Source organism: Triturus cristatus, chromosome 4_2 (genome assembly GCF_964204655.1).
Source record: "Triturus cristatus chromosome 4_2, aTriCri1.1, whole genome shotgun sequence".
In the NCBI taxonomy this organism is placed as follows: Eukaryota; Metazoa; Chordata; class Amphibia; order Caudata; family Salamandridae; genus Triturus; species Triturus cristatus.
This window is the reverse complement of record NC_140586.1, coordinates 646,326,466-646,470,644: the sequence shown is the minus strand read 5'-3', so window position 1 is coordinate 646,470,644 and position 144,179 is coordinate 646,326,466.

The following is a 144,179-nucleotide window of genomic DNA, read 5'->3' as shown; positions in this document are numbered from 1 at the left end:
ATATATATATATATATTTATATATCTTAACCTCGTGACACCTCGTACTGCTTTGCGCAACAATGACGAGTGCAAATAATATTTATTTATCTTAGTCTTCTGAAAATAACAAGTTTCGGCCATTCAAGCGGCCTTGATCACATGACTGTTATGAATATAGATATATATTAGGCCTGGGCAGTGAACTCAGCTCAGTTCGCAGAGTTTGCGAAGTTTTCTGCACTCGGCACTCCGTGGAGCTTGCGGAGTGCAGAAAACTCCGCTCTGCGTAGTGCAGCAACGTTTATTTCCCGCTCGCGAATGGTAAGTTGGCATGCGTGAGCTGCCGCTCGGGTAGGATTTCGATCCGAGCGACAAGAAGATCAGCAGGAATGGCAGTTCGCACTGCACTCCGCCACACACACGCAAACACACACACACACACACATATATATATATATATATATATATATATATATCTATATATATAGTGGCACTCTAAAAAAGTCTTTTCCAGCTTTTCGGTGGAAGCCACTGTACTTAACCAGTGATTGATAATGCCTATGTATACTAGGTTGTTATTACAAGTTTTCCAGATTAATCAAGACATTTTTTGAAACTTGTGATATTGATTTATCAGCATACACAAGCATTGCCATATTTACCTATTTTACATAAGATATAAAACACACTTTATTAGAATAGCAAAAGGGGACATGCAATATTGATGTTGAATCCCCACTCCTTTATGTTTGTGGAGGATTTATGAAGCAGTTACATCTTCTTCATGAGGGAAATTTAGTAACAATGTGAGTTTTTACAGTTTTATGACACTCGTGTTAAGTAGTTGCTTCTGACTTGACCGGAACATCTAGGAAAGTTCTGAAGTTCTAAAGTCTTGTTAAAGACTTCAAACTGTTTCTTCTGACTCGAAAAGGACACCTAATCAATACTTGAGTTACTGTAGCCATGTGAAAGGCCAAACTGATTGGCTTTGCCAATTCTTGTTTTGTGTCCAACTGCCCTTTGTGAACTTCTTACGTTTCATTATGTGCTGTTCAGTTGAGACTAGTTGGAGAGAAATGGCAAGGGGAGGAGAAAAGCTTCTAATAACTACAAAGGGATTCTGCAGTGGTTTGTGATGCAGCTGATGTTTCTGAACATCAATTACTACATTATGCTGTGCGCCCTTTTAAATGGCTAAGCATCTTGTCCATAGCTGATAAGTGTATATGATAAGGGGTAATTACAGGAATCAGGGGGATGAGTGAAGCATGGGTAATTACTTTGCATTACAGAAAAGCTATGTGATGTCTGTTCTAAGGCTGTTTTGCAAGATCGGAGTATCCCATAGCATGCTGTGAAGAGCACATTACAGAACAGTAGTACATATATGTTTTTTCCACATACTGTATTTTTCACAATTTCTCGAGGCTCTTCTTTATGCATTTTCAACACCACAGACCTCGCTACAAGAGGGATATGTTGTGTGCAAATATATTGCCATTCAAAAACATATTGTAGTAAGAAACTGGACTACCACAATATCATGAAGGTAACGACACATAGATAGTTTAGATTTTTAGATTTACTTTTCTTAGCTGCACATCTGATTATCTTGAAAATATATCCCACAATATTTAATATACAGTATTCTGACAGAATACTGCATAGTGTGCCAGAATATTGAATGTACAAATGCAAAAGGTTCAACATGAGCAAGATATCGTTCCCAGACTAATGACTACCACAATGTTGTGAAGGTAAGAATACATAGGTAGTTGAATTTAATATTTTAGCTGCACATCTTTGTGCCCTGAAGATAAATATCAACAAGATGTGTATACATGAAGTTAATAATAGTAAATCTATACTTACCTATATATACTTTCGCAAAATTATTGTAATCAATATTATTGAAATACTATGTTGGGACGATTTTATTGATATACAATATTCTAGTAGAATACTGCATCAGGACCACTGTAGAGAGAACAATTAAATTGTAGGAGAAACCTCTTGACAATATAACACTATGAGATGTGGACTCTCATGGAGTCCAGATTACATGAACCAAGAAGTCACATGAAGTTTAGTGGAAACTTTAAGCTCCATTCACAAAGAAAAACTATAAGTTTGGCTAAAGATTTAGGGCTGTCCTTGGATGTACTTTTATATTTTTAGGGGGATTTTAAAACATTCCAAGAAATACTCTCTAAAAGCTACACATGTCCAGGTGTACCTATTCCCCTGTATGGCATTCTCCACAGGAGAAGCCCCCATGATAGGATTAGGCGCCTCCTGTGTAAATGCACTTTCAAAAAAAATAAAAATGTGTTACCAGGGAAAACATTTTTCCCCAGGGAGGAACATCTTCCTATCCACCTCCAGGAAGTTTGGGGGCGACGCATCTTTCTTCTCTTCCTGGCTGGGGTGTAAATGTCTGACTATTTCCAGGATAGAAAGACGCCAAAAAGTACATCTTTGTGGGCGTTTCCAACCATCAAAGGCAAATCACGCCTTGGAACACCCACTTCACGCCCCTTGAGTGGGATTTACTTTTGCAGATTTCTCTGCCTTGTGAGGGAGAAATCTGCAGTAGCAAATAGATTTATGCCCACCAGAAAAAACTTCTGCTTACCACAGATTTTACCTTAGTGACTAGAAACAGTGTCAATGAACAGAAGAAGGCAACACATCTGACTGTTGTTGTCTAAATACACTAATATTAAATCCATTGACCTTTGAGGTGGAGAAATGTAAAATGATATGCCAAGAATCACACGAGGTTAAGCCAAGTACAGGAGCTGAGATCAGGACAATATATATAAAAGTTCAAAGGTGAGTGATTCAGCCATTACCCCACATTCCCAAATCACTATCGACAAATAAAAACAAGCATTTTGCAATGCAATAGGTCTCGCATTTGAGCTATTGGCATTGTAAATGACAATGCCTTTTATTTATGTGTTTTGAAAACCTGCAAGCAGTGCGTAAACATGCACTTTGTACTTATAGAACTTGCTTACGAGAAGCAAGGCTGGCAGTAACTGCTCCTCTTTTACTGCCAGACTTGCTTCTCGTAAGCAAGGACTATAGGTACAAGTTGCGTGTTTACGCACTTCTTCCAGGTTTTCAAAGTACGTTGCAAATGCTTGTTTGGAATGTAGTCCCCTTCTCCCACCAGAACCTCATTGTGAAATTATGCAGAACTGTGAGGAATCACTTTTGGGAGCACTACTCATGGCAACCCACGCTGATGTGTGTAAATGTAAACTATACGACTTGTATTAAGGCATGCGTCATCCATTCAAAATGTTGCATAAGCAGATCAGCCATAGGTTTGCACATCCTCAGTGTGAAATGGTGCAGAATTGTGAGGCATCACTTTTGGGAACACTGTTCACGGCACCTCACTGTGATGTGTGTAAATAAAAACTATTCTACAACCTGTATCAACTTGGGCGTCATCCACTCAGAATGCCGCATAAGCATTTTCAGGAAAGTTATAAGAAAGGGGAGCACTCCTATAATAATCTGTTTTTTCTTTTTGGACTAACAATTTGAACCGTGGTGCAACAGTTGTGTAGAAGTTTGTCCCCTTCTACCAAGCAGAAACAAAGTTAGTGACAGGATGAGAACCTGTATATAACTGCGCACTATACACAAAGTGTCTAAACCGACACTATATATCCTTTAGACAAGTTGTACTTTTATTTCTCAAAGTTACAACTGACTTTTTTTGCATGTACGTGCCAATGTGTTCAATACAACAATATTACAATAAAGCTTGTCAATAAAGATTAACACATTGTAAATTCACAGTGATTGATGTCCATTATACTTTCATGAACATGCGAACAATAATATATGACATTAACAGATTTGTAACAACATGTATACAAACGCCCAATGCATTTCGGAACCAGCCGGTTCCTTCGTCAGGGGCCAATCTGAAACAGGAACGAACACGTACGAATAAATATGTAATAGAAGGCTCAATCTCATGTTTTTTTAATGCGAAAAAAAGATGTTTTATGTTACCTGTGTGATTGTTCTATGAGGTACACTCTGAGAGAAACAGAGAAACAGGCATGAAATGAGCGTTGTGCAGTGTTAGTTAAAAGGAAGTTTGGTGTGTTAAAGGGTAAGATCCCACGCTTACCTGAGGGTATGTAAACTGCTATCTGCCTGAGTGAAAAAAAGAAAATGTAGGGTTATAATAAACTGTATGTCGCCGTACAAGATATGCATGAAATATGCCGAATGTGATGCTAAAAGTGCTAAAGGCTGCTATCTCTTACCTCGATGTAGGGAGGATCATAAAGTTCTGTAGAACGGAAAACGAAAAAAGGAAGATGAGTGAGCATTAGAAGTCGTAGGTGAAAAAATGGAGGAATCGGACTATGGAGCAAAAGCGCCATGAGTACCTTACCTATAAGTAAGAAAATCGTAGGATATATAGTGTCGGTTTAGACACTTTGCGTATAGTGTGCAGTTATATACAGGTTCTCATCCTGTCACTAACTTTGCATAAGCATTTTCAGCCACAGGTCTACACATCCTCAGCGTGAGATTATGCGGAACTGTAAGGGATCACTTTTTCGAAATACCGCTTATGTCAGCCGACTGTGATGTGTGTAAATAAAAACTCCAAACCCTTATTTACCCAGGCTCAAATACTCATAAACAGCTTTAGCCACAGGTCTGCACCTCTTCAGCTAATAAAGCCGACATGAGCAGGCCATGATGCTGCAGTATTAAATTACATTTCCGCCTATGGTGAGATGATTAAGATCTCTGTCAGCAGATTACGTGACTGCAAAACCCATTGCGTCCAAGTCACACGATCAGAGATCAGCACATTGTAATTCCACATGCAGTGTAAGACACTGTCCGACTGTGCATATAAACTGGCCACCATCAGAGCTGTGCAAATGTTGTTTTCACTTGCACATTTCATACATTTAGGGGTATATTCACAAGAACGTGTGATAAACAACACCAAAAAATGTTAACGCAACTTTACACATCGCAGCCTATTGCGGGAAAATAACCCCATGTCAACGTGGAATTCACAACAAGGTGGTACCATGCGATAGTCTGCCGACACCGCAGAAAATGTTCGCGATACAACCACCTCGATGGAGACAAAAACACAAACCACAACACAAAAAAAGACGCGATGGGCCAAAGCGCGATGAGGAAATCAGTGACAGGCAGTGCCAGGCCTGTAACACACCTGGCAGGCGGGAAAAATCACCATAAAAGTAGAAAAAACACCCAAACACAAACTGACCAACACCCAAGCAACATGGAGTCAGCCGGAGCAGGCGCAGAGGATGAGCGCAACCCCACAAGCACCCCGGACGACCAGCCCGGGACCTCGGAGACAGGGAAGGACAAGAAGAAGAGGAAGATGAAGTTCAGTCTGCAGGCGAACAGGATCATAGTCACGGAGGTGATGGAACACCATCAACAACTGTTCATCACCTACAACGTGTCATTGGGTACCAAAAATGGAATATGGCGGGACATCGTTGACAAGGTGAATGCCGTCGGAGAGCACAAGAGGACAATGGACCAGGTCAAGAGGTGATGGAATGACATCAAGCGAAAGACCAAGGAGAAACTCGCAGCCAACCAGAAGGCAACAATGCAGACTGGAGGTGGGGGCCCAGCGCCACAGCTCATGCTGGATGACATGGAGGAGCTGGTGTCGACAGTCATCAGTGTGGATACTGTGGCCGGAGTCGGGAGATCGGACACTGCTCAACAGGACACAACACAACCTCAACAGGGTAAGTGACCACCAGGTACTGGGGGGACAGTTGGAGATGGCCACAATGGCACACATGGACAATCAAGCAGAGCACAGTGCACACCCTCAATGACTCTGGGTCATCGCCCAGATCTGCAGACTGTCATAATGTCCAATGCCATGCTGTCTGAATGCCAACATGTACCATGCGGCTACATACATGTGGACACATTGTAATACACCATCTCCCCTTCTGATTGCAGGGCCACCGTCAACACCTCCTGCAGAGCAGTCCCAGCCACTCTTCACTGATGACGATGAGGACTACCTCAGCATCGACGCACAAGCCCTCCTAGACATCATTGACATCATCTGCGTCTCACCTCCAGGATCAGGGCAGCCCAGCTGCATCGAGGATGCCCCACTCACCACCCAAACCACCCTGCAGGAGGCACCCACAGCCCCGGCAGTCTCCCAAGACCTCCAAGAGCAACACACGGCCTTCCAACGCTGTGTGCTGGAGGGCCAGATGTAGACGGCTGAGCAGGTGCGGGTGGGGTTCGACCTCATGGCTACCAAAATGGATGCCATCCTTGGGAGTCTAGGCCCGCTCCATGGTCTCCGAGCCCTGACTGACATCGCTGGAGTCATGACGCGGAGAGAAGAACACCTGTCCGCTCAGAGGGGCTCCAGGGATACCAGCCGTGAGCTGGCACACATGCGGAGGCTCATGAAGAACATGGAGATCGGACGGAGATCGGAGCGCAAATTAAGATGGCGGCCGCATTCTGCTATGATCGCGGCGGAATGATGGCGTTGACATGATTCACTTGCTTACCTACCTCCTACTGCAGGGTGCGTGCTAGGTGTCATTGCGGCACGAAGCAGGACCAATTACTGCCCACAGCCTTCATTATATACGTCTAGACGACCCCCGCAGTCTGACCATCTGACTGCATCCAGCACAATCTTGCGCTTTACCAAAATGCAAATGGCGGCTTATCTCGGATAAATACTTTATTCAAAACATCACACAATACCCCGCTGCTGAGAATTCCCATGCTGTATGATTGCTGCCCAAAGCGCTTCAACTGCATAGAAGCAGCCCGATCTTCAGACAGTGGTGAAAAAGATCAAAGCCAGGCTGTCGGAGAAGAGCGCTGAGACACGTACCACAGTAGCAGCTCAGCGCGTGTGTAACAGCTGATGTCCTTCTACGTGGAGGGGGCCAACAGGAATTGAGTGCTCACAGAGGAATGGATCGGAGGTGAGGGGGTTCCCCTGACTTTAAAATAAACTGTGTGGGGAGGCGATCCGGAGGAGCCTTGCCTGACCCTAAAATGGCGGCTATCTCTTTCTCATGAGGCCACATCATAGAGGTCTTCCCCTAACTACCCTGAAGAGACAGCAGCAGCTCCAGAGTGGTCCCAGGATCTGTCCTACTACCAGCTGGGATAAACACAGCAGTGGGGACATGGGGAGACAATCCTTTCATTCTCAGCCTATTTGTTTGAAATAGCAGCAACACTTCAGGCCTCAAGGGAAGTCCTTGTTAGTGTCACAAGCAATCCAAGGGGGATACTAGAGGTCCCCTGCCTGACCCTATTATGGCATCCGTCTCTCCCCATGGCAGCTACAACGCAGAAATACGCTACTCCTCTGGAGGCAAGCGGACACTGACTCCGGCCTCAAGCTGCTCCATTGCACAACAAACACCCCCCTAGAGCGAAAGTCTAAAAAGGGTACCGGCTGTTTCTAACTCCAAGGTCAGAATCCCTTGCCTGACCCCAAGATGGCAGCCGCTGTGTTCCCTACCACGTTGTGCTACTCCTCTGAGAAAAAAACAGACTTTGACCAGAACTCGAACACATCCCCCATCTGGCCTAAATGGCAGCCCCAGCTCCTTCTCTGGTTTGTTTTTTACTCCCCCCCTTTTTCCTTTACCTCCATCCTCTAGTGGGGACAGGCTCTTCCACTACTTGACTATGCTACTGTAGCCTATGCATCTATTCAAAACTGTTTTTCCTGAATGCTGAGACCTGAGCAACATGGCTGATGCCCGGTGGAGCTGCCAGACAGCTATTTAGGAGATTGGCCCTTGTTTCCCCCTCGACCGTCACCTACCCAGCCGGACATTGGGTCCAGTTCTTCCTCGTCTCCCTACTGTTGTTCCTTCCTCCCCTCCTTTCCTACAAATTCTCTCAACTTTGTTTTTTGTTTACTTTACCTTACTACGCTATTGTAACTGATGTAACTTGTAACGCAATGTTCCTCTGGTAAAGCGCTCTTATACCTCCGGGTCTAGCCAGCGCTATATAAAACCTTTTAGTTGTTCCTTGTAATGTTCCTCTAGTAAAGTGCTCTGATACCTCCGGGTCTAGCCAGCGCTATATAAAACTTTTTAGATGTTCCTTGTAATGCAACGATCCTCTGGTAAAGCGCTCTGATACCTCCGGGTCTAGCCAGCGCTATATAAACTTCTCAAATCAAATGAACTCAAAAGTGGTTTTCCTGAACTCTGAGACCTGAGCAACATGGCTGATGCCCGGTGGAGCTGCTAGACAGCTATTGAGGAGATTGGCCCTGGTTTCACCCGCGACCGTCACCTACCCAGCTGGACATTGGGCACAGTTCCTCCTCATCTCCCCGCTATGATTCCTTCCTCCCCTCCCTCCTACAAATTCTCTCAACATTGTTTTTGTGTACTGTACCTTACAATGCTCTTGTAACTGATGTTACTTTTAACGCAATGATCCTAAATGTAAAGCGCTCTGATACCCTCTTGGGTCAAGTTCACGCTATATAAAACTTTATAAATAAATAAATAGTGCGGATGGAGGCGGACAGGATGGCAGCCACTGCTGCACATCAGTGAAATGTAGCTGGGATCTACCATGCCCTGCAGATCCTCATCATGGCAATGCTGCCACAAGGCATGGCACTGATGAATGCTGCTGCCCCAACACCATCCACATCTCTCCCCCCGGTGTGCCAGTGCCCCACAGTGCGGCAGGCGTATCCACTACGGCACCTGATGTATCACTGCCACACAGTGCGGCCGACAATCCTCCTCCCGCCCCTGATGTGTCAGTGGCACACAGTGCCTCAGCCGGTACTGCAACACCCACAGGTGGAGCAGAGTACACATCCAGGGACAAGGACGTGGATGGGTTTGTGTTCAGAAGGAGGCACTACCATTCATTTCCGCCACCTGGCCTGTTCCTGCCGCACATGGCCCCATGACCGTGCACTGACCCCCGATACACTCCGATGCACTCACCTTGGACAGCGACATGGACTGCCATATCCTGACCAATGAAATGGCGACCAGACTGCGGACTGTACCCTTCCTATCACGCAGTAATTGTCATGCCCGGATGGACTCTTGCTGGCCCTCCACGTGCCCAAATTGTGTAGTGTGCATGGCATTGCCCTATACCACTTCAACTGCAAAACTGCACTGGATGTGCAATAAACATCCAGTAACGCACTGCTGTGTCATGTCTTTCATCAACCATGTATGAATGTGCGGATGAATGTAGGGACAGTGATTTCCCTTGCGTCAATGATGCTCATCCGGTGGGATGCCAGTCAGAGGGTGCTACACTGCCTATTGTGTTCTGGGTGCCGTGTACACTACAACAGGGACACACACATCTGTCACTTCCTTGTCCGGACATGGACTGAACCATGCCCAGAGCCCGCAAGTCATTGTTGCAATCCCTGCGCTGGTCTGGCCTACGGCAGGCCAGACCACACCACTTACGCTCCAAGGGGGGCCCTCATTGCTACCCGTCGCAGGCGTACTCGCCGGTGGTGTGCAGGTCACTGGTCTAGTTGTCAGCATGTCACAGTCACTCCCTGAGGGCAGGTTTGCACACACACCACACCCATCCGGCACAGGTGTTACAGGCCATGTGACTCCGCCAACATAAGGGGCCGACAACGTCACATTCCCCTCCCCGGTGGTGACTGGATGACGGACGCTCCACGGTTCTCAATCATAAAGGGCGCATGAGTTGTTGCGCACAGGGCTAGTGGCACCAGAGGCCTTGCGGACGGCACGGGCCCACCACCACGTGGTGCTGACTGGGGTTGCACAGGGTAAGTGGCACCCGAGGCCTTGCGGCCGGCACGGGCCTACCACCACGTGGCGCTGACTGGGCTTGCACAGGGTTAGTGGCACCAGAAGCTTTGTGGCCGGCACAGGCACCCCGCCACGGGACAGTGACTTTGGGTGCACTGAGGTAGGGGCACCTTAAGTGCTTAGCGGGTGTGCAGCCTGCGATGATGCCCCATCCCGGCGGTCCGCACAGGTCAGGTTTTGTGTGCCCTGCTGGACCGCAGTGTAGGCCAGAGTCAGCGGGCAGCGCGGGCCTACCGCCATGTGGCGTAGCTTCCTGGATCACAGAGTTGGTGGCACCTATTGGGCTGAGCGGGTGTGCAGCCTGCATTGATGCCATGTGCACTGGTATGTCCTCTGCCATGGAGTAATCAAGACCCCGCACCAAACGTGAGACCTGGTGGCCTGCAGAGCGGGGCTGCATGATGTGGAGAGTGCCATGTCCGCGGGTCCCGGGCTTGTGGCTTGCAGCGGCACGTGGTGGGACCTCTTTCATGCACGCCGGTGGCGGAAGGTGTGCAGTGAGGCCTGGGTGTGCATGGGCAGGCATGCTCCGATGGGCGGCGGGATGGGCTGGGGTGCATCTGCCTGGATGCGCAGGGGCGGGCAGGCACCGCTGGGCAGCGGGAGGGGCTGGGGTGCATCTGCCTGGGTGCGCAGGCGATGTTGTCTTGTGCAATTGTGTGTACTGTGCCAATCATGTATCTGGACTCTGTTTCAGATGACGGGTCTGTCTCAGATGTGTGACCTGGTGGACTGCAATACATACCAGCAAGTGGTTGGAGACACACCGGTGGCAGCAGGTGAGCAGTGTGGTCTAGTTGCGCAGGGGTGGCACTCTCTCTCTCTCTCTCTCGTCTCTTCTTCTCCCCCTCTCTTCTTCTCTCTCTCTCCCCCTCTCTTCTTCTCTCTCTCTCTCCCCCTCTCTTCTTCTCTTTCTCTCTCCCCCTATCTTCTTCTCTCTCCCCCTCTCTTCTTCTCTCTCCCCCTCTCTTCTTCTCTCTCTCTCCCCCTCTCTTCTTCTCTCTCTCTCTCCCTCTCTTTCTCTCTCTCTCCTTCACTCTCTCTCTGTCATTTGATGTGTGCAGGAAACGGCTTCTCATCATGGTTTTTGTCTTGCAGGCTAAGACCTATGGATTGTCCCGAGGGGAGCCGCCATGTGTCTTCATTTCAGTTCAGTGTTCTTTCTAATAAAGTTCATTTGTTGCTTCGGAAGTGAATGTGTGATGCTCATTTTTGTGACGACACATGCATGTCACCAGTTGTGATTTAGCGACATCATGCAGATTCTTTTGTACATGTTTAGGTGTAGCTGATGTGGCATGTCTTTGGTCAGGGGGTGCCGGGGAGGGGGGGTCCTGGGGGTGGTGGCGGCAGGTGTTGTTGCCCTTTCTGCCCTCTGGGCTGCATGTTCAGTTGCCCAGATGCATCTGTTGTTCTTCAGGTGTGGCTGTGGGCTGTGCTCCCTTTTGTGGTGCAGGCTGCCATCAGAATTTGCACCAGGTCAGTGCAGGTGCTAGTTTCCTGGTGCTAACGCGCCTTATTGCCTGTTTTGTGTTCTTATCGCCGATCTGGCTGGTCGTTGAGAATGTTGTGGTGTGGTGTTGTCGCGGCTTTTGGCATGGGAACGCCTACTCTGCATCTCATTAGCGATAGTTGCGGGGGTCATCTGTGGCGATGTTTTTGCGGCTGCTATCGCGGTTAAACTGGTGCTGTGTACAGTTAACACCAGCTTGTGATTGGGACAATAAATTTATCGCAACTTTGGCTGCGATAATGTGCCGTTAACTCGGCGATGGCTCCTTGTCAATATGCCCCTTAGTGTAGTGGGCAAAGTTTCCCAGTTTTTCTTTGATTATGCAAAGGTTTTGCTCCACTTAAAATTAGTATTTTCTTTCTAATAAAGTTCAGTTTAGGTAAAGGAAAAAAAAGTGCATCTGCATGTGAACAACAACTATTTGTATGTTTGCATCATAATTCCAGTCTGGAGCAGTTTCTGTGCAAGTTTACATCTTGCAGAATTTTTCTATGCACAGCTATTTTAACGTTCAATAAGGACTGGTGCAACAAACGCATTATATTTTGTCAGATTACATTTCCACCCTGTATTTGTAGGACCGCCCCCCTGTGGGTAATTGATGTTATTGTTACCAAGTTTATCATCTTTGTAAACATGAAGAGCGAAGTTGCGCTCGAATCTGTGAACTGTATATATGCAGCGAGCACTTGTGTTAGCCACAGAAGTAACATTATCTTTTTATTATTTCACTTGACCTGACCATCATGGTGTTTTAGGGAGCGTGCATGTGACCTAGCACCATGCAATGTGCCCTTAATATTGTGCAAGAGATGATACCCATCGCTTTGCTGTAGAGGACACACCATCACATTGCACAATGGGATATTCCCTTACTATTTTGCAAGATAACATGTCCATCACATTGTGCCATGGAATATTGCCATGTTCTTGTGCACATGCAAGGTACTATTCCAGTAACATTATGCCATCCCGGGGCTGTGCCACACAGCAGCTGCTACCCCAGAGCTCCTTCCCTGGGAAAGAGGCGTGAATGCCGCCCAAGTAGAAGAGCCTTGGAGAGGAAATGGGCAATTAAAACAACAGACTGTCTGCCGGACACACAGCGAGACTACGGCGGGCAGGGCCATTACTGCTCAGTAATGGCACTCCAGCGATGTTTGTTGTTTGCCCTCTACCCTCAATGAGGATTAATTCTGTACCTCGTTAACAAGTGCTTTTTATTAAAAGTGTAAAAAACACAAGCATTCCGAAGACCTGCCAACAGAAATAGTGCGATTAAGTGGCAAGAGAGATCGAGTACATGTACAAGGGCCAGTCACGATGGGAGGGATCAAGCACGCAAAGGAAGGACAAATTCAACAAATGCACAAATGAAATGGCAGCATTTTACAACGTCACACAAAATAACCAATAGAAAGCATGGGTGTGCCAAAAAGCAGACGAGATAACTTCACGCTTCACAGAGAAGCGCATGCGCGCTGTCTCTAGGCTCCACCTCACAACCAAAAGAGTGATAAATGCAATGCAACCTTGCAGGGAACCTTAGTTGGCAGCTTCCATTGTTTCCAGGAATCCCTCATCTGCAAGATAGTGGTATTCAGGAAATGTCTATTAGCAGACGGTAAACATATTTTCTGTACAAAATGTTGGTAGATTTTAATTATTCTTGCTTCTATGCCACTTATCGTTTGTATACCAGCTGAGATGCACACCATTGGGATAATTTTTTTCTAGTATCTTGTTAGTGCTCTAGGACATGCCCATATACAAAATTATATGACCTGTACATGCTCACTATTTCTTCAGCATGGCAACCAAAGATGCAGCTAGAATATGATATGCACAACAATTTTAGAATACATTTTTCACGTGTGGCAATCAAAATCGCTTACTAATGCCACAATACCTTAATCAGAAAAAGGGAAGGCACACAGAAAAAGAAAAGACGGAAAAGCAATTAAATGCACCAAAGGCAGCAATTTCTACATAATACACTTTTAAACAAACATGCCTGCATTTTTGTGCTGATCATTTATTCATAAATAGCAAAAGAAGGTCAACATTCTTTTTACACTATTTTTTGTTTTTCACACTGTTGGACTTGGCCCTTTTTGCAGGGTCATCCCTAAACTTTTTGCCTTTCTCCTAGCCTTTTTTCTGACTTGGTGTTGGTGGTTTTAGGACTCTGGGTACTTTAGCACTGCTGTCCAGTGTAAAGTGTGTGTGCTCTCTGTGATAAATATGGTAAGATTGGTCTACACCTGTTTGGCCTATTTAATTGACCTGTCAGTCCCTTGTAAAGTGGTATCCCATAAACCCAGGGCTGATAAATTAAATGCTACTGGTGGGCTTGCAGCGCTGATTGCACCACCCACCAAAGTAGTCTATCAAACCCATCTCAGGCCTCTGCCATTGCATGGCCTGTGTGCGCAGTGTTACTGCCGCAGTGACGTGGCACCTAAAGTGTTTGCTATGCCTATGACCCCCCTTTTACTACATGTCCTATCTTTTACCTACAGGGAAAGGGATGGGGCACTGCCCCCAACACTGGACCCAGCAAGGGACTCCCTATCTATGGGATCCTCATTATCTGCTGGCATCCCTGCCCTGTCATTTTATTCCTCTTCTTCAGACTCTTCAGGGCCACCCTCAGACCCACCACCCTCTTGGAGTGTGAGTTCTCTACTCCCTGGGACCTTGCATGGGAGGCAGACATCTGGTTGTGTGTAGGAGGGTCTGAAGAGGCATTGGGGAGTGATCCCAAAAGAAGTGGCTCAGGTATCATCCAGACCTGTGTGGGAGAAGAGGTTCAGAGTAGCCCAGCTAGGTCCCAGTGTAGTGGAGGGGTGTAGGGGCTCACGTCCTGTCTCAGTGGAGAAGGAGTGGGTGTGGGTCCTTGTGTCCCAAGGTGCCCAAAAACCAGTCTCAGGGCCTGGAGGTTTCCCTAATGGAACACCAGGTAGGGTGCCTAGGCTGTACTGGTAGACCATTTGAGGGGGAGCTCCTAGTGTCAGGAGAACCTAGAGCGTCTGTAAGTGGAGCTCCAGTAGTTCTGGTGTCTGGCGGTGCCACTCCAGTTGGGAGGGTGCAGAAGTTCAGACTGAGGGGTGAGAGGGGGATGTGGTCCCCAGTGGAAGAACCAGTGGGACAGGGACCAGCCAGAAGGGCTGAGTCTCCTAGGAGTGACCATGGTGACACCACTTCTGTCCTGGGGGATCTTCACGCACTGTCAGACGGACAGGGGTTGGGAGATCTGCGCCAGGCAGACTGTCACACGACACATGAGCCATGTGTTACCCTCAGGGGTATACTGTGTGAGTCCCCAGAAGTCCTGGTGTGTCAGTCCCTGGGTTGGGAGACCAGGTTCAGGTTTTGCCTGACCTGGAGGGAAGGACATCTGTAATCAGTGTCCTGACCGGGGGGATACTGAGTGAGTCCCCAGATTTCCTGGTGTGTCAGTCCCTGGGTTGGGAGGCCAGGTTCAGGTTTTGCCTGACCTGGAGGGAAGGATATCTGTAATACTGAGTGAGTCCCCAGAAGTCCTGGTGTGCCAGCAAGTGCTCAGCCGAAAGGGTTCATCCTCAAGGTTGGGAGACCAGGTTCGGGATCTGCCTGACCTGGAGGGAGGGACATCTGTAACCAGTGTCCTGACCGGTTTGGCTTCCAGGGGTACCGCTCAAGTTGGGAAGGTGCAGAACTCTGGAAGGGGGTGCAGAAGGAGGGAGTCCTCACCTCTGACCCCGGTGCAACCTGAGGGTTTAAACCCTAGTTTGGGAAACCAGTTGCTGGAAAGAGGTCCTGAACTGGTGGGAGAGTTGTGTTCTGAGGGTGCCTCTCAAAGGAGGAGAGTGCGGAACCCTAGAAGGAGAGGTAGGAGGAGGAGAGCCTTGCCCATGACTTTTGGTCAGCCTGAGGGTGCGGACCCTAGGCTGGAGGATCAGTGGCAGTTTAGAACTGCCCTGTTGAGGAGTAGAGTGGAGAATGGTCACTATGTGCCAGTGGTTACTGCCCCCCACTATGTGAGATGGCAAGGACCATATACATCTGGATGGCCTAGGGCCTAGTCCAGGCCGAGGACAACTAGGGAGTACCAGTGGGGTAACATAGTTGGTCATGGGAGCTTTTATAGAGGGAACCACATGGGGTCAAAGCAGCGTAGAACGGAGGGTGTCCCTGCAGTTGCGGGCCCGCATCCGTGTTCTATTGCCCAAGGTAGGGAAGCCCATCTGGGTGGTGATTGGTCTACCCTGCTTTTTGGCTGGAAGGGGGTTGTGTTGGACTTGGCCCTTTTTGCAGGGTCATCCCTAAACTTTTTGCCTTACTCCTAGCCTTTTTTCTGACATGGTGTTGGTGGTTTTAGGACTCTGGGCACTGTAGCACTGCTGTCCAGTGTAAAGTGCGTGTGCTCTCTGTGTTAAATTTGGTAAGATTGGTCTAAAACTGTTTGGCCTATTTAATTTACCTGTCAGTCCCTTGTAAAGTGGTATCTCATATACCCAGGGCTAGTAAATTAAATGCTAATGGTGGGCTTGTAGCGCTGATTGCGCCACCAACCAAAGTAGCCTTTCAAACCTATCTCAGGCCTCTGCCATTGCAGGGCCTGTGCGCGCAGTGTTACTGCCGCTGTGACGTGGCACCTAAAGTGTAAGCCATGTCCATGACCCCCCTTTTACTACATGTCAGTCACCCCTAAGGTAGGCCCTAGCTAGCCCTGTGGGCAGGGTGCATTGTAGGTAAAAGATAGGACATGTACCTTAAGTGTGTGACATGTCCTGGTAGTGACAAACAGCCATTTTGGTTTCTCACTACTGTGGGGCTGCCCTCCCATAGTAATGCATTAGAGATTCCCTGCTAAGAGTTTCAGTGGTAATTCCTGATATGGGAGGTGCAGCGTGGTCCAGTTTGGTATATTTGGAATAGTGATAATAAATGCCACGCAATGTTGTGCGCAGATTTATATAACTATTTTAGAAATGCCACTTTTAGAAGTTGGCATTTCTGTGTGCTATGTCTGCCTGCCAGATGTGAATTGCATGTCTGGCTTTTGAGTGACAGGGGCTGGTGAGGTGTGTGTGGCTCCAGGAGGGACAGGGTGAGTCAGCGCTAGGCTGAATGGGGCATCTGCATTTGGAGTGGTGGGAGGAGAAGTACCTGGCCCCTGAATAGGATGGTGCCTGCCCTAGTGAATGCTGACTCCGCCCCCCTGTGGTGTGTCTGATGACGATCCCCCACCTAACAATGGAGAAGAGGAGCCCTGTCAACAGAGTGCTCCAAATCCCCCTGAATCAGTTGCATCTGGTTCCCCTAAAGCCCTGTGCTGGTGCAGACAAAGGGAAATGTGTATACGGTGACCCCATGAAGGCGTGCTTACTGTATCTGTTTTGGGAGGCCGAAGGACTGCTGGGCAAGGAGGAACCGCCGTGGGACCCAGCTGCAGCTTCCTGGGGTCCCCTTTGTGCTGGTCTGCCTGTGCCCAGCTCTGCCCCTCTGCATTTTGGACTTAGCGCCTCGTGAGCGCTACCTCTCTTATCCCCAGGACAGGGTGGGCTTTGCAGCACTGAGCTGCACATCGCTTCATAGGGAATCCCCGGAGTAGGGATTCCCCCATGCTGCTGGTGCATTTATTCGTCCAGCGGGAGCCCAACCCACATGCTGGTACCGTTATTTGTGGATGTGGGTGCCCAGCCCACATTTGAGCTGTTTACTGGCGGGAGCCCACCCCGCATTTGTTGATGTTCTGCCGCATTTGCTGTCTCCGTCAGCAGGAGCCCACCCCGCATTTGGTAGCCAAGCGGGAGCCTACCCCGCTTTATACCTTTAATTGTAAGGCGGGTCCCCACCCGCTTATGGCAGTGACGAGCGGGTGCCCACCCCGCTTATGGTGCTAACTAGCGGGTGCTCACCCTGCATTACCGCCAAGTAAGGAGTGCTGAAAAACCGGATATCAAGCACCCACGCCTGACTGTGGGCGGGGCTTGCCGGCGAATGAGAGAGCCTCGGAGGAGCCATTTCTGCCCCCTTCAAGCCCCGTAGTGGAGGGCCGGAGGAGGCACAGCTGGTTGTGGTATGGGGGCCCTCGAGACCAAGGAAGAGAGCCCCACATGTTCCTGGTGACCAGTGAGATCAGGAGAGCCCCGCAGAGGCCAGACGCGGCACCAGTAGAGAGGCGAGCCTTCCCTGGATGTCCCGGTGAATGGGGCCTATCGGGAGGCTGTATTGGTTAGAGAGCCCAGTGACTAGGGCTCACACTGGCATTGTTTGTGCCGTTCGAGGCACATTGTCAGTGTCTGAGTGGTCCCGCAGGAGAGCGGGCCACTCCAACGGTGAGGGCTGTAACGGGGGCATTTGTTGGTGCTCCCCTAGGCACAGTTAGTGCCAGTGGCCATTTGTGCAACAGCTGTCCCGCCAGATAGTGGGCAGCTGTGACGTTTAGGCCAATTCATTTTCAGAAGTCCCAGCGTGGGGCTTGGGGCATTTCTTTTGGAGGTCAGGTGCACAGTTGTGCCATTGCCATTCCCAGCTGCCCTGTGAGAGCGCAGGCAGCTGCAACGTTTGGGGGCATTTTGTTTTCCTAATAAGACAGGGGTGGGTTGCACCCCACGCCCCAGCGCAATTGCGCACTTTCTGCTGCATTGGCAGCCAGCCCTGACATTTTGGGACAGAGGGCATTTGAGCCCCAGCGAAAGGCCAGTTGGCCAGGGGGTCAGTTCAATGCTGGTAGGGCGCAAAGCCCTAATGTGTTGCCCCTTTTCATCATGTGTTTATGCCTACAGATATTGCTATGAGGTCTATGCGTAATGTTATGCCTAATGTGATGTCTACTGAGTGATGTGATTTATGCCCACTGTTATTGCCTCAAGGTGGAACCTAAGGTGTAATGTATTTATGCTTAGGTGGTTAGTGCGTAATGTGTTTATGCTAATGGGGTTTGGGCCTAATGTGATTTGTTGTCTAATGTCATGTTATGATGGTGCCTATGGCGTAATGTATTATGCTTATGAGGTGGGCCTATTGGGTTTATGCCTAATGTGATAGAGCGGAGATCATTATTGTACCAGTAGTTACTGGTTGCGTTATTTGCTTCTTGTGATTTGTGTAATCCTGGTGGTTCTGACAGTGGTTCGATTGCTCTGTCTTGTGTATATAATCCCCGGTGAATATTGCCTAGTGCCAGTTGGCACAGTGTAAGTGTGTGATTATGTTTCTAATGTGTCTATGATAATACAAAGGCTATTTGTTATATAACCTTGTGTGGAGTTCCTTTTTGTGGTGTGCCTAGTGTGTTGCTGCTGTGTGTGTGTGTTGTGCAAATGCTTTACACATTGCCTCTGAGATAAGCCTGACTGCTCATGCAAAGCTACCAAGGGGGTGAGCAGGGAGAGCATGGGTTATCTTCAGCGTGCAACTCCCGTGCCCTGACTAGAGTCGTGGTTTCTGCCTGGCTTTGGTGCAAGCCTTAGCCAACCAGAAATCCCATTTCTAACACACACCATAAATGAAATGGAAATATGTTTAATTTAAAAAAAAACTCGGATCTTGAAAACTGTCTACGAATAACTTCGACATTTCAGCAAAAAATTATGTCAAAATTGCTTCTTCTGCACAATTTAGAAGATAATATAGCGTAGTAGCATGGCCTTTGTGTCATGACTGCAGGGCAAGGAATGGAGATGGGCCCCCTGGCTGCTGTTTGATTTATAAAATACAGAAATAATCCGTGTTCAGTGGGCTTCTCAGGCCCCTGATGCCACTGCGCATGCTGCAGCACTGACTACTTTCATTATTTTTCAAACTAATATTTAATTTGCAGGAATTCCGCTTAGACTACAGTGACAATTTTTATTTTAAATTACTTGACATTCACATATAATAGGTAGTCTACATGGCCGTTCAAATTATTGCACTGCCACCTATGTTATACAGAGTGAAAAAGGACTAATAAGGGTTTGCAAGATTGGTGTCAATGTTTTGAAACATACATGGTGGAAATGTTCTCTGAACATTAGCATCAAGTTACAAATGTACAGACCTGCATGAAGAGATTATATAATATCAAATATTCAACAGAACCAATATTTTAAGAATTTTAGAGAAAATACTAGGTTTAAAGGATATTTCCTAGGATAAAACTGTCACTATTGCCTGAAGTATAGAAAATACTTTGCCATCTATATAGTAATTGAGTGATGGACAAATTGGAAGAAAAACAGCACAGATGCCAGAGGTGCAACGTTTGAATGCTATGAAATGGTCTATTAAAGATATAGGAAAGAATTAAAAGAAAGACAAGTTACAGAACAAGTCAGGCAAACAACTGTGTTATAGATGTGGTAACACACAGCATACAGCTTTATGAGGCACCTATCTTGTAGTACAGACAAGATGCTTCAATTGCAAAAAGATTGGGAATTACTTGAGAGTGTGTAAAGCAGACAAAAAGTGAAGTCATTGTAGTGCAAACATACAGTACCTCTGAAGTAAAGGGAAGTGATGGTAGTAATGACAATGAAACAGAGGTTTAGGTAGTTTCTGAAAACAATTTTCTGCTGCAGGAAATACTGTGGATGAATTTTAGCACCCTACAAAATGTAATATCAGATTAGGATCTGTAATGGTGCAATTGATGGCAGATATGTGTTTTTCATATACTATAATTGATGAATCTGTGTGGGAAAATATGGATGGCAAGGAGCTTTTGGAACCAGATATTGAACAGTTAGGAAACTGTGTGGTCCTATTACTAATGAGGGGTAACTTTGGGCCAGCGATTGAAGATAAGTATACGAAAACAAGTGGATGAATGAGTTTCCAAAGATGCTTGCAAAGCAGTTGGGTGATTGGAAAAATTCAAACAACGGATAATTTTGAAAGATGATGGATGAGCCAAGCTACACAAATTGAATAATGTACCCTTAGCATTAAGAGATACTTTATAAAAGAGTTGGAAGAATTATGTGCCTATGGGGTCATCGAACTCATAGAGTCATCTGAATGGCTCAGTCTCATAGTATTGGCAAAAAGAAACAATAGACATATAAGAATGTGTGTCGACTTATGAGACCTTAATAAAAATATTTGGGTGGATCGACATCCCCTTCCACATATCAACGAGATGTTGATGAGTGTGAAGGGCGATAAGCATTTTTACTCATTAGATCATTCCAGTGCCTACCATCAGGTATGCCTACCCCCTGTATTGAAACATCTCACATCACTTATAATGCATGAGGGAGCTTACCGTTTTGCACGTATGCCCTTTGGACTAGCCTCTGCATTGTCTGTGTTCCAACATGCTAAGCAGACTATCGGGAGATCAAAAACATATTTCACTTTTTTAAGATGATATGTTGCTATGGGATCTGGATAAAGTGGAACATAATGAAGTATTGTGTATTGCAGATCAAGTTTATCTGTAAAGGCTATAATGAAGAGAGTGGTTACATTTGTATGGTAGAAACAGTATCAACAAGCTTTTGAAAAGATAAAGGAAAACATAGCAAAGGCTGTAGTCTAAAAATAATTTGATGTGGGTGAATAAACCATCACATTCACGGATGCCAGTCCAAATGGACTCAGTGCTGTACTTATGCAGTCAGTAGGTGAGAATGAAAGCGTGGTAGCCTTTGCTTCAAGAACTTTCAGGGGGCAGAGCACACTTACTCCTCTGTAGAAAGGAAAGCTCTGGTTTATGTCATGGGGTACAAGATTCGAATTGCGTACAGATCACTAGTCTTTGGTGGACTTGTTCTCAACAGGAGGGGCGAGAAGAGAAACATCTCACATAGCAAAATGGACATTTCGTTTCCAAGAGTACACCTTTGACATCAAACATATGCCAGGTAAAAGAAATGTAAATGCAGATTGCTTATCAAGGCTCCCTCTAGATGCACAGGAGAATGTCTATGATGATGAATGGATTCCAGTGGATATTGAAGGTTCGTGTAAGAATGCCATTTCTGATGTAGAATGCTTCAGAAGATCAGTGACTACAGTTTCCCATCAAGGAAATCCCAGAACATGTGGTGGGTGCTGGTTTGGAGAATTAAAAAAATGTGTGGAGTATGTTATCAATCATAGGTGGAGTGTTGGGGCGATTCGACAGATTGGCTGTACCTGTGAGTTTGTGTAATAGGTTGATAACATTATTGCATGAAGCTCATGGTCGTATCTCAGCATTTAAGAGTAGAACCCACATGGTAGCCAGGCATGGATAGTGAAATTGACAGGTTTGTACATGGTTGTTTGCCTTGTGCATGCAGTGACAAGTTGCATGTTGTAAGGGAGTCACCTTTAGCACCTTCAGTGTTTCCTGATAAACCGTGGGACAAGTTGGCCATAGAGATAAGTTGTCCATGTAGGTTCCCTAGGTTAGATGGTAAATTTGCTGTGATTTTGATTGATTATCATTCAAAATGGCTGGAAGTAGTCTTCTTGAAAGAGGTTATATTATCCAATTTGATACATTTTTGCGAATAAATCTTCCAAAGAAAAGGATTCCCTAGGAAACTTGTAACCAAGAATGGGTCTAAGTTTGTCTCTGATGAATTTAAGAAGGGGTATTAAACATTATGGGACAGTGTTATATCATCCAAGCGAGAATGGTTTTGTTGAACGTTTCAATAGATTCTTGGGTGAATGTGTGCATTTGACTGTACAATTTGGATTGGATTGGAAAGAAGAGGTGAAAAGAATGTCGTGTAGCTCTATAATGACTGCATTTGATAATGGGGGAAACTCCATTCAGGATCTTGAAAGGCAGAGTACCTTGTACAACTGTAACATCAGCGTCAATGGGATCAAAAAGATAGAGGTGTGAGGCACAAATAACTAAGGCTCAAAAAAGGTAAGATCAAGATGTGCAACAACATAATGGTAAGTTGGAATTGAAGTATCAGGAATTTCAAGTAGGTAATTATGTGGGAGTGAACAAAGCAACTGGACATAGAAAAGAGATGTCTAAATGGAAGTTTCTAAGGAAAGTGGTTGAAGTTAAGGGAGATTGTGTTCTTTTTGACAATGGGAGAAGGTGGAATACGAGGGCCCGTAGCAAGTGTAGGGCGGCCGCTAGTTGCACTGCCTCCCTGTCATCATAGCAACGAGGTGCTCTGCCATCCCCGCCAGCACATGCCCTAAACTCTAGGGGTCTTTCACCTCGGGATCACTCAACCCGGGGCGCCTAACTGCTTCTAGTTACCAGTTTAGAAATCACTGAACCAGATTTGCGGTAGTGCTCAATTACCCACTATCAGTCTCTTGGTCCTGATGAAGTGCCACCAGACCCGTTAGGGACTACCTGGCATGTAACATGTTGACCCTATGCACCACACTAGCCCTATAGGAACATTATATCCTGTTAGGGCTGATTACTTTTGATTACGCTAGCGCCCCCTGGGAAAAAACACATTTAGTTAGGACGGCCCTAGACCGATCTTAACTCACTCACTCACCGCACTACCTAACTCACACACCCGCACTCACCCTACGGCTTCATCCAAAAAGAGCCCCTTCGTGGGTGCCCATCGGGCATTGCAGCACCTGCCCGACAAGGAGCAAGGCCCAATGATGAAGCATGACATCCTTCAGGGTGTGTGAGGGCACTTTTTAGAAAAGACCTTTCTTCCCCTACCCTTAGGAACTGCACACTCCCTGTATTCAGAATACGAGAAGAGTCACAAAATGTGGAAGTTTGGACTGTCAGTGGTGGTTGAGAAGACAAGATTGTCCTTCAAACTGTATTCTCATGTCTTGCAATGGTAGGACTTCTTTCTTGAGTTAGAGAACAGGGGCCTCACTGAATAAGAATTCCAATACAAAGTAAACCCCAAAAAATTGCAGATTATGTATGTAGTTGAATTTTCTTGTCGTTTCCTTCAGTGATATGTATTTTTCTTTTCCATTATTTTCTTAATGTGTTGTTTTTTACAACATTAATTTTATTTTGGTATTATTGTAATTTATCTATACTTGACTCAATAGTTTCACATTGTTCAATAATGTATATGTAAATGTAAATTTTTGTGGAAAGGGGGGCTGTGCTGTAATGTGCATACATGGAATGTTGGAATGTTGACATAATCTGGCTGAGGATTATCATAGAATGCTGCAGTGCGCCAAGTAAGAAAGAGACCTCTCAGGGGTTTTGTATGCCATACGTTAACTGTAATAAAATAATCACATTATTTCCTGTGAATGTGTGGATTACTTAATAAAACCCCATGTTGGGGGGGTTAATATGAACAGATCATGGCATGGTTTGCCAGGTAGGTTTGTGAACACCCACAAAGCTATGAATTTGTGAGCATTAAATTCTTTCCTTGTGAGTCACTGAGGCATGCTTGTGTCCACTAAAGAGGAATGCTTCTCTGACTTTAGTGACAAAAGTATCCACAACATGAGGCACCAAGTGAAATTTTCAGGGAGGCCTGCTCACTGCACCTTACTCCCTGATGACTGCAGATGTTGCCTGAGAAAGGTAAAGTGATGGTGGTGGAGCTGATCTAGTGGTCATTGAGATGAATTAAAGAGCAGTTTCTCTGTCTAGTGATTTTGTTCTCCTGCATCAAACAATAAAAACTTTGAGTATTATTTAGAATTTGGAAGGCACAAGGCATTCACCAAACATTGGGGGCTGTTCCATTCGCCCTATTTTATATATTAGTTTTTGATCATTTTCATTTCTTTGTTTACATTTATTACAAAGTTTTATATTTTGTGTATAAGTTATATTCATCTTCATATTTTTTCTACTTTATATATTTTAAATGTATCTTTTTGAAAAATTGATTTACTTTTTACACTTATGCCAGTAATTTGTTCGGAAATAATCAACAATATGAAGGCCTCCAGAGCTGGTGGCCTCACTGGCCTACCATACGTGATCTTTAAGAAAGATCCTTGGAAGTGGGACCTAACATTGAGTGTGTTTTTAAATGGGTAACACACTCAGGAAGTTCCCTGGACTCCAGGAAAGGTGACATAGTGAAGACCATTGAAAAAAAGGCAAATTGATTAGCCTGTCAGATATAACTTCTAAAGTGTTTGCTGAAACTTTGTTAAAGCATCTAGCCCCTTGGGCTTTTGATTCTGGGTTGGTACTGGTTGAGCAAGGGAGTTTTAGACCAAAGTATTCTATTATGGATCACTCTTTGGAGCTGGCAGGTGGCCTTTAAAGCTGCTTCACTGACCTCCAAGTGGCCTTAGACAGAGTGGACAGAAGTATGCTCTGGCACAAACGCCATCCGTGGATGTTGCTGGGCCCCTGTTAAATGTGTTGATAGGGCTCCATTGGGATAACTGGGCCCAGGTTGATCTAGGTGGCTCAGGTACTTTGTCGAGGAAAATCCCAGTAGAGATTGGTCTGTGCCAGGGGTATATTTTAGCTCTGTTGCTATCCAGTTTGTTTATTTTGGACCTTCCTCAAATGCTAAGTGCTACTCATAGTTTTTCACCAAAGATTAGGAATACACATACCAGCTGCCTACTGTATGCAGATGATCTCACAGTGATGGATCTCACACCTATTGGGCTTCAAAGAAAAGTTAATGCTCTGAATTCTTACTTTCTCGGAAATAAATTAACTATTAGGTGCCGATTCCGATCCTGTAAAACCCGGGTACAAATGGTCGTAAGGAGCGTTTTCTCCGTCCGACTCGTACCCGGGAAAAACACCTTACAAACTCGCAAGTACGATTCGCACAGAAATACCATTTCCGTACGAGTCGTACAAAAGACCGACCGGCAAAAAAATACATACAAATCTGAATCTGGACAGCACGTACGCGACGTCCGGACGGAGTCAGGCAGCGTTTTACCAGCAAGTACGATCCGTGCCTACGTCACTCTGCACCGCAATTTTTTTACGGCAGCCAAAAACTCCTGGGAAATTGAGGACGACGTGAAGAAGGAGCACCGGTACGCGACGGACAGCGATGGACCCCAACCTACGCATCATCCCGGCCCTCATAGCCTACGACCTCGTGTTCAGAAACCAACGCAGATGCCGCAGAAGGTCAGAACAACACCCAGGGGCAAAGGGGGGTGTGGGGGCTGGGGCAGGAAACATTACCCCCACCCAATTACAAATATACATATGTCCTGCACAGAAATGACCTCCAGGCTCTGGTCACTGGGGGGGGGCGTGTCCACCAATCCCTACCTACCTCCACAACGGAAGTGGACGTCGACTTGTACCCGTCACCACTACAATGGTGGTACAGCCCGTACCCACGCCCCCAGAGCATGGGTACGGGCCGTACCACGCATACCCCTACGTCACCGCCACAATGGTGGTACGGCCCATACCCACGCTCTGGGGGGCGTGGGTACGGGCCGTAACACGCGTACCCCTACGTCACCGCCACTATGGTGGTACGGTCCGTACCCACGCCCCCCAGAGCGTGGGTACGGGCCGTACCACGCGTACCCCTACGTCACCGCCACTATGGTGGTACGGCCCATACCCATGCCCCCAGAGCATGGGTACACGCGTACCCCTACGGCACCGCCACAATGGTGGTACGGCCCGTACCCACGCCCCCAGAGCATGGGTACGGGCCGTACCACGCGTACCCCTACGTCACCGCCACAATGGTGGTACGGCCAATACCCACGTCCCCAGAGCATGGGTACAGGCCGTACCTCGCGTACCCCTACGGCACCGCCACAATTGTGGTATGGCCCGTAACCACGCCCCCAGAGCATGGGTACGGGCCGTACCACGCGTACCCCTACGTCACCGCCACAATGGTGGTACGGCCCATACCCACGCCCCCAGAGCATGGGTACGGGCCACACCACGCGTACCCCTACGGCACCGCCACAATGGTGGTACGGCTCGTACCCACGCCCCCAGAGCATGGGTACGGGCCATACCACGCGTACCCCTACGTCACCGCCACAATGGTGGTACGGCCCGTACCCACGCCCCCCAGAGCGTGGGTATGGGCCGTACCACGCGTACCCCTACAGCCCCATTACATGATGGATACAAGGCATACACACGCCACGGATGTAGGTGTACGGCTTGGTGCAGCACATCAGCTGTAAATTGGGGGTGGTGTATGCCCAGGACAGCAGTGTACCACAGCAAGGGCGCAAGTGGGTGGGTGAGTGGGTGGGTGGGTGCAGAGGAATGCCAGCAGTAGACAGGGACATGGGGGTGGGTGCAGAGGAATACCAGCAGTGGACACAGACATAGGGGTGGGTGCAGAGGAATACCAGCAGTGGACAGGGACATGTGAGGGGTGGGTGCCCATCACTCCCAGCAGTGGACAGAGACATGGGGGTGGGTGCAGAGGAATACCAGCAGTGGACACAGACATGGGGGTGGGTGCAGAGGAATACCAGCAGTGGACAGGGACATGTGAGGGGTGGGTGCCCATCACTCCCAGCAGTGGACAGAGACATGGGAGTGGGTGCAGAGGACTCCCAGCAGTGGACAGAGACATGGGGGTGGGTGCATATCAACACCAGCAGTGGACAGACACATGGGGGTGGGTGCAGAGGACTCCCAGCAGTGGACAGAGACATGGGGGTGGGTGCAGAAGACTCCCAGCAGTGGACAGAGACATGGGGGTGGGTGCAGAGGACTCCCAACAGTGGACAGAGACATGGGGGTGGGTGCATATCAACACCAGCAGTGGACAGAGACATGGGGGTGGGTGCATATCAACACTAGCAGTGGCCACCAGAGACATGTGTGTGGGTGCAGAGGACTCCCAGCAGTGGATAGAGACATGGGGGTGGGTGCATATCAACACCAGCAGTGGACAGAGACATGGGGGTGGGTGCATATCAACACTAGCAGTGGCCAGAGACATGTGTGTGGGTGCAGAGGACTCCCAGCAGTGGACAGAGACATGGGGGTGGGTGCAGAGGACTCACAGCAGTGGACAGAGACATGGGGGTAGGTGCAGAGGACTCCCAGCAGTGGACAGAGACATGGGGGTGGGTGCAGAGGAATCCCAGCAGTGGACAGAGACATGGGGGTGGGTGCAGAGGACTCCCAGCAGTGACAAAGACATGGGGGTGGGTGCATATCAACACCAGCAGTGGACAGAGACATGGGGGTGGTTGCAGAGGACTCACAGCAGTGGACAGAGACATGGGGGTGGGTGCAGAGGACTCCCAGCAGTGGACGGAGACATGGGGGTGGGTGCAGAGGAATCCCAGCAGTGGACAGAGACATGGGGGTGGGTGAAGAGGACTCCCAGCAATGGACAGAGACATGGGGGTGGGTGGATATCAACGCCAGCAGTGGACAGAGACATGGGGGTGGGTGCAGAGGACTACCAGCAATGGACAGAGACATAGGGGTGGGTGCAGAGGACTCCCAGCAGTGGACAGAGACATGGGGGTGGGTGCAGAGGACTCCCAGCAGTGGACAGACATATATGAGTGGGTGCAGAGGACTCCCAGCAGTGGACAGAGACATGGGGGGGGTGTACATCATTATCAGATGACCACAACTCCATGGGTGTATGTACGCATCCCTAACTTTGGACAATGATGATAGTGCCATAACAACACATCACTGACAGCAGTGTCCCACTCCCGGGAGGATGGATGTCTTTCCCCCACTGCATGACACACCACATGTGGGTGTGAGGACAAATAACACATGCATACCCACCCCTGGCAGATGCAGCACAATACACACACTGAGATCATGCCACAAGACTGTATAGTCATGTCACTGCCTACTAAACTAAGAGAGCCAAAGAGAACACACACTGTCACGCACATCCCAGGACTGATAGGAATGTTCAGGTGCTGGGCCAGCCACCAAGATGTTGTCTGTCATGGAAGGAATAGGGTGGAGTTCCCACAGATACAATGCCCACAATTGTGAGTCAGGTGTTCAAATGACCAGCAGAACAAGTACCATATGTGTGCTAGGCTGGGATTACACACATGCATTGTGCGGAAAAGGGACAATTTCTCCATGAAAGCATGGCAAAATACTCTATACACAAGTACAGTGAGTACCAAGGATGGCACAGACGATGCAGCCGGAGACATTGCTGAGCAGGCATGGCCAGAGTTGAAGGGATCCATCACCAACAAAGGAAATGTAGACACAACAATTGTGCAACTCTCTGCAGGGAAGATGTCAGGTGCCACAGAGGAAGGAACACTCCTTGGGACAATGTCTCCAAACACAAAGAGCATACACGACAAAGAATCCTTGCTGAGACCTTGTGATGGCACGCAGATACCAGGTTCCACCCATGAGCAGCAGACTACAACATTTCCCTGAAACATAACACATGCCCACCACCCCAACTCCTGTAGCATCAGCATCGACATCAATACCTGAAATGCAAGACTTTTCTAACGAAAATAGAAAATGCTTTATTCAGCATGAAAATAATAATGTGTAAACGATACTATTCACAAAGGCCAATGGCCAGTCCATATCATCAGTCCTTGGGGGGGGACACATGGCCATGCGCCTCCCCTAGCTTGTCTGCACATCAGAAGACTCTGTGTCGTCGACTGGGGGGGGGGGCATCATGTGGGGAAGGACCAGCCACCGCAGGGACAGGAGGGGGAAGGGTAGGTGTGGTGGGTGCAGGGACAGACGACTCCACCACAGGGGGTGGGGCAGCGCCAAAGGTAGAGGTGACCTCGGCGCTGCACACTTCTGTCAGTTCTTCAAGCGTCTCCCCTGCACCCGGAGAAACAACAGGCCCCAAGGAGGGGGGGGTCGGAGGGATGGGTTGCAGCGCTAGTCGGGGAGGTGGTGGACAGGCTGGGGGACTTAACTCCCCTACCCGTGGAGTGCCTTGACCGTTTCCGGCCAGGTGAACTAGTGGGGCTGAGGCCCAGCCCAGCAAAGTAGGCCTCCGTTTCCGAATCTGGGGCAGGGGAGCCAAGGGGAGTGACATCGGAGGGACTGGGGAGTGAGTCATGTGGACGAGGACTGTGGCTGCGTGCCTGCCTGTGTGCCCCAGACCCAGTGGGTGTGCCTGCTTCCCCCTGAGTGTGCGTGTCAGGAGGTGTGCGCTTGCCCTTACGTGGTGGTGTGCTGCTTGTGTCTGGTGGGGTGCGTGTGTGTGGATGTCTTGGTGTGCTTGAGACAGGCATGGGTGTGGGACTTGTGGATGGGGCAGGGGTAGGGGGGGAGGCAGCGCTGCAGGTGACTCACTACTGCCGTCAGTGATGAGTCCATGGACCTCAGCAACATCCGTTGGTCAGACATCGCTGATGACATGCCCTCCATGTACGACACCATCTGGGTCAGCAGTCTGGTGTGGCCATAAAGGACAGTCAGGATCGATGTCTGCCCAACTTGCAACTGCCGCTGAATGTCCACAGACTCGGCAGTGAGGGCAGCAGGGGGGACAGGGGCAGGGGGTGCGGTGCCTGGCACGAAGGAGACACGGTGTGGCCTAGCACGGACAGAAGGGACCTAAGCAAGTGGGAGGGCGGTGATGGGAATGGAGGGGATGGTTACGGATGGAGTGCTGCTGCCAGCTGTTGGTGCAGCCTCCGCCCCTCAGGGAGTTCAGCCTCGGACCCGTCAGCCTCGTAGTCAGTGTTGGTACTGGGCAGGTCCTCCGCCTCACTCCCCTCGCCCTCGGTGCCACTTGAGTCCGCCGACTCCTCAGCAGTGTTGGCACCACTGCTCGATCCCTCCTCCACGTCCATGCCGGTGTCTTCCTCGGTGTCCTCCGATGATGCTGTGGGCAAGGTGAAGAGACAGGAAAAAATCAGTCACCTGTATACATCTGACACATGAGTCCAAACAAAATAGGCAACAGTGCATATCAGGAAAGGCATCATGAGTAACATCTAGGATACACCCCACATATGTAAGCCCTGCACTCCCCAGTTGGTTGACCCACCATGCCACTTGGAAACAATGAAAATTAGGACACAACAGCAAATAACTTGAAATCACAATATCATGAGAAGCTAGTGTCTGGGATCAGTTGAGCACAGCAAGACTATGAAGGCATGCCACCTCTTGTTCACTGTGGACCAAACAGTATTGTCACACCCAAGGCCAAATACCACATGCCAATGCAGAAGGTGTCCCCACACTCAGAGACCTGTGAGTACTTTTGAAACCCCAAAGAAATACATTGTGACTTCTGGAGAATCACAACCCTTTACACAATGGACATGTCTAGAATGTGTGAATATGGCACTCTGTGAACACAACACACATGTGTCTGTATAGCAGAAGTCACACAAGGAGGTGCACACCAAACTACATGTACACAGCCATTGTCTGAGCTGCCAGACTCATTCAAATCAGCCACTGTTAGGCAGAAATGGCGTATCAGTAAGTACATATACATGGCACCACAGTGGTCTGGATGACTTGACACTCGTAAGTTGGTATCAGCAACAACCAAGGACTACCCCAAATGCTACCACACTGTGGGAACATGTATATGTATGAACTCCAAACAAGTTTTGTTCAAACTGTGCCTTACTTTAAAATGTGCCAGCATGTCCCTGGAAAGTGTAAAGGTGGTGTCTTGTGCACTTCCTTGGGAGACATCTGTCATGCAGGCACATCATTGTCCTTCACAACCAAACAACAAGGTCAAGCATATGAAACATTGAGACATGTTGACAGGTGTAGTGAGTGTCAATGGACATTTTCTCTGAGTAACAACTTGAATAATGTCATTTGTCACATGGCTATCCGTCACCTGATCACACGGTTGGCTACACATATGACCTACTGACTGTCATCTGGAGTGGCACACATGTCCACACCCAGGACAATGCATAAGCTAATGGGCCTGCAAATGTTTAGCAAAAAAGCCTAGCTGTACTGTGGGTTCCCCCTCATGGCAAGCCAGAATTTACCCACCGATGTCAGCACACAAAGTCACAACTGTGGAGCATCTGAACCACACACAGGTGGCAAAAATGTACAAGCAGGATACATGATTGTCAAAAACTGACACAGGCTACGAGGCACGAACATTAAGCACTGGCCAACATCATGGGGGCACTGCACGATGACTTTCTGTACTGCGAATCATCACACACAAGTCAGAACTGGCAATGAAACATCAGGGTTGAACATGTACGCCCCTCCCGCACACACCCACCCATACCTGAGTCAATGTGACTGATACCGATCAAGAAGTGACACCTCTTATTCAGGGTTACAATAACTGTGCTTGAAAACTAGCTTCATTAACATGACATCACCTTGTAGGGCTGCCAAAACATATTGGTCACAAACAAACATCAACAGATTGTTGTGAATAGCCACACAGGCACTGCCCAGTGTGAGTATGCACAAGCAAACTGGTGTATCCCTGTCCAGTGGACAAATGTATCACACATGTGAAAAATACTACCTAGGCCAGGGAACAATTCCACAGAGGCAGAGCCATGCTGAACCCACAGTGAATGTGCACAGTGTTGGATGACACACATGAGTAGGAGGGCAGGCTGTGTCAGGGGACTGTAGTGGGCACACTGCTCCATAGTCCTGGAATGAGCTGACTGTAACAGGAGCAACCGTCCCGGCACTATGCATATATCCCACTCATGCACATCATGTCTGAGGCCACAAGATTGGTAATGCATGCTGCAAGTCTGTTCATTTGAAACCTCACACTCCTATGTTGAGACTCAGCATCAGTGCCAATAATTATGCACCCCCAAATGACTGAACTGGACAGGGCACAGGCAGACCACCCCCACACATGATGCTGAAAGCAGTGTGCACCTTGATTAACTGGCAGCCGAGATGACCATGTGCAATAGTGATAACACACAGACCAGGTAACACATGTCAAGGAGGGGAAGGGAGGAAGAACAGCACAGGTTGACTTGGGGGAACAGGATATGCACTGCACATATATACCCTGGCAGTGTATCCAGGCGACTGAGCAGCTACAAAAGCTGGCGACACACAACAAACACACATGTACCTACCCCCTTCCTGCTGCTGTAACTCCTGTATCCGCTTATCCAGGTCAGGGAAGACCACCGCCAGGACACGCTTCATCTGGTGGGTCAGGCGCCGGCCATGCTTGCGAGGAGCCTCCTCCTTCAGCATGACCCGGGCGATCCTCCGGGTCCAGCACCGGATGTCCTGCCATCTCTTCCTCACTTGTGGCAGGCACCGACTGCGACCCTCCACCGATTGCACGGCCTTGACGGCAGAGTGATTGGTCAGACTCATTTGCATCCTACGTTTCCTCCAATCCCTTTAAACATACACCAGTGACAGCCTTAGCATCTTTCGAATTTGCAGCATCATGTCAAGTCAACAACCACTTTGCAACAATGTATGATATGGCCAACTGCTTTTTCCAGACCACATGATGTTACATTTTGAACTTGAAACTCGGTATCCATGACAACCAGCATGCATTTAGGCCCTAATACTTGTCCCTCATGTGTCCCCATTGTAATTCTTAAATCCCCACACAGGTACGGCGCGTTTCACACGTACCACTAGGGCACCATCACTACAGTGATACGGGCCGTACTCACGCGTGTACGTGCCGTACATGCGTGAGTACGTGCCGTATCACTAGGGCCTACGGTAACACAACTATAGTGATAGGCATGTACTCACGCGTGTACGGGCCGTACTCGCGTGAGTACGTGCCGTATCACTAGGGCCTACGGTAACACAACTATAGTGATAGGCACGTACTCATGCGTGTACGTGCCGTACACGCGTGAGTACGGGCCGTATCACTAAGGCCTACGGTACCCCAACTATAGTGATAGGCACGTACTCACGCGTGTACGGCCCGTACACGTGTGAGTACATGCCATACACGCATGAGTACGTGCCGTATCACTAGGGCCTACGGTAACACAACTATAGTGATAGGCACGTACTCACGCGTGTACGGGCCGTACATGCGTGAGTACGTGCCGTACACGCGTGAGTATGTGCCGTATCACTAGGGCCTACGGTAACACAACTATAGTGATAGGCACGTACTCACGCGTGAACGGGCCGTACACAAGTGAGTACGGGCCGTATCACTAGGGCCTACGGTACCCCAACTATAGTGATAGGCACGTACGTACGCATGTACGGCCCGTACATGCGTGAGTACGTGCGTACACACGTGAGTACGTGCCGTATCACTAGGGCCTACGGTAACACAACTATAGTGATAGGCATTTACTCACGCGTGTACGGGCCATACACGTGTGAGTACAGGCCGTATCACTAGGGCCTACGGTACCCCAACTATAGTGATAGGCACGTACTCACGCGTGTACGGGCCGTACATGCGTGAGTACGTGCCGTATCACTAGGGCCTACGGTAACACAACTATAGTGATAGGCACGTACTCACGCGTGTACGGGCCGTACACGCGTGAGTACGTGCCGTATCACTCGGACCTACGGTACCCCAACTATAGTGATAGGCACGTACTCACGCGTGTACGGCACGTACACGCGTGAGTACGTGCAGTATCACTAGGGCCTACGGTAACACAACTATAGTGATAGGCACGTACTCACGCATGTACAGGCCGTACACGCGTGAGTCGTGCCGTATCACTTGGACCTACAGTAACACAACTATAGTGATAGGCACGTACTCACGCGTGTACGGCACGTACTCACGCGTGAGTACGGCCCGTACACACGCCCTCAGAGCGTGTGTACTGCGTTTCACAGCTTACACTGGTGATAGGAGGCGCACACGAAAGGAATGGAGGTGTCAGACTCGCACAAAGCTGGACATCGAGTCATTGTCAGTGCAGTCCTTCATGTGCAGGGCCTAGGTGTGTCAGGCAGTGATGTGGCACATGTCTCATCATGTTGTGGCACAATAGATGTGTGATGAGCTGTTTACACATGTCATGTGTGATGGGGCACTACATGGCACACTTGCCCTTCACACTTTGCACATGTGTGCATGTAGGACACACATGTCAAGCACTGCATCACTGGTATGGCACAGTCACCAACACCCGCAACTGTCTGTCCCCTGATGCCAGGTACACAGATAATTACACCTGACATGTGACTACCAGCGTGCCACGATGTGACTATGTCATGTGTGTGTCATGTGTTCCCATGAGCTTGCCGTTGGTGTTCTGTCAACTCCATCTGCTGTTGCAGCATCCAACATGTGTCTGTGTGCATATGTGCATGACACACATATACGCACACCATGCCACATGTGGACTCACACGTTACATGTGTCATGATGGTTCAAAGATGACTTCCTGACATGAGGCAATGTCTGCGTTGTCTCAATGTCTGTGTCATCAATTTTTGACATGTACCCCTTCATGGAAATGTGTGTTATCTGTCCTTTTTCAGATGACATGTGACCTGTGCATCTAGACTCCCGCCAGCTGTCTGTATGAGATAACATCCTTCAAATGCTGATATGTGGATGTCTGTCACTCATGTAATGTGTCTGGCTGGTCACTTACACTGGCCCACAGCTATTTTAATGGCATGTCACGTCAACATTGCCATGCAACTATTGTGGCTGGCTCTTTGTAGGAGTATCACCTGGCTGGCCTACGTGTCCTGGATGTATTGCACAGACCAGACTCTGTATTAAGCAGATGTGTATTAGCTGTTGAACATGTGCTCACCTCAGTGACATTGGTGTGGTAATGTACTCACTCTTCGTTATTCCTTCCAAATCTCTGCAGGGCACCGCCTCTCCCCAGACGAATGCCAGACCTGGATGCCATGCGTGAACATGACTGCATACGCAGATACCGCTTCTCGCAAGAGTTGATAGAGAACTTGACCCGCCGGCTTGAACCACACCTCCAACCACAACACAGTTATCCTACAGCTCTGACCCCCAAGATGAAGGTGATGGCAGCCCTACATTATTTTTGCCACTGGCACGTTTCAATTGACCATAGCTGATGTTGGTGGCATGTCCCAGACAATGTTCAGCCGTGTCCTGCATGATGTTTTAGAAGCCATGTTGGTGCACCTGGATGAATTCATCCATTTTCCCATTCATGAGCAGTTGACACGTGTCAAGGGTGAGTTCTATGCCCTGAGAGGGATGCCTCACGTAATTGGGGCCATTGATGGGACACATGTGACTTTGGTACCACCACAGGCACAGGAGGTAGCCTTTTGGAAACGCAAACATTATCACTCTATCAATGCCCTTGTGGTGTGTCTGCCTAACATGTCCATTTCCCATGTCTGTGCCCGTTTTCCAGGATCTGCACACAATGCCTACATCATGAGGCGTAGCAGGGTGCCAGATATGATGCTGCAGCTGCACGCGGAACGAGCATGTCTTGTTGGTGGGTATACTCTGTTAGTCCTGTGTTTTGCGCTATCTTTGTATCTTACGGCATCTCCTGACCCACTTCTTCACATGATGTTTCCATGTAGGGGACTCTGGCTATCCCAACATGCCATGGCTGATGACGCCTCTCCGCAACCCCAGAACAGCCACAGAACACCGGTACAACGACACCCATGGGCAGACGAGGCACGTGATTGAGAGGACGTTTGGACTCCTGAAGAGCAGATTCCGGTGCCTCCACAAGACCGGCGGCGCCCTCCCATATGCCCCAGTGAAGGTCTGCAAAATCTTCATTGTGTGCTGCATGCTGCACAACATGGCAGTGGAGAAGGCCGTGCCACTCATCCTTGATCCGGATGAGCAGGATCATCCACCCGTGGAGGATGAAGGGCTTGGGCACGGGGCAAGTGAGGATGAGGATGAGGATGAGGACATCCGGAGTCAGCTTATCCGCAACTTCTTCAAATAATGGTGAGTACCTGTGTCTGAGTGTGCACGCTTTGAGCCTTGTGTGGCATGTGTTGCAATGTGTGTGTCCAGCTGACTGTGTGCTAAGTGACTTGGAGGTGTGTTCTGATGTGTCATTCAAGTGATGATGTCATTCCACACATTTTAGCTGGGACACTAAATCTTTTAAGAGCATGGTGACAACATCATTTCTGTAGAGTACATGTACATGTCTGCGGATTACTAGCTCTTCGCTGACTTGTTGTGTGTCTGTCCTCCCCAGGTTCTTGCGGCTGTCGTCTGCTCATGTCCTCATTGCCCTCCTGCTATTCCTCATGAGTATTGCAACGTGTGCTGGATCAGAGTTACATGCACAGACATGGTGAAAAGTCATTTTGGGTAAGGAGTGCAGCAAGGCATTTTGTGGGTGGTACGTGTTTGTGATATGTGGGGACTGCTCCTGTGCATGTTGTGTTACCATGCATACATGTCGACTCACCATGGGGCACATGATGTGTTGCATGGCTCCCATGAATTGATAGTCACCCTTCCTGACAGTCATCTGTAATGGTTTGTGGATTCTGATGAAGGCATCAATGTGTGTATAACGTCCCTCAGGAACATACGGGATGCTAATGGTGGACATAGTGTGGGACATCCCCATATGAGGCTCAATGTGGAATTGCAGACTCTCTGTGTGCAGCAAGGGGTGTTAGGCTCAATCCCTTCACTTGTGTGCCAGCTCAGTAGGATTTACCACATCTGTGTGTTGAAGGGGGTGTCCAGTGTAGGTCACACATGGTCAGCCAAATGACCTGTGAGTCTGTTCCAATTGATGCATTTCCCTTAGTGTGAGGCTGAGTAATAAAGGTGTTTGTCACACTCCAAGGTGCCTCATCTCTGTCAATGCAGGTCTCTTGCCACTTTGCATGCGGCATATCTGGCATAGTTGTGGAAGATTATGCATAGGAGTCCATGTGTAGTTTAGCAACATGCATGCAGTTGCTCATGGATTAGGCTCCCTATTGGGTATGAAGTACATGGTTGTGTATGTTTTTTGGCATGTTGGTCCACACAATGGGCCATCAACACTTGCTGAGGGTGTGTCTCCTGTGCGCAGGTCGGCCTTCAGTTTCCTGATCTGGTGTCATGCTTCTTTGGTGATTGTGCATGCTTTGTCTCTGGGTGTGCCATGTGACACTGGACACTCCTTACTTTACACACGCGCCTGTTGCAGTTGTCCTTCTGACATCCTAGTCTTTGTGTGCAAATTCTGGCATTTTGCAAGGAGATGCCGCCTGCTGCTGCGGCCCCTGCAGCAAGGGCCCACAGAGTATCCAGATTTGGCAACACACACACCTCCAAGATGCTTCTCACTTCCTCCCTCCACCCATTCATTTGGCTGTCCTCAGCTTGTCTATGCCACTGTTGCCGCCACGCGGTGCCAAAGGCTGGACCATCAGCACATGCAAGGTGCACATTGCACCACCACCCTGTCCTTGCATAACCCACATCACACTACAGTCTGATGTAGCAGCCACACTCTGAGCTATGTCCATCCGCACATCTAACGCCTGCTGTCAGACATACCCTGGGCACACACACAACACCTTTGCATGCGGTGTGCAACTCCAACTGCCTACACTGCACAGCCCCGCCTTCCAGGCCCTGTCACACCAACCAGGTCACGTCCCTAATACTCCCCACCGGCTCTGTAGCCCAGCAAGGGCATGGGAGTGGGACTCAAGGCTTCAGCATGTAGTATGGTGTCATCGTCTGGGACATGGCACAGGTATCATCTCTCAGCATGACACTCTACAGAGTGTCCAGGACCCCCCTCTCCACCATCACATGCGCACAGCACCTCATCATCAGCTCATATGCCCTTGACAGCCAGGTGCTCCTCACCCTCAACAAAGACACAGACATTGGCAGTTCCATCATTCAAGTATGCATGAGATCCATTGATGAATGGCTGAACACGAGCCACCTGAGGCTGGACTTGTACAGGACTGAGGTGATCATCTGAGGATTGTCCCCTTCCAGCTGGGTCAAGTGCTTGTGTCCCACCCGCAAGAGCCCTGCACAAGCACCCAGTGGCCACACACACAAGATGGTGTGCATCATGTTTGGCTCGCTCACATTTGCCATGCTAGTCCACAGCATCTGTACCTCATGCTGCAACGCCCTCTGCATTATGCACATGATCCACAGATAGATCCACTCCAAGAAAAGACAGACCATCCCCCAGGTCCATGACAACATCCATGTCAAATACTGCCCGGCCCTCTATGGAGCAAGTACATCCAAACTCCCAGGAAACTTGTCCACATCCAGGGTGCATCTGCACATCTCAGCTTCAACACCCTGCGCCCCAGCCACCTCACCGTCCACCATAGATAGCTGCAATGGATCACTGTCTGCTGCAGGATGACCTCCACACTCCCCACCCACACTCAGGAGGCAGTCCACATCTCCGACCCCAAACCAACCTTGTACGTCTGTCATCCTAGATCCCGTTGGGCCATCTCCGTGCATCCAACCTTGCCCTGACCACCGTTCTTCACATCCGCCGTACTCCAGCATACAGGACATTGTTCTCCCACCTGGCCACACATACCTGGGACTCCCTCCCCGGGAACCTCCACATGAGCCATGACCTCTACGCCTTGATGATAATCTCCAAAATAGGTCTGTCCGCACAGTTTAGCAAGCCCCCCCTCAGCAGCCAGAGGCCATCACAGGTGAGTGTTGTGCTCCATGCCTACATTGAATGATACCTTGTGACCCATGTGTGTCCTGTACCAGACTCTGATCCCAGGGTATGGATGGCTGGAGTTAGTTCAACACTCAGGCATAGTTTGACATTTCCACACACATATGTTGTTGAATAATGCAAAATGACAGGAACGTCTCATGACCAAAGTAATATATTTATTTGCGGTGGGGTACGTGTTTTGGTAGATGAAATTAGGTGCTCTACCGGGGGAATAGAATCCAAAGTTCACAGGGGGAGATGGTATACTTGGCATTGGAAGTCATCAGAGTCCAGGGCACAGTGTTGGTCATCATTGGTCAGACTGTGACAAGCAAGTCCATGTGGCAGAGAATGTCATTGGATGAGGTGCTGCTGTTGCGCCTGAGGGCCAGGTGCCAGGCCAGGTGACCTGGGAGATGGGGATGGTCCACTGACTCTCACGGTCTTTTCCGTGGACGACCCACCTTCCTCCGGGGACCCTCAGATGCAGGCCTTGACGATGTTTGGGACGCTCCGTCAGACGAATCCTCCTCCTCCTCCTCCCTCCCTGTGTCTGGTGCTGGTCTACGCCTGGTGGCACAGGGAGGGTTGCCCATGCTTTGGGCGATCTGACGGAGTGATTGGCTCATGTCCCTGTGCACCGCCAGGAGCTCAGCCAGTCTTGGCTCCATCCGTCCTTGGTGTTGTTGATGACTGGCATGATGCTCGACCTGCAGGTTCTTTATCTCATCGAGGGTCCCCTGCATCTCTGAGAGTCTCGACACGACCTGGTTGATGCCTCTGGTGTCACGCCGGTATGTGTCCAGGATGTTGCGTATGTGTGACATACCGGTGTCCTGAGCTGGCTGGTCAGGTTCGCGCCTCCGCCTGCCTCCACTCCCACCACCCCTGCCCACTTGAGCCTGGCCTGCCCTTGTGGGCACATCGGGTCTACGGGACCCCTGAGGGATGGCATTTGCAGGGTTGCCTGCCTCCTCCTGGGTACCCGGAGAACCTTGTCCCTCCTGGTCAGACTGGCTCTGTTGTTCAGTGCGAGCAGTGCTCCTGGGTGTGTCCTGGGATGTGGCAGGAATGGGGGGGTGGTTGGCACAGATGTACCTGACGCAGGTGCTGCAGGGGCTTGGGCACCAGAGGGTCCATGTTGGTCTGGGTCATCCACGGAGTGGTGAGAGTCGTCGCTGCCGGTGGGATCATCTTCACGCGGAGCCTGGGACTGTGATTCTTCCCCCCCAGTGTTGGGGGGAGATCGACGACGTTGCCCTGTGTGTGAGAGAGAGACAATGTTAATGGTGTTTCATGCGACATCTATGTTTCATACATATTCAAGTTGACACATTTCCTCCAGGTAGTTGGATGTGCCTAGCATTCCTCTCAATGTCCACTTGGGGATGGGTATGTTGCGGGGGACAGATTGGGATGTTCTCCTGAGTGTTTGACCTGTAGATTGTTGGCTATGATGCTTATTTGGCTATGGATTGGTCTTGTTGTGTCACATGTCCATTGTGCGAGTGTGTAAATCCGTTGCCTGCCCCAGGAGTGTGTGCTTGTGTTAGGGGGGGGGGGGTGAACGGGCCTGCTGTTGTGTGTAGTGTGAGTTGTCATTGGGTCTCCCAGGTGATGTGTCTGTCCCCTCATGGTGCATGCTGGCATGACAGTGAGTGTGAGTTCCTGTGCTAGATACCTGTGCTTGTGGAGTTGGTGTTTGAGTGTACAGTGGTCCCAGGAGGGCCTTGTGCTGCATACAGCAGGGCCAAGTGTCAGCTACCTTGTCAGTACTTTGCCAGTCCCTGTGCATTGTGCATGGGTATGTACCTATGCCATATGGGCTGAGGGCATTGGTGTCTGCGTCTCATTTTCACAATGTGTTGTGTGGGGCCCACCCTCCCAGCCTCCCGGACATCCAGTCTTGTGTTTGTGGTTGTTGTAGCCTTAGACATGGCCTTGCCTTGATTTGTGAAGGGTGCATGGAGACGTTAGTGGCATGAGCGTGGTTTTTGAGTGTGGTTGTGTGCGGTGAGTGCTTGGGGGAAGTTGCGTGCATTTGGTGTATATGTGGTGTGGACCCCATTGCCCCCATGTTACGTAAGTTGTTTGTGTACTCACCAGGCTCTGCGACTCCTTCGACTCCGTGTACTCCCACCGGCGGTAGCAGGGCCATCACCTTCTCCTCCCAGGGATGGTAGTGTACGGGTCTGCAGGGCGGCCCACCTCCAGTGATGTTACTCTGGGCATATTCCTCGTTCATTTTCCTCTTGACCGCCCTGCGCAGATCGTACCACCTGGCTTGGCATTCATGCCTGGTCCTTCGGATGGGCGCAACAGCATTCACCTTATCGACAATCCTCTGCCACATGGCAGATTTTTCAGCTATGCTGGTCTGTCTGACCAATGTTCCAAACAGCTGTGGCTCGACTCTGATGACTTAGTTGACAAGGAGGTCCAGCTCCGCCGTTGTGAACTTTGGATTCTTGTCTGTGGACATGGTGTGGGGTGTGGGTGTGGGTGTGGATGGTTGTGGGTGTGTGGGTGTGAATGTGACGGTGTGTGTGTGTGTGAATGTGAAGAGGGGGATGTTTGTGAAGGAGGTTGTGTGAAGGTGTGTGAGTGAAGGTGTAGTGAAGGTATCAGTAATGTAGAGTTGTTTCTCTGTGGGGTCTGGCAGCAGTGGGTCTGTTGCAAAGGCTCATGGGTTGTGTGTGTGGGCCCTTTTTATTGATCCATTTTTGGGTGTGGCTGTGTTTGAATTTTGGTGGGTGTGTTATAAGAGGTGGTTGTGATTTAGGGCCTCTGTTTGCCTGTTTGGATGTGCCAGGTCAGTCATTGAGATGTATTTTGTCATGTAGACGTGTTTTGTGGTGTTGTGCGAGTCGAATTGACCCTCCTTGTGCTGTTTTACAGTGTCCTGGTTCTGTAAGAGTCTTTTTCGCGTAGGTACAGTCCATACATACGCGATGCTGGGTGAGGGTGCTGGGGTACGGTGTTGGAGTGCGGCGCGTACATGCGGTGGGGGTACGGTGCGTACACGTGCGGGCCTGGGGTACGGCGCGTACATGCGGAGGTACGGCGCGTACATGCGGGGGTAAGGCGCGTACATGGGGGGGTACGGCGCGTACAGGTGCGGGCCTGGGGTATGGCGCGTACATGCAGAGGTATGGTGCGTACATGCGGGGGTACGGCGCGTACATGGGGGAAGGCACATACATGGGGGTACGGCGCGTACATGGGGGAAGGCGCGTACATGGGGGTACGGCGCGTACATGGGGGGTACGGCACGTACAGGTGCGGGGCTGGGGTACAGTGCGGACAGGGGGGTACAGCGCGTACATGGGGGGTACGGCACGTACAGTTGCGGGGCTGGGGTACAGTGCGGACAGGGTGGTGTATGGTGCTGACATATTGGGGGGTGGGGGGCTGTACGGCTCGTACACGGGCATAAGTTTACCCATGTACATGTGTGCTACTGCGTTGGCTCCGTACGGGCCATTTTACGTGCAATTGTGTATTCGGACGGACGGTCGGGATCGTACTTGCGCGCTCGGACTTGTGTTTTACGATTTGCACGTAAAAATGTCCGGCTCACTCTCGTACACTTTTCCCGACGATATTCGGATGTAAAAACTTTCCGATGCCCTCTCGTACACTTTTCCCGACGCTATTCGTAGTTATTTTTCACGTACGAATCGTACTTGGCCGTTTGTACGGTACTTGTACGACTCGTACGTAAAAAAATACGGATACGGGTCGTACGCAAATTATTTTTAACGGATCGGAATCGGCACCTTAATGTTGATAAAACAAAGACACTGAAGAAAAGGTCCTTTACCTGGTTCCTAGGGAACGTACGGTTGGAGCATGTTCCAAAATATAAGTATTTGAGTGTGATTTGTTAAGATAATCCCTTCTGGGACAAAGATATGGCCTCTCGGAAACTGGCAACGTCAGCTGAAGTGAAGGCCCTGAAAAGGTTTGATTATAGATTTGGCAGTTACACCTTTGAACCCTTACATAAGGTGATCCAGGGTAAACTCATTCCACAGGCTGTCTATGGGGTTGAGGTGTTAGCAATGGATAGGCGGGTCCCATGGAGAGTCTAGAAGGGTGCATCCTGAAACTGCTCTTTGACCTCCAAGCCATAAAGTGGGAGCTAGTTACTATTGCTTGGAGTGCCCTGGCAGATGCATAGCTCTGCACATTTATTTTACGATTACAAACGAGATCCAGGCAAAAAGAAATGTCAGCTACTGCAATCCTTTCCGTGGTGTTCTCAACTTTCTCTTGCAAGAGTAATCCTATTTCAGTAATGCTAGGGTGCCTGGGGGTCCCTGACTTACACCCTGAGGAAGGTAAAGCCACAAATTTCAGTTGAGTGAAATGCACCCTAAGGAAATGTGCCATGGAAACTAGTCAAAGGGAGGTTCTGCTCTATCGTAAGAATAAGAGCCCGGTCAATCCCTTCCTTACTCTTCAGGAGAGTATGGATCACTTTCCATATCTATACAGAATCCTAGATAAGTCCTTGAGACATGAAATTTCGCGTTTAAGGATTGTCATTGACTGCCTCTAGACCGAAAGATATTTGGGGACATTTCCAGGATTGGTTGACAACACTCCAGTCTGAAAACGCCACCCCACCCGTTCGCACTAACAAACCTAGCTTGGAATCACCAAGTTCAAAAGATCCAGAATAGATGCGACATCCCCACCCTTGAATTACAACAGTGAATAGATGCTTCACCACTCCCCCTGAGAGGATTGACACATGAGGGTCATAAGCTTAGAGTCAATTTGAGATCTCAATGTAGGCCAGCAACACTGTCTAGTTAGTCTGATGCGATAATGTAAGATTTCAGGATGTTCTCTGACTGTTTTGTTTCGTTTGAAGAGTACACATTCGAGCTGAATTGTATACCAGATTAATTTTAATTATTCAATGTATGAAGAATGTGCATTAATGAAAATGTTAATAAACATATATTAAAAAAAAAGTCATTGACCCCAGATTTGACAATTAAAATTATGGAGAACCTGGGTCAGTGCCCCTGCTGTCTGGGTACTCAGTGAGTCATCTCTTGTTGTATTGTATACTTTTTCTTGAGGAAAGAAGGAAGCATCTTTATCCCGTTTTTATAAAATATGGTATTCGAACACGGGATGAGAGCCTCATCCTAATTTGTGTGCTTAGGTTGCAGGATATATCTATTGCTACTATTCAATTCCTGTGGAAGATTGTGACCTTTAATACCTCTTGTTCAAGGCCTGCACTTGTAAGTTGATTTAGACCAGATATGCTAGGAGGCTGCTTGAAGGAGAGGCCTGGGGTTATGACCATTGTTTTGCACATTGCAAACTAGACGCATGCTCTGAGTTACTGCTAACCTCCCTAAATGCCGTTAATAGGTTTGTGAAAATGAGGCAGGGTCATATGTTGCACTTTATATTGGCTTAGCTGGTGAAATGAATTGCCGGCCTAGGGTAATATACTCTCCCTTCCCAGAAATTATGGATCTGTACCTTGCACTTTGCAATGTTTTTCTCCCTCTAATTAATTATATGTCGAGTTATTATGATGTCTCAAATGTTTTTAATTGTTTGTCATCCATGGAAACCTACCAACCCCAGACATTTCTGAAAACTAGACAATTTGGAGAGTCCAGTGATGTGTGGCTTGCATTGATCCCCCAAAATGTTCCTACCCAGCATCCCCTGCAAATCTCAAATTTAGCTAAAAAACACTAATTTTCCTCACATTTCTGTGAGGGAAAGTTGTGGGATCACCAGGCTGACACAGATTTCCAACCACCCAGCAGGTTTCCTGATAAAAATGCTACCTCACTTGCGTGGGTGGGCCGAGCACCCGCAATAGGGAAGGGCCCAAAACGTATTGTGGAGACATCAAAATGATCAATGACCTGGTTTTGCAAGGGGAGCACCTTCGTTTTTGCTTCCAGGCTCGGCGGCCATCTAGGGAAACCTACCAAACCTAGACATTTCTAAAAACTAGACACCCGGGGGATTCCAGGGAAGTGTGGCCTGCGTAGATCCTGCAAGGTTTCTGTCTTCCAAATGTAAAACAGTGTGTAAAAAACTAAAAATAAGTCATTTTGAAAAATACCCTCTAAATCACATGATACTATGGGTACACACAAATTCAGAGATGGACAAATAACCACTGCTTCCAAACTCCATATCTTGTTCCCATTTCAGAAATACATAGGTGTCCTTGATACCTATTTTTCACTTACCAAATTAATTGCGGTATACCCGGTACATAATGAAAAACTATTGCAAGGTGCAAGTTAGTTATTGGCTCTGGGTACCTCAAGTTCTTGATAACCTACGAGCCTTATGCATCCCTGCAATCAGAAAGGTCCTGTGGATGTAACAGTATATTTCTTTCAAAAATCTACCATAGTTTGAAGAAGTTATAGGTGAATTGTAAGCTCTAATGTCTAGTTTTTTCAACTCAATTTCATTTTTTTTATTTCAACTGTTACTTTCTATAAGCAAACCTTGAAGGATCTACACAAATGACCCCATGCTGAATTTAGAATGTTATCTACGTTTTAGAAATGTATAGATTTCTGGGATCCATTATTGCTTTCATACCCATTTCTACCGCTAACTGGAATGATGACCAGGTGAGAAAATAGACTCTTAGCACTCCAACGTATTTCCTAAACCTACCCAGAGGAAGGTGTTGTGACCTCCTCTTTTCAATTTTAATGGGGAGGAGATGTGCATGCGTCCCCCTCCCCAGAACATACTTTGACCCGGGTCTCAATGCACCAGAGCAATGCCAATAGGAATGGTCCAGAGAAGACCATCCCCCCTCAGGACCAAGGACAAAGGAGGGAGAGATTAGTTTTGCTCCTAATATGTTGGTCCCACCCCTGCTCCCAGTGCCCATGTCTGAGGGAAGCATGGTGCAAACTGCAGGACCACACACGCCTTCACAGAGAGACCAGGAAAAATTACATGCTGGCTTCTGCACAGATTCCACTGAGGGTGTCCCGTGTGTGGAAGGCCAGCTGAGGTTATTTGGGCATTGTGGCTCCCCCACGTAGCCACAACAGTCGAATAAAAGCATATAGGGGTTTAGGGACAAATATGTTTTCTCAAAAATGGCCCTAAGTCTCCCAGGGCATTGAAACCATGACCCTAGCGGAGGTTTTCCATGACATCTAGTACTCTGGGGGATCTCTGTTGATTGGTCCTAAAGCTGCATTGCAAAGTTGGGAATATGACTCTGGGAAACGTTATTTGATATACCCTCTAAATCACATGATACTATGGGTACACACAAATTCAGAGATGGACAAATAACCACTGCTTCCAAACTCCATATCTTGTTCCCATTTCAGAAATACATAGGTGTCCTTGATACCTATTTTTCACTTACCAAATGAATTGCGGTATACCCGGTACATAATGAAAAACTATTGCAAGGTGCAAGTTAGTTATTGGCTCTGGGTACCTCAAGTTCTTGATAACCTACAAGCCTTATGCATCCCTGCAATCAGAAAGGTCCTGTGGATGTAACAGTATATTTCTTTCAAAAATCTACCATAGTTTGAAGAAGTTATAGGTGAATTGTAAGCTCTAATGTCTAGTTTTTTCAACTCAATTTCATTTTTTTTATTTCAACTGTTACTTTCTATAAGCAAACCTTGAAGGATCTACACAAATGACCCCATGCTGAATTTAGAATGTTATCTATGTTTTAGAAATGTATAGATTTCTGGGATCCATTATTGCTTTCACACCCATTTCTACCGCTAACTGGAATGAGGTTGAAAGCACAAAAAACAGGCTATGTCCTGGTAAAATACCAAAACTAAAAGAGACTCTTGAAATTCTGGAAAGATGCACTGTGAGACTCTTTAACTTCAGCTGGCACCCAGGACTAAGAAGGGTCTCTCCATGGCCAGTGGTGCTGGTACTCCTATTTTCCCTGGGGAACAGTAAGGGAATGGACCTGCTTAGGGACCATGTGGACTGTGGGCTGGCCCTTAACTCTGCTGACACAAAGCTGCCCTGCAAATAGCCAGATGGCTGTGAGATCTAAAAAGTTTGGCAGGGAGAGTGCTCTGCTTATTGGCTATGGAGGGATTGTGGAAGATGCCTCCTAGCATGAAAGAGCATCAGTAGCCCAGGCAGAGGATGTGCTTGGAAAAGGAAGCAACCAGAACAAAGCTCCAAATCAAGAAAAAGCAATTTAGCAGCCAGAAGTCTTGCAAATCCTCTCCTGTTATTAGAACATGGCACCTGGAGCAAAACAACGCAAAGATGAAGACAACTGGCCTTACTGGACAAGACAAAATGGCATCTTAAGCCTGGACTCACAGATGACCAGGTGAGAAAATAGACTCTTAGCACTCCAACGTATTTCCTAAACCTACCCCGAGGAAGGTGTTGGGACCTCCTCTTTTCAATTTTAATGGGGAGGAGATGTGCATGCGTCCCCCTCCCCAGAACATACTTTGACCCGGGTCTCAATGCACCAGAGCAATGCCAATAGGAATGGTCCAGAGAACACCATCCCCCCTCAGGACCAAAGACAAAGGAGGGAGAGATTAGTTTTGCTCCTAATATGTTGGTCCCACCCCTGCTCCCAGTGCCCATGTCTGAGGGAAGCATGGTGCAAACTGCAGGACCACACACGCCTTCACAGAGAGACCAGGAAAAATTACATGCTGGCTTCTGCACAGATTCCACTGAGGGTGTCCCGTGTGTGGAAGGCCAGCTGAGGTTTTTGGGCATTGTGGCTCCCCCACGTAGCCACAACAGTCGAATAAAAGCATATAGGGGTTTAGGGACAAATATGTTTTCTCAAAAATGGCCCTAAGTCTCCCAGGGCATTGAAACCATGACCCCAGCGGAGGTTTTCCATGACATCTAGTACTCTGGGGGATCTCTGTTGATTGGTCCTAAAGCTGCATTGCAAAGTTGGGAATATGACTCTGGGACACGTTATTTGATATAATGTTTTATTGACAATGGTGACCATTGACAATGCAAAGTGTTATATCACCATGAATGTTGGTACTGTCCATGGTCATTTTTTGCACTAGTGGTTTATAACATGTTTCTGCTTTGACTAATGTGGCGATGCCCTAAGAAAGCTATTAGCAGCCATTGACACCCTCTTATATTGTGATATTGCATCTAATTTAGGTAGGTGGGATTGTGATTATGGGTCCAGGGCTTGCTAGTGGTGTGAAATGTCCTGATGTTGGCACCACAGGTATTTCCATCATCCTGATGTATGTGTTTGTGATATAATGCACAGTGTCTAGTGATGTGTATGTATTAAAAGTAGTTTTCCCTTTTATAAGAAAAAGCACTCTCTGGACAATAATTTATTGAGTATTGTTGTGATTTACCAGCAAGCTGGGGGTGCTAACCGATACCACTTTCCCTGAGAAGGCCTTGAACTGCTCTGCTTTGCTACCCTGAGAGAGTCAGGTGCTACAGTGGGGTAGTTGGTTCCCAGTAAAGAGAAAGTTGGAAACCTATTACTTGTAAAGGACTCACATCCACCACAATTAATACTCCATTGTCTTACATCATGTTTGAAACCACCTAGGATATCGAAAATAGATAAAAACAAGCTTTGCAATGCAATAGGTCTCGCATTTGAAGGAGTTTGAGATATTGTAAATGACAATGAGTTTTATTTCTATGTTTTCAAAACCTGGAAGTGGTGTGTAAACATGCACTTTAAACTTATAGTCCTTGCTTATGAGAAGCAAGGCTGGCAGTAAAAGAGGTGCAGTTACTGGCAGCATTGCTTCTCCTAAGCAACAACTATATGTACAAAGTGTGTGTTTACGCACCTCTTGCAGGTTTGCAAAGCACATAAATAAAAGGTATTGTCATTTACAATACCAGTAGTTCAAATTTTCGCAAATGCGAGACCTATTACTTATGCTCCCTTCCACTAGGCAGAGATACAGCCCCCACCCACACCTCCCCCAACACACCCTTTCTATTAACATGGGGCTATACAAATTATACATTGGGGTCTCGGACCCTGGCCTAGAAATCAACACTACAGCACTCCATTGCCAGAGCATTTATACGCCCTGTCCGTGGGGCAGGCCTAGTAACACTCCAGATCCAGGAGTACTCGCCCGGAAGTACCCTTTCAGGAGTGGATACGAGCAGACGAGTCGCACCTGAAGAGATAATATGCATATCCTTAAATTTAACAGTCTCCAGTTTAACAGATGAAAAGTCTATTTGGACTGCCAGCTCATGAGCCCGTGCTAAATATTCATTTTATTTAAATCTAAAAACAAAAATCGTGCGTCCTCAATTATTGATTGCCTAATGTTTTTATTGATTTAACTTTTTCGTATATAAATGGCTTGGGTGAGTAACGCTACGAAGATTACACACGCCGAGGTGCTTTGTAGTATAAGTCAAACAAGCATTGGCAAAGCCAAAAATTTAAATTAATTATAGCAATTTCCCTTTTTGATAATTACAGCAGCGCGTGCCTTCACCGCAGACCCATAAACTACTTCCTATGAAATCCTCTTCCAAACCATGTCAATTCAGCACAGTATAACACGCGCACAGCATTTTGGGCAGCTAACAGTGACTCTGTCGGTGGGAATATATCCTTTAGTAGGCAGTCAACCCCGAGGGGAATTCCTTGCAAATAACGTTACCAGATAGCATCTTGTGTGGCGTTCAAACGGCTGCGGATACCACTGAAGCTATGCGAGCGGGGGTCTACAGCGAAGCGGAAAGAAAAATTATCAATGGTCATTTTTCCCTTCCGGAGGCCTGAAGACAGACTTCACAGGAATAAGTCTTTTAAAGAGGCGCGGGAGGGCAAAAGGGCGCAGCAGAGCATTAATGTTTAAAGACTACATATTCCAGTTTGCCCTGCATGTACTCTGTCCTTGCACCAAAACAAAGGCACAGTCACACACTGGGTGGCAGCTTTGGGTATAGCTCTGTCGGCGATTCCCTCAAGAGCCCCGAAACCTTTAAATTTAGACCCAATGCCATAAGGTGTAGGTAAAACAAAACCGAAAAAATTATAAAGAATAAAGTAATGAACTATGAAAGTGGGCCCAAAAATGAAAAGCGCCCATCAAGCGCCGAGGCTTGCGGTACTTTGGCCAGAGGACGGAAATAAATGTATTCCTTGTGTGAATGCCAAGCAGCACACAGCGGTACGTGATAGGAGGTAGGTGGCTGCCCACGGCGGAATGCAGCTTGTAAACACAATATGGCCACACCAATGGCTTGTTTCCACTCCACAAACAGCATTTCACTTTGTTTCACCTCAAATACAACACAGTGCTCATCTGCTGCTTAAGACAATCCCCCTCTAGGCTTTCAAAGATTGCGCCCAAAGTACACAGCGGAGTCGTGCGATTTACTGTCCTCCGATAAACCAGCAGTCGAGGCTGGAAAGCACACATTAAATCGGAGTTGTCCGGGCGCAAGCTGAGATCACCAGAGAAGACATGCCGTGAGCGTGCACATCGGCTGTCCAGAAGACACACCGTGAGCGTGCACATTGGCTGTCCGGGAAAGTGCACAACTCCTGTCTCCCTTCAGACACAAAACCAACAACAATAGATCTCGCCAAGGCGAGCGGCTCATGCGCTGCGTCACTAGGCAAGACCTAAAAATAACCAATTGGAATTCAATAATGAGATTTCACACAGTTTTTGGGCTCACAGAGATTTGCACACAAGGACGTTGAACAATGCCATACATTGAAAAATAGAATCTACTGCACAATCAAGAGTGAGAATACTTGTCTTTTGCTCATAGTGCTTCCCTACATATCTTGCCATAGGATTAAGAGAATTCTGCCTAAAACTAATATGTTTCAATTGTTTTGTGTACAATATTATGGCTAGTGATTAAGTATGTGCCATAATTTCTGCATTTTCATATCAATGTTTGAATAAGGAGAAGTAAACAGACTGACAATTACATCAATTAGTTTGTGTTGCTAGTATGGCATGAGGTTTCTATACAAGGTGCGCTGGCAAACAATTCCTTGATTTGTAGAGAGAGGACAATTGTTAGAAATTTGAGTTGTTAGTTGAGGGGGTGTGAACCTTTCTCAAGTAACAACCGCAGTCTTTGTCAGGGTGAACTACAAAAAGTCACTAAGTTAACCCTTTGGTAGCTAGGCTCAAAAGCAGTCAGGCTAAACTTTGAGGAAATGTAAAAAGCATTTATGCAGCATTTTAACAGTAATAAAGTGAAAACACAACTCAAGAAGAATACAACACCAATTTAGAAAAATAGATTAAAATTTAATAAATAATTTGACCCCCCCAAAAAAGACCAATCAGTAGAACCAGAGTTATGAGCTTTTAATCTTTCAGTAAAAACAAACACTTAAAAGATCAAAGCATGAACCACGGGCATCTAGTCGCACAATACCACGGCAAAGTCGAAGGTTAAGGTCGAGAGCGATGGAGTGTGGTTCAGATACACGAAGAGGATTGTACCCGGTCATGGCTTACCTTTAGACTTAGAAGAATTTTTGAAGAACAAGGTTAAGGTAACGTTCAATGGGGCAAGGCAGCCGGCAGTGTCCGAGGAAAAGGTGTCATCATTGGAAAGCCTCTGGACGAAGTTGCGGTGAGGATATCTGTGTTCCGACTTTGTCACTTTTTTGGAAGTTGAAAATCTTCAGCGGGATGAAGCTGCAGGCTGCAGCTGGTGAGGGCTCCCTGAGGCCAGATACCCCTTTTGCGAGGAGCTACTGAACCGGATTTGCAAGGTTCAAGTTGTTGGAGCTTTTTGTGTCCCTGTAACTCAGATGAGGAGGCCAACCAATTACCCCTTGGATTTACTCTGTTAGTCATGGATTCATCAGAAAGGCAGTGCTCGAGCACCAGGCCAGTCCTCTGAGTGCTCAAGACAGGCTTCAAGCAGCAGTGCAGTCCACTGAAGTATAAATAAGGCCTTAAGCAGCAGGGTAGTCCCCTGAAGTACAAGGCAGGCCACCTGATTGCCCTCCGCATGTCCAGGAGTGAACTGAAGAGTGGATCTGAGGGTTCTATATTTATACTTGGTGCCAGATTTGAAGTGGAAGTAACTTCTAGAGTTTTACCTCCATAGATGGTTCTGTAATTTCCTTCTTCCCTACCCAGGCTCCAAGGGTTCTGGGATGATAGAAGACTGGTGTGAAGATCTTTCTGAGTTTGCTGAGGCAGCTCATTTGAAATGTAAATGGGGCTTGGAACAACTAAACACCTCTTATCCAGACAGGATGGCCCATCCTGCCAACACCTAATCCCCCTTTGTCTCACTTTCTGGAAGCAATACCCAAAGTCCAACTGCCAATGCCCATTATTGAATAAACTAGAATACATTTTAAAAATACAGTTTGCTAAGGAGCTTTAGGCCTTGTTTGACAGTGCAGTTGTTTATTGGGCAATTATTACCAATTTTTTTAAGTATACAGAGAGTAGGCTTTGGCTCCTCCCACAGGTTTATTTCATTCTCAACATTTTCTATTGGCTGGTTGGTGTATTATTCCGTTTTGTATAACGTGCCTGCACTGCAATGCATGAGAGACAACGTTATGCCTCTAAAATACAGTAATGATCATATATTATATTATGTATATCATAGATACAATCTACACAGAAAGTAATATTGTAGTGTTTTGTTTTTTACTGCTGCAGGCTTTTTAGGTCTGGTATTAGCCAAGACCTTTTCATTTTACTAAACTTTTATGTATTATATACTACTTATACAGCCTTTAGGCCAGTTCTCATCATCCATTGGTCTGTTATTGTGTCATTCACATTTCTTCCACCTACTACAGAATACAGCATGGAGCAGTGAGTCAGTCCACTCCAATGATTGGATAACTTCAGTGTGAGGGACAGCATTCTTCCATTTTACAAGGACCACTTCCTCAAATAAGTCCTTTCATTGGTAGGGACTACTATGGCAACGTGTGCTTTTTTAAACAAAAAAAATATTTCTGCTTTTAACAAATGTGTTTTTCAGAGATTGACAAGGACCTGGGAGTTTCACCAAAATTAAATTTTTTCAAAAACCATGAAAAAAGAAAACAAACACTGACAAATCAAAAAAGCCAGCAGCCAATCCAACACCTATTGGCTTTTGCAATACTTGTTTTCAATATTCTAGATAGGACTAAAAATGTAAATTGAAGGCAAAACTGTTGAACCGAAGTGTGCTCCCTCTGTCTATAGTGAACAATTTATTCATGTTTATTTAAGAAACTAAGGGGCCAATTACGATGTCGGTCTGAAAGACTCCAAATGGGATTCGGTTTTGTAGATTCCGTTTTGGAACCTATGTTTTCGACCGAATCGGATACCTTTCCCACCGACTAATTAAGATGCAAGAAAACCGTTCAGGTTGTCCGATTTGTTGGGAGCTGATTCGTACAGCTCTATGAACACTGTTTCTGGCCGAGCGATTATGACATACGATTCTGACAGCCATTCCGAATCAGTCTGCCTGACATAAAACAGCTGTCGGAATCTGACTTTGGGGACCCGTAGCAGGCCTGCCTTCATCTGTAGGCCTCTGGTTGGGGCCCGTGGGGTACCCGTGGGACCCCTCTTTACAACCATGCACAGTGTGGCAGGCACTATGGGGTGCCCGTCACAGAGTGCAAGGTTTTCTCCAACCACCCCTTTTTTCAATGGGAGCCTGTGTTCTCGTTCGTAACACAGGCTCCTATTGAAGTCAATGCGAGTCTGACCGAACAATGTTCGGATGCAAAAACAACAGTTGATGGACAGAATGCAGAACAATGTCATACATTCACCCCAGTACAGAGATCTGGGCCTAAATCCATCAATGTTCGGAAGCATCGTAATCGTTCTGTTGCACTCACAGAACCCAAAAAAGTTTTTAACTTAGGGGCCTATTACGATGTCGGCCAGAAATTCTTCAGACCGACATCGTAATCAGCCCCTAAGTTGAAAACCTATTAAAAGCTATGGCTAACAGAAAATAAAATTCTCCACTACATCATTTAATTATCACACCAGATCTTTAATTGGCACTTTCTGGCAACTGTCTAAATAGTTAAATTTTCTATCCCCACATATTTAGGAAAAAGACAGGTCTGTAGTTGATTCTGAAAAAAAAGATGGTGGCTTATCTGCTGGGCAAAATAGACAGAGTCCGATAATTTCAGAACACTCTCAATTGGGCCAATAAAATGTGAATCTCAGTGTACGTTTCTATAAGAAGACAGACTTGCAACAGACCTTCAGAGGCAGAATGAAGATACTGACCTGTGACATAGTTGAGTCATGTGAAATTTGTTTGTGTAATTGGTGTTTGTAACAATGCATTCTAGGGATGCTACCATCAGATCAGCATGCGTTGCAGACTTTTAAAACAGAAGCAATATGATATTCACTCAGGAAGGATTAGATAGCACTGGGACACGACTATACTTGGGATCAAGTAGTGATGCGAGTCTGCCTAGATTGTGAAAGTGATAGCATCATGTCATGGCAAAGCAAAAATTTGAGGAACTACATTCAGATCTTTATCAGTTAGAATGCCCACATTTCTCACTTGGAGCAGGGTGTAACCAAGGATCTCAAACCATAGGTTTAGGGTACAGAAACATTTATCACTGTGAATTAACCTTTACAATCCAAACTGTACCTCCACAAGGAGGTGGCAGTGAGGCTAGGGGGAATTGACCATTAACTCATTCTGGTTAATGGCTGATCAGCAGGCTGCATTAAAGATTTTGGGACCCTTGTGGTACTGGATTTAGGCCGCCCCACTCCTGTTTTATGGTTAATCCACTGTAGGTGCTCACAGTCTTCCTAATTGGTATCTGGATGTAAATGTTTGAGGTTTGCAGGTCATTATTGGTAAGAAAATGGCATAGGATGCATGTAAAGCAGACAACCCTGGGTGTATAGTTTTCAGAACTGTCTGGGCCTGGTAGGTTTCCAGAGGTGGCAGCCATCCCAAGCCTAAAAAGTGAAGCGGTTCACCATTCCAAGTGAGACGATATTGGAAGTTAGCCATATCCTCCTAGTCCACATGTAATAACAACACCCAAAAGAATAAAATGTCCTCTCACTGTCGCCATTGGGATGAGATGCTTTAAGTAATTAAGTATCATATTAATAAAGCACACGAATGCTGAGGTATCTTGGAGCTAGGGGTGATGTGTTGCAATTGCCCAGGCTCAGTACTGAAGTTTATTGGGGGGGAAAAGCCAGGTCTTGACCATTTTCCTAAAGAGAAGCCTGTTGGACTATAGCCTAATAATGATCAGCAGCTTGTTCCACAATTTGGCTGCCCGGGGAGATAGGCTTTTACATCCCCATCTGGCTTTTTGAATCTTGGGAACCTGAACTAGCCTTTTATTGGTTGATCTAAGATTCCATTGCGGGGAATACCAGAGAAATAGTTTCTGCATGTCCATGGCTTTCCCACCATACAGCGCCTTATGTACCAGACGAAGAGCTTTAAATTCCACACGCTGTTGGATTGGGAGCCAATGAAGCTGCCTAATGCTAGCGGAAATGGAGTGATATTTAGGGATATTAAGTAGTACTCGTGCTGCCACATTCTACAATGACTGCAGTTTGGCAGTCTGATACTTGTCAATTCCCGAAAACAATGCATTGCCGTAGTCAATTTTTGAGAGGATTAGAGCTCCTATTACCATTTTCCTGAGGTCCAGTGGAATAAAAGGCCAGATCGTACGCAGAATTTTCAATAGAAAGAAGCAAGAGGAAGTCAGGTGATTGATCTGTCCTGCAAAGCTTAACTGGTTGTCAAATATTACTCCAAGGTTTCTTGCCTTAGTAGATGGAACAGGGCAGTTATCTGTCTCAGTTGGCCACCACGATTGATTCCATATAGATGGAGCCTGCCCAAACTCCATGACCTCTGTTTTATCTGTATTAAGCTTAAGGAAATTTAAATTCATCCAGCCCATAATACACTTGAGACAATTGTGGAAGCTAACAGCTGTAACTTCAGACCTCTGCAAGAAAGATATAACTATCTGGGTATCATCCGTGTTTGAGATCAGCGTGAAACTGTGTTCTCTGATTAGTTTGGCCAGAGGGGTGACATAGATATTGAACAAGGTTGGTGATAGAGCTGAGCCTTGTGGTACTCCACAGGGGAGGCATAAGTTTTCTGATTTAAGATTGTCCCAACAGATCCTCTGCTCCTTAGATGCCATGAAGGAGGAGAGTAGGGTTAAAGCTGTCTCTTTAATACCTATTGCCTTCAGCCGCCGCATTTTGACCGCATGATTAAGGGTATCGAATGCTGCTGATAGGTCAAGTAGGATGAGGATGGCTCTTCCCCCCTAACCAACTGTCTATAAATCTCCTCTATGGCCATAATCAGGGGCGTCTCTGTAGAGTGGCAAGATCGGAAGCAATGTTAAGTGGAATCTAGGCGATTATTGGAATCTAAGTAGTGGGTTAGTTGCTTGTTAATTGATTTTTTAAAGATTCTAGCCATTAGTGGTAGACACGATATTGAACGATAGTGTTTCACCTCATTGGGATCCAAGGTGGGTTTCTTCAAGATAGGTCTAATGCATGCTTTTTTCCAGGACTGGGGGAAAGTCCCAGAGCTGATAACCTCATTTAAGAGAGGGGCTAGATGTGTACTGATCTTTTGAGAGTCCAGGTGTAGAATGGCAGGAGGACATTGACCAGTAGGAGAAACTGACCTGGTCAGTAATAACAGATTATTAACTTTCTCTATCGTTAGAGTAGAGAACCTGGACAAGCTACTGAGGATTAGGTTCTCCTCCGTGGTATTATCATTATTTTCAGTCGAATTGGGTACCGTCTTAAGGAGTTTGTTATAGACTGACTGTACTTTGGTTTGAAAGAAGTTTGCAATCTTATTACAGAAATTTTGGTCAGGTGTGAATTGGTTATCCTGCTGCCATTTAGATAGGACAGTAACTGTTTTAAAAAGCTCCTTACAGAAGTTTTTGGCCGCATCTATTTTTGTTGTGAAATAATCTGTTTTTGCTTTTTTGATTGCTTCCTTGTATTCCTCCAGGACTAGATTGTAGGCCATTTTGCATTCCTTACTGTAATCGACCCTCCATCATCATTCGAGTTGTCTACATTTAAATTTGATATGTCTGAGATCTGAGTTATACAAAGGTACGGATGCCTGGCTTCTTCGCAGTTTCTTTGTTATTTCTGGGGCCAGCTGGTCTACCCATGACCTGATCCAGTCATCAAATTTTTTAGCTGCCAGATTGATGTCAGAGACATCCATAGGGAGGTTCCTCTCGAGGACTTATACTAACTCTCTATTGTATTCTGTGCGAGGGACTGGTTTTAACAGGAGATGATCGATTCAAGTGGGACCTGTTTTTTTTCGGGGTTAAGTACCTTAAAATGTATTGCTTTATGATCTGCCCATGGTGGGGGAAGAGTGTTATCCAACGCAATATTAGGATTATTAGTAAAAATGCCATCCAAGGCATAGCCAGCCTTATGCGTGGATTCAGAGATAATTTGGGTTCAACCATAATCTTCAAGATTTTCCAGCAACATGCGAGTATGTGCGTTGTTATTAGATTCCAGGTGGAAGTTGAAATCCCCCAGAATTTTAAAAGTAGGAGATTCTAAACAGGATTATAAAAGAGTCTGGAGTGAGTGGATAAATGTGGACCTTACCCCCGGTGGCCGATAGAGAAGTAGACCCGGGATGGTCAGAGAGTTGTTAATTTTAATATTAATGATCAAGGCCTCTACTTCCAATTGTTGGGTGGGCTCCATTTTTTACATTAAAGTGCGATTGATACAGTATGACAATACCCCCCCTTTTTTCCCTTTCCTGTCTACGCAAGCTACTTGATATCCTGCTGGTTGGCCGATTTTCCAGTCGGGTTCAGATGTATCATTAGCCCAAGTCTCCGTTACAAAAATTAAGGTGATCATTACGATGGCGGTTTGACTTTCGTCCGACCATCATCGTTGCGGGGATCGGGACCGCCCGTCATGCATGCGTCGTTCCCACACTCCAAATCCGGATGCATTCGCCACCATGCCCGTTGCATTTAGCAATTTAACATTGCGGCGGATGCTGCTGACTGCAGCACCTGCCGCGATGTTAAAAATGCATGTTGTGCATTTCAATGCACTACGTGGCAGGCACCACACGGTGCCTGCCATATAGTGTAGTGAAATGGGGGTACCATGGGTACCCCCAGTGCACAAACACCTCCCCTCAACACAAGGGCGGCCCGCAACGGTCCCCTGAAACCAATCCTCCATGGCAGTTTCGCCGCCATGGAAAGGCTGGTTTTTGCCAGCATTGTAATCTCGCAGACAGTGCCTGCTAGGCACCGCCACCATTTTACTGATGCTGACCGCTTCGCCAGGCAATCGTAACAATTGCCTGTGGCGGATCCGTGGCGGGAGGTCGCAGTCAGATTCCCCTGCCATCGTAATGTGGTTGGAGGAAAATTGCTTTCCGATGGCGGAAGGCCTGCCACTGCACTGCTGGCAGTGACGGTCCTTCTGCCATTGTAATGAACCCCTAAATATTGATTTGAGAGCTGCATCATGCATTCAAATTCGTATTTATGCCGTATCAGGAATCTGGTATTCAGCAGCAGAATACACTGTATTGAATCTGCAGATAAGAATGTCAGTTTTTCTGGTGTCTACGTAAGTTAGAGGTGGCAGCTCTTCAGTTATATCATAATTATTTCTTATTGCAGGAGGTGAAATTGTACAGTTATTATTTATCAGATTTGTGTGTTTGCTCAGTATGTTCATAACCGTGAAGCCACAGGAATTGCATGTAGATGGCCCTTTATCCCCATGCTCTGTCAATACAACTGGGTTATAACACTCACCGGTATCATACTTAAGTAGCTGGTCCCTTGTGTACATTTTGGGGGGGAAACAGGCAGGGGTCCTGGTGCTGGACGCGCTCGGGGTGCCGACTGGCGCAGACTGGCTTGCATTTGGCGCAGTCGCGCCAGCGTGTGTTTTAAACTCTACTAGCGTGAAACAACTAGTGTGCCGACCACATACGGGCACCACGGTCGTGCATGGAGCAAGTCAAGTACAGGTGATTTTAAAAGTATTTAAAACAAGTAAAACCACAGTGCAAGGTGCGGGCTAAAAACAGTGCAATAAATTATTTAAAACCTGGCAGAGATCAAAGCTCAAGAGATCAGCGCACTAAGGCAATAAACACACCACACACTGCACGGCTGCACCAGCATTTGTTTTAAGCTCTACTAGCGTGAAACAACTAGTGCGCCGACCTTCGTCCAAGCGGGCGCTCTTACATACAGGCACCGGGGTCATGCACAGAGCAAGTCAGGTACAGGTGATTTTAAAAGTAGTTATAACAAGTAAAAGCAAAGTGCAAGGTGCGGGCTAAAAACAGTGCAATAAATTGTTTAAAACCTGGCAAAGATCTAAGCTCAAGAGATCAGCATACTAAGGCAATAAACACATCCGCAGGGTAGCAGAAAGACTGTTGAGGTTTTAGGGGTGAGCTTGGGCCTGAAGTTAGGATAGGCAAGATCTACCCCATTATTTTATTTAGAAATATACATGTTCCTGTCATACAGTGGGCTTTCTGGCACCTCAGAGGCATATTGGGCCACACCTCCTGTTTGCCCTTGGGGTGGGAACCGTTTTTTCCCTAATGGGTGGGGTGTGAACAATGCCTGAATGCAACACTTGCACCATTTTATTTTGCCCCATAGACACAATCCCTGGTTTCAGTTGAATTTTATAGCCAGGGAGCAAGTTTGAGCCACCCTCCCCAATTTGGGCAAGGCTCCTTTCTGCCCCCCGGGAGGGCAGAAGACACTATTGACCCCACTGGGGTTGGGGTATGGCTCAAAGCCAGGGTGAGCCACTCCATCCTTTCTTTGTTTTGGTGCCATATGTTATGTTATGTTATGTCATATGGTTTTTATAGAGCGCCTATCACCACTGGTCTCTAAGCGCTAGACAGACGACCAACAACATAATCTCGCCTCCACAATCATCCACCAGCTCCAATTAGATCGAAGATGTTAGCTGTCCAAACAGAAATGTCTTCAATTTTTTCCTGAAGGAGAGAAGGTGAAAGTCTTCCTTCAGGCTGGGTGGGAGATCATTCCAAAGTTGAGGAATGAGTACCGAGAGAGCACAGCCTCCTTTAGTTTTTAAGTTGAATCTGGGTTGAGCCAGATTTGGAACAGACCCCGAGCGTAAGTGCCTACCGGGAACATACCTCCTCAGGCGCTGTTTGACATATTCCGGGGCATTACCAAAGAGAGCTTTGTGGGCCATGCAGAGGCCTTTGAATTGGACCCTAAGCTTCACGGGAAGCCAATGCAGTTTGTGAAGAAGAGTAGATGCATGCGAGCGTCTGGGAAGAGAGAAAACCAGTCTGGCCGCGTCGTTTTGCACAACCTGCAGTTTCCTCATCAGCTTCTGTGATAGGCCCAGATACAAAGCATTACCATAATCTAGCCTCGAGATGACAGTCGCTGAGATGATGGTTTGCAGCGTGGCGGCCGAGAGAATGGCAGTAAGCTTACGTAACTGCCGCATCAAGGCGGTGCACGAACCCACCACAGCCGACACTTGAGGGGCCATAGTGAGGTCCGCATCGATCTTTAGGCCGAGACTCTTCACTACCGTCCCGGGGATAGGGGTTTTACCGAGTTCCGGGGGCCAGTACAGATCATCCCAGGGGTTGGCTTTGTTGGTCACCACCAACACCTCCGTTTTCTCTGCATTAACTTTGAGGAAGTTGTTAGTCATCCAGTTAACCATGAATCTCAGAAGATTTCTAACTGATTCATGGGCCTCTGGTGTATCTCCCAGCTGAACCAGTAACTGCGTGTCGTCTGCGTAGTTGAAGACCTCACAGTTCCTGCGCGTGAGTTCATCCATCAGGGGTTGCAAATAGATATTAAACAATAGGGGGGAGAGTGCGGACCCTTGAGGCACCCCCCAGGTCACCTCCCTAATTCCAGATAACTGGTCCCCCATTTGAACCCTTTGAGTACGACCCGACAGGAAGGACTCCAACCACTTGTATGCCTGGCCGGCAATCCCCAGCTTCGCGATACGGCTCAGCAAGATGGAATGGCTGACCGTATCGAAAGCTGCCGATAGGTCTAGCAGTATCAGAGTGCAGGGTTGTTTATTGTCTGCTCTTATTCTTAACTCGTCGGTGACCGTGGCCATAACCAGTTCCGTGCTGTGTTGTGGTCGGAAACCTGCCTGCCTGGCATGCAGGAGATGGTGTTCCTCAAGATAGTTGGCTACTGCATTCAGGACATGTTTTTCCAGGATCTTACTTAGGAAAGGCAGTTGAGAGATAGGCCTGTAGTTTTTTTAGTGCTTTAGGGTCGGTACCCGCTTTCTTCAGAAGTGGGGAGACTCTGGCTTCCTTCAGAGAGGCTGGGAGGTAACCCGCTTCCAATGAGGCATTTAATAGATGCAGCAGCTGGGGTTGAATGCCTGGCAAAGCTAGTTTGAAAATTTTCGGAGGGCAGGGATCACTGGAGGAACCTGATTTAATATGGCTAACCAGTTCTGTCAAATGCTCTCCATCGATGGCGGGGAAATTAAGCAGAGCCCCCGCAGACGGCAAGCTATCTATACCGAGTTGTGTTGGTAAGCTATCAGAGAGCGTAGAGATATCCATCAGGATATCCTGCACCTTCTGGAGGAAAAATCCTTGAAAGGTGTCACAGTCGGGCTGGGCCAGGACGCTGCTTTTATCATTCAGCTGCGTGAGTTCCCTTAGAATAATAAAGGTTTCCCTTTGTTTATTCGTTGCTTCCCTGATCCGGCCCTCATAGACGGCGGATTTCCTAGCCAAGATGGCCCGTTTATAACTGGCCAGAAGGGTTTTGTATGCTAATGACTCTGTAAGCCCATAATCTCGTCTCCAGTTTCGCTCCACCTTCCTGAGAGCTTGCTTCTTTTCCCTGAGGGAGGCATCAAACCAAGGGGCTCCTTTCCCCTTTTCCCGAGTGAGCTCCGAACGTTCTGGAGCTAGTTTGTCTAAGGCAGAGCGAATCCAGGCCATAGTGGTCGTGGTCTCTACGTCCAGATTCCCATGCATGCTCTTTGGGGGGGGGAAGGAGAGAAGAGTTGTGACCAAAGAGTCGGCCTCGATCTTCTTCCATGGGCGGACCTTCCTCCTAATTTGTGGAGGGGCCGCTGTTAAAGGCTCCCCTGGGACCCAGCACTTAATCAGATAGTGATCTGACCAGACGCAGGGGCTAACTTCCAGGATATCCATTCAAGGCAGGGAGGACCAGACAAGATCTAGGGTATGTCCCTTCTCATGGGTGGGCCCTACAACAAGCTGGTTTAGGCAGAGAGTGGCAAGATTGGAACCAAACTCGGCCGCAGTGGGCCCCCTGGGGATCTCATCCCAGTGATAGTTAAAGTCCCCAACCACTACCAGGGACTTATATCTGGATGCCAGATCAGTCAACAGTTCAAATAAATCTGTGGTGTCTAGTGGGCTTTCTGTCCCCAGGAGGGTGATGGCAGATTGGGAGTGAATCCCCTATCCATGCTACAGGAGGGGCATACAGTATATTTGGCCCTGGAGTGTGAGGGGATGGAGAAACATAGACCCATGCCCGGGGGCGGCTCCTCCCCAAAAACATATTGGATAAATTCAGTCCGTAGTGTCTAATGGGTTTTCGGTTCCGGGGTGGGGGGGGCAGATCAAGTGTAATTACCCCATGTTCTCCTTAGGACAGAAGGAATATTGCCCATTTAATTGGGGTGGTGATTAGCCAGGCCCATGATGGGGCAGCTCCTACACCTATATTTTAAAAAAACAACTTTCCCTGGCGCTTAGTGGGTTTTCTGCACCCCTGGGGGGCAAATCAGAAGTAATTACCCCATTTGCTCTCCAGGGGGAGCATAAAGACTGTTGCCACATTTTACTTGGAATGTGGGAACGGCCATGCCCATGCTGGGCAGCACCCACCCCTATATTTTTATAAAAAAAGATATCCCTGGTGACTAATGAGTTTTCTGCCCCTGGGGGGTAAATCAGTGCCAATTACTCTCATCTGCCGTTCCAGGGGCAGGAAGGCTGACATTTTAAGGGGATTTGGGGGGACACCAGACTTTGCCTAAGGTGGCTAGTGAGTGGATCCCTGCTTGGTGATAGCTCTTCTGTGGCAATTTCCAAGCAGGGACCCACTGGACAGAGGAAGAGATCGTCCCTAACCCTGGGCAATGAACTCCGCTCCTTTACTTAGACATTCCATGAAAAACACTTAGTCAGGCAAAAAACCTCTAAACTGCACCCACAACTGCTTTGATAAAGCAACTTTACATGTTTAAAAACATATAACCAATTCACAAAAGTGAACTTTGATATTGAAAAATATCAGGCAATGAGAGAGGTGATGATTTTGGGGTCCCTCCTAACCTAGGGGGAGGACCAAGCAGATGCCTTGAACACAAAGAGCATATCATGCTGAACGACTCAGTGGTGGCCCCATCCTCTTAGGACCACCCCAAGCACAGTTATTATGGGATAAGATTAGCAGTGGGCAGTGCATATTATAGTATCCAATATCAAAATAATTCTACAAAGAGCTGCAGTTCATCTAGTAATGACTAGTGGAACTGCAGCTTGATTCAATGCTTTTGCATTTGACTCGTGAGGGACACATAGTAACGATGAGTTGAACTACAGCTCTTTGTTGAATTATTTTGATATTGGATACTATAATATTCACTGCCCACTGCTAATCTTGTCCCATAATGCTTTGCAGGGCCTTTGGTTGGGATTGTATTTTTGCCCATGATAACTGTGCTTGGGGTGTTCCTAAGAGGATGGGACCATCACTGAAGATGTGCTCTTTGTTTTGAAGGCATCTGCTCGGTTCTCTCCCTAGGTTAGGGAGGATCCCAAAATCATCACCTCTCTCACTGCTTGCTAAATTATCACCTTCACTTTTGGGAAATGACTGTATGCATTTTAGCATATAAAGACATAGATACTTGTTATTTTACCAAAAATATAGGAGGTCTCTGTTGGGAAGCGGAATTCACAGAGTTTTTGTTCAACTTCAACTTCGTGGAGTTCTGCCCACCCTTCCCTTTTCAATGATACCATTTCTGAGAGAATCAGTGGTATGTCCCTGAGCACTGATTGAGTGAAAGTAAAATAATCACATTGGCTGAGTTTACTTTTACTTTCAGGAGAAATGACATCAGCGTGCCCTACACGCTGATTGTCATTACAAATTTTTTAAAAGCAGCCCGAGGTGCAGAAAAAAAGGAAATCTTCTGGTGCACGATGGCCTTTCTAACCCTCCCCAGACACACTGGGGAGGGAGTGCAGCCCCACTGGCGGGGTTATTAGTAGTGTTTTTCCCCAGTTTCCAGTTTTGGATTTTTGTACACTAGTTTAGTAATGTGTCATTATGTATGTTAAATTGTGTTATGGTACATATATTTTGATGGTTAAGTTTGATGTATATGTATTTTTGGGAAATTTAATGTGCTTTGTCGGTGGGTTTTCTAAATGATATTTCAGGTTTTTGTCTACGAATGTGTCCTTTGGGCTTTGGGAGTTTCCTTTTTTTTTTTAAAGGAAATCAAATTCATTTTGTAACAAATCAGTGCTTTTTATTTTAATTTTCTATATTTTTTGGTTTCTTGGATGTTTCTTTTTTTTAAACACTTTTTTTTTTTATGTTTCAGACATACTTTGGATTACTTCGAGGGATATCTATTGGATTCATTTTATTTCTGCATTTTTGGGGGGAGGGCTCTTTGGACAATATTTTTCCAATTTTTGTTGGATTATTTTTGTTTACTGTGTAGATACGGAGGAAGATCTACAGAAACATAACAGTAAGTTTTATTTATTTTCTCTCTTTTTGTTGGGAAATGTGATATTTTATTGTATGTGTAAATGTTATGCAATTGTTATGTGGAATTGTGTGGTTTATGTGTTGTAATTAATTTATGTGATGGATTGAGTTTGTTGGTTGGTGACGGTTACATTTTTTATGGAAATAGTTTATAAATAATTTTATTATCTCAGTCTTCATTAACATTCAAATTTTATTTCATTTGTTTGATAAGTAATACAATATTATAATTATTATTTATAAAACAATATTTGTTGTATTGGTTTGGATTTTGTGATAATTGATTAGGACTTTGGTAGGTTAATATTTGTTGTATAATACGCTTTTGGCTGTAATTGCTAGGTATATGTACTGCTTTGTTATTTATGAAGAGTTTGACTTTAAATTGTAGCGTGTCCTACAATCTTTTGTGTTGTTTGTTAAGTTTAGGGGCAATTTGACAAACAGTTTGCTCCATTAGTAGTTGTTGGTAGCTTTGCTTTTTTTGTAATGTTTCTATAGATTTGTAGAGTGTATGTTGGGTTCTGCCTAGTGTGGATTGGAAGGCATTGTGCCATCCTTCCACTGAATTGCTTGTTTTGGCTTCCTGTGCCAAGGTGCTGTCATAGACATTCTGGGTTGGCTTCTGTGCCTGGAGCAATGCTGTCTGCCAACCCAAATGTCTTTAAAATAATCAATCAGGGACTTAAATTGTCTTCATTTTGTTGGTAGAAAGGTCTTTCGTTGTTTACTACCTCTGTGACAGGGACATAGGCTAGTGCTATCATTTCAAATGCAAACTGGCTGTTTTCTAGAATATTCTACACTTAGTGCACATTGTTGAAGGTGTCTTCCATATGTTTTGATTGAAATTACAGTAACAGCCTTTTATTGCTGGGTGGGAGTACATTTTTGAAAAGTGTTGTATCATGGCTTGCTCAAAGTCTATTATTATTTTTTTGGGGTAGTAGTTATTTTATGTGGTTTTATTGGTCATAGTAATTGCTGCTTCCTATATTTGGTAGTAGGAAATATATAGAAGAGATATATCAATTTTAATAATCACCATGATGTAGGGTTTACATCTGAGTGAATGGTTTGGGACACATTTTGAAGGTCCCGTCCATCATCCACATTTGACATTGGATACGTTTTCGTAAATTATTTCCTATAGAGAATATTAGGATTTGTTTTTCATATCTCTCTTAGTCATATAAAAGGAAAGGTTCTTCATTATGTATCAATGTTAAATGTTCAGGCATTTGAATGTCTTGGAATCTTCCTGATGCAGGAGGATTATTACTGGTGGCTTTTTTAGTTTGTGCATTACATTATTTAAAAGTGGGGATAGGTGGTAGTTGGCCTGTTATGTGTTTGACTTTAGGAAGTAGATCTTTAAGGATTTTGCTTGTGAGTTCCTAGGAGCCAGTGCTTGCCTCTCTTACATCTTGCAGCATTTCTCTTAATTCTATTTCTGTCACATTTGGGGTATGGTTGTGCTCTACTAAATGAATTACATCATCTTTTGTAGGCGCTCACACATAGAATGCATTAGAATCATTTTTGTACATTTCCTATATATATTTTCTGTCTATGCACTTTCTTGGCTCTAGGTGTAGCCCATGTGATTTAGTAAATGCCTTTCTATGACATTATGTACTTTGCTGCCTCTGTCATTTTATTTAAAAGTACTGTAATAGTATCACTGTATACAATATTTTAAAGTTTGTACATTTGTTAATTACATGTAAAATTATGCAATTATTTTGTATACTTACATGTATGTTCTGTTGATATGTTTCACACATTTATGCAGCTTTTCCGTTGGGGGTGTTCTAATGTGTTCTAATGTGGAGCAGGTGGTTTATTTTCAGTTGGATGTTTCATTTTCAATGTTATTTTGACTCGCTATTTAGGTGAGTTTATAGTTTTTAAAATAATTTATTTATACTTATATCTTTCTGCTGGCTTGTGGAGTTATTTTTTTCTGACAGTTTATCGCTTTTTCAAGTCTGAGGGGGTGATTATGATGGCGGTCGGACAAGTGTCTGACCTCCATCATTGCGTGAACGGAACCGGCCGACAGATAGTCGGTGGTCCCGCCTGCCTAATTATGATCCGACCTCCGTAGAGGTAGTCGGAAATATGCCTCTTAGCATTGAGGCTTGTGCTGCAGCCCTGAAAAGGGGGGAGGCACAAGCCCCAAAGACAAAAGGCTTGTTTGTAGACATCTCTGCACCCTGTGATAGGCATCACACGGTGCCTGCCACACGATGCAGGGATGTTTAGGGGGGCACCACAGGGGCAACCCAGGTCCTAGTGAGGAGGGCCAGGGGAGAAGGGGGTGCTAGGGACCCCAAAGTCACTTTCCACAAGTCTTTTTATGGTGTTTGAACTGCCATGAAGGGCAGGTGGAAAGGGACATTGTAATCCCTACGGCAGTGCTTGATCAGGCACCGCCCTTATTGTATGGATTACAGACCCTCAGACAGGCTCCTTGAGCTAATCGGAAGTGCGGCAGATGGTCCTCCGTCCAATGCCTTCGCCCACTGCATCATAATACAGTGGGCAGAGGCAGATGTTGGTGGGTCTGACACCGAAGAGCCGTCAGGTCTGACCCAACATCATAATTAGCCCCTTAGTTTTGTCTTTTGGGAAGTCTATGCAAAGAGTTAGAAGTTTGAGAGTGTTTTATTTGTTATTTTTAAGTTAATTAATAAGAATATTTTTATTTAAATATAAGTTTTACTTACTTGGCTAGGTAGTTGTTGAGATGTATATATTTCTTCTTTAATGGTCTGGTGAGGGAATCCGGCAGAGTTTCCTCATCTTGCAGCGTTTGTCATTTTTGAAGTATTTAGTTGTTCAAATTAGTGTGCCTTTTATATTGTTGATTTCTTGGTTTGCATGTTTTATTGGTTAAAGTTGTTTATAGTTTTATTCTAATGATCGTTTTAGTTTTGACTTGAATTTTTTTATGAGTTATGCCCTTCTAAGGTCAACACTAATTTGGGTTTTATTATTAATGTATGATATACTTATGGATAGTTTTGAATATAAATGATTTATATACATATATATTTCTTATTATTTAGGTTGTTGTTAAAATGTTTGTAGTTAATCGTCATTTCTTTTGGGTTGTATTGTTATGATTTTAGGTATATCATTTATTGGGGTGAATGGTAATGTTTTTGTTGATGTAATATATATATTTAATTTATTCATATGCATGAAATGTTTTAGGTTTGTATCAAATATTTGTTTTATGTAAAAATGATTTTTTTATATTTATTAATGTTTATTAAATTAATTTTCTGATAGTATTGTAGTAGATATTGTGTGAACTTATATTTTCAACATATTATATGTTTATTTAAAGGTATCAGTATTTTGATTTATGATATTTCTGTTTTCGATGTAGGTAAAAATTGATATTTTTAACAAAGCTCTTTGTATTCTCGATATTTGTGGTTTTGGTTTTACTAGTTAAGTATAGGTAGTTGATATTTTTGTTATCGATATTTAATTTCAGATATTTTTTTGTTTTGATGTTGTATGCTTTGCTATTATCCTTAATCACAAGAAGGAGGGGCAAGGATCAGTTCAAAGTCCAGCACCCATGCTTCTTAATAGAAGTATGAACATGAAAAAGAGGGGGCGACTGTTCCTATACAGAGGATGTTAGGTTGAAGTGTACAAAGTGAGGGTGTCTTCCTTAGTGGAAGGTACTGCCCTCACACATTAGGGAGTCATGCTTCATCATCGGGCTTTACTCCTCATGAAGCCGGCACTGTCACTTCCTCTTGTGCATTGATATTATTTCAGTATTCAATTATGTTAACCCTACTCTTTACACCATGCTTTCTTGTTACATCACGCTGTTGTCACGCCTGCATGTAGGGTGGATTCCTATTCTCTAAATACATTGGGCTGCCTGGAATACATGCCTATTCTTTATATTCCTGAAGTGCTTGTCTTCATTGCCTGGTCATGGTGACAGCTATTTGGCTTCTAAGCTAGGGAAGATAAAGATTGTAAAGCCCAATTTTAAAATAAATAAAGGTTGGAAGTGAGCTGGTTTGTCAAGGGAGGCAATATCAATCAATCAATCAATCAATCATTTGTAAAGCGCACTACATACCCGCGAGGGTCTCAAGGCACTGGGGGGGGGGGCGCTACTGAACGAACAGGTCTTGAGTATCCTCCTGAAGGTCAGCAAGTCTTGGGTCTGTCGTAGGCTCAGTGGGAGGGTGTTCCATGTCTTGGCGGCGAGGTGGGAAAAGGATCTCCCGCCAGTGGTTGTTCTTCGGATGTGTGGGACGTTGGCGAGTGAGAGGTTGGCAGAGCGTAGCTGGCGGTTGGGGATGTAGAAGGAGAGCCGTCTATTGAGGTAGGCTGGGCCGGTCTTGTGGAGTGCTTTGTGTGCGTGGATGAGGAGCTTGAAGGATATCCTCTTGTTGACGGGGAGCCAGTGCAGGTTTCTTAAGTGGGGTGATGTGGCCATGTCGTGGTACATCGAGGATCAGTCATGCCGAGGCGTTTTGGATGCGCCATGCACACTGAAACTTTTATCATGTTTGCATGTTTGGAAGATGTGAGGGTGTGAAGAGGAGGTTGATGAATGGATGATATCTATTGAGCAAACCATGAGTGATGTTGTTGCAGGAGCAAGAGGACTATGTCTGCTGTTCACATGTAGGTTAGATAAATAGTTTACATTTGGGTACACAAGTTTGTATGTATAATGGGACATGAGAAGATCACAATGGCTGTCATATGATGTGTTGTATTTATTCTCTAAGGTTTTACATAGGCACTTGCATTGCACAAATTGATGTCTAGCACTACATCAATTTACTACCAATTATAAAAGCCAACACAATACTCAGTAAATCTGAATACATGCTTCAATTCACACCAAGAACAGTTTTTTTTTATTTTTAAGAGTCTTTCACACAAATCAAACGAACAATGCAACGCTTTCGTGGAAATTTGACATCCATCAAAAATCACTTAGGGCCCAATTTATAAAGGTAAACGTACATGCACATTGTAGTGTCTTGCTGGTTAGCAATGACGGAACCCTTTTGGCTTCTGCTGTACTCCGTAGAGCTGTGACATAAGTGTTAGAGAGGAATGCAGTGAAGGCTAATTAGAATGTTAAGTTCGCAGTTACACACAGAAGAATAAAGCCATGTAATAATAACCTCAGTGTGTGGCATAGTCATTGGTGGTTATCCAGGTTGGCGAGGATGCTACAACTGGCAATGAGATAGGGGATAAGTAACCCAATAATCGACATTGCTCTCCCAAACAGTTTGCGTGGTCCAAGCAACCTGCTTGTGGGTGCAATGTGTGCCATCATCGAAGTGTGCGCAATCAATGCTTAATGCATGCGGTGTTAGGGAGCAGCTCCAGCCCTGTGAAGCAGTTGAAGATAACGAAAGCATTGCAGAGAATTTACAAGTTGTTGGCCAAGAACCTGTTGGTTAGGCCTTACATAGAGATACCATGCTGCCCCACAATATAAAGTTATACATTATTCGGAGTGTTAACGCTGAAGGTGGATTCAATCAGATTTTCAAAAAGCAGTGATTGATAATGGAAAATTGCAAAATACCGCTGCGAACAGAAGCGCTGCCAGGCTGAGATCAACTAGGTGTCAAAAAGTGTAAATTGACATTTAGAAAGAAGAAATTGACTTACTGAACCCATTAAAGAGAGCCATCATACCACTGCACTCAGTGAAGTGGCTCAAGGAAACGTGCCCAAGGTGTGCTTACTAAGTCATCCATGCCCAGAGTCATTAGCCACAAAAACTGCTGAGTGGGGCTCAGAACAACTTCACAGGTGTTCAAAGAATGAAGAGCCAAGAGAAAGTCTTGGAAAAGTGACATTTTTTCAGATGGGAGCTAAGAAAGAAGCCACATTTCCAGTCAATGTAAAACATGACCCCGATGCCAGCATGTCACTAGGCCTCAGACAGAGTTTACACAAATACGCCCACAGCAATCCTCAAACAGCTTCAGAAAGGACACTACTTCCCACATCAGTAAGTTCCACACTATTCTACAATGCTGCCACCTTCCTGAAACCACCACCTTTCAATTCCTCCAACATCCAAATATTGGCAAAAGATGGATTGTTTGGCTAGAGACTGATAACTAAAAGATTATCAAATACCTAAAAAATCTTGCCGGTGATGGTGTAAAAGAAGTCATAAGGGAAATGCTGTGAACTAACGAAGAAGTCACATACCATCAAATTAAGGAGGCTTTGCAATCTCAAATTTAGTGCAATACATAATGTTGATTATGAAAGATACATTTTCAGTCAAGTACAACAGAAAGTTGGTGAAACCATTAATAAATTTGAGGGAAGACTCAACACATTCGTCGAACACTGAATTTAATAATGAGGATGCTATACGTCTTAGATTTATTGATGAATGCTTGTCAGATTAATTCAGATGACGAATGCTGAGAGTACCCTTAGTCTGGAGGGAGTGTTGATGACTTCCAGAGCTGAAGAGTGTGCTGATAGATAAGCTGCTGACATGGAGGCTAGAGGTGCCGGGAATTAGTATGAAAAGTAAGCCAAAGCGAAAGACTGAAAGACACAAAGTGATGTCCACACATAAAAAAAGATGTGGATGTTCATTTCCATACGAAGGTAAATGTCCCGACATTGGACAGATATGTAAAGGCTGTGTAAAGGAGAACCATTTTGGGATGGTATGCAAAGCGAAGAAAAAAGTAAGTGCGTCACAGCATGAAGACAAAATGGCCGCGAGAACGTTCCAGAAGCAACGTTCGACACACACCCACAAGGCCAAGCAGCAACATCAGTTAAGACAAATCGAGACTGAATTAAGTCGATTGTCATCTAAATTATTGTCTAACAGTTCATCTATATCAGTATCAAGTGAAGTGAAGGAAATTGTTGTGCCATGTCAATATTTACGTCAGAAAAGCGTGTGCAAGTTAGACTAGCCGCATGTAAAGTAGGCCTGGGCGGTAAATTCCGTTTCGCTTGCGGAATTTGGCTAATTTCGCGTTCCACAGGGACCACGGAATTGCCAAAAATTCCACGATACGCGCCTTTGCGGAATTTTTTGCTTATTCGCACTTTCAAAATGCATGTTCGCGAGATATTTCTCCCCGAGCACGCAAACTGCGTTCGCCAACAGGAACAAAGCATTGCGAACGGGCGGAACAAGCAATTCCGCATGTTCGCTGAACTTTTGCGTGCTCACGGAGATTTTTTACCGTTTTGCGGTACTTTGCGTAGTGCGACTTTGCAAATTCCGCCCACCCCTAAATTGTAAAAAAAAAATATCAGTCAAAGAAAAGTTGACATGTCAAAGCACCAAAGTCATTCAAACAATGTCCAAAGATTACACTGAAAATAAATGGCTGTTTGATACCTTTTATTATTGACAGTGGTGCATTGATAAATATGGAGGGGAAATATAATGAATTGTCTCCATTACTACAACTTACGCCATCAAAAACCCAAAGTTGCTGCCTCAACGCCTTTAAAAAGTCAAGGTTCATTTGTAGCGACAAATAACACAAGAAAAGGAAGGTGCAAAGACCCACCCATGTGCTTTAAGGCACAGTGTCAAGTGCCTGTCTACTCAGTTTCAGCTGCTGATATGGGACTAATAACCATAAACTACAACATGAATGCTCACTACAAAATAGTAAGTCAATTCCCTTTGTTGTTCCATGGTTTAGGAAAGCTTAAAACTATGAAAGTAAAGTTGCATATTAGAAAGGACATCCATCCTGTTGCTCGAAGACATAGACAAATTGCTTTTCATTTACAATAAGCTATTAAAAAAGAACTTGAATCGTTACGTAAGTATGATATCATTGAGCGTTCTAATGGTCCAATGCCATGAGTTTCTCTCATAGAGGTAGTGCTAAAAAAAGACATTAAAGGAGCTGTACACATATGCATTGACATGTGTCAGGCAACCAAGCATCTGAATGAGTATGACTTCCAGGGCCACACATTGCTGACATGATAATGCAATTAAATGATGCTAAGATCTTCTCTCAACTTGATTTGAATAAAGGATATCATGAGTTGGAGCTCGAAGAAAAAATTGCAGGTACATTGAAACCGTTCCTACACATGTTGTTCTGTTTCGATAAAAAAGACTAAGGGCCTGATTACGAGTTTGACATTCTTCTGACCGCCAGCCTCGCGGTGGCCCAGCAGTGGAAGTCCACCATCTGCCGTATTACGACTTCTAAAGTCGTTGCAGCGGTGGACTGTTGGCTGCGCCAGGGAACAGTCATTCCCTGGAGTTGGCGCAGGAGCACCACAATGCAATATGCTGAGCGGGGACTGGTGCAGTACCACTCAGCATATTCTGAGTTCCTGGACTAGTCAGACTTTTCATGGTGGGCCCCGCCATGGAAAGGCTGGTAGTGCAGGAACAAAGTGGGCAATACAAGGCCCCCATGGCCACAGTGCAATGGGGATACAGGCAGGGGGGCACAAATTGTGCCCACCTGTCTGTACCCCCTCAAAGTTCCAGCACGGCGTGGACCTCCACGTCCATGCCGTGCTGGATCTTTTTTGCTTTTCCCATTGTGGTGCCTGTTTTCCAGGTGCCGCCATGGGAATACAAAGAACCGCCAACCGTATTACCAGTTGCACATTTGCAACTCGTAATATGGTCGTCTGTGCTTCCGTGGCTTTGGCACAGCTGAGGCGGCATTGCGCCATCACCGCTGCACCAATGTCGTAATCAGGCCTTAAGTTTTGGTGTGTCATCGGCTGCCAGATGTCATTAGATGTATCAGACAGCTTGTCGTGAATGCATTCAATTATAGCAATGGCATATTTGTTTTCGGAGCTGCACAAAAACTTCTTAAAACTCTCATACAAGTATTTTGTTTATATGCTGATGCAGGTTTGACTTTGAATGCAGACAAGTGTGAGTTCCAGAAGACAAAGCTAAAATTATTTGCTGTCAAATGCTAATCCCACACAAGATTTTTCTATGGTGTGTTCAATTCCTAGCATGGCTAGTATCTAATATATGGGAGACTTTACCACCGCAAGTGCTCCATTGAGAGACTTGATGAAAAAGAATGTTTCATTTCATTGGTCACATGAATGTGAGAAAAGTTTTAAGAAAATCAAGCCATTGATAATTATACTGAAATGGCATACTTCGATCTAAAGCTTCATACAGAAGTGGTTGTTTATGCTAGCCCAGTTGGGTTAGGCACAATCCTTGCACAGCACAACAGACAACCATATTCTTGAAGGCATTTTGTGGCACATGCAAGTAGAAGTTTGTCACAAACCGGACATGCTTATTCATAACCTGAAAAAGAAAGGTAAGGCGTGGTATGAGCCTTATGAACATTTCCATGTATTCCTGTACAGAAAGCCTCTTACTCTGGATACTGATCATCAAGATTTAATGACTATATTTGGCAATCTAATGGCCAAGCTGCTTCCTTGCATTGAACGATGGGGACTACAATTACAAGAGTACAATTATACCATTGTGCATCGCCCAGGGATGGATCAGAACCCTGATGAGTATTTTTCCAGAGGCTCTATCCAAGGTCACGGTAAACCATCTAAGACTGCTTAAGCCTACATCAATTACATTGTAATATCAAAATCACAAGCTGCCATTTCTTTAGCCCAGCTTATCACTGCCACGAGCCATGTTAGTGACATGCTAAAGTTGAAAAATATAATTACACATCAGCCATGAAGCCAACACACTCGACCTCTCACCAGTGATGGTGAATTTAAAAAATACAAACATGTCAAAGATGAACTGTCCATAATTCAGGAAGGAGTCATACTGCGATGGTTGAGAATCCTGATTCTGGAGAGTCTGCAACAGAAAATAAATTGAGTGGCTCACGAAGTACATCATGGAATTATTTCCACAACACAAGCTCTCTGGGATCAAGTCTGGTTTGCTTATCTCGACGAGAGGGTTGAAATGGAATTAAAAGCCTGTCATCTAATCAACTACTATTCTACAAAAGTTACCCAGCACACCTTAAAAATATAAGAACTCCCCGAGCATGCATGGGAGAGAGTAACCATTGACTTTTTTGGTCCACTTGACAATGGATATCACCTGATGGGGATTGTGGATGAATGCCGAGGATTTAACTTAATTTAGGATCTTTCATCAATCATGCAAGACCGAGTCATTGAGAGACTAGATGGCATCTTTGCGACATATGGTGTTCCAGCCATAGTGACATCTGACAATGGCCAGCCTTTCAACAGTCGAGAGTTCAGAGATTTCGTAGAGCATCTGCATATAAAGCATCGGAAGAGCACTGTCTTGTTGAGTGCTTTATGAGAACGCTATAGAAAGCAGTGCAACATGCTGCTCTTGGGAAGCTTGATTTAAAAACTGTGATAAACTCTACTCTAAGAGCTTATTGTTCAACACCTCACTCAAACGCAAGTGAAAGTCCTGCAACATTGATGTTCGGGAGAGCAATGTCTACCAAGTTGCCTCAGTGGGCCAATAAGAGGGAGAAAGATGAGAATGCAACTTGAGGGAAGGATATGGATCACAAATAAAAGATGAAAGCATATGCTGACAAAAGATGACTTGTGAAAAACATCGGGGTATATTCACAAGAATGTGTGATAACTACCGCAAGAGTAGCATAACTCAACTTCCAATATCGCAGCCCATCATGGGTACCATGCCGACACCGCGGACAATGTCCACGATACAACCACCACAACGGAGATAAAACGACAAACCACAACACCAAAAAACACGCGATGGGCCAAAGTGCGATGAGGAAACCAGTGATAAGCAGTGCCAGGCCTGCAACACACACCTGGCAGGCCGTAAAAATCACCATAAAAGTAGAAAAAACACCCACACCCAAACTGACCAACACCCAAGCACCATGGAGGCAGCCCGAGCAGGCACAGAGGACGAGCGCAACCCCACAAGCACCCCGGAACGACCAGCCTGGGACCTCGGGGACAGGGAAGGGCAAGGACAAGAAGACAAGGAAGACAAAGTTCAGTCCACAGGCGAACAGGATCATAGTCACTGAGGTGATGGAACAGCATCAACAACTATTCATCAACTCCAACGTGTCATGAGGCACCAAAACTGGAATATGATGGGACATAGTCGACAATGTCAATGCCGTCGGAGAGCACAAGTGGACAATGGACGAGGTCAAGAAGCGATGGAATGACATCAAGCGGAAGACCAAGGAAAAACTCTCCGCCAACCAGAAGGCAGCAATGCAGACCAGAGGTGGGGGCCCAGCGCCACAGCTCGTGCTGGATCACATGGAGGAGTTGGTGTCGACAGTCATCAGTGTGGATACTGTGGCCGGAGTCGGGGGACCTGACACTGCTCGACAGGACACAACACAACCTCAACAGGGTGAGTGACCACCAGCTACTGGGGGGACGGGTGGAGATGGCCATGATGGCACACATGCACAATCAAGCAGGCCACAGTACACACCCACAATGACCCTGGCACCTCACCCAGACCCACAGACTGTCACAATATACAATGCCATGCTGTCAGAATGTCAACCTGTACCGTGCGGCTACATACATGTGGACACATTGTAATACACCATGTCCCCTTCACATCCCAGGGACATCGTCAACACCTCCTGCAGAGCAGTCCCAGCCACTCTTTACTGATGACGAGGAGGACAACACCAGCATCGATGCTTAAGCCCTCCTAGACATCATTGACCTCATCTATGACTCACCTCCAGGATCAGGGCAGCCCAGCTACATCGAGGAGACCCCACCCACCACCCAAACCACCTAGCAGGAGGCACCCACAGCCCCAGCACCCTCCCAAGTTCCCCAGGAACAACAAATGGCCTTCCAACGCCGTGTGCTGGAGGGCCAGAGGGAGACGGCTTAGCAGGTGTGGGTGGGGTCCAAACTGGACGCCATTCTTGGGTGCCTATGTCCGTCCCATGGTCTCCAACAAGCCCTGACTGACATTGCTGAAGTCATGACACGGAGAGTAGAACAGCTGTCCGCTCAGAGTGACTCCAGTGATACCCCCCGTGAGCTGGCACACATGCGGAGGCTCATGGAGGACATGGTGCGTATGGAGGCGGAAAGGATAGTAGCCACCGCTGCACATCATCAGAATGTAACTGAGATCTATCATGCCCTGCAGATCGCCATCAAGGCATTGCCGCCACAAGGCGTGGTGCTGATGAATGCTGCTGCCTCCACACCATCCACATCCCCACCCCCTGGTGTGTCAGTGCCTTACAGTGTGGCAGACATATCCACCCAGGCCCCTGATGTGTCAGTGGCACACAGTGCCACAGCCGGGACTGCAACACCCACGGGGGGCAGGGCACACATCATGGATGGGTTTGTGATCAGGAGGCACTAGCATTCATTTCCGCCACCTGGCCTGTTTCTGCTTGGTGCCGCACATTGCCTCATGACCTTCCACCGACCCCGATACACTCCGATGCACTCACCTTGGACAGCGACATGGACTGCCACATCCTGTTCGACGACTAATGACACGGCGGACAGACTGCAGACTGTACCCTTCCTCTTCCGCAGTACATGTCATCCCCAGATGGACTCTGCTGGCCCTCCACAAACCCATATTGTGTAGTGTGCTCGGCATTGCCCTGTACTGCTCCAGCTGCATAACTGCACTGGATGTGAAAATAAACATCCAGTGACGCACTGCTGTGTCATGTCTTACATCATTCAGGCATGGATGTGTGGATGAATGTGGGGACAGTACCTTCCCTTGCATCAATGATGTTCATCCTGTGGGATGCGACTCAGTGGGTGCAACAGCGTAGTGTGTAGCTGTTGCCACTGTGTGCTTGTCTGCTCTATGCAATAATTACAAACAGAATCTTGCACAGTGAAAGTTATGATAACATAAGTATCTCTGTCTTTAAATGCATATAGTCATTTCACGAAAATGAAAATGATAAATTAGCAAGCAGTGAGAGGTGATAAGTTTGGGATCCTCCCTAACCTAGGGAGAGAACCAAGCAGATGCCTTGAAAAAAAAAAGCACATCTTCTTGAACGATTCGGTGGTGGTCCCATCCTCTTAGCACCACCCCAAGCATAGTTATTGGCAAAAATACAATCCCAACCAAAGGCCCTGCAAAGCATTATGGGACGAGATTAGCAGTGGGCAGTGAATATTATAGTATCCAATATCAAAATAATTCTGCAAAGAGCTGCAGTTCAACTAGTCGTTACTAGATGTCCCTCACGAGTCAAATGCAAAAGCATTGAAATTATTATTACATCAAGCTGCAGTTCCTCTAGTCGTTACTAGATGACCCTCACAAGTCAAATGCAAAAGCTTCATGAAAGGGTTTCAATGCTTTTGCATTTGACTTGTGAGGGACATCTAGTTGAACTGCAGCTCTTTGTAGAATTATTTTGATATTGGACACTATAATATTCACTGCCCACGGCTAATCTCGTCCCATAATGCTTTGCAGGGCCTTTGGCTGGGATTATGTTTTTGCCCATAACTGTGCTTGGGGTGGTCCTAGGAGGAAGGGACCACCACTGAATCATTCACCAGCATGATATGCTCTTTGTGTTCAAGGCATTTTCTTGTTCCTCCCCCTAGGTTAGGGGGGACCCCAAAATCATCACCTCTCTCATTGCCTTATATTTTCATACTGAAAGTTCACTTTTGTGAATTGGGTATATGCTTTTTAGCATGCAAAATTGCTTTGTCAAAGCATTTGTTGGTGTTGTTTTTTTTGCTGCTATGCTGCTTTAGCACAGTTTATGCACTGTGTTACATGCATTTTGGATAGAAGTGCAAACTATGCATTCTCCATGAGCACGTAGTACTACGCCCAGGGTTAATTTGCACACACACCACACCCATCCGGCACAGGTATCACTGGCCATGTGACTACACAAACATAAGGGGCTGACGACATCACATTCCCTGATGGCCGCTCCACGCTTCTCATTCATAAAGGGCCCATAAGTTGTTGCGCACAGGGTTGGTGGCACCCGATGCCTGACTCACGACATGGGCCTATCTACCACGTGGCACCATCTGGGCTTGCACAGGGTTAGTGGCACTCGGAGCATTGTGGCCGGCACAGGCACCCCACCACGGGACGGTGACTTTGGGTGCACTGGGTCAATGGCACCTTAAGCTGCTGAGCGGGTGTGCAGCCTGCGATGATGCCCTGTCCCGGTGGTCCCGACAGCTCAGGTTTTGTGTGCCCTGCTGGACCGCAGTGTCGGCCAGAGCCAGCGGGCAGCGCGGGCCTACTGCCATGTGGCATCGCTTCCGGGATCCCAGAGTTAGTGGCACCCATTGGGCTGAGCAGGTGTGCAGCCTGCGATGGTGCCGGGTGCACTGAAATGTCCTGTGCCATGGACCTGTTGGCCTGCGGAGCGTGGCTGCATAGTGTGGAGGGTGCCATGTCTGAGGGCCCCGGGCTTGTGGCTTGCAGCGGTACGTGGTGGGACCTCCCGTCTACGTGCCGGTGGCGGTAGGTGAGCAGTGAGGCCTGGGTGTGCATTGGCGGGCATGCTCCGATGGGCTGCGGGAGGGGTTGGGTTGCCTCTGCCTGGTTGTGCATGGGCGGGCAGGCGATGTTGTCTTGTGCAGGTGTGTGTACTGTGCCAGTCATGTATCTGGACTCTATTTCAGCTGGCGGCTCTGACTAAGATGTGTGACCTGGTGAACTGCGATACATACCTGCTCGTGGTTGGAGACACACCGGTGGCAGCAGGTGAGCAGTGTGGCCTGGGTGCGCAGGGGCGGCACTCTCTCTCTCTCCCCCTCTCTTCTTCTCTCTGTCTCTCTCCCCTCTCTTCTTCTCTCTCTCCCCATCTCTTCTTCTCTCTCTCTCTCCCCCTCTCTTCTTCACCCTCTCTCCCCCTCTCTTCTTCTCTCTCTCTCCCTCTCATCTTCTCTCTCTCCCCTTCTCTTCCTCTCTCTCCCCTTCTCTCTCTCTCTGTCCTTAGATGTGCGGAGGACACACCTTTTCATCATGATTTTTGTCTTGCAGGCTGGGACCTACGGATTGTCCCGAGGCGAGCGGTCATGTGTCTTCATTTCATTTCAGTTTTCATTTGAATAAAGTTTCATTTGTTGCTTCGAAAGTGTATGTGTGCTGCTCTTTTCTGTGTCAACACATGCATATTACCAGTTGTGATTGTGTGACATCAGAAGGATTATTTTGTGCATGTTTAGGTGTAGCTGATGTGGCATGTCTTTGGTCGGGGGTGTCAGGGAGAGGTGGTCCTGGGGGTGGTGTCGGTGGGTGTTGTGGCCCTCTTGGGCGTCCGGGCCTCATGATGGGTGGCTCCATGGTATCTGTTACCCTTCCGATGTGGCCCTGGGCTGTGCTCCCTTTTGTGGTGCAGGCTGCCGTCTGACTTTAAACCAGGCCAGGGCAGGTGTAGATTTCATGGTGCTAACACGCCTTATCGCCTGTTTTGTATTTTTATCGCAATTCTGTCTGGTAGTTGAGAATGTTGATGTGTGATGTTGTCGCAGCTTTTGGCATGGGAACGTCCACTCTGCATCTCATTAGCAATAATTGCGGGGGGCCTCTGTCGTGATGTTTTTTGCTGCTGCTATCGCGGGTAAACTGGTGCTGTGGGCTGTTAACACCAGCTTGTGAATTGGGCGATAGATTTATCGCAACTTTGGCTGTGATAAGGTGCAGTTGGATCGGCGATAGTTTCTTGTGAATATGCCCCATCATCTTTAAAAAAGGAGATAGAGTGCTCGCCCGCCGAATGTGGAAAGAAAATCTGATGCTCCATTATATGTAGAACCTTTTCAAGTGGTGTCTACCAAGGGTCACATGGTGACTGTCCAGCGCCCTGAGAAGTCTGTTAACAGAGACTCTTCTCATCTTTGGCATTTAACTCGTCATTCATCAGATTTACATGTTGAAAGAGAGACTAGTTCTGAAATATCAGGGACTGCTGGCGCCTCTACGCCGTCGATACAGATACTGGACATTGATGGTGACAGCTCCAAGTTTCCCATTATAAGATCGGGTCAAACAATTAAAGACCCAAAGAGATTGATTGAAGAGACTTAATTGAATGTGTGTGTGCATACATATATATATATATAATTTTACAAACATATATATATATATTTGTAACATTTTCATTTAACAGAAGGGGGATGTAGTGTCTTGCGAGTTAGCAATGACGGAACCCTTTTGGCTCCTGATGGACTTCGTAGAACTGTGACATAAGCGTTATAGCGAAATGCAGTTACACATAGAAGACTAAAGAATTGTAACACTAAACCCTGTGTTTGACGTAGTCGTTGGCGGGCATCCGGGCTGGGTAGGACACTACACACATAATATAGGCCTGTCATGTCCGGTGTTCTACACCGACTACGGAGTCTCTGCAGTGGTGAAAGTTACTATTAAATTGTTTGTTTTTGCATTCAAAAAAAGAGTAAACTTACACAAAAGTGTAAGTTACTTTTGTGAAGTGGGCCCTTAAAGTTTCTCACCTGAATGAGTAGAGCATTCATAGACTCTTAGCAGCAATATGCAACTCTAAAATGCAACAGACCTGCAGAATCAAGCATAAATTACATGTTTGCCCTGCAAAATGCAATTTCACCTAGAAAACCCAGAAAAAGGAGAAATGTGCATTAATCAAATATTGTTTTCGGACAGTTCACACAGAGATAGCTGGTGTTCGAAGGCACGATGTTATTTAGAAGAAATAATTGTGAGGGCACTATACGAAGAAGACCAGTTGCTCAAAAAAGACTCTCAGCTACCACAACATCAGCCGGGGGACGTGAAACTAAAAAGCATATGTTAAAGTCTTCTTAAAAAATTATTTTTATGACGATCAACCCATGTGAACAATTTCCACACATACGCACACACACACCCGCGCGCGCATGCACACCTTCCTCACTCAAGCACAAACTATCAAACGAGCAGACGCCTGGGCTTACAGAGATAAATGAATCCATCTTTATTTTGCACAATTCTTTTCAGTCCGGTCTTTTCATTCTAAAGAAGAGAGAAAACACCAGCAGGCCAGCTGTTCTGAGGACATTTTTTAACCAACACTCGGAGGTTCAAAAATGTCCTGACCTACTTTATTCTGAGGAAGACATGAAAAGCAATGGAGGCAAAGGCAGCGTGCCTACGTTTATGGCTGGTTAAAACACTAACCATAAACAAATATTACTATCATTAAAATAAAGCCTACCATTAGATCTTAGATACCCCAATGTGGTTCAAACAGGTCAATCCCGTCCTTAAAGAGTAAGTGAAACCACTTTCCAACACCTTACCAACACCCCCTCTCTATTGAAGCAAATGTATTCCAGTTTCTTTGAAGAATTTTAGTAAAGGATCAGAGACAATTCTCCCTCTTACAACATATATACAAGTGCTTCTAGGTCAGGACATTGGCGCGATTCAGACACCACACTAGTTTGCAACGTTTTCTCTTGCAGTACATAAGACAGCCAGGTGTTAATTCCATTTATTTAGCCAGGCGTTACCATTTTTTAGGTCTCGCATAGGCAGCGCATGCGCTGCCTCTCCGAGGCATGAAGTAATCTATGTGTGGGGTGAAAGTCTCCCTATTGCCCGGTTCTTTATCTGGCTGCTTGCCATTTGTTCAATTTTAGCACAGCTCCTGTTAGCTGGCTTTTTACTGGCTCTCGATCTGTAACTGACTTCCGTTTAGTCCGGAAGCAGCGGTCCCTAATTACTGTTTTTGTTCGCCCATCGCACTCTTTTTTTGTCTCAGCATTTTTGCCTGATGTAAACATGGCAGCGCTTCAAGGCGCATGCGCAAGGCTGTGGCAGGAGCCGGTGTGCGCGAAAGGCGGGCAACACATGCTGTTTGTTACATTTGCTGTTTTATATAGTGTTAACTCGACCGGAAGGCATGAGTGCGCATTACCCGAGCACCACTTGCATAACAAACGGGTGCATTAATTTTTAGGCACGGGGAGAGAAGTGATTCGTTCAGAATCACAGGGTGCTTTAACAGCTGTGCCGAGACTCGAACCAGGTTTCCCAGCTTCAAAGTCGGCCAGATCGCACTCTTTTATTGTCTCTGCATTTTTATCTGATGTAAACATGGCAGCGCCTCAAGGCGCATGCACAAGGCTGGTCTTTACCATAATCCTGTCCGGCCCCAGGAGACCTTATATGCGCATTATTTATACCGCAGTAACCGACCAACGAAAGCATGGTGCGTGTGTGTCATGCTCTCAGCTGCTGGACCTCAATCTACACCTATTGTAATGTAAAGGATTTATTATAGAGATTCAGTATGTCTCTTGGGCATTAAGGATATTCGTCACAGTTGCCGTGCCCTCTATTTAAGTTTCGTTCCTCTTCTGTCGTTTTTTTCTGTGGATGCGAGCCGTCATTTTTTTTTCGCTGTCTGAAGTGAGCAAGCCTGGCTCTCCCGGCCTCCAGCTTTCTCTTTCGCTCCTCCGATGGCTCCATGGGGTGAAATGGGGGCACTCCTCTTCTCCTGACGGGCTGTTCTTGTTCCTGCTGTTCCGAGGGTCGTACTGTTCTCTCAAGCTGTTCCTGGGACCCTACTCATTTACCAGCGTCAAATCCAGTCAAAGTCCTAAGCGGAGCGGATAGGAGCTGAACAGCGTCAAGACCCGTGCTGAGCATGTCCCTAGCACACCCCCTTCTAGGGGCGCTGCTGCAGCTGGCAGCTGCCCTCCCCATAGGTAAGTGCCGCGCTCAAGGGTGCTGAGGAATAAGGGGCGCACTGCAGGGATTAGTCCCGAGCTCCAAATGTGTATCTCTGTGCCCTCCCTGCACATACCAGTCCCCTTAAACTATGCTTAGACCGGTATACAGCTCATACACCAACCCCGCACCTCCACCCCATTTTCTGGTCTCGCCTCAGTCGTCCCTGCACCCCTGTCTAATGCCACTGCCCCTCCCCGTGTGTTGTAACTGTTCGTCTGCTGCCAGGAAAATCTGACATGCTCTAACCTCCCGTCTTCTCTGTCACTTCAAGGCATCCATGCTCACATTCTCATTCCCACTCGTATCTTGGTTTCTGCATAGCATTTCGTCTGCACCTTTTTTCTCTCCCCTCTCAGCTTCTTCTGTCCCAAAATCTAGCTCATGTATTGTTTTAACCTTAATGTCATTACTCTACTTTTCCATGTTGCAGTACTTTACTGTGCATGTTCTGTCACCTTTAGCCTTCTCTTTCTTTCTCAGCTGTACCACTCCTATATCGCTTTCCATTAATCTTCCCGTTTCACCACTTCCGTTGTCTTCGCTCCCCTCCTTTGACTCAATTTGTAAACCAAAATACTAGACAGTTTAATGTTTGTCTTGGCGAAAAACAAACACATCTGTTGTGTACGGCACATGTTGCATGCATCTGTTCTTGTCCACATCACTGTTAGTCTTTTTCTTCTCAGGGGCCAAACGCAGGCCGCATGGGGGCCCACAGCCCTCACGGTCACCCTTTCTACCCAAGGGTATGAGTAGCTGGGGGGGGCTCGCCACATTCTGCAGAGGGGGACATCCTGTTTTGTTAAGGAACTGTTTGTCCTGTTTTCCTCTCTTTCTCTTCTCTCACTCATCTTCTATAATAGTTTATTTCGCCCCCCTTCGGTGCGTGCTTTTAGTGTTGTATTTGTGTACTCGTCAGGCACCAACTAAACCACCAACTGATGGGGGCCGTTCTCGTTTACATTAATAACACGACGCGACGATAAGTCTTTTGTTGTTACTATTCATTTTTAAGCGTAGCGCGGCGCCCGCTTGTTACACATTGTTCCCAGATGTCTTGTGAGATGACAAATAAAAAGCGCGAGACTTGAGGCTGTCATCTTGAGGTCAGGCCGGCCCGATGGCAAGAGAAAGTCCACTTCAGGCACCTAATCCCCTCTCTTCTGCTGCGGTCCCGCCCCTCCTCCCCCCTCCCAGCTTTCTTCCCTCTGCCACGGATACTTTTTTACCCTCTTTGCATATTATTTGAAGTTACTTTAATTTTATGGAAACCGGGAGTTTTGGAGGCGTCAGAGGAAAAACACAACTTGACGCGTGCTTTGTGAAGTGCACTGAAGCAGACTTCTTGTGGCGGCTACCGTGCCCTCTTGTGCCTTTGTTGCCCCCCCTTTTGGTGTCCCCCCTTTTGCTGCCCCCCTGCTGCCGCTTTCATCCTCGATTGCTGCCTCTCTTACTTTGTGTTGCTACCTGCCATTCTCTCTCAGTATTTTCCATTCCGCTGCTGTCTCTCATGCTCTGTTGGTCTGTCTCGTTATCGGGTGCCACTCTCTCTGTCTCATTCTCTTTGTTTCATTCTGCTGCCTCTCATGGTCTCTTAATGTCTGTCTTGTTGTGCGTCAATCTCTCTGCCTCGTTCTGTCTCATGTTGTTTCATTCCGTTGCTGCCTCTGTTGGTCTGTCTCATTATTGTGTGTCACTCTCTCTTCCTGCCTCCCTCATTCTCCGTCTCTGCCTGCCTCCCTCATTCTCCGTTACCGTCTGCCTAATGCTCCGTCACTGTCTCATTCACTTTCTTTTATTTATTTATTTACCCACTTATAGAGGGCATAGTTACACTGCTGGTGTGTCCCCGCGCTAGTAGCCAACAAGCATTTGCAATGCAATAGGTCTCGCATTTGCGAGAGTTTGACCTATTGGCATTGTAAATGACAATGCCTTTTATTTATGCGTTTGAAAACCTGCAAGCTGTGCGTAAACAAGCAGTTTGTACTTATAGCCCTTGCTTATGAGAAGCAAAGCTGGCAGTCTCTTTTACTGACAGCCTTGCTTCTCGTAAGCAAGGACTATACATACAAAGTGCGTGTTTATGCACCGCTTGCAGGTCTTCAAAACAAATGAATGAAAGGCATTGCCATTTACAATGCCAACAGCTCCAACTCTCGCAAATGCGAGACCTATTGAATTGCAAATGCTTGTTTTATGTCTGGAGTCTTGCAGAGCTAAAACTTCTGTAGGTGGTGGACAGAAATCCACATGCTGATTCATGCTAATGCAATGGCTGGTCTCCATACATCATGAATGACAGTTATAATCGACCAATGTATAATAAATGTGGTCCAATCAATATGTAACTGAGACAACAAACAATGGCTGAAAGTGGCTGACCTTTTGCCCCTCTCCCTCGGTATATCTTGTGCTAGGTGTGGTAGACAGCAAATGCTGTCTCTAGCCAGATGTAAATGTAGTGAGGCGCAGTATTTTTAAAAGTTATTAAGAAATGTTAAGTGTACACTATAATGACGTACGTGTGTGGGAGAGTAAGGAACTAACGGGTTCCTTTCGTTGTAATTGGAAACAATGCAAGTCCTTACAACGAGTGCTGTATCTACATATTAATTGGTATTTATTAATTAAAGCGCTGCTTACATAATTGTTGTTTGGTCGATATGCTAAGTATGTGGCTATGTAAATCTTCCTTGCATAATTGCTGATAAAGAAAGCACACGCACACTGCTCCGACTCATTACATCAATGTGCAACAGTACAAAGGCATGCAGTCTGGTCACACGTCATGGGACAGAGCAGTGCATACTAATGGGTCACATTGCCAAGGTGCCCTGAATGTTTGGACATCCCTACTGCAGGTACAAGGGGTCAATTCGAACTTCACAAGTGAGTGAGCGTCAGCTGTTCCTCGGAATATGCCCTCCTGTGGCCAACATGGCGAAGTTGCCCGTTTCCTTTAGCAAAAGGTTAAATTGTTTTCACAGTAGGGAATTGATGCCAGTGAATGGGACTCTTGTTGCCAATCCTTTTTATTGATTAAGTGATTTATTATGCAGCTAATTTAGTAGGAAATTCAAGTTCATGTATTTATTTGTGCCATGTGGTAGCCAAAAGACACTGCAGGGGGGTGAGGGATGGGAGGGACAGAAATGTTTCGGACATCCTTTTACGTTTTATGGAATGTGGCTCCCAGTCACTGGCTTAAAGTTCACATGTTGACATTCTGTTACTTGGACGTGGCTGTGGGCATATTCCAAATACGTAATACCCACTGCCGATGTGTCTACTGTGCTTGCAAACAAAACTTAGGCCAACCTGAGGGGGCGAGGTGTGTGTGATCTGCTTCTCTGAACGTGACCAAATGGCTGGGGAACCACTTAGCAGGACCTGCCTCTTCTGCCCTGTCATTTATTGTTTGGAGACACCTTAAGCAATCTGGAGGTTCCACATGTTATATATATATGTAAAACATTTGTCTACTTGAGGGCTGTCTCTCAGAACAGAAATACTGACCATCAGACATTTAGCTATTGCACAGTGTTAGAAAAGAAACTGTGCAGGCATTTGCTGGCTGAAAAAAGCATAGTTTGAATTTAAAGAGCCTATGTTCTATTGCCTCTTTCAGACTGTTAGACCTGGCCCTTTTTGCAGGTTTATCTCCAAATGTTTTGCCTTTTGCCTCCTATTTCTTCTGACCTGTTTTTGTTGGCTTAAGGGCTCTGGGCACTTTACCACTGCTGATCAGTGCTAAAGTGCACATGCTCTCTATGTTAATTGTAATTATGATTGGTTATCCATAACTGGCATATTTGATTTACTGGTTAGTTCCTAGTTAAGTGCAGTGAGGGTGCCAGGGCCTGTACCTCAAATGCTACTAGTGGGTCTGCAGCACTGTTTGTGCCACACACACAAGCAGCCTTTTTCAAATGTGACTCGGACCTGCGACTGCAGTGGCTGCGTGCAGTTTTAACAGCCATATGGCAAATGCACATACTTGCCCAGGCCCTAACCTTTCCTTTTCTTACATGTAAGTCCCTCCTAACGTAGGCCCAAAGTACACACATAGGCAGGGTGCAATGTACGTGAAAGATAGGACATGTACTGGTGTGTTTTACATTTCCTAATAGTGAAATACTGCACATTTCGTTTTTCACTCTTGCAAGGACTAGCTCTCCTATAGGCTATAATTGGAGCTGCTTTGTAAAATTTTACAAGTGTAACTTTCAATTGGGAATAGCTGGAGGTTTGGAGTTGGGGCTCTTTGAACTTAGAATTTAATAACACACCTTTTAGTATAGGTGGTTTTTAAATTGTGTATTTGAAAATGCCACTTTTATAAAGTGGGCATTTTCTTGTTTAACCATCCTGTGTGTCTCTGTTTGTTTGTGTGTTCGCCGTCTGGTTTTGGAGTGACAGGAGCTGGGGATATGCATTCACACTAAGCACTCACTGTGAGGGTTTAGGTGTGTCCTGCCTTTCTTGGGCAACTCAAAGCCAGGCTGAATAGACCTTTCTGTAGTTAGAGTGGTGGAAGGAGTCTTCACTAGCACCTGAATAGGCTGTGTCTTCTCTGCACAATGCTATCTCCACCTCCTTTAGCGAAGCTGGACCAGGGAGGACAGAACTGGGTTTTACTGAGCTCAGAAACTATTGAAACATAGGCTACAAAGAGAAAATGGGGGTTTAAGTAGTAGACCTTAAACCCCGTTGCTTCTGGACTAAGAGAACCCTGCCAAGAAGAAGAGCAGAAGAGCTGTCAGGAGGAGTACTGCCCCTTTGCTGTGTGTTGCTTTGCTGGGTTGGCCTGAGGTTGCTGTCTGTGGGCAGTGGAAAGGACAGGACTTTTTCCTTGCTGTGGTATACTACTTAAGAAGATTCTCCAAGGGCTTGAAGTAGAGCTTGTCTCCTGTTCTGAAGTTTCAGGGTCACAAAGACTTCACCTGTAGCAGGCTAGAAAGCACCTGAACTCCTCTGCTGGACTCCTGATTGCCAAATGGTGCCAATTCCAGTTCCTGGACCCTTGGAATCATGTGGTTGGTGCAGCAACCCAAGAAAAGCAACACTGATATTGTCAGCGATGCCAACAGTGAGGCTGTGACCTCCACGGAGGCCATGGACACTGCTTGCGTAATGCACGACGCACTGCCCCGCCTGCACCACAGCTCCGATGCCCGCTGTTGCCTGCAAGTTATCAACCTCCCCGACGGCAACTTTTACACCGATGCCTGTTGCCTCCAGTGCCTGCATCTCGTCATAGCAGAGCTGATATCCAATATGGGTGACTTCCCGAACTCATCAACACCGCACTGCTGAACAGAACCAACACCTCACCCCGACACTGCCTCACCTTCCCTGCCAGCCGAGACTTGGCGCCTCGCCTCCTTGAGGACTCGACATCGGGGTATATTCACAAGAATGTGTGATAACTACCGCAAGAGTAGCATATCGCAACTTCCAATATCGCAGCCCATCGTGGGAAAATAACCCTGTGTCAACGTGGAATTCACAACAAGGCGGTACTATGCGATAGTCTGCCAACACCGCGGACAATGTCCACGATACAACCACCACAATGGAGATAAAACCACAAACCACAACACCAAAAAACACGCAATGGGCCAAAGCGCGATGAGGAAACCAGTGATAAGCAGCGCCAGACCTGCAACATACCTGGCAGGCCAAAAAAAATCACCATAAAAGTAGAAAAAACACCCACACCCAAACTGACCAACACCCAAGCACCATGGAGGCAGCCCGAGCAGGCGCAGAGGACGACCGCAACCCCACAAGCACCCCGGACAACCAGCCTGGGACCTCGGGGACAGGGAAGGACAAGAAGACAAGGAAGACAAAGTTCAGTCTGCAGGTGAACAGGATCATAGTCACGGAGGTGATGGAACACCATCAACAACTCTTCGTCAACTCCAACGTGTCATTAGGCACCAAAACTGGAATATGGCGGGACATCGTCGACAAGGTCAATGCCATCGGAGAGCACAAGCGGACAATGCACGAGGTCAAGAGGCGATGGAATGACATCAAGCGGAAGACCAAGGAGAAACTCTCCGCCAACCAGAAGGCAGCAATGCAGACCGGAGGTGGGGGCCCAGTGCCACAGCTTGTGCTGGATCACATGGAGGAGCTGGTGTCGACAGTTATCAGTGTGGATACTGTGGCCAGAGTCGGGGGACCTGACACTGCTCGACAGGACACAACACAACCGCAACAGGGTGAGTGACCACCAGGTACTGGGGGAAATGGTGGAGATGGCCATGATGGCACACATTCACAATCAAGCAGGGCACAGTACACACCCACAGTGACCCTGGCACCTCACCCAGACCCATAGACTGTCACAATGTACAATGCCATGCTGTCAGAATGTCAACCTGGACCATGCAGCTGCATACATGTAGACACATTGTAATACACCATCTTCCCTTCACATCGCAGGGGCATCGTCAATACCTCCTGCAGAGCAGTCCCAGCCACTCTTTACTGATGACGAGGAGGACAACACCAGCATCAACGCTTAAGCCCACCTAGACATCATTGACCTCATCTACGACTCACCTCCAGGATCAGGGCAGCCCAGCTACATCGAGGAGACCCCACCCACCACCCAAACAACCCAGCAGGAGGCACCCACAGCCCCGGCACCCTCCCAAGTTCCCCAGGAACAACAAATGGCCTTCCAACGCCGTGTGCTGGAGGGCCAGAGGGAGACGGCTGAGCAGGTGCGGGTGGGATTCAAACTCATGGCTGGCAAACTGGACGCCATCATTGGGTGTCTATGTCCACCCCATGGTCTCCAACATGCCCTGACTGACATTGCTGAAGTCATGATGTCGAGAGTAGAACAGCTGTCCACTAAGAATGGCTCCAGCGATACCCCCCGTGAGCTGGTACACATGCAGAGGCTCATGGAGGACATGGTGCGTATCGAGGCGGAAAGGATGGCAGCCACCACTGCACATCATCAGAATGTAGCTGGGATCTATCATGCCCTGCAGACCTCCATCATGCATTGCCGCCACAAGGCGTGGTGCTGATGAATGCTGCTGCCTGCACACCATCCACATCCCCGCCCCCTGGTGTGTCAGTGCCTCACAGTGCGGCAGACATATCCACCCAGGCCCCTGATGTGTCAGTGGCACAGCCGGGACTGCAACACCCACAAGGGGAGGCAGGGCACACATCTGGGGACGAGGACGTGGATGGGTTTGTGATCAGGAGGCACTAGCATTCGTTTCCGCCACCTGGCCTGTTTCTGCTTGGTGCCGCACATTGCCTCATGACCTTCCACTGATCCCCGATACACTCCGATGCACTCACCTTAGACAGCAACATGGACTGCCACATCCTGTTTGACGACCAATGACATGGTGGACAGACTGCGGACTGTACCCTTCCTCTTCCGCAGTACATGTCATCCCCAGATGGACTCTGCTGGCCCTCCACGAGCCCATGTTGTGTAGTGTGCTCGACATTGCCCTGTACTGCTCCAGCTGCATAACTGCACTGGATGTGCAAATAAACATCCAGTGACGCACTGCTATGTCATGTCTTACATCATTCAGTTATGGATGTGTGGATGAATGTGGAGACAGTACCTTCCCTTGCGTCAATGATGTTCATCCTGTGGGATGCGACTCAGAGGGTGCGACATCTTGGTCCCATGAACACTACAAGAGGGACACACGCATTAGTCACTTCCTTGTCCGGACATGTACTGGACCACGCCCCGAGCACACGAGTCATTGTGGCAAGCCCTGCGCTGGTCAGGCGTACGGCAGCCCATACCACTCCGATGATGCACCGAGGGGGGGACATCATTGCTACCCGTCGCAGGTGTACTCGCTGGGGGTGTGCAGGTCACTGGTCTAGTCGTCAGCATGTCACAGCCACTCCTTGAGGGCAGGTTTCCACTAACCATGGGCATAGTTTGCGTAGTAGCACTATGCGTAGCTATGCGAAGTACACTTTGAACTACGCTCAGCTACTACACGTAGTGCGTAGCTGTTGCCACTGTGTGCTTGTCTGCTCTGTGCAGTAATTACAAACAGCATCTTGCACAGTGAAAGTTATGATAAAATAAGCATCTCTGTCTTTATATGCTAAAATGCATATAGTCATTTCACAAAAGTGAAAATGATAAATTAGCAAGCAGTGAGAGGTGATGATTTTGGGATCCTCCCTAACCTAGGGAGAGAACCAAACAGATGCCTTGAAAAAAAAACGAAACATCTTCTTGAAAGATTCGGTGGTGGTCCCATCCTCTTAGGACCACCCCAAGCACAGTTATTGGCAAAAATACAATCCCAACCAAAGGCCCTGCAAAGCATTATGGGACGAGATTAGCAGTGGGCAGTGAATATTATAGTATCCAATATAAAAATCATTCTACAAAGAGCTGCAGTTCAACTAGTCATTACTAGATGTCCCTCACAAGTCAAATGCAAAAGCTTCATGAAAGGGTTTCAATGCTTTTGCATTTGACTCGTGAGGGACATCTAGTAACGACTAGTGGAACTGCAGCTTGATGTAATAATAATTTCAATGCTTTTGCATTTGACTCGTGAGGGACATCTAGTAACAACTAGTTGAACTGCAGCTCTTTGTAGAATTATTTTGATATTGGACACTATAATATTCACTGCCCACTGCTAATCTCGTCCCATAATGCATTGCAGGGCCTTTGGTTGGGATTGTATTTTTGCCCATAAATGTGCTTGGGGTGGTCCTAGGAGGAAGGGTCCACCACTGAATCGTTCACCAGCATGATATGCTCTTTGTATTCAAGGCATCTGCTTGTTCCTCCCCCTAGGTTAGGGGGGACCATAAAATCATCACCTCTCTCATTGCCTTATATTTTCATACTTAAAGTTCTCTTTTGTGAATTGATTATATGCTTTTTATCAAAGCATTTGTGGGTGTTGTTTATTTTTCTGCTACGCTACTTGTTTTAGCACTAGCACAGTTTATGCACTGTGCTACGTGCGTTTTGTATATTAGCGCAAACTAGCGCTAACTATGCATGCTCCGTGAGCGCGTAGTACTACGCCCAGGGTTGGTTTGCACACACACCACACCCATCCGGCACAATTTGCACACACACCACACCCATCCAGCACAGGCATCACTGGCATCACATTCCCCTCTTGCGTTGATGACTGGATGACGGTCGTTCCACGCTTCTCATTCATAAAGGGCCCATGAGTTGTTGCGCACAGAGTTGGTGGCACCCGAGGCCTGGCGCACGATACGGGCCTGCTACCATGTGGCGCTGACTGGGCTTGCACAGGGTTAGTGGCACTCAGAGCATTGCGGCCGGTACAGGCACCCCACCACAGGACGGTGACTTTGGGAGTCAATGGCACCTTAAGCTGGTGAGCGGGCGTGCAGCCTGCGATGATGCCCCGTCCCGGTAGTCCGGACAGCTCAGGTTTTGTGTGCCCTGCTGGACCGCAGTGTAGGCCAGAGCCAGCGGGCAGCGCGGGCCTACTGCCATGTGCTATCGCTTCCGGGATCCCAGAGTTAGTGGCACCCATTGGGCTGAGCAGTCTTGCAGCCTGCGATGGTGCCGGATGGCCTGGTATGTCCTCTGCCATGGACCTGTTGGCCTGCGGAGTGTGGAGGGTGCCATGTCCGAGGGACCCGGGCTTGTGGCTTGCAGCAGTATGCGGTGGGACCTCCCATCTACATGCCGGTGGCGGTAGGTGAGCAGTGAGGCCTGGGTGTGCATAGGCGGGCATGCTCCAATGGGCGGCGTGAAGGGTGGGTTGCCTCTGCCTGGTTGTGCATGGGCGGGCAGGCGATGTTGTGCAGGTGTGTGCACTGTGCCAGTCATGTATCTGGACTCTGTTTCAGCTGGCAGCTCTGAATCAAATGTGTGACCTGGTGAACTGCGATACGTACCTGCTCGTGCTTGGAGACACACCGGTGGCAGCAGGTGAGCAGTGTGGCCTGGGTGCACAGGGGCGGCACTCTCTCTCTCTCCCCCTCTCTTCTTCTCTCTGTATCTCTCCCCTCTCTTCTTCTCTCTCTCCCCCTCTCTTCTTCCCTCTCTCTCCCCCTCTCTTCTTCTCTCTCTCCCTCTCTTCTTCTCTCTCTCTCCCCTCTATTCTTCTCTCTCTCCCCTTCTCTTCTTCTCTCTCTCTCTCTCTCCCCCTCTCTTCTTCTCTCTCTCTCCCCCTCTCTTCTATCTCTCCCCCTCTCTTCTTCTCTTTCTCTCTCCCCCTCTCTTCCTCTCTCTCCCCTCCTCTCTCTCTCTGTCCTTTGATGTGCGGAGGACACACCTTCTCATAATGATTTTTGTCTTGCAGGCTGGGACCTACGGATTGTCCCGAGGCGAGCGGCCATTTGTCTTCATTTCATTTCAGTTTTCATTTTAATAAAGTTTCATTTGTTGCTTCGAAAGTGTATGTGTGCTGCTCTTTTCTGTGTCAACACATGCATATCACCAGTTGTGATTGTGCGACTTCAGGAGGATTATTTTGTGCATTTTTAGGTGTAGCTGATGTGGCATGTCTTTGATCGGGGGGTGCCAGGGAGGGGTCATCCTGGGGGTAGTGTCGGTGGGTGTTGGCTCCATGGCATCTGTTGTCCTTCTGATGTGGCCCTGGGCTGTGCTCCCTTTTGTGGTGCAGGCTGCCGTCCGACTTTACACCAGGTCAGAGCAGGTGTAGATTTCCTGGTGCTTACACGCCTTATCGCCTGTTTTGTGTTTTTATCGCAGTTCTGTCTGGTTGTTGAGAATGTTGAGGTGTGATGTTGTTGCGACTTTTGGCATGGGAACACCCACTCTGCATCTCATTAGAGATAATTGCGGGGGGCCTCTGTGGCGATGTTTTTTACGGTTGCTATCTCGGGTAAACTGGTGCTGTGGGCTGTTAACACCAGCTTGTGAATGGGGCGATAGATTTATCACAACTTTGGCTGCGATAAGGTGCAGTTGGCTTGGCGATAGTTTCTTGTGAATATGCCCCATCATCTTTAAAAAAGGAGATAGAGTGCTCGCCCGTCGAATGTGGAAAGAAAATCTGATGCTCCATTATATGCAGAACCTTTTCAAGTGGTGTCTACCAAGGGTCACATGGTGACTGCCCAGTGCCCTGAGAAGTCTCTTAACAGAGACTGTTCTCATCTTTGGCATTTAACCCGTCATTCATCAGATTTACGTGTTGAAAGAGAGACTGGTTCTGAAACATCAGGGACTGCTGGCACATCTACGCCGTTGATACAGATACTGGACATTGATGGTGACAGCTCCAAGTTTCCCATTATAAGATCAGGTCAAACAATTAAAGACCCAAAGAGATTGATTGAAGAGACTTAATTGCATGTGTGTGTGTATACATATATATATATATATATTCACTGAAAAAACCATAGGTTTCAGGGGCGTTATAGTTAGCTGGACACTTCACTCGTACAAAACCTTTGAAATTCCCCCGTTATAGTTAGTTCAGCTAATTATAACTCGCGCGACCGAAAATGCACTGCTGATGACGTCACATATTACATCACTCATGACATGGTCAGTGACATTACTGATGACATCACTGATGACATCTCAAATGACATCACTGATGACATCACTGATGACATCATCCAGTGAATGTGTGTTTTTCTGAAAATTAAATATGTTCCATATATGTATATCTCAAGGTCGATGGAAGAATAAATGGATATATACGTGACTAAATGGATGTTTGTTTTTGAAAAATTGATTGTATAACTGAATGATTAAGTGTATTTTAGTGAATACATGGCTTAGTGAGTAATGTTTAAATATGTAAATATCTGTATCAGTCTCTCACTTTGTGTATAAGTGGCTGCATGGGTTGGTGAGTAGCTACATGAGTGTCTATATAGGTTATTAATTGGTTTTCTGAGTATCAGTATGAGTGTCTGTATGGTTCGGTGCGGGGTATTACGTAGTGCATAGGTGCATGAAGGAGTGACTCACTGTTTGTATGTGTTGAAGACAGCATTTGTGCAGGACTGTATGGGTGGATGAGTGTGTGCATGGGTGTGTTAGTGAGTGAACGCCTGTCTCAATAGTTTCTTAATGAGTAACTACATATATTTTAAACTAGTATATGTGACGATTAGTGCATATAAGTGAGTGTATGTGAGAGTGAGAGATTGGAAGAGTTCCTGTATGAATAAGTATGTGTTTCTATAAGTGATTGTTTAAAAGACTAAGTATGTGTAAGTTTCTGTAGAAGTAAGTGTGGTGGTGTGTATATAACTGTATATGCAAGTAAATGGATGTTTGATTCTTTATTAGCATGAGTGACTATGTGTGTGAGTAACTATGGATGAGTGGTGTTGTGTAACAGGATGTATAGGTGTATGATTACATATGATGAGTGAGTACATGTATGAGTGACTGTATAGGACTGTTGGTGAATGAGTGGATGTGTATGTGGATCTTAGAATTACTGAATAGGTTGTTGTAACTGGTATTGGTACGTCCATTGTTTTGAAAATTTTAGTTTCTATTTTTGAATGTGTGTATCAAAGGTTATATTAGGGTGAGAGGAGGTCTGCCACTCTTTCACAAGGATGATGTCATGAGTGATGTCATTTGAGATGTCATCAGTGATGTCATGAGTGATGTCACTGACCATGTCATGAGTGATGTAATATGTGACATCATCAGCAGTGCATTGCGGGCGTACTGAACTAACTATAACGGGGGAATTTCAATGGTTTTGTACGAGTGAAAAGTCCAGCTAACTATAACGCCCCTGAAACCTATGTTTTTTTCAGTGAATTTCAAAGGTTTTTTAAATGCAAATTTCTAACTATGCCTACAGAGATAGGACATGTGAAGAAAGAAGAAAAAACGCAAAGAAAGAGAAAAAAGAAATGCAGAAAGCAGCAACAGAAGTCCTCAAAGACGAAGAAAAGTGCAGGAAGAAGGATAACGTGCAGAAAGAACAAACAGAAGAGCAGAAAGAAGCCTTGTTGCAAAATCATCCTGTACCCTCAACTTTTTCAGACGGATACTGGTGGTAACTGAGTCTGATTAACCAGTCCTAGAGCCAGTGCTATGTTAAAAGACACTCATAATACAGTAAAAACACCTACATACACTAGTGAACACTATGCGTTGGGGTCCCCCTGTGATTAGCATGACCTCCTCTGTAAGCCCCTAGTATATAATAGGGCAGGGGGATTAAAACTACCTCTTATAACGTGCCACAAGGCATGTTTGCACACGTCACCTCAGGCCCCGTCCCCTCCCTTCTCCACTGTGTAAACACGCCCTGTGGCCATTTTAAGTTGGGAGAATAAGTCCCTGGTGCATACTGGAGATACCTGTTAGGCTAGTTGGCCCTCCGGGACCCTCCGTATTGAAGGGGAATTAATTCTCCAACTTACAACTGGCCAGGGGGTGCATTTGCAGAGTGCAACAAGGGGGGGCGTAGCCTCTGGCGCAATGCCGGTCTTTTATTTATGTTATTTTTTTAAGAAGGAGGGCTGTGTGGCCCCCCTTCTTTTTCTAAATTATTGGCCCTGGGGACCCCATCCCCCTGGGCCTGCCCCCAATTTTTTTGTTGTTGAAAAAAACAAATTTGGAAGGGGGCCACGTGGCTCCCTCCCAAGGCCTTAATGCTGGACCCCAACTTTTTTTTTTATGCTTTAGGAGGGGGGCTGCGTTGCCCCCCTCCTCAGGCCACTTATGGCCCCGGGGACCCCATCCCCCGGCGCCAGCCTTTGTTTTTTATTATTTAAAAAATATATATATTTAAACACCTAGGACATGCTGGACAAACCGTATGTACCTTTCACCATGACGATTTGCGTGATATTTATTAAAAGGCGACTATGCATACAGTGAATCCACGTGGAATGTATTTACACTGCTAGTGAAGCTCTGACGTGTCTGACGCCCTACCGTGCCTAATCCCGGCGCCCCCGCCGGTGGGTACTCTCCAAGTACACACCCTTGTCGTTTATTTATACAATTATGGGTAGCTATTGACGGGCACATTTAATACACATGCCCACCAAGCCATTCAAAGGGGATCCGACAAAAATTCGACAAAAACTATGCAAGAAAACCCCCCTCACGGTTAATAAAACACACATCCACTGCCGGATGTGTAATACTTTTTATTTTACTCTCTGGAAAGGAGACGAACCTCACTTGAGAGTCACAGCGCGCTCCTGGCTGAGCCCAATGCTGTGTTACACCCACCAGTGCCCGCCGAGTGCCACACACCTCTATGTTGTATTCCACCAGCTAGTGCGTATGCTATGACACTCTCAAGCCCATGTGCACTGTAACACCACCCCGTGAATATGTCATGCCACACTTGCCTTCGCGCAAGTTATATTGCCCCATCTAACATGCCTTCCTCGATGCCTATGTTATAATGCACAGTGCTATGCCATACATATTACAATCTGGGATCCATATCTTTGTCACAGTGCATCGGCAACGTTACACTCCCCAGCACATATTTTATATTACAACTTTATAGACTAGTTAGGTTATACAACACTGCCCTGTGCATATTATACTCCAAGGCGCATGTCGCATAGCACGCGCTAGTGCCTGTGCTGTCTCGCACTCTCCAATGAATCTGTCATTGCACACAATGTATTGCATATTATATTACACTTTTTGGTGCATAGTTTATACCATACACTATATCTATGTTCTATATAACACTGCGTTCACCTACCCTTTTCACAGGCATTACATTTTGCGATGGGGGGTGGAGGGTCAGGGGGTGTTTCTGCCAAGTGAGCCCGGCGTCACAGTCACAAATGTCCTCTTCTTCCTGAACAAAAGTGAGATTATGCTGCATACAGACACACATTTTAAAAACAATAAAGTTCCTAATACCCACCTTCTCTGAACAGTTAGCTTGCTGCCCCATCCACCTCCTCCCTATCCTCTGTTGTCTGAATCCATGGACTAGCCTCCTCCCTCCTGCCATGCATGGTCTGATGTGCTGCCACTGCCCTCCATTTAGCATGATATACCAGTCCACTCCTCGTGCCCTCCATTGCCCAATTCTATGTACCATCATTGACCTCCTGCTTAGCCTCTGTGCTTAGCTTGCTGCCCCTATTCTCCTTCCCCCTGCCCTCCGATGTCTTTGTGCATGCCCCTGCTCCATCCTTTTTGCCTACCATGTTCCATGGACCTGCCACTCCTATCTATCCTACCTATGAGTGTTCTTTTGAGCTGCCACTCCCCTCCCACCTGCCTAGCATTGTCAGATGACAGTAACCTGTCCCTGCCACCTCCACCCTGCCTGTCCACATGCCATTCCCCTATCCCCTTCCTCCTGTCCTCCATCGTCCATTTTACTGCCACACCCTTCTGCCCTCCCTGGTCTGTTGTGCTGCAACTGCTCCTCCTGCCTGCCCCGCGCGGTCTGTTGTGAAGCCCCTTCCCCTGAACTCTCTTGTCTGTGCCCAGGTCCTGACCCTCCCTTCTATCCTCCATGGTCCTTTGTGCATGACCCTGCACCCTCCTTCTTGCCCATCATAGCCATTGTGCTGCCACTAACCCTCCCGCTTGCCATGCATGGTCTTCTGTGCTGCCTCGGCCCCTCCCACCTTCCCTGTGTGGTCAGCTAGCTGCCCCTGACCCCCTCCCACCTTTCCTCCATGGTCTGTGTGTATGCCATCATAGTCTCACTGTTGCTCTCCATTGTGTGTCTTGTTTCTAGTGCCCATCCTGCCTGACCTCCATGGTCATCTTGCTGCTCCTGCCCTGCCCCCTTGCCCCCAGCCCTCTGTTTCCATGTGCAGACCGCTATTCCCTCCCTCCTGGCTTGTCTGTTCCATTGTAATGCCCCTGATCCGTCCCTCCTGCCCTTGATGGTCTGTAATGCTGCAGCTTTCTCTCCTGTCTGACCATTATGGTCAGCTAGCTACCATTGCCTCTTTCCCCTCTGTTCTCTGTTGTCCATGTGCATGGTCCTGTCCCCTCCCTATTGCTTTCTATGGATTTTTGTGCTGCACTCCCGTCCCGCATGCCCTGTGTGGTATATTGTGCTGCTGCAAACCCTGATGCCTGCCCTGTAGGGTCAGTTTGGTGCACCTCTCCATGTCCCTCCTGTCCTCTGTTATCCGAGTCCATGTCCCTACCCCAATTCCTCCTGCCTTCCATGATCCAATGTACCATACTTGCGAACATTTTGAACATGGTAAAAGGGAGATTTTGAAAAAAAACTGGGGTATTGATTTTCCCCTTTGAGTTACATTGAAAAAGAGGAGATTGTTGACAGGAGACAGATCAAATAAAGCCCATTTGAGCTTAAAAACATTGGACGTTTCCTGGCTGAATCGGGTGTGTTGGCATGTATGGTTGTACTACCACTGCCTCTCCCTTCTGCCCACACTGGTCTATTATATTGCCACAGCCTCTCTTGCCAGTCCTGTATTGTTGGTTTGTTGCCCCTGCCCCCCTTTCTACTGCCCTCCATAGTCTGTTGTGCTGCCACTGCCCTTCCTGCCTGCCCAGTGTGGTCAAATTGTTGCCTCTGCACCCTCCTACCTGCCTTCAATTTTCAGAGTCCGTGCCCCTGGCCTCTGCCTCTCAACAGCATCCTAATGAACAACTAGATTGCTAACATTCTATATTTATTGCAAAAGTGTGGAACGCCTGACGTCATCTTGATGTAATCAAAACTGCAATATCTAGAGCATTTCTTTTAGAAATTACATATATGAGAGGGTCTTATTTGCATCAAAATTATGGTTAGTGCTCAAAAAAACTAAAATGAGGACATATTTTCTGAGTTTTCAAATAGCGACAAAGCACTTTTAAATTATTTGTTATCTTTATGTTTTTTTATCCAGTTGACCACTTGATTAAATGTTGCACTTAGGGGAGTGGATGTGGTGTTACTTCCAGAGCTGCAGACTTTGCAACTGGGGAACCAGGTTGGAGTTTCTGCCTCAGCTCAACATTCTGTGATTCTGGTCAAATCACTTAATCTCCCCATATCTACAACCAAAATAAATTTGATCTTGTGTGATGTAACCAATGCTCATGTAAAGCACTCCAGTACCTGACAAGTCTGCACTATATAAAACTGCAAATACACAAAAAATAAGTGTTTTGCACACTTCTGTCATTGGGCTACATGTGAGCTACATCTGGGTGATATTTGTGCTGCATTTGGGCTCTTTTGTCTCTGGTGGCAATCTTGGGAGATTTATTTGTTATGAAGTTTCCTAATTTCCTCATTTACTGCAGTCTCCTCAGTAGGAAATGCTTTCAGTTTTTTGACTTTGATTCCATTAAGAATGTATTCAGATATGTCACACATTTGCCATAATTTCTGAATGTTAGCACTCTAGTTGCTCATTAGATCACTGTAGTAAAGCTACTGCTCACCACAAAAGTCTGTTGCTGGTATTAAAAGTGCATGTTTCAGTCTGCATGTCAGAATTTTTAATGAAATAGAAGAGGATTTGAAAAGTCATTCAAAATGTGCCCGAATTTTTCTTTCTTCAGCCCTAATCATAATTTCTATGGCAAAATGAACCCCCTCATTGTGTTCCTTTTTAAATTAAATGTTTTAAGTGTTACCAGTTTATTCCAATCAAGATGGCTCAGGTGTGCCATACTTTTGTCATAAGTAAGACAGTAAGCGCTCTAGTTGTTCTTAAGAACACTCTGGGACATTCTGTCATTGGGCTAAACTTGGGCTACAGCTGGGTGATATTTGGGCTACATTTGGGCTCTTTTGTCTCTGGTGGCCATCTTGGGAGACTTATTTGTTAAGAAGTTTCCTTATTTCCTCATTTACTGCAGTCTCCTCAGTAGGAAATACTTTCAGTTTTTTACTTCGGTTCCATCAAGAAGGCATTCAGATGTGTCACACATTTGCCATTAATTCTGAATGTCAGCACTCTAGTTGCTCATTAGATCACTGTCGTAAAGCTACTGCTCACCAGGGAAGTCTGCAGCTGGTATTCAAAGTGCATGTTTCAGTCTGCATGTCAGAATTTTTTATGAAATAGAAGAGGATTTGAGAAGTCAAAATGTGCCCTAATTTTGCTTTCTGCAGCACTGATCATAATTTCTACGGCAAAATGAACCTCCTCATTTTGTTCCTTTGCAAAGTAAATGTTTTAAGTGTTACCACTTTATTCCAATCAAGATGGCTTCAAGTGTGCCATACTTTTGTCATAAGTAAGACTGTTAGCGCTCTAGTTGTTCGTTAGAACACTCTGGGACATTCTGTCATTGAGCTATACTTGGGCTACATCTGGGTGATATTTGTGCTACATTTAGGCTCTATTGTCTCCGGTGGCCATCTTGGGAGACTTATTTGTTATGAAGTTTCCTAATTTACTACAGTCTCCTCAGTAGGAAATACTTTCAGTTTTTTACTATGATTCCATCAAGAAGACATTCAGATGTGTCACACATTTGCCATTAATTCAGAATGTTAGCACTCTAGTTGCTCATTAGAACACTGTAGTAAAGCTACTGCTCACCAGGGAAGTCTGCTGCTGGTATTGAAAGTGCATGTTTCAGTCTGCATGTCAGAATTTTTTAATGAAATAGAAGAGGATTTGAGAAGTCAAAATGTGCCCTAATTTTTCTTTCTGCAGCACTAATCATACTTTCTATGGCAAAATGAACCCCTCATTTTGTTTCTTTTTAAATTAAATGTTTTAAGAGTTACTACTTTATTCCAATCAAGATGGCTTCAGGTGTGCAATACGTTTGTCATAAGTAGTGCTGTTAGCGCTCTAGTTGTTCTTTAGAACACTCTGGGAAGCTGCAGTAGAACACAAAGGAATCACCTGACAGTCTCTGCCCTTGTTGGATGTACATGTTTTACTGAGAATGTCAGACTTCATTCTCACATGACTGAGAAAGATAATGTGAATTTACAAAAAATATGCTCTCAGTTTAGCTTATAGATCACCTTCCAAACCTCTGTGGGAAAAGCATGAGAAAATAATTTTCTCTCAAACATGATTCATGATATCACAGCAGAAGGCTTTTTCACATGATAAAATCACCTTAGAACACACCACCATTCCTAAAATGAGTATGGCACCATCAACAAATGCTTTATAATGTAACTAAAGTCTTAAAACCTTCTATTAACTGCAATGCTTTTTAATGAGGTGCTATCATGTATATTGGATCCAAGATGGCTGCCAACACTTCTTTGATGAAGTACTGACAGCCAATCAGATCTCATGATGAGATGTGTGGTTAGGCTCCGCCCAGATATATATATAGGATTTTGATTTTGATTTTCTCAGGAACTACTGAATGGATTTACACCATTTAAGCAAAAGGCACGACTCTGAACCAAGGTCTACCTTTCTGCCAAATTTGGCGTAATTCCGTTCAGCAGTTCGGGCTGTAGCTGCGGCTAAAGGTCCTATGGGAAATTGCATGGGAAAACACGTTTTTGGACCCCTTTTTTTCTCAGCCCCCGCTACACGAATCATAGCGAGTCTTTCAGGATAGGAGCAGGCCGGAGCTGGCCAAAAGTTCAGAAAATTTCGCAAAGATTTGTCAACGGGCGCTAAAGTTTTTCCAAATAGAATTTTGCGGATTTCCTATGGAAAATAGGTCCTAACTATAACTACCTACTGGCAACCGCCAGTAGGTAATATATAATTTTACAAACATATATATATATATGTAAAATTTTCATTTAACAGAAGGGGGATGTAGTGTCTTGTGGGTTAGTAATGACGGAACCCTTTTGGCTCCTGATGGACTTCGTAGAACTGTGACATAAGCGTTATAGCGAAATGCAGTTATACGTAGAAGACTAAAGAATTGTAATACTAAGCCCTGTGTGTGACGTAGTCATTGTCGGGCATCTGGGCTGGGTAGGACATTACACACATAATATAGGCCTGTCATGTCCGGTGTTCTACACCCGACTACAGAGTCTCTGTAGTAGTGAAAGTTAATATTAAATTGTTTGTTTTTGCATTCAAAAAAAGAGTAATTTACTTTTGTGAAGTGGGCCCTTAAAGTTTCTCACCTGGATGAGCAGAGCATTCATAGATTCTTAGCAGCAATATGCAATTCTAAAATGCAACAGACCTGAGGAATCAAGCATAAATTACATGTTTGCCCTGCAAAATGCCCTAACCTGCAATTTCACCTAGAAAACCCAGAAAAAGGAGAAATGTGCATTAATCAGATATTGTTTTTGGACAGTTCACACAGAGATAGCTGGTGTTCGAAGGCACGATGTTATTTAGGAGAAATAATTGTCAGGGCACTATACTAAGAAGACCAGTTTCTCCAAAAAAGTCTCTTAGCTACCACAACATCAGCCGGGGGACGTGAAACTAAAAAGCATATGTTAAAGTCTTCTTAAAAAATTATTTTTATGAACATCAACGCATGTGAACAATTTCCACACATACGCGAACACACACCCGCACGCACATGCACACCTTCCTCACTCAAGCACAAACTATCAAACGAGCAGACGCCTGGGCTTACAGAGATAAATGAATCCATCTTTATTTTGCACAATTCTTTTCAGTCCGGTCTTTTCATTCTAAAGAAGAGAGAAAACACCAGCAGGCCAGCTGTTCTGAGGACATTTTTTAACCAACACTCGGAGGTTCAAAAATGTCCTGACCTACTTTATTCTGAGGAAGACATGAAAAGCAATGGAGGCAAAGGCAGCGTGCCTACGTTTATGGCTGGTTAAAACACTAACCATAAACAAATATTACTATCATTAAAATAAAGCCTACCATTAGATCTTAGATACCTCAATGTGGTTCAAACAGGTCAATCCCGTCCTTAAAGAGTAAGTGAAACCACTTCCCAACACCTTACCAACACCCCCTCTCTATTGAAGCAATTGTATTCCAGTTTCTTTGAAGAATTTTAGTAAAAGATCAGAGACAATTCTCCCTCTTACAATATATATACAAGTGCTTCTAGGTCAGGACATTGGCGCGATTCAGACACCACACTAGTTTGCAATGTTTTCTCTTGCAGTACATAAGACAGCCAGGTGTTAATTCCATTTATTTAGCCAGGCGTTACCATTTTTTTATGTCTGGAGTCCTGCAGAGCTAAAACTTCTGTAGGTGGTGGACAGAAATCCACATGCTGATTCATGCTAATGCAATGGCTGGTCTCCATACATCATGAATGACAGTTACAATCGACCAATGTATAATAAATGTGGACCAATCAATATGTAACTGAGACAACAAACAATGGCTGAAAGTGGCTGACCCTTTGCCCCTCTCCCTCGGTAGATATTGTACTAGCTGTGGTAGACAGCTAATGCTGTCTCTAGCCAGATGTAAATGTAGTGAGGCGCAGTATTTTTAGAAGTTATGAAGACATTTTAAGTGTACACTATAATTACGTACGTGTGGGAGAGTAAGGAACTAACGGGTTCCTTTCGTTGTAATTGGAAACAATGCAAGTCCTTACAATGAGTGCTGTATCTGCATATTAATTGGTATTGATTAATTAAGGCGCTGCTTACATAATTGTTGTTTGGTCGATATGCTAAGTATGTGGCTATGTAAATCTTCCTTGCATAATTGCTGATAAAGAAAGCACACGCACACTGCTCCGACTCATTACATCAATTTGCAACAGTACAAAGGCATGCAGTCTGGTCACATATCATGGGACAGAGCAGTGCATACTAATGGGTCACATTGCAAAGGTGCCCTGAATGTTTGGACATCTCTACCGCAGGTACAAGGGGTCAATTCGAACTTCACAAGTGAGTGAGCGTCAGCTGTTCCTCGGAATATGCCCTCCTGTGGCCAACATGGCGAAGTTGCCTGTTTCCTTTAGCAAAAGGTTAAAAAAAAAATCACAGTAGAGAATTGATGCCAGAGAATGGGACTCTTGTTGCCAATCCTTTTTATTGATTAAGTGATTTATTATGCAGCTAATTTAGAAGGAAATTCAAGTTCATGTATTCATGTGTGCCATGTGGTAGCCAAAAGACACTGCAGGGGGGTGAGGGATGGGAGGGACAGAAATGTTTTGGACATCCTTTTACGTTTTATGGAATGTGGCTCCCAGTCACTCACTGGCTTCAAGTTCGCATGTTGACATTCTGTTACTTGGACGTGGCTGTGGGCATATTCCAAATACGTAATACCTACTGCCGATGTGTCTACTGTGCTTGCAAACATAACTTAGGCCAACCTGAGGGGGCGAGGTGTGTGTGATCTGCTTCTCTGAACGTGACCAAATGGCTGGGGAGCCACTTAGCAGGACCTGTCTCTTCTGCCCAGTCATTTATTGTTTGGAGACACCTTAAGCAATCTGAAGGTTCCATATGTTATATATATATATATGTAAAACATTTGTCTACTTGAGGGCTGTCTCTCAGAACAGAAATTCTGACCATCAGACATTTAGCCATTGCACAGTGTTAGAAAAGAAATAGTCTAGTCAAATTAGTTAAAAAATGGGCTAACCTAGAACTAATTGCAATACAATTTCTGTGAGTGGATTGTTATTGAAATTTTTCCGTAGAAAACGATGGTGAAAAGTCTACCACTATCATGACGCGTTAATTCAGTATGGCGGATTTATAAAAATGGCTGCCCATTATTTGAGATATAGGGTATAACTGTTTATATGCCCATGTGCGGTATCATTTTCTATGTTTTTAGGGACAGGAAAGTCAAAAATAACACCAAAAATTGTTTCTGATGACCATAATATCAAATTAGGATTAATACAATAAACAACGATAATTATATGTTAATGTGCCAAACATAGTTTTGACATTATTTTTTATTTACATTTTTTTAACATCATTTGAAAAGGATAAACAAATTTCAACTAGATAATATAGCACTTCTCAATATGACACTGACAAATGAAAATTGTTAAAGAGATAAGTTCAAATAGCACTCCTCAGTATAAGAATAGTATGATTTCAAGCATTGTCCATGTCCACTTCCGTGGAATTGCAGCAGCTTATTCCTCGACAATCCGTGCACGCATCTGTGCACACTATTCCCTGTCTTTTGCATATACATTGCAGAGTCGCACATTGACTCTTGCTACAGCCACATTTCACAAATTTTAATAAATGATCTGGTGCTGGTGCTTGACTCATTCTAATGGGAGCCAATCTTCCATCTTTCACTTCAAAGCCCCACTGTAATGGATCCATATGAATACCCATCCACTGCTGCACCTGATGATATACTCTGAGTGAATTAAATTTGCAGGTATCCTCTGTAGGAGGCAAGACTTCCGGTTTCACATGTATTGTTGATTTTGTTGTCTTTGAAGTGAAAGTTCGAAGTCTCATATCATGTAGTGTGCTGTCTCTTGTTATTCCTCCATACAACTCTATAATAGCATTAAGACCAGCATTTTCAATTTCTTCTGTTGATTTTTGTGAAGTTTGGAATGCGGCAGCACTTTCTTTGAAGCTGCCTGATTTTCTTAGCAACTTTATGGAGTCACATTTTCCTAATCCAAATGGTTTGGAGGTGGTATCACATCCTAATACAGCGTGAGCAAATAAGATGTGAGAGCAGACGTCATTACCTAAAGCTTTTGCTAATTTCCTAATATCATACACAGTTATGTTTTTGGAAGATTTCTTAGGTTCTGGGCAAAGGAAAATATCTAAGTGGTTTTCTTGAAAATGATGAAGGAGTAGTATGAGAAGATGGGTGTCCCCGCCAACAATGGCTGTAGGATGAGTTTTGGCCGACTCAATAGCCTCCAAAACGACCATGAAGTCTGCATCACTATGAGCTTGCTTTGTTTTACACCCAGCTTCTTGTTACTTTTGCGATAATTGATCAATGAAGGCTTGTTTATTTTCATTATTACTCAGAAATAATTGTTTCTGGATGGCAATGGAGGTAGAAGTTATGAAATTTACTTTAGGTCCTACAATACCTCTGTTTCTTTTTAGATGGGCTTCTGATTTTGTATAAAACGTATCTCCATATCCGTCGAATACTATTATTGCCTGGCCATACTTTGTTAGCACATATCTCTCATAGGCACAAAGCAGCTCATGGAATGTCTGATTCGGACTCCAAGGAAGGCGATGTAGTAACCACCCAACATCAATGACGAACTGCATATTTTCGGGCATGTTAGCAACGGCTGGTACTTGCTCTTTAATATAATTGGCAAGCTGTGACTCCCCAGATTCCCTCATAAGTCCATGCTTATTGAATAAACTACCTGGGTATGAGCAAAGCTCATAACGAAACACCTCCTGCAAATCCACGCAACTAGTCTGAGCACAAAGCAACAAGCGCTGAAACAATAGTTCAGGATCCATAACAAAGGTTTCTTCTTTCAATTTAACAGATTAAACTGATTTCATTACCTTCACCTGGTTGCTTTTTCTGAAAGAGAACTCAGAGACTCTTTTGTCCGTCATCTCATTAAGAATTCTATTTCCAATTTCTTCTGCAAGTTCAGGATTAACATCACTGCCATAAGTAACACCTGTGAAAATGTTACGCAGGTTGCTGTCTCGCTCAAAAACATTGAGCTATTCTACATATACCAGTACTTTCTGTGTATCTCCTTTATTGCGTTCAATTCTTGAACTGGTCATAGTAACATGTTGCTCACTTGCTGCATGCTTCACTGAAGCAAAGTCCTGCATGCATTCATTCAAATGGGTGCAAATAGGGCGTGACATAACCCAGACAAGCTGCTGCTGTTCTGTCATACCTTTTCCATGGGTCATTCCGCCGAATCCTTTTATATTCTTCATTAGAACTTGCTCAATTACCAAATCAGTGGAAAGGCCACCCCAAAACCTATCACTTCTTCAGACAACATGCAGACCATTTGTAAATGCCGTGTATACATCAGGAGCTTCCAATTCAAGCTCAACCATTCTCTCATAATAAGTCGTGCAGAAAAGGCATATAAATTATGGCCACATGCTGCAAAAAAAGGTAGCATCTCCTTTACCACTGCAAGATGTAGATGCCAATTTCCTGTTCTTTCAGCTTTTAAGAATTGTTTCAGGATGTTGACCATTTCCAAATATTGCAACCAAAGTCGAGGAGTCCTGTAAAGTTCATCTTTGGCCTTCAGCAGTTTGGTTGCAATTTCGACAACAGCATTATGTGTAACATCCTCAACAGAAAGCTCCCCATTAAGAAGAATATTAAACAATGATCTAGCTGCCTGTAAATCGTCGTTATCATCTAGGGCTTGCATTGCTAAAATCGTGTTGAAAACTGATGAAACAATAAGATGACCACGAATCACTCTTGCAATAGCTTTACCAGAAAGCATGTGCTTTACAGCATTTCCTGAATATATGATCTCAAGTATACCAACCAAGCCTGCTCCACTCATCAAAAAACCGATGCATCCAAGAAAACTCATGATTGTGTGAAGGCCTCCTAGTCTCAGAATGACCTTCTTCAAAGGACTATCCTGTAATTCATTGGCTATGATGCTAAGTGCTTTATGGAAAAGAGGCTGGTCGAATGTTATAATAGGGGTCTGGCTGGATCTCTTGGCATGGTCAGAAACAAAAAACAGTGTTGAGAGAATCAACGTCTCATTTGTTGGATCCATGTTAATCATTGGCAGAAAGATGACAGATGATACACCGGGATGGTTACCTTTATGTAGAAGTTGGCATACACCTTGCCATCCTGGAACACTGTTGCTGAGTAGATGCGAGATGTTCAATAAAATATCCAGGTTTGCAGATGGGTCACTGTACGCGATTTCCTTAATGGTATTATACTTTAAGAAACGCATCCCACTGGCCTGTGAATGATATGTTTTTATTGGGATTTGCCCCAACCTCCTCAGTTCTTCAAATGAAACTTGACGTTTCTTAATGACTGTTGAAAATTTTCCAGTTGGAGACACAGTGGCGATAATGCCCATCCCATGAAAAGTACCCTGGCCATCTATTGTAATAATATTGTGACCAATATTATCAGCTGCATATTGAACAAATTTCGGAGGACTTTCAGAAGGTTCCACAAGGACAGGTATAGTATTACCTCTTTCTGCTTCAGCTGAACGTTCAAAACGAAGAACTTCCGAATAGGAGCTGCAGAATCCCATATGATTTACTGCTTCAACTACAAATCTCGAGCTTGTGTTGTCATGTAATTGAACTGCCAGCCCTAACTGCAACGGTGCAACTAAGACTCGTGGGCGCACAGCTTGCATAATTGCCTGTCCTATAGAAGCTACTTTTCTCTCTCTCTGTTGGTTTTATCAGTAACAAAAACTGATATAAGAGCCTTAACCAATCCGGAATATAGCTCACATTATAGTTAACACTACTCATGTTTTCAATGGGTGGATATGTTTCTGGTTCTACAGGGATGTCTTTAATATAATTTCTTATTATTTCAGCAGCTGCCATAAGGAGATTGTTTTGATCCTTTTCAACATCTTCATGGTTATGACTGTGGTACTCTTGCAATACATGAGCAGCTGTACTTTTAAAAGTAACGACATCAGCAGTCCCTGTGAAGAACCAGAACCTTTTGGACCTGGCAGCGCAGGGTACGCCCTATGTCTCCGGAGTTTTCCTGCTTCGCTACACAGAGACACGGGACACTCTGTCGGCGTTAGAAGATTGGATTTATTTAGCTGCAGCTAGTACAGTTATCCTAGAAGTACACAAAGTAGGTTCTCAGGAGACTGCCACTTCACTCTGTGGTGCATCAGGTTAAATACTATACAAAATACAATTATTAACGAAAATACACTCCCAGAGCATATAGAAAAGAGCCAATAAGGAAAGTTGGAAAACAAAGCGGAACCAATAGGAAAGGTTTGAAAACAGAAATATCGGATGACTCGAAGGGCCCTTTCCTCCAACTGTGTTTGTCACCCCACCCTCAGGCTAATACATTACAGATTCATAACTAACTTGCAGGTGGTGAGATACGTTTGTGTGTATTGGAGGACGGTCGTGAAACGAGAGAATACCAGCAGGAGACAGTGAAGGCCAGTCGATAAGATGAGGTCAGGAAAGAATAGTGTGAGCCAACAGATAGTTGAGACGTGGATTAGAAAAGCCAGACAGGGATTAGTGTACTCGGCTAGTTCTAACACCAGCTTTACAAATAAAGGCCGAGGACGTATTTTGACACCGGGCTACAGAAAAAGGCAGAATAGACTTTGTTCGCCGTGCTGTCTGAGTGATGGCAACACAAAATGGCGGCGGGTCACAAAATGGCGGGTCGATTCGATCATGATCGAAAATTGAAGTTCCTCAGACCCTCATTTTGCCAGAACTCAGGCAAGATAGACTCATGTTAATCTGAGTCCACGTCAATAGCCATGAGGTCATCGAGCTGTTGCTGTAACATCATTCTTATGTTTTCCGTTACTTGTGGCTTGGGTTTTCGGATGCACATAGTAGCACAAAGATCACAGATAGCGGGACCACAGTGCATACAAAGGCAGCAGGAAAATATAATGGTCAGGATTATACCAAGGAATGTCAATGCTTTCCAACCCCATTTGGACAGTAGTCCCCAAAACCATTCCGTTAAAGACCAATCTCCTTCGTCCTGATGAATAGACTCAGAGATTATGTGCAACTTGGAGATGGCTTGGTATACTGTCGGAGCGTCATTAGGAATAAAAATACAGCAATTTGACCCGATCAATTTGCACACTCCACCACGATCGGCAAGAACAAAGTCTAAGGCAATTCGATTTTGCAAGGTCATAAGATGATCCGCCTGTAGTTCTGCCGTGATGTTACTTAAGGCTCCTACAGTGATGTCTATTGTAGTCTCTACGACACGGACCAATTGCCTTATATTTCTGCTGTTAGCCATGGGACCCCAGAAGGGAAGAAAACCTTTAAGGAAATCTCCTCCTTCCTGTCCTGCTGTGTCCTTTGAATCAATAATCCCTCTGCCATATCGGGTTCGGTGATGATTTGCGGAAGCAGTGTAAGTAGGGGGAAGAAGAAAAGCTATATAACAAGTACCAGAGAAACCCGTTGGTAACCAAGTATAAGCTCTATCATAGCAGATGAAATAGGTGCCTTGAGACGGCACTAGAGGAGGCGAGTTCTGAGAGGAATAAATGTACGTATAGGAGCAGTTACTCTTTTGTGTAGTGTCAGAAGAGCGATCGTTTATCTGTAAGCAGAAGTTACCCTGATGTGGTATAGTCCAGATCGGCGAGGACTTTCCTTTTCCAACCTTACTATTGAGACTCGACATATATTGGGTGACGTTCCAATTGGTGTATGCTTTTCTTTCGTCGACGGAAATTTTACTGTTTTCCATGATTTTAGCCATAACTACCATACCTTTAATCAAGGAACTGTGACTAAAATCTGGATAATTAATTTGTGAACTAACGGATCGTCTGAATTTGCTTTGATAAGCGTTGGAGAAGATGACGAAGTAAGCCCAAGCAGAACCTTCATAAGAGAAAGGAAGGACTAGATATGGCATTCCTTTCTCTGTGGTATGTGGCATAAGACCACACACCCAACAATCAGTTGTATTAACCACTAATTGGTGCTGATGTAATAGCTGGATAAAAGAATTGTTATAATACTCAGTTCTTCTGACGAGTTTATGTGAAGGGAGAGTATGAAAGAGGTGTGGAGAGATAGTAGAGGAAGGCAAAGAAGAAGAAGGGGAGGTATTCCTTGGCTGCAAAGCATAAATTATCCACCCAGTAATCGCCAAAACAATACATAATGATATAAGAACACATATAGTTATACTAAAACGACTGTACATTATTTTACAGGATGTTTTCTTCAGTTCATCTCTTCTTTCTTTATTACTGAGTGTAGTTTCCATCTTACTAATGGATGCTCACGGCAATTTTCCTCAATCACTGAAATCACGATGCTCTACCGTCCTATGACACTGAAGATCCTGCAGACCTATTGTCACTACTCAGGTCGTGACCTAGACTCCTACCGTGACCCTGCAACCGGGATAGAATACTACACAAGGGAGAAGAAAAGAGTCTTAAATGTTCTTTGGTCTGGACCTCAAGTTGTAATGTTCTTTCCCTGGAACATTCTGATCTTGAAACAATGTTCGTGGTTCAGTCGTATCCAAGCGACGATGCGATGGAATTGCTTCCTGTAAAATGTCGTCGTCCTCTTTCTCAGGCAGTGTCCCACTCAGGTGTGCATCGCTGAAGGGTACAAATCGTGGAACTGTTTCGCCTTCACAGTCACCAACCCCTCTACGAACCCACTGATCAAAAGGCAAAGGCAAAGGCACTTTCTTGCAATGCACACCGTGAATCCAATTTTTCTTTCCTTCGACTTTAACTGCTGTCCTTGTAGTCAACAAAACCATTCGAGGCTCCTGCCACCTGGGTTGTAGATTATTGGACCTCTGAAAGTTCTTCACAGACACCCAGTCACCTGGTCGGATGGAATGACCTGGGTCTGTGGAGGCCTCCGGCAGAGCACTCTGAACCTGTTGATGAAGAACACGCAATTTAGTCGTAAGGTCATGCAGATAATCAATCAACATTGGATATGGCAAGTCTGAGAATTTCTTAGGGCGAGGTATTCCCCATACGTTGGCCGGACGGCCAAATACCACTTCGCAAGGGCTAAGTCCCAAACGAGAGTGTACTGCAGTTCTGGTGGATAGCAAAACCAACGGCAAAGCATCAGGCCAATTGAGTCCTGTACTTGCTTGAATCTTTGCTAACTTCAACTTCAAAGTTCCATTGTAACACTCTACTAAACCCGCTGATTGTGGATGATTTGCCGCATGGAACTTTTGCTTGATTCCAAGACCTGCACAAACTTTCTGCATGACAAATTCGCTCCCATTGTCACTCCAGACAATGCGCGGCAAACCAAACCTGGGGAAGAACTCTTTTAGTAGGATTTTAGCTGTGGATAGGGCTGTGTTATCCTTTAGAGGGTATGCTTCTATCCACCTCGAAAAGGCGCATATTACCACCAGAACATATTTGAGGTTGTTGCATCACTCCATATGAATGTAATCGATTTGCAACACCTCAAATGGATATGTTGGAGGAGCAAAGTGACCTGCTGGAGTTGGGGTTCCCTTTTCTGGATTGTACATTAGACAAACAATACAGTGCTTTACTACGTTGTCTGCATATTTTGGGATATTTTCGTTCTGCCACACTGGTGCCAGAAGTTTACAAATGCCTTTTGCACTTAAGTGGGCTGGACCATGAGCCATAGTAACCACTGGGAGAACATAGGCATCTGGTAACAGCCAATGTTGATGTTCGGATAATTCCACCCAACAACCCATCTCATCTAACTTTCCTGTACTTTCTTTCCACTTGCTCAACTCCCTTTCTGAAGCCTCTTTCTGAAACGCTTTCACGCTTTCCACTGTATTCTCACACATTCCTCTCTCTTTGACCCAATTCGCAGGACCCGCCACAAACATTCGACTCTTTGAATCTCTCGCTGTTTTCTTCGCTATTTCGTCTGCAAATGCATTTCCTCGACCAACATCATCCGTAATCTTCTTGTGTGCACTACACTTCACTATCGCTATTTGGGTGGGTAAAGCAAGTGACTCAAGGAGATCAGTCACTAACTGACCATGCTGTATTTTGCTGCCATGTGAAGTGAAGAAACCTCTCTCTTTCCAGAGACGCCCAAAACTGAACGCTACGCCAAAAGCGTATTGGCTGTCAGTGTACATGTTCACTCTCTTTCCTTTTGATAATACGCAAGCTCTCGTTAGTGCTATCAATTCTGCTGCTTGCGCTGAATTGTGTCTAATACGTGCAGTTTCCACAATCGTATGTAAGGTAGTTACAGCATAGGCTGAAACTGTATCTCCATTAGACATCTTAAAACAAGAACCATCTACCCATAGAGTCCCATCCGGACTCTCTAGCGGTGTGTCTCTTAGGTCAATTCTTCCTTTTGTATCTTCCTCAGTATGGAAGAAACAATCATGCTGATCCTCAACACTCTCCTCATTTGGAAGGGGCAACAGAGTAGCTGGATTCAGGGTATTACATTGTTTGATGTGTATGTGACTAGCCAAAAGCGTCAGCTCGTAACCAGTTAAACGTGCACTCGTAAGATGCTGTTTTTTTGTTCTGTTTAGCAAAGTATCCACTGCATGTGGCACCATAACAATGAGAGTGTTATCCAACACCATTCCAGCAGACTGTCGGATAGAAACTGCTGCTGCTGCTGCTGTCGCTTTGAGACAACTGGGCAATGCCTTAGCTACGGGATCCAACGTAGCCGAAAAATAGGCACATGGCCGCTGTTTGTCTCCAAATTGCTGTGTCAAGACTGACAATGCACAACCTTCTCTCTCGTGAACATAAAGCATAAAAGGCTTAGTGTAATCTGGGGTGCCTAGTACAGGAGCAGAACACAGAGCGGTACGTAAGTCAGTGAAACTCTCTTGGTACTCATTAGTCCAAGGAAGGGGCTGAGGCGTATCTTTTAAAGTGAGTGCCAACAAGGGTTTGGCGATCAGAGAGAAGTTAGGGATCCACTGTCTACAATAAGAAGTGATACCCAGAAAGGCACGTACTTCCCTTTGTGTGGATGGTATAGACATTCGCACAATTGCCTGTATTCGTTCTGGTGTAAAACGTCGTCCCTCCTTTGAGAGGAGATGACCCAAGTAGGTAACCTCTCGACAAACATATTGTAGTTTGGAGGGTGAAACCTTGTGATTCAGTTCAAACAAGTGGCGTAACAAAGCAACAGTGACATCTTTGCAGATATCTTTTGAATCGGCGGCGACCAACAAGTCGTCCATGTATTGAATAAGAGCAGCACCAGACGGCAAGTGAAAAGTATCAAGATGACATTTTAAAGCTTGGCTGTAAATGGAGGGACTTTCACAGTAGCCTTGGGGTGCGCGCTTAAATCGGAAGCTTCGGCCTCCAAGAGAAAAACCAAAAATGTCCCTACTCTCTTCTGCAATGGGAATACTAAAGAAGGCATTCTTTAGATCGATAACAGAAAACCAAGTCGCTGTGGAAGGTATCATTGTCAACAAAGCAGTGATATCTGGAACAACAGGAAATTGTGGAATTACAATTTTGTTTACTTCTCGCAAATCAATTACAAAACGGTACACAGGAGGCTGAGAAGGATCAGTGTGTTTAAGAACAGGAAGAATAGGACTATTGCATGTGTTACCTCTTGTTTCTTCAACCACATCCTTCCGAATTAAGTCATGAATGATTTCCAAAAGCGCTCTCTCACCTTCAGCAGAAATTCTATACTGTGGGATACGTGCTAATTCAACATTGGGCTTGAGAGTGACAACATAAGGCGGAATCTCAAGACAACCCACATCGTTCGGACCCGTGGCCCAAAGTGCTGCTGGAAGAGAAAGTAATTCAGGAGGAAACTGATCTTTGGACAAATACATTGGGGAGACCAATTTCTGTCCTAGAGTAAGATGTACGCCAGAAGGAGAACAATATATGGTAGCATGCATTCTTTTCAATAGGTCTAGACCCAACAGATTCTCACCGCAACCATTCGTTAACAGAAGTGGAGCTTCCAAATCATAGGGACCAACTGAAATAGGCAAAGGGCAAGAAAATGGATTGCGAACAGGGGCGCCAGAGAATCCTACAGAAACATTTGTTAAGCCAGACAAAGGTGCACCGGGGAGTTTAGAATGAATGATAGAACTTCTCATTGCTCCAGTATCCAGAAGAAATGGCTCTGAAACACCCATTGTAGTGACGTTGACATAAGGACCATTTTGATCTACTGGGATTGGCACAACTCCCTTACTTTGTCCATGGCTGTCCTAGTTAGTATGAAGACTCTCATTCTCGCCTTCAACATAATGGTCTTCATTGTAATACTGTGTAGATCTCACATTCTGCTGATCAAAGTAGTTCGCGGAATTGGGAGAAGGAAGGGCACGCTGTTCTTGAGTCAACACACCTCGACCTCTACCTCTGTTTGCTGACTGGAGGCCAGCACGACCTCGTGGAGCAGATAACGCTCCATTGCGCTGCAATAAAACCGGACAACTATTCTTAAAATGACCTTCCTCTCTACAATAGGCACATTGATTAGGACCTAACAAAGGTTGCGGATTGTATGGCTCAGGTTTTTGATATAACCTCTGAAACTGCGGAGGCTGCTGAATTTGAGGCTGAACATAACGTGGCGGATAGGCTTGTTGCAAGAGAACCTTCGTTTTTAAATCATTCGTCTTTTTCTCTTGCTTTTCTTTTTCTTCTTTGTCCCTATTCTCATAATATTGTGCAGTAGCCAATATCTGGGCAGAAGAAGAAACAGCCCATGAACTTTCTGAATCCTTTCATTTGTGTGACAGCTCGGGAAGCAAATGAAATACAAATTTGTCCACGAATAATCGCTGCCCACCCTCGGTAGCCATGTCCTGACCACTGTGGTCGATAAATGTCTCCTCGAAACAAGTAAAGAAGTCAGAGACACTTTCATCTTTCTTTTGTTTGCATGCTGCTAGTTTATCCCAATTAACTCTCAGTGCAGGCATCATAGTTTTCATTAACGTGATGATTCTACCAGGAAGTTCCGAGATCAGAGCGTCAGGCTTTGCGCCACCCACTTGGTCTCTATCTGTATTAGTTATAACATCCCAAGTAGCTCCAAGTTCCTGTGCGTGATCCTCTCTACGAATCTTAGCCCATATTATCTGTGGGACTACATTACCCATCAACATATCGATGTCTGCTAGGTTCATAATGCAAGCATCAATTGTCTGCGATAATTCTTTATAATAGCCTGCAGGGTTCTTATGAGGATCTGGTAGAGTCTGCTTAAGAGCCAAAACTTCAGATCTCTTCCAAGGGACATGTACCCATATACGTTGGAAATGAGCAGGAATAGGTGCATTAGCGCCCACAGCCGCAACTGCCTCTTTCCAAACTGGAGGAACCTCTCTCATAGGGTAGTTTCTCGACGTCAGTTTAACCGACGGATCGGAATCAAGAAAAATCTGAGAAAACAATAAGGATCTATAAGAGATAAGTGTCCTTACAGCTTCCTCAACTTTAGAACCTACAATAAGTCCTTTTTCAAAATCAGCCTGAACATTTAACAGATCTTGTGAGATCGGACTCGAACTCACATCTTCCCATTCTTTAATGAGAATATCGCACATCACATTGAAAACATATCTTTGCGTAGGCGCATTCCATTGCAAAAAGGTAGGCATAATATCAAGCACACTATATTGTGGACCCTTCTTGATCCATCTTCGTGCAAGAGAGTCTAGCTTCTCTCGTTCTTCAAAATCTGGGAACTGACTACGAGATTGTCTTCGAGCAAAAGCCGGAGACACATTAAAAGCTCCAAAGAAAGGAGATAGAATATTAGTGACAGAGTCTGTGAGACGCTTATGCACAGACAGTGAATTAGACATTAGAACTGGAGACAGGGTATTAGGAGAACTGACAGGAGAAGAACTGGTAATCGCAGGAGGAGCAGAAGGCAAAGGAGATCTGAGATCAGGAGATGAAGGCAAAGAAGTTGAGACTAATGGTAAAACCGGCAAGGGCGGTAATACTGGAGGAGGCAAATGCTGAGGAGCCGGAACCGGCGAAGGTACCACTGGCAGCTGAGCAGGCTGTAACAACTGAGGTACATTGGCATTTTGCGCATAAGGTGGAGGCAACCTTAATAAATGAGACATTAGGGGATCTTCTTCTATATCTTTCTTATTATCAGAAGGAGAAACAGGCAACACCGGATAGCATTGATCTATCGCCATACGATGTTGTCTTTCTGAAATTTCAGTCGCATTATCAATTTCATCATTTTTGAACTGTTGGGCAGCCTGTATAATTGTCATACCCTGTGCTTTCCTATCTCGTTTTGCTTGTTTAATTTCTTTCTGTTTGGCTTCCTTTCGCCAAAGGCGGAAAGAGTCAAACATTGCCGGCCGGGCTTTTCTTTTGAACAAAACTGCTTCTAAATTATCTAGCACATCAGAATCGAAGCTACCGTTTTCTGGCCATTTGAGAACACCATCTTTCTTCGTGTATCGAGTCCATGTCTCGTTAAAGGCAATGGGGCCGATACCATGTTTCGAATAGAGCTCATATGTGGGAGTTCCAACCGAAGGAATCGGACAAGAGTCCTCAAGTCGGGAATCCCTATTACAACCAAGACAACAAATTCTTCCAAACTTAGTCAGACCAGGCATCTCGAGATGTCTCCGGACTGTTCACAAACTTCAAGGGAGTAAAACTCAGTTTACGCAGCACAAATGCACTTACCCTCGGCTTTATCTTTTGCAAAATATAAATCTAAGAAGCCTAAGAAAACCAAACAAAGAACCAAATTGTGGGCGCGACCCACGAAAATACTTAACTAAGGACATCTTCTTCCACCAACAGAGGCCCGTCTATCGTCTCGCCTTACCATACATCATCAAAGGAATGGGCTAAAGCAGGGCGGCAGTCAGGGCAGCGGTCGTCAGTAGCCGTCAGGAAGGAGTAACCGCACTGCAAAAGACCTTCGGACCACTTTCGACATACAGGGGTCGCTTAGTGTGGCTCGCGAACCCTCTGGAATTTTCTTGCGGGGTTCCTCACGACCTTCGAGCAGAACCGGTACCACTGAAGCCGCCCAACGTTGGGCGCCAGTTGAAGAACCAGAACCTTTTGGACCTGGCGGCGCAGGGTACGCCCTATGTCTCCGGAGTTCTCCTGCTTCGCTACACAGAGACACGGGACACTCTGTCGGCGTTAGAAGATTGGATTTATTTAGCTGCAGCTAGTACAGTTATCCTAGAAGTACACAAAGTAGGTTCTCAGGAGACTGCCACTTCACTCAAAACAGAAATATCGGATGACTCGAAGAGACCTCTCCTCCAACTGTGTTTGTCACCCCACCCTCAGGCTAATACATTACAGATTCATAACTAACTTGCAGGTGGTGAGATACGTTTGTGTGTATTGGAGGACGGTCGTGAAACGAGAGAATACCAGCAGGAGACAGTGAAGGCCAGTCGATAAGATAAGGTCAGCAAAGAATAGTGTGAGCCAACAGATAGTTGAGACGCGGATTAGAAAAGCCAGACAGGGATTAGTGTACTCTGCTAGTTCTAACACCAGCTTTACAAATAAAGGCCGAGGACGTATTTTGACACCGGGCTACAGAAAAAGGCAGAATAGACTTTGTTTGCCGTGCTGCCTGAGTGATGGCAACACAAAATGGCGGCGGGTCACAAAATGGCGGGTCGATTCGATCGTGATCGAAAATCGAAGTTCCTCACCTGCAACTGTTCCTATGAAGATTTCATCTTCAAAATGCTCTTTGAGTTTTTGTTGTATATACTTCGAACTGTATGGTTCGCTATCTTCTGGCAGTAATTCTCGCATTTTATTAACAAGTTCTTTAACAGTAGTTTGTTCTTCATCATTTGCCTCCATGTATTTAACTACTTGAAGAAAAGTTTCCTGGCGAACTGAGTCCTCTGGTCGACCTGGAGATATTGGAGGGTTATCAGTGAACTGCCCGGGAATGAATTTTCCAGTATAAAAATTGACGTAACACTGTTTGTGGTAGCATGCATCTACAGCATGTAAATCAGACACATTTTGGATACGTCTCTTAACTTTGTCTGCCCATTCATCATTGCGTTCGTTGCATTTTTGTAAAACTGATGATTTGAATTCAACTGTTCGTGCATTAAACCACGCATTTTTTTCCTCTCCCTGAAGTATAAACTTAACTCAGTACCACAGAAAAATCTATTTTTTCTAAAATCAAACGGGGTTTCACATGACTGTAGAACACGAGAAGTTGTGGGATCTGATTCTTTCTCCTGGAACGGAGTTTTCAAGTTAACAAAACGCGCTCTACATTTCTTGTGAACTTTCTGCCCAACACAAACGTGACACTTAGATATTTTTCTCTCCTTGCATGTTCTTTGAATTCCAGTCACTCCTCTTTCAGTGAGTACAGATACATCGTCATCTTCTTGAAACACCACATCACAAATGAAACACTTTTCTACGTCCATTTTCACTGTATCTCACAGCAACTCGCAAGAACCTGTAACACATAAATGAAACATTTTTGATTAACAAAAAAACAAACAATAACAACAAAGTTACAAAACAAAACACAAACAATAGCAAACTTTTTATTTCAAAAGTTAATTGTAATATTTATGTTACTTCACACTTTGTCATATAAGTCAACGAAAAAATTATACAAACTTTGTCTATCTGACATATTCCGCGATTATTTGATATTATGGTCATCAGAAACAATTTTTGATGTTATTTTTGACTTTCCCGTCCCTAAAAAAATATAAAATTATACCACACATGGGCATATAAACAGTTATATCCTATATCTCAAATAATGGGCAGCCATTTTGAAAAATCCACCATATTGGATTAAAGCGTCATGATAGAGTGGTAGACTTTTCACCATCGTTTTCTACGGAAAAATTTCAATAACAATCCACTCACAGAAATTGTATTGCAATTAGTTCTAGGTTCTGCAACAAATTGACTAGTCTAAAACTGTGCAGGCATTTGCTGGCTGAAAAAAGCATAGTTTGAATTTAAAGAGCCTATGTTCTATTGCCTCTTTCAGACTGTTAGACCTGGCCCCTTTTGCAGGTTTATCTCCAAAATCTTTGCCTTTTGCCTCCTATTTCTTCATACCTGTTTTTGTTGGATTAAGGGCTCTGGGCACTTTACCACTGCTGATCAGTGCTAAAGTGCACATGCTCTCTGTGTTTATTGTAATTATGATTGGTTATCCATAACTGGCATATTTGATTTACTGGTTAGTCCCTAGTTAAGTGCAGAGAGGGTGCCAGGGCTTGTAACTCAAATGCTACTAGTGAGTCTGCAGCAATGTTTTTGCCACACACACAAGTAGCCTTTTTCAAATGTGACTCAGACCTGCCACTGCAGTGTCTGCGTGCAGTTTTAACTGCCATATCACAAATGCACCTACTTGCCAGGCCCTAACCTTCCCTTTTCTTACATGTAAGTCACTCCTAACATAGGCCCAAAGTACACACCTAGGCAGGGTGCAGTGTACATGAAAGATAGGACATGTACTGGTGTGTGTTACATGTCCTGATAGTGAAATACTGCACATTTCGTTTTTCACTATTGGAAGGACTAGCTCTCCTATAGGCTATAATTAGAGTTGCTTTGTAACATTTTACAAGTGTAACTTTCAATTGGGAATAGCTGGAGTTTTGGAGTTGGGGCTCTTTGAACTTAGAATTTAATAACACAACTTTTAGTATAGGTGGTTTCTAAATTGTGTGTTTGAAAATGCCTGTCTGTTTGTTTGTGTATTTACCATCTGGTTTTGGAGTGACAGGAGCTGGGGATATGCATTCACTCTAGGCACTCACAGTGAGGGTTTAGGTGTGTCCTGCCTTCTTTTGGCAACTCAAAGCCAGGCTGAATAGACCTTTCCGCAGTTAGAGTGGTGGAAGGAGTCTTCACTAGCACCTGCATTGGCTGTGTCTTCTCTGCACAATGCTATCTCCACCTGCTGTAGCGAAGCTGGACCAGGGATGACAGAACTGGTTTTTACTGAGCTCAGCAACTCCTGAAACAAAGGCTACAAAGAGAAAATGGGGGTTTAAGTAGTAGACTTCATTGCTTCTGGACCAAGAGAACCCTGCCAAGAAGAAGAGCAGAAGAGCTGTCAGGAGGAGTACTGCCCCTTTGCTGTGTGTTGCTTTGCTGGGTTGGCCTGCGGTTGCAGCTTCTGTCTGTGGGCAGTGGAAAGGACTTGACTTTTGCCTTGCTGTGGTATACTACTTAAGAAGATTCTCCAAGGGCTTGAAGTAGAGCGTGTCTCCTGTTCTGAAGTTTCAGGGTCACAAAGACTTCACCTGCAGCGTGCTAGAAAGCACCGGAACTCCGCTGCTGGACTCCTGATTGCCAAATGGTGCCAATTCCAGTTCCCGGACCCTTGGAATCATGTGGTTGGTGCAGCAACCCTAGAAAAACAACACTGATATTGTCAGCGAAGCCAACAGTGAGGCTGGGACCTCCACCGAGGCCATGGACACTGCTTGCATAATTCATGACGCACCGCCCGCCTGCACCACAACTCCGATGCCCGCTGTTGCCTGCAAGTTATCGACCTCCCCGACGCCAACTTTCACACCGGCGCACGTTGCCTCCAGTGCCTGCATCTCGTCATAGCAGAGCTGATATCTGACATGGGTGACTTCCCGAACTCATCGACACTGAACTGCAGAACAGAACCAACACCTCACCCGACACTGCCTCACCTTCCCTGCCAGCCCAGACTTGGCGCCTCGCCTCCTTGAGGACTCAACGCCTCGACTCCCCTGTGGCAGAATGGAGCCAGCCTTGCCTTGGCCCATTGAATGTCTCACCTCTGTGACACCGTACACCATCCGTTGACTTTTCCAAGGTACTGCTACTTGGGAGTCTGTGTGACTCTCCATACTCGGGATTTGTGCCTTTCACAACATTGCAATAGTCCCAGTTGGAGCTATATGTTTCTACAAGCATTATTTTTGCAATAACCATTCTAAAAGTGATATCTTGATATATGTATGCTGGATGTTTGTCACTTTTGTATTGTTTGGTTTAAATAAAGACTTTGCTTTACTTTTCTAAACTGATGTGATATCCATTTGTAGTGTTTTTCCTTTGTTACGGTGTGTTATGGACAAATGCTTTACACATTGCCTCTGAGATAAGCCTGTCTGCTCATGCTAAGCTACCAAGGGGGTGAGCAGGGGTTATCTAGATGTGTAACTCCCTTATCCTGACTAGAAGGAAGGGTCCATACTTGGACAGGGTGCAAACCACTGCCAACTGGACACCCCCATTCCTAACACAGACCATGTAGTAATGTGCTAAACAAATAGCAGCATGTACCACCTCATTTAATAGGGCTATATATTGGGCTAGATAGTTTGAGAATTTTAGACATATTGGCCCAGATGTACTAAGGCAGACTTCTCCAACGGGTAACTCGTGAGCTACTCACTATTTTGTCACAAAATTCAAAAGTGTTTTCGTACGAGCTCATGAACTGATGTTTGTAGAAAAATGAATGAATTTCCAAAATATATTTGACACTGATATTTGAGCTATACGTTATGCAGCTTTGGTGAGACCTATTACTCATAATTATGCCTGCGCAGTAAATTTCGTTCCGCTCGCGGAATTTGTGATATTTTGAGATTTTTGCGTTCCTCGGAGAGCGCGAAAATGTCAAAACATTCGCAACCTGCCGTGAAACGGAAGTATTTTTCTTGTTCGCGTTTTAAAAATGCATTCTCGAGCGCGTGGTCACGACTTCCCGGGTCCCTGCGTTCGCCGACGAGTTTTCCTACCCGTTCGCGCGCTCGACCACAAGATGTTGGATTGTTAGTAGCCGGTCGCGCTATCCCGCGAGAGTTTGCGATCGCGAACACGTCATTGCGATCGCGAACAGGAAATTAGCATCCCGACCAAGATGGCCGCGCCCATTAGCAGCGAGCACGCAAAAACACATCGCGAACGGGCGAGAAAAGCAATCTCCGCATCTTCGCGAAAGTTCCGCATGCTCGCGGAGATTTTGCGCAATTTCGCGATAATTTGCGGAAGTCAATTTCGCAAATTCTGCACACCGTTACTCATAATATTGCCTAGGTGCCACGGACACTGAAGCTATCACTACTATTAACCACATAAAGGCATTCCAAATTGATAAAGCCTTTTTTATATTACTGCTGGCAACTCTGTCTGATTAACTGGAGTGATCACTGCTGGTAACGTTGCTTGTGGTGGATACTAATGTAATCATGTCTGATGTGGTCACTGTTGCTACACTAATATTAGTAGCTTGGGGTGATATATATATATATATATTTATGAAAAACTTCTTATCGAGCGCAACTGTTGCTTCAGAGAGGTGTACTGGCCCTTGCATGAATACGTTGAGGCTGGAAGGTTACAGCTCTTTAGCAGGACTGTTTTTAACTGAGCCTTCAACAGGCTTTGTACTGGAAATGGTATAGATGAAGGGTGAGAGAGTGTTTCAGGGGCCAGGACCAAGAAGGATCATCCTCCTGATCTTGCTTTTTGGAATAGTTGCATATTGAATAAAAAATGGCATAGTTACAATCCTGCAGTCTGAATCCACTGGGTGCCAGCCAATAAAGCCCCTTTCTAGTTCCAATTTTGTCAATCATATTGTCTTGGTTGTAGGAAACTGGATCAATAACATGCAGGGAGAGATACCACACTCTTGATTGTCATAATCCCATCTGCCTGTGCTGAGTGCTGTGTACTCTGCTATAAACTTTTCACAGTTTTCTAGTTAGGTGGGTGCCATGTACTCTGCTGTGCACTTTATTTTGGCATGCTGTGTACATTAGTTTGAGTGCACTGTTTCAAGCTCTGTTTACCTAAATACAAATGTTTAAAATTTCTGTTTGAGCAAACGTATGGTGCTGATTAGTTCAAAACATCTGGTTGCTGCTGACCCCATGCTACCTGAAATGCTTGCTTGTTGTTTATTTGTTCAGCTTCCCTGCCATCTCATCAAAAGCCTCTGTTTCCTGCCTTAGTCTCCTGACAGAGAGAGCCTCCTAATTATCAGGAAATACTTAGTTATCTTCAGGAAGGCTCCAGTACCTTAAGTGTTTATCTACTCAACCTTCTATTTCCTGCTCCAGTCTCCTGATGGAGACAGCCTTCTAATTGACAAGAAACGCTTAGTAATCTTCCACAAAGGCTTCGGATTAACACATACATGATAGACTATAAACACAAGTTTCAAACTCATTCCTCTGCTTGTCTTCACCAATCTAGCTTGAAGGAGTGCTGTGTCTGTCATGAGTACCGTCTTGGATTCTGAGCCTCAATGCCAGCGACAACAGTAACTGGATCATCTTTGACTGGAAGCTCGGGCCAGCAACCCCTCTTGGAGCTCGGTCCCTTCAAGAAAGCTTCCAAAAATCTTGGACACTGGAACCTGGTTAATCAGCTGGCACTGCTATGCCCCTATTGCCTTGACTATGACCAGCTTTTTGCTGCTCAATACTCCAGCTATTCCAACCAATTACATGGACCACAGGTTAGTGCACTACCTGTGGGCTTCAAGTTTTGGCATTCCCTTTTACTTCAAGGACACCCTAGAAATATGAGTGGGAATAAGGAAGCATTGGCTAAAGGAAAAGTTGTGTGAAGTATCACAACATTAAGAACAAATAAAGATTATGAATCATCTGAGCAAAGACTAAAGTATGCACAATTAGGATTCAGTGCATGGGTAAGTGCTCAAGGGCCCATCACATGAACTTGCATTTCTTACAGTAAATCTTGCTTGGTATGTTTCATTACGGACTCACACCTCAGGCTGATTATAAAGCATTAATGTATGGTTGTCTGAAATTATTGTGTTCTTGTTACAGAGCACCTCTCCCGACTGAAGGAGTGTGCCTTGCCTCTGGAACTTGATGGGTCCTGCTCAGAAAGATTAACACCCAACCCCATGCTTTTCATGAGAGCTCTGGGTTACACCTTAACCATCTCCCTCTCTGTCTCACTCTCTCGCTTTCTCTCTCTCACCCCTTTTATCTCTTCTAACACTACAGATTAAATTCTAGTGGAAGTGGAGGAAGATCTTCCCTTCTTCGACAGTTCAGGGAAATCAGGTGAGTGCTCCAGTGTGACATTGACATGATCTGTGTTTGAGCTTCCCCAAAAATACGCAATGTCGAGCCTAAAAAAATAAAGGAGGTTTGTTTAAGTAGTCCTGGGTTTACCCTCGATAGCTTGTCACAAACAACACTCATCTCCCAGAAAATGTGTGTGTGATATTTTGGCAGCACCAAACAAACAATTAAGTCAACAATTTAAACAGACAAAATTCCCAAATTAATTCAGTAAAATTGCAGTAAAAGTCATTTCAGCGGATCCGAAGTCATACATTTGTGAAGTACAAATGGAAAACAATTGAGTTTGAAATTTAATGTAACTTAATCGGGTACAGTAGAACAGGACCTGGCAATACTATGCTGCCAACTAACCATTTATTGAAGTTTAACTATGGATGAGCAGTCTTGGCCCACAGTTTTAATTTCAGACCTAGAAACTTGTCTAGAGTTTCAAATGCTCCAGCAGACAAGGCTGGATATTGGAGCCTAACAGGGCACCACAATCCTGCCAATATTCTTTTCACATACCCACCATTTCCTCAAACAACAGACTCAAATCTCCCACCAGAAAAAAATCCTGAAAAAGTGTTTAGAGAGGTGGTTTGTTTTATGGGTAGGCTTGACACCTTATCTTGGAATTTTCAGAAGTAAACTATTCTGAACGTCGCAACTTTACCAAAGATTGAATATATCCTTCCACTGCTACAACTGTTCCCAAACTTTCAGAAACTATTTCTGACATACTGGACTACTGATGCCAGTGGGAAACTGGATTTTCCCATGTTCAGGACCACGGCCGAAGTCTAAGCAGGTTTTCTCCAAGGCGGAACAGAACATGGTCTAGGGACCCACTTTCTTACTCCTAGCCCTGGGAAGAGTTTGGGCACAGCATTGGTTTTCTTTGTCAAGTTATGGATCCTTTTGACCTTGTGAGGCTCCTTTTCATGAGCATGGTATTTGTAAACAGAGCTTCATGGGAGAGCTGGCACTAATTACTCTACAGTCTACTTTTGGGGATCAAAACAGTTGTTAACCCTTGTTAACTGAAAAGAAGTATCGCCACAGTTTCTTCTCTGTAGTCAATCATTTTACAAATGTACCGCCATCTCTTCACTCGAATTCAAACCTACTGGAGCTAAGGTTTCAAAATCAATAATGTATCTAGATTCACTCATCCTTAGCTGATGCTCCCTATCTCCTCCCCGTTCCTGTGGTTCAATGGAATCTAAGACTACAAAGGACAGCAATTTGTCATCCTGGTTGTGCATTTCATAAAAATGCCTGGCCACTGGGTATTGTACATTATTCCTCCAGATTGCTCGCTGATGTTCTAAAACCCTTTTCCTAGCCCGGTGGATGGAACTTCCAATATAGTTTTTTCCGCAAGTGCAGATCAAACAATACATACAGTAATCTGTGTCACAGCCCAAATTCCCCTTGATTGAGCATATTCCCTTGATACTGGCACAGTTCTTACTGTTAGCACAAGCTTTACACCGCTTACAGCATTTAAAGCCTGTGACATCAAGTGTACCCCCACAGTCCACAACAGCGGTAACAGCATTTTTGCTTCATTCATCTTTTAAGGATCTTCCCTTCCTAAATGCAATTAGTGGGGTTTCATTAACACATTTGTTAATATTCCTGTCTGTTATGAGAATATGCCAATTGCGCGTGAGTATCTTTCTGATTTTAAAAGCTTGGTTAGAGAAGGTTGTGATGAATCTCACCTTATCTACTTCCTCCTCACTCCGCTGTCTGGGATCTAATAATAGAGGTCTATCTAAGGCCTCCACCTTGGCCCTGGCCTGATTGATTATTTTCTTACTGTAACCTCTCTGCTCGAATCTCTTGCTCATTCGTCCCATCTCTGCAAGGTATTCATTTTGTGTGCTACAGTTGCACTTTTCCCTAATCAGCTCTCCTTAGGGGATGCTCTGAATCAAGTTGTAAGTATGGGCACTCGTTGCAGTTAGGAGACTATTCCCTGCTGTCTCCTAGTGATGTAATTTGGTCACCAAGGAATTACCCTGTACTGTTAATTCGATTTATCTAAAAACACACTTTTTTCATTACTGAGGTAAAATGTAAATTCATTTAATTATTGTTCAGTGATCACACAAAACTTTCAGCTGTCTCCCTATCCCCTTTCCAAATCAAAAAGATGTCATCGATAAAATGAGTCCACAATACAATAATTTCCCCATATGTCAACCAGCTCTCGGACACCTGCTCCTCCCACCAGCCCATGAATACATTTGCATAGCTGGGGGCAAAGCAGGTGCCCATTGCTGTTTTTTGTCTCTGTTTGTAAATATTCTGATTAAAGAGGAAAAAGTCGATCGATCAATGTCAAGAAATGAGTTGTTTCTTTCAGATATGCAGGTAAAGCTATAACAAATGGTCGTAAAAAATAATCAATGAATTTAGAAGTCATTTCCAGCTGGGATCCCATGGAGGATACTATCAGTCAACTGGGTGGGTGTAATGCATATTTATGTAGTTTTGGAAGTAGATACATTATTGGAATGCGGGGATGTTTACAATACAAAGTACTAAATTCATCCCACTCCAGAAGACCTTGATCCCTCCAATTCACTAAAATCTCATTGAATTTAGAATATGATGCTAGTACTTCACTTTTGGTACTCAGAATATAACAGGATGGGTCATTAAGTTGCCGTAGGCCTTCGGACAAATAATCCACCTTAGCTCAGACAACAACATTCCCCCCCCCTTGTCAGATTGTTGAATCACAATTGAGGTATCTCTCTTCAGGGCTTCTATAACTTTCAGCTGTTCCATGGTTAAATTTCTTCTTGCTAGCCCCTCAGACTGATGTCTTATTCTCTTTAATTCCTGAGTAACACTTCTCTCAAACACCTCCGAGGCATCACAGTGCTTGTTAGGAATACATTTCGACTTGGATTTAAAGTTACTTGAACTTGCTAAATCAACAGTCATCCCCATGGTGTCTAAGTTCAACAAAGGATCCTCCTCATGTATCAATATCCAATTGAGCCATGGTATGCAATAGCTCTATATCTGAAATGCCGTGTCTGTTGACTTCGAATTTAAATTTCTCGCTTCAGGTACATGCATATCAAGCCATTTTTTTAATGTCAGCTTCCTCAAAAAACTAAAAATGTCAATCCTAGTTTGCACATAATTTAGATGACGGGAAGGACAAAATGATAAACCTAATAAGATTAGTTCAATATCTACTGATGACAACTGACATTCGGATAAGTTCACCACTGTAATTTTATCCCCCTCTTGGCTCTTGTAGTCATTGCAACAGGCTTGCTTGATTCTCCTCTTTCTCCTTGTCCTTGCCTTATGGTTCCCCTGGTTCCTCTTGTCCCTCTTGTTCTTCCTCTGGTCCCTCGTCTTCTGCCACGATGAAAATCCTGCTCAACACTTTGTTGTTTAAATTGATTCTGTCTGGCTCTTGTCAACATTTGGAATTGTTTGAGGAAATTACTATTGCCTGCACGGTTTGTTGTTGTGCTCCCTGCAAGCAAATCAGATGAGATATCCGACATTTCTCCAATTTAACATACAGTTCCTGTACCTGAACTTCAGTATTGATTTACTGATGTTCTCTGCCCGTTAGGCTGCTGCCTGTGCTGCCCTCCGCTGCCTGTGTGAAGAACAGGCGATTTGATACTTCTTTCTGCTTTGCTTCCATCATGGATTCCATCTTCTAGCGAGTGTCCTTGCCTTTGAATTACTGCTCCTGCCTTGTACTCGTCACGGAGTTACATTTACTCCATGTCCAGTCGTTCTGCGTTTTCGCTGTTGCTCCAGTGTTGACGGGTTTTATTCCATGTACTTCAGTTCACTAGCCCCGGCCGTGGGATGGTTTGCTATATCCCCGTCCGAACCGGTGCTGCAGCCAAATGACTAATCATGACAACTTCTGTCCGCTGTTCCTACCGGTACACAGCGTATTATACCAGCAACTTTCTACGTCCCGTTCCCGAGAAGAGAATATTCACAAACGAGTGAAAATGACGGGCAGCTCCGCACTTGAACACAAATTCACTCGTCACCATCAACTGGAAGTTTTGGGAGCCTCAATGCGCGGCGGTCCGGGATAGCGCCCGGCAGCCCTTGTAAATCCAATCACAAATTCTCCGTAGTCAAAGTCTAATCCAGGACACCCAAGGCTGCTTCAACAATTTTATTGGCAAGATCTGCTTGAACACAGATAGACAAAAAAATGGCAGAAGGAGCAAGATTCATTACATTACATAAGGGAAAACTACTTCTGTGCTACATGGGCTATACATGTACACAAGAAAAAAATAACTGGAAACAAAACCCATGGAGAGTCAGATCAGTAGAAATAAATGTAGTGAATGTAAGGGAACACAACCATCATCCCAATGTGTCAGAAGTAGCGGTCAGAGATGCTCAATCAGAGAAGCAAGCACCAGTTCCCAACAGACAGTACCCAAATACTAAAAAACATATTAACTAGGGTTCCTGAACATGTCACAGGACAACTGTCATCTATTCCCACTCTAAAAAGATTAATAGCCAGAACTAAAAGATCTACTGCTCAAACACCCCCCAACCCCCAAACCTTTGCAGAAATACAAATCTTACCGGAATACACTATAACCCACAAAGATGAGAAATTAATTCTTCATGATAATAACAGTCTTTGCACCAACAACATACAAAAATTAAAAAACTGAGAAACGTGGATGATGGATGGTACATCCTTACCAACTATATACCATCCACGGCAAATATAAAAACACTAACATCCCCTTCCCAATAAGCAAAATACCACCTACATAGAGCTCCTTACAATAATAAAACAATAAACCGACAACTACTTCACACAAAAAATAATCAGTGACTTTGAACAAGCAATGATTCAGTCAATATAAACAATATACCCACACACTGCAATACAAGATTGCTATTATCACTTCAACCAAAGTATCTGGAGACACCTACAAAAATAAATCTACTCTAAGTATAGATTATGCCACCAATAGCAACTTTGCCTATCAAATCAAAAAATTAATAGCCCTGGCCTAAGTACCAACAACTGAAGTAGCCAACAACATAACATACTTCTTGAAAGCCCTTTCTACCAAGCAAATGAAACAAAACTAACTCCCTTCCTAGATTACTTTGAAGACACTTGGGTGGGAAGGCTGCATAGCTCAGGGCACCGTAGACAACAAATGTTCCAAATCCCCTTGTGGAATGTCTACGATATCAAAACGCTAAAACTAATAACGTGGTGGAAGGATGGCACAATGTCTTCCAAGCCACAATAGTAAGAGGACAACCAACCTTACACAAAGCCATCAAAAAAGAACAAAGCTATCAAGATTTAAGACTAGAACAATCCCTAACTAAAATAGGCCCTAAACTCAGTAAGCACACAAAAACAATGTATGAATACCTACAACACAAAACTCTACTATTTTGAAACACCAAAGGGCTAGAATACCTAGACATGATTGCTAAATCTATACAAAAAACAATGCTAAACATCATAAGCATTTTAAAATCACAAAACATTTAAACAACATACTTCTACACTTCTTTAATTTAATAATTATGTCATTTAAAAATTAAAAACGTACATATAAATACATGACATAATATAATTATTAAAATAAAAACAAACAAACCAAATGTAACCAAAAACATTTCCCAACCATAATGATAAAAAATGACTTACAGTTATGTCGCAGTAGACGGTCATCGAAAAGGAACAAATCCATAGTAAATGACGCAATCCTCTCAATAACGAAACCCACAAAACGCCAAAATTAGCTTAAAAGAAAATGCTCCAAAAAACCCAAAAAATAAAAAGAAATGTAAAAAAGTCACTTTTTTCAAAGAAACAAAATACATTTTCCTTTTTAAAAAAATAGAAACGCGTCATCAGCACCATTCATTCACGAAACAGGAAACCTGTAATGCATAAAAAACAGCACCCTCCCACGGTAACATGTACAAACCCACATGCATCAATATCAACAATAAATACAACATGACATAATTAAATAACACATAACTAACACTACAAAACACTCTACTTCAGACACATTATTCTACGTTAAACACATAAAACACTAAACTACCAAAACAACACCTGACTACACCAGAAATGAACAATTAACACCCTAACAAATCTAATTACACTACTACTACCTCGCCCCTACCCTAAAACTACCTTAAAATTAAATTAAATCAAACTTACCTTAACCAACGAAACAGAGCTGCTAACCGCCAGGTTCCGTCTTGCAAAATGACCTAAAAATTAAACAGACAGACAGAAAAGAATGGAGAATTAATAAAAAAATCTCAAAAATTAAATGTATATTTTCAGTTATTGTACAAAAAATTTCGAAATGATAACAAAATTCAAACAATTGTACAATATATATTAAATATTTTATTATCACAAAACAGCAAATATAATGTTTTATATTTATTAAAATGTATGTTTGTTTGATGTGCTCACCTTCAAAATATAAAATTACAATGTGACTATTGTAAACATGCAACCAATATAACAATGTTTAATAAAAAAATACATGATACAAAAATGTATTTGTAAAAAAAAATTAACCTATCATACATTTATTTAAATATGTATTTTATTAAATACATTTTATAAAATATTTTATACAATTTACATCTAAATATTAGCACCCAAAAAGACCTTCACACTTTTTGAAAATTTTAAATTTCAAATAAAAAAATACATATTTATATCTTTCAATACATTTTGGATTAAAATGTATTTTTAACCAACATTATTAAATTACTCCCCACCCATATCCCCTACAAACCCAACATTCTGCTCCTAAAATTTTACATACATTTCAAAATTATTTAAAACTTTAAACAAATATTTTTAAATTACTCCCCACCCTCATCACCTATAAACCCATCATCCGATTGCTTGTGGCAGAAGCGTGGCGGGCGGTCTTGCGCCCACCGCGCTTGCGGAACGATTCCCCCATCATCGTAATGTGGCGGGGGGACATTGCCAGTCTGATGGTGGAGGGCCCGCCACCGCATGGCTGGTGGTGTCGGGCCCTCTGCCATCCTAATGAGCCCCTTAGACTAAAAAATTAGACAAACCATCTACTCACAATGGCATTTACTTAATATCAACGAACATGGGCCTAGATTACCCAAACCGACTTTTGCAATTAGGAGGAATAAAAATCTGAACAACAAACTGGTGAGTGCTAAACCTACTACTAAGGAATCCTTCTTGCACAAATCCATCACAAGAAAACACTCCATTGCAGGCAATCACAGATGTGGCACATGCCAGGCTTGTGTTAACGCTATGATTACCAACAATATGACCATTAGCAACAAGAAGATCGAGATGAGAGGCATGACCAACTGCAGAATGTCCAATGTGGTCTATGGCATTGTCGGCCCATGTGGTCAATACTATGGGTCCGATTCCGATGTCGCTAGGAAAGCCCTCCATATGACTTGGATCTGGAGGGCTTTCCGAGCGAAACGTGCTCCGGGGTTCCGAACGAGTGAGTACGATGCAGCCGTATGCTTATGGACTCATTTCGCTCAGACTCCCATTGAACTTTATGGGAGCCTCTGTACAGATGCGTACACAGGCTCCCACAGCAGAAAAGGGGTAGGTGGGGAAAAGCTTACACCCTCTGGTGGGACCCCATGGTGTCCGCCACACTGCGAATGCCTGGATTGAAGGGACCCATGGGCACACCCCTGTGACAGATTCGGAGTGCCCCGGGTGAAGGGGGACCTTGTACGGCCCCCCAAAGTACGCTTATGACAGCCATTTCATCTCGCTGAGACCGAGGCGAAGCAACTGTCCGAATCGTGCATCGTTCTCGCTCAGAATTTGGCTCCATTGTGCAGCACGATTCGGCTAAGAACGAGTCGTATGGACAGGTTCAGGTCTCAGAAACAATTCAGTCGGCGCGTGTGCGATCTTCGCATTGTACTTGGACGTTTGGGCCTGGGTACGATTCAGTCGGAAACAAGGGCTACGAATTGGAACCGGGAAAGCCAAATCCGATTCCGAGGCCTTCCAAATGACATCGGAATCAGGTAGGAGAAACAGAAAGAGAAATAAGGCTTTGATTAGGAGAACACAAGTCTAACATCCGGAACCACAAAATATCTACGCATTTGGTTCAGCATTGGATGCAATATGATCACACAGAAAAGGAACTCAGATGGTTTATACTTGAAAAGATCATACCCATGAGAGGTAGGGTTGATACAAAACATCGTAATAAAAGAGAGGTTTTTTTGGATCTTCTCTCTAGACACTCAACATAAAGGCGTCAACAAAATGATACTTTGGGAAAATGCCTTATAGGTACAGGGACCTAGTTCTGATTGACCTTACCATCTGTTTCCTATATTTCTGCATTTTAGAACACCGGTTATTTACATCTTGCCAGCTTACAACCTCCTTTCTTGTCTCTCTTTTCGCTTTCATGGCCATATTCATTTTGGTGTCATTCCCCTAAAATTTGTATTTTGCAACATAGGAGCCTTGATTGTCGTTTGAACTTTTCCCATATGGGACCATTTTATCCATCAGTTCATTGCCTGTGTTTCTATTTCTATACTAAGGAAGTTTTCTGAATTTCCATGCAGAGTATTTCATCATTCTTTATATGCTTAGTCGATCTTCCCTGAGCCCTTGACTCTCCCCCCACTCTCCCGTCTTTTCTTTTTCCCTCTGTTTCTTTTTTTCTTTTTTTAAATATTTTTATTCTAAATTTCACATTTTCTTATTTCGCTGCATGGTACTTTATCTTTATTTTATTATTTTGCTTAGTTTGATCCTTTTTACTTGTTATTGTTGGTGCCATTACCCCGAGTCCCTCTGTGTGAGTTCTCTTTCCAACATGGCGTGCTTATAGGTATCCTCACTTTGGAAACTTCTTACAGCGCACTAGAGTTCTATTGGCTCCTGTATCGGTTCCGGACATGTGACCGGATTGGGGACATCATCTAGCTCTTAACTTTCTGCGGGCGACCACCGCTCTGCAAGCTGAGTGTTCCCTGACAGCTCCGGCCAGATTCTCGCTTTGGACTTATTTGCCCCGCCGGAGCAGATCGCATGTCTATATCTCCTGCATGCATCTACTTTTCGGGTTAGTTAGATACCTGATTTTGTGACTGTCTCTGTGACTTTGGCCCCTTGATAGTCAACTACTTCTTTGTATTTCTCCCTTTTTAGGGGGTCATTCTGGCCTTTGACTTCTGGGGTATTTGTGTCCTCCTTTAATACCTGGTTCTTTTATTTTGTTTGCTTAAGCCCCACTCTTTTATGTATCTGGGCTATATCCCCTACAATCCCTCTTTTTCATCTCGCTGGTCGTGGGCTGTATATTTTGTTTCAAACTTATCCTTATCTACCGCTACAGAGTTGGCGGATTAAGGATGTGTACCCTGTGTGGCTTCTTGAACTCTTCAGTTAATTATGCCTGGATATATTCTTGACCTTTATGTGCTGGATTGTTGTCACCCTGAAGGTAGATATATTACTTGCCTCATCCCTTATCCCTTGCAGTGTGTGCTTCCAGGGGTCTCTGAGTAATTTGGTTTATTTGTTCTTTTTTCACCTTCTTTGATTCAAAGGACTCCCTTATCCTGAAACAAACTTTGGATTATTATATTCCACCTGGGTTTGATCGCTCGTCTGCCCCTTTATGTGACTTGTAAGTGTACCCCTTTTATATTCTTGGTTTTTTTCTTTTTTCTCTCTTTTTTCTTCTTTTTTCTCTCTTTTTTCTTTTGTTTTAATGTTTTCGCTGAGGATATCTCAATTCTAACAGTCACTGGACTGGCCCTTGGTCTCAATTTGTCGAGATTGCACATCACTATTAGGTGTATTTCATCCATCTCCCATTTTTTCACCTCTATTGGAGTTTTTCTTTCTTTTTGAGGAGCACCAATGATATGGAGTATCACTTTCTCCTAGGTTTTATTTTGTCAGTTTTTTCTGAGCACGCTCTTTCCTATTGGAATATGCTCTCATATTTTCAGTCTATGGAACGAGTTTATAGTACATTTTGGCTAATCATTTTCCAGGATACATGACGATCAGATGGTCTCTCACCCTGTTTTGTGAGTGGTTGGAATTACCAAGTATATTTCCAATTGTACCCTGAGGAATGTTTGGTCCACTTCTTGACCTTCAACCGAAACACGCGTCGGTACAGTACTTGACAGGAATACTATATCTATTTCTGAAAGAATTGGCACAACAAAGTTTCTTTGCAATCAACGGACTATGTGCAATTTCTGACTAAAGTTATTACCCATTGACAAATTTTGTTAGAAAAAGACACAACAAATGTTTCATTGACAGACCTACCTAGCACTATAAGGTCGATTGCTAGGTTGTGCTTTCTTGTCTACGTTTCTTAGCTTGATTTTGAGGAGATTGAAGTATGTTAGGGGGATGTGAATGATTGTGCAAGTGAGGAAGATTTGCATTGGTGTGACTGGGTTTCTATGAATGATGTGAGGGGTGGAGAAGAGAGACATATACAAATGTAGATTTGCTATTCAAAGTATGTATATAACTGTGTTTGTCTTTATCTAGTTTGAATATATATCTATGTTATGTATTGATATATATATATATTTTGTGTACTCATCAACAAATTTCAATCCAAAAAAAACAAGAAATATATAAATTAAAAAACTTTTTTCATTTAGTTCAAACTCGATCCACTTTGAAATCCACTTTCTATGTATAGCGAGATATTTACACTTCCTTATACTCTGGGCAGGTGACTTATTCCGTCTTTAGGGTTATTTTTAGATACATTCTATTGAAGTCAAATTCCTTTGAAGCATATCATATCCACACGGTGCCTGCCACTTAGTGCATGGATATGTAGGGGGGTACCATGGTTACCCCCCAGTGCACGCTCACCTCCTCCCAACACAAGGGGGTCCGCAATGGGCCCCGAAACCAATCCCCGCCAGCCTTTCAATGGCGGTTTACTCGACACGAAAAGGCTGGCTGCGACCAGCATTGTAATTTGGCGGATGGTGCCTGCTAGGCACCGCCACCATTTTACAGATGCTGACCGCACCACCTGGCAATCAGATCGATTGCCTGCAGTGGATCAGTGGCGGTCATTCTTTGCACCTGTCACGGTTGCGGTCCGATTCCCCCAACCATCCTAATTTGGCGGGGGAAATTTGCTGTCCGATGGCTGAGGGCCCGCCACCGCACGCCTGGCGGGCCTTCTGCCATCGTAATCTCCCCATAGTCCTTATTCTAATCTAGAGAACCTATCCTATCAAGAACCAACAAAGAGTTCCTTCTGGAAAAGAGCATGTAGAATTCAGATAACTAAGAAAAGGATCACATTTTCCATAAGGGTAGTCCTGGAGACTCAGCTGCGTACTCGGAACAGTTGAAGTAGCAAATGTCTAAATGAGCGAGAGGGTGACAGCCGTAGCTATGATCAAAATAAAGACATACAGTCTCCTCAATCTGTGTAAGGAAAAGTAAAAGAAAATCACCGTCAGCAATAGCTTATGATAATTCCGAGCTAGCACAAAGAAGTACTAAGTGGCATTGCAAGGTAGAATTGTACAGAATGCCTTGACTCTCTAGCCAGGAGCACGCACTATATAGAAAGGCCACTAAACATGTTCCAAAAACAGGTTAATATGTTATCAGCATCCAGTGGAGGAAGATCATCCGAAGGTCCGTCATCTTAGTCCTCGATTCCCACAGTAAACGTCCATGTAGATATGAAGTTATTCAGAGTTGGCTACAGCGTATTCGAAAAAGTAACATCTACCAAGGGACCCATGGGAACCTTTTGCAAGCCTACTCTATTAGCGGTATGGTGTCCCATTGTGTAACAATAAGCTGCTGTATGGACTAAAAAATTAAAATTCTGGTATGTCCTGGTTAAATCGCAAAATGTAAGCTGCATTAAGAATTTATTTTCATAAATACGCTTGTTCATTATGAATATGTGGCAAAGAAAACAATCCTAATACAATTAAGTCATACGGTGTGAGAAATACATTTTGCATGAAACAGCAAATTTCACAAAAAGTTCAGGCTCTATAATTCAGTTATTAAATCACTATTTATGAAATGAATTTATTTTCTTAAAGGAATAGAGAAGAATGAAAGAATAGTGTGGCCTAGCAGTTGGAGAACAATAGTAATTAAAGCTTTCTGAATATTTAAGCAGCATTTCCATTTTTGCTCGTTTAATAAAAACACATTTGCTAACATCAATTTTTTTATGCAGTTCCATGTTAACATTTTTAACACGTTTGTATGTATATATGATGTGGTATAATATTTTCAGCTTCGTCAATCGCAATGCTGCTGCAAACCTTATCTAGGGTATGAAGAAATTCAATCCATAACCCCAAGAATCTACACTGGTTCTCCACTGTGGCCTGCATCATTTTCAAAACCAGTGACATCATCCACAAAACCAATAAAACAAAATCTCAACATATCTTGCTAATCCAAGAACAACCTCTAGTGGTCAGTGCAACACTATAAACCAGCATACCGGAAAACAAAAGATGTAAATAGGAAAAGAGGAAGACAAGCCTTATAAACCTTCTACGTTCCCAGGAATATCATCCCCACTGACTCTCCTGTAATTCAGGAAGAAACCGAAGACGCATCTCTTCAAAGAACTTTACCACTCAGTGCTGCAGAACTAACTTATAATTTCCCCTCTATTTTATTCCTGGACACTCACCTAAATTCAGCACCACATTGCTTTTAAGCTAGTTTGTTATTAACAAATACCATTACTGTCTGTCAGTAGGTAAATATTGCATGAATGAAAGAGATTTGGAAAATTGACAATATAAATTTGGAGAACTCCATTTTTTATACTAATGCTGATGCACCCGCAGCGAAAGGTGAGGCCGTGTGAGAATAAGGGGCATATTTGAGTCTTCACTTAAATGATGATTTCAAATCTTTAAATTTAGATTAATGGTATAGACTACTAAACAATACACGGGTGTACTTCCTGTGTGCTAGTCTTTGAATTTTAATTTTAATTAAGCATATTCTGCTACACAATCCATTGTATTGTTCCTACTTAATAGGCAACTTGCCTTCTTGCATAACTTCAGTGGTTTACCAAGGAATTGAACTATCAAGTGTGGATTAAGAGTGCAAATTAGAAAACCCTCAGATCTTATTATGAATGACAGAGACGATGTTGAAGGCATTGAAGAGGTGATGTAACTGTCTAGTTGTGGTAAGCACACTATTTGGCTATGTTGGCCTTCAAATAAATTGTTGCACATTCATGCATTTATCCAGCTTCATGATAATATTTGTTGTATGATAATATGTGGGCATTGATGTGTTGCCAGTGCGTATACGTGGTTCCACATGTGTAGTCTGTATGTGTATAGGTGCCGGTAAGTGAGTTTCCTTGTGTGCATGTATGCCTACATGTTCATGTGCTGCTGTATGTCTGTTGGTCTGTCTCTATGGGAGACTGTATCTCTATTGCTCTGTGTCTGGATGTATGTATACATGTGTGATGTATTTGTGCATTTGTACCTATAAGTGTTTTATCTCTACATGCAAGCTCTAAATTAAAAATTACGCTATATTTTCTCAAAGCTTGTTGATATGAGATGCGCAGTTGGGATGGGAATGTCCTTGGCAGACTTTATGAGTGTGCACCCCTGTTACTTAAACTGTAAATTTCCAAGGCAATCCTGATTTCTTGAGCGTAGAGTGTACAACAATCATGTCAGTTCACTGAGGCCTGTCACGAGCAAAGGCATTGAGACCCAAGACAGGGGTTTGTGGTCTGATGGGGTCACCAAGTGTGTTTCCCATACTACATAGGACTACTGTCCAAGTATTGACTTATTGATCCTTTGCAGTAGTGGAATCATATCGTTTTTTGAATCATCCAAATAACAAACTCACATGTCCGCCGCTTAAGTTAATTTCATGTGTCTCTCTACTAATCCGCTTTGGGTTCCATAGTAGCATACTACTTGCCGAAAAAGTGCTTCCACATCTCATCAGCATTAGTAAGGGCTATAAAAATGGCAATGATCTGCTTCATTACTCCCCTTAAGCAATCCTGTTAATTTATATTTTAGATGGAGGTTGTGAAGAGATGGAGTCAGTAATCTCCTCTGTAGTTCAGACAGAAGCATTCTGGCAGGGCCTGCTTTTTGCCTCTCCCAGAGGTGCTACTCCCGAAAGACAGATGGATGCCAGATACTAGGTCTTCATTCCTGTTTGTGCTCTTGTTTTGTGTACCCCACTTTGAGGCTCCCAGATGTCGAAGTGAGACATGGCAAAATACATTGGAGATGCAAAGTGAGGCGTTGGGAAAAAGGGTGCTAACATACAATTATGCATGTTAGCACCCTCTTGTAAATAGGGCGCTGATTTTATCTCCGCTTTTTTGGCTTTGTAAGCCAAAAATGCAGAGATAAAGCCCTTGTAAATATGCCCCTTCATTTGGTCTGGAGAGGAGTGGTAAACTATCTGACTAAACTGCCTGAAACCAGTTTCAGAACAATGACAGTGGAATGAGCATTCCCTGCTTGAAAACTGACCACGAGAACGGGGATGAAACCTTCCAGAAGTGTTCCAGAAGTTGTTATTGACCAGCTGGTCTGACCCTCTATTGACTGTCAGAGAATCCATGTCTTTCAGGGCAGGTGTCATTGATAGCTAGCTTCCCATCTACTAATGGGGATGAGCTTGGGACAGAGGTGCCTGCTGAGGGGGGAAGGGAAGGTGCCCATACAGAAGGACGGTCTAGAAAAGAAGTCCAGGTAAGGTTCATGGGATGAGGAAACATCCCAGTAGTGCAGACTGACAAGGAGGGCCTCACAGGAGCTGGCCCAAGTGCACGTGCATCTGGTTCACAGAAGCAAGGGAGCGTGACCATTGCCCGTGGTCACCCTGAGAAGAGGGGTGTCTCAGGAGCCAACCGGAGTGATGATGTGAATCTGCCTCTGCCCCATCTGGAAGTGTATACTTTTTGCTCAGTTTCCAGTGCCATAGTAGGTGTGGCCATGGCACAGCAGTGATAAAGGGCCCTAAGTACCTCAGCTGTGGCCCAAAAGCCCATGCTTGTACCCGGACCCCCAAAAGGGTTTTGCCACACAAATCCAGTAATTAACTTGTTTGTAGTTGCCAATATTAAAGTTTGTAAAACGTTTGTACATGGACTGCCTGAAGCTGGGCTTAATTACACCAATTTTATAGTATTATAGATTAATAATGATGGAGTAAGGTCTCATAGAAAAGAGACTCGCGTCCAACTCACTAACAAATGTATTAATAAAGTTTCGTGAAAATGAATACTCACTACATGAACACGCGGGTTAGTGAAGTTGGGTATGTATGTACTAATGCGGATAACAATGAAGTAGGACTAATACCGCTTTAAAACTGGAAAACTGTTTTGCGCATGGGTCAACTACATCTACTTAGGATGACAAACTAATGCTTGGAGGGAAATTCTGGCGCATGAGCAGAAGATACTAAAATGGAGTCTTGAACACTCGCGTGCATGGCATCTTCTTATTTGAAATGAAGCAAGCTATTTCACGAATGCTAATGCGGGGAAAAGTATTGATAAATAAAATGGGATAGAGTAGAGGTGGGTGGTATACAGTGCAAACACATTATTTGGGAAATTAACATTTGTCTTCTGACTTTTATCATTAGTGCGCAAAGTCTGCGCATGTCCACTGTAGAGAGCCGTGAAACTTATGACAGAGCATTTGAATAAGAGCCAAAACAAACAAGTGAAACATCATGGGAATAGGATGGTGCAGAGTTTAACCGTGAAGAGACGTATTCATGAAAAAGTTTAAATGTTTCAACACTGATACAATTAGTACATTGGAATAAAATTTATGAATAAAAAGTAAGGGGATGGGTTTGTGAACAATAGTTGAACTGATTTTTGTGACATGTAAGCATGGTGTGATGAAGATCCCCCCTTGCCTGACCAATCACATTTCGTATTTACCCGATGTTGAAACTTTAGTGGGTGGAACATGGAGAAACAAACGGTATAATTAAGATAGCTTTAGTTAGTTAGTCAGAAGAAGAAGCTGATGCTGGACGATGATGCTGTGAGATGCTGGAGTTGCTGATGAAGAACTGACTGCACAACCCGAAGCAGAACTTTCTATCGTAATTTAATTGGCTCAGATCTGAAGATTGCGGAGAATCTCGAAGAGGAAGAGAGTATCAGAGAGGGGTGCGGCGTAACCGTCGGTATTCTAGAGAGATCAACTATCCTGTCCTGATTCCTGTCCTGAAGCCTTTGTCTCTTGACCTATCCCAGGGGACCCTTACCAGCCCTTTGACCAGAGGGTTGGTCCTCCACACCATCCTTGGTAACTATAATTTCTCGTTATTTGCTAATGTTCTTTTTCCTCTGTTCTCTCTCTCTCTCTCTCTCTCTGAGCATTGATTATTGCATGAGTACGAGGCATATGCACGGTGTTTATGAATTGAATTTTCTCTCCTGTGAATGATGGTGACTGTACTGTATTGAGTTTGTTCACTTGCATTTAATTTAAATAAAGATTTAAACGTTCCTGAGTCTGTGGTTATTTACTTTGAAAATATATGAAAAGTTAGAGTTATGTTAATTATCACCATCAACTAGTTCAACTAATGGTCCGTCTACCAGAGGAAAGAACTTGTTGATCTGTGAAGGGTTAGCTAGATATGAATGGAGGTATTGAATAAACCAATCCTAACAGCTTGTGAAATTTAAAACCCCCCACCGACCAGCGGTTTAAACACTGTGAGTTTATGGGCCCAGGTGAGTATATGGTAGTGGAGCATCTGTTGTTAGTGAACCGCTGGATCAATAACTTATAGCATTTGCATATAAGGTCTTTGAGCGTCTGTAGAAAGTTGGCAGGTGGGTGAATATTAAAGACAATGGAATTAGGCAAGCATAGGATGATATAATTACACATTTGCAGCATGAATTCTCAAACTACAATTGGTGGTGGCAGTGACATTACAGAACCTTTGACTACCAGTGACATCACAAAGTTGACTGCTCATCCTACCGTTTAACACCTCAACAGGCTAATACTTGCTGCTGGGTAGTAGGTGATGGACAAAGAGTGGAAACAAGACAAAAATGTACATCTGGCTTTTATGTGCCTGTCACTGTCTTTATGACCCTTGAAACTTGGGGTAGCAATGGAAGTGCCAGGAGTATCAAAGGGCAAGATAAAAGTAGCAGTAAATGTAACAGTTAGGGATAGCACATGGAAGCAAGAAGTGTCTCCTTGAAGGGTCACTGATTTGAAGGAAAAGTCAGGTGTCATAAAAAAACCTCCAGGCAGACAAGATATTTAAGGGAGAAAATTATAGAGGAACCTGGTGCTCTAAAAAAACATGTCTGCTTGTTCTCACTGCATTTGATTTTTTGAATTATGGTTGTAATTGTACTTGCTCACTTACTATATCAATCAACTAAGTGATAATCTTCACCACCTTGATACAAATGAGAAATACAGGGCAAGACCAATAACGCTCTCATTTCAAACTACATCACTATGTTAATTAATTCTATAATTGGTCACTGTTGCTTTTGCTCAGAAGAACACTTTACCACCAACTTTAACTGAGTAAGTCAAGCATTCCCCACATGGAGCGGTCTGAAAAAAAAGATGCAGTGCAAGATACGGCACCCACCGCAATGCAGTGCACCTCCCCTCATAGTAATGCATTCTTATAGAAAATAAACTTAAATTAGAACATTGGAATGCTGTGAGCTCCATTGAAAACAATGGATTGCTCTGGGCTTCTAATGGCCAGTAGAAGGCCGGAGTTCCAACATTCCAGTGTTTGTTCACAGCTGTTGCCATTAACTAAAGGCCTCACGAGCCTGAGGAGATTTCAATCCCCTTGGGCTCGGTGAGGCTTTTGTTTTGCAAATTAGAACATTCTGCCCTGTGGGGAATGTTTTAATAGCCTTACAGCCCTCTGTACCGGGCTCTACCACACATTAAATGCCCGCTC